General features: G+C 49.2%; 3 protein-coding genes across 6 annotated transcripts; all 3 read right to left on the reverse strand.

The window, feature by feature from the left end:
* Nucleotides 1-5,582: 5,582 nt before the first annotated feature.
* On the reverse strand, nt 5,583-77,377 carry LOC133354261 (rho guanine nucleotide exchange factor 18-like). 2 transcript variants are annotated; one of them, XM_061570963.1, is made up of 28 exons: nt 77,088-77,377; nt 76,389-76,486; nt 58,124-58,220; nt 48,765-48,921; nt 47,603-47,697; nt 46,078-46,123; nt 43,829-43,870; nt 42,461-42,538; nt 41,156-41,306; nt 37,806-37,943; nt 36,351-36,420; nt 25,886-26,099; nt 24,850-24,974; nt 23,601-23,879; nt 22,592-22,842; nt 20,823-20,948; nt 20,009-20,126; nt 18,970-19,332; nt 18,671-18,747; nt 17,636-17,817; nt 16,863-16,939; nt 16,293-16,391; nt 14,672-14,926; nt 13,189-13,280; nt 11,708-11,776; nt 9,431-9,478; nt 8,297-8,519; nt 5,583-6,985 (listed from the first exon to the last, which is right to left on the reverse strand). In XM_061570963.1, the coding sequence occupies exons 1-28, from the start codon at nt 77,104-77,106 to the stop codon at nt 6,420-6,422; spliced, it is 4,155 nt and encodes a 1,384-aa protein (XP_061426947.1). In that variant the 5' UTR covers nt 77,107-77,377; the 3' UTR covers nt 5,583-6,419. The 2 variants fall into 2 exon arrangements, with proteins under 2 accessions (XP_061426947.1, XP_061426948.1); XM_061570964.1 differs by lacking the exons at nt 58,124-58,220; nt 76,389-76,486; nt 77,088-77,377 and adding an exon at nt 56,127-56,312.
* Nucleotides 77,378-82,783: 5,406 nt separating this feature from the next.
* On the reverse strand, nt 82,784-96,492 carry UTP15 (UTP15 small subunit processome component). 3 transcript variants are annotated; one of them, XM_061570967.1, is made up of 13 exons: nt 96,377-96,492; nt 95,163-95,262; nt 94,672-94,764; nt 93,897-94,081; nt 93,265-93,443; nt 91,729-91,854; nt 91,164-91,299; nt 90,830-90,914; nt 89,995-90,147; nt 88,176-88,277; nt 87,351-87,484; nt 85,100-85,158; nt 82,784-83,414 (listed from the first exon to the last, which is right to left on the reverse strand). In XM_061570967.1, the coding sequence occupies exons 2-13, from the start codon at nt 95,250-95,252 to the stop codon at nt 83,176-83,178; spliced, it is 1,581 nt and encodes a 526-aa protein (XP_061426951.1). In that variant the 5' UTR covers nt 95,253-95,262; nt 96,377-96,492; the 3' UTR covers nt 82,784-83,175. The 3 variants fall into 3 exon arrangements, with proteins under 3 accessions (XP_061426951.1, XP_061426949.1, XP_061426950.1); XM_061570965.1 differs by having other exon boundaries at nt 96,364-96,487; XM_061570966.1 differs by having other exon boundaries at nt 95,163-95,257; nt 96,364-96,478.
* Nucleotides 96,493-97,797: 1,305 nt separating this feature from the next.
* On the reverse strand, nt 97,798-115,971 carry LOC133354120 (transmembrane protein 161B-like). The gene is made up of 13 exons (XM_061570708.1): nt 115,667-115,971; nt 112,143-112,246; nt 110,393-110,479; nt 108,777-108,871; nt 107,912-108,068; nt 106,813-106,964; nt 106,274-106,334; nt 105,345-105,488; nt 104,845-104,961; nt 104,103-104,193; nt 103,052-103,135; nt 101,816-101,912; nt 97,798-100,811 (listed from the first exon to the last, which is right to left on the reverse strand). The coding sequence occupies exons 1-13, from the start codon at nt 115,667-115,669 to the stop codon at nt 100,492-100,494; spliced, it is 1,512 nt and encodes a 503-aa protein (XP_061426692.1). The 5' UTR covers nt 115,670-115,971; the 3' UTR covers nt 97,798-100,491.
* Nucleotides 115,972-144,179: the final 28,208 nt, after the last annotated feature.

Below are 144,179 nucleotides of genomic sequence, written 5' to 3' on the forward strand. Positions count from 1 at the left end.
CATTTATGGGTGGACCCGTTGGAGCGAGGTGAATTGGAACCGCGAGGTGAATTGAAACTCTTTGGTTATTTCGGTAAAGTCACGTAGATAGAAAAAAATTACTAATAAATCACGACGTTTCGATAGCAACACGAGCATTATTCACTTAGTGATGATCCATGTCTGGGCCCAACTATCATTGCAGGAGGATTAGTTAATCTCTCAAGAAGCTTGTAATATGCTCTTAATTTTTTCGGTAAAGTCACGTAGGTAAAATCACTTGATACAGCAAATCTGGCTGTGACGGTCCCACCTGATGACGGAGACTTGTGTTGCCTCCGAAACGTCGTGATTTTTTATTTATTTTTATTAATTTTAATTTCATTTTTTACCTACGTGACTTTACCGAAAAAACTAAGAGTATGAATCATTGCAGTCACGAAAGCTTCAAATCTAGAAGCTTGTATATGTTTTCCTTTTAAGGCCACGGTGTTATTGACGACCGCGTCAAGTTTAACCTCTCACTAATTACGCGACATTATTATTTATGAGTTTAACAATGCTTCCCATTGTTGTTGCACCGTAACACTGACCGTGTGTGCATTTAAAGGCAGTACATTTTGTGTTCCGACTTACGAACCGTTCGACTTAAGAACGGGTCGCGGTAACGGAATCTGTTCGTAAGTCGAGGACCGTCCGAAATTATATCTCACCGTTTCGACCTCTCTCCCTCTCGGGTGTCTTTCCCTCCTTTAGCTGCCACTCATCATTAGTCGCGACCACTGCTCACAATTTCTTGCTAGTCACGTGTTCTGCCTAAGGTCAATTAATTTTGTTAACGGTCAATAATATGTCTAGAAACTTGAATATGTTCTCCTAATCCACGTGTTATTCTGAGTTATAATTATAAACGTGGACCTCCCTAACAATAAACAACTTTTCAGCTTTTGGTTATTTTCCTTTGCCAGTGTCCATGTGCACGATACATACGTCACAGTAGGCAACAGACACGAGGTTCAATATTTTTTTTTATTCAGGCCTTCAACAACTGCCATAGGTACACACATTATCTTCTGTTTTCCAGTTGTGCGCATCCCATGAACACCTTAAATTGTTTAGCAAACATATTGCAGATATTATCAAGCAGTAGATGACAAGAACACACCAAAGACCACGTCCACTGCGGAGACGGAGCGACGAAATCATCTGGGTGGATTGTTCCGTCGCGTGACCCTTATAGATGACAACGACCTTGGGAAGGCCTTCATCCAGCAGTGGATAGACCGTGGCTGTGGGTGCTAAAGACGATGGTTACATTTACGCCAATGGAGTTGGGCGCTTCGGTTTCCATCCACATACGATCACTCACGATTGGCCCGATGGCACCTTCACGTATATAGAGGACCGCAGAACTTGGGCAAGTGCAGGCTCCCCGCGTGGCTGCTGCCTGTGGGTGGGGCGAGGGGTGAGTTGGGGGGGGGGCTGGGGGGTAGGGGTGCTGGGTGGATAGGGGGGGCGGTGGGCTGGGGGTGCCGGAGTGGGGATGGAGGGGTGGGGCTGGGGGGGGATCGTGAGCGGCGCCCGCGGGGGTGGTGTAGGAGGGGGTGGGGGTGGAGGGGGGCGGGCGGTGGGCTGGTGGGGGTGGGAGGGGGGTGCAGGAGGGGAGCACGCGGCCGTGCGGGACACGGGGGTGGGGGACGGTGGCACGTGACCTTTACACGCGCGCGCGGTCACCCGATATCCTCACAAGTGTCACAAGTGTACCGGCAACCTGACACGTGGGGCAATTCCCCTGCCGCTCGCTGCCTGCTCCCCCCCTCCACCCACCGCCACCAGCAGCATCAGCACCACCACCACCACGATCTCCCCCCCCTCCATCCACCGCCACCAGCAGCATCAGCACCACCACCACCACGATCTCTCCCTGCTCCCCCCCCTCCACCCACCGCCACCAGCAGCATCAGCACCACCACCACCACGATCTCTCCCTGCTCCCCCCTCCACCCACCGCCACCAGCAGCATCAGCGCCACCACCACCACAATCTCTCCCTGCCCCCCCCTCCACCCACCGCCACCAGCAGCATCAGCACCACCACCACCACGATCTCTCCCCGCTCCCCCCCCCTCCACCCACCGCCACCAGCAGCATCAGCACCACCACCACCACGATCTCTCCCTGCCCCCCCCCTCCACCCACTGCCACCAGCAGCATCAGCACCACCACCACCACGATCTCTCCCTGCTCCCCCCCTCCACCCACCGCCACCAGCAGCATCAGCACCACCACCACCACGATCTCTCCCTGCTCCCCCCTCCACCCACCGCCACCAGCAGCATCAGCACCACCACCACCACGATCTCTCCCCCACTCCACCCACCGCCACCAGCAGCATCAGCACCACCACCACCACGATCTCTCCCTGCTCCCCCCCTCCACCCACCGCCACCAGCAGCATCAGCACCACCACCACCACGATCTCTCCCCGCTTCCCCAACCCCCACCACCACCACGATCTCTTCCTGCTACTGATGATTGAAGGGCCGTTGCCCGAAATGTCGCCTTTTATATACGTTTTATAAGGTCAAACGCACAGTGCTATTGATGAATGCGTTAAGGTGTTTTGTTTAAATTAAGATCCTCCATTACACCGCGTGCATACATTTAGATTCTATATTTTGCCGATATACATTTAGATTCTCGATTTAGCCGCTATACATTTAGATTCTCGATTTTGCCGATATACATTCAGATTCTATATTTAGCCGCTATACATTTCCACACAATCAGCCACTTCGCTGGGCTATCATTTGTGGCCAGGTCACTTCTGAAAAAGAGCTATATATAGCTCAGTGGGCCTAAGCTGGTAAAAAAACAAATAGTTGAGTATAGTTGACAATTTAAAATACAGATGGTGGTTAATGCCCTGTGCTTTGAGCGCCCCCATTCTTCCACACACAGCAGTGTTCGTCACTCACTTTGAGTGCGAGGCCACCTTCACCGACAAAAGACATCTTCGGTGTGAAAGCAGCGCCGCACATTTGAAACCATTGGGGGGTTGACAGCAGCAGCACGTTGATCATGATGATGATGGGGGGGGGAGTGTTTTCACATCTGGTGTGTAGTGTCAGGGGCTCCACTAAAGGCCATCAGGGGCCGACAGTGTCCCGCGGAACTTGCTACGAAGAACACCGATTTAATACGGAGACTCGCGCGTCGATCACTCGTTACTTCCATTGATCCAAATGGCACCAAATTTAAAAGTTACCCATAAAGTCATCTGCTGGAATATACGAAGCAATCGTCGTGCGTGCCGTCACCCCCTACCGCGAACACTTGGCAGGTCCCTCTTGAATAACTAGTCTCTTTCGGGGCCGTTTATAAATGACGTCACGCACCTGGGGGTGGGGGGCGGGGGTCAGACATTTGTGACGATGGGGGGTGGGGGGTTGAGAAATGTGACGTCACATCAAAATGCGCAACTTTAATTAAATATAGACAACACGTTCTACTTTTCTTTGGGGGCGGGGGGTGGTCAGAGCTTTGTGACGTCATATTTGAGGGAGGTCTGACTTTTTGTGACGCCGTGTGACGAAGGGTGGGGGGGGGTCAAAAATCGTCCAAAATTGCGTGACGTCATTTATGGACGGCCCCTTACACTCAGCGAGGCATGTTCTGGATTTAACAAGCATCACGATAGGCACATTAATGACGACGGTACAGCGACAACTCATTCTGACGATGTGGAGTGTTGGTTAGCCTGCAAGCAGGCTCTGTACGCTTTCTGTTGGCTTCAGCATCACACTCCGTGAGAGGCCAATTATTTGGAAGTGTGAAAGCACAACATATGAATAAATGTTGACTTCTAGACTGACCCTGGCCCTATGAGTGAAACCTCTGGGGATGTAATCTTTGGTGGAAATTTTTTCGAACACTTTAGTTTTTGGTATTTTTCCGAGAATCGATATTTGTGCCAAACTTCAGCTGTCTGGCCCTTCTCGAACAACATCAGAATACACGTCAGCCATCCCGCTCACAATCGTCTGTATCACATGTACGGGGGGGGGGTGGGGGGACGACGCGGCTCTGCTAAGTACCTGGCCACCTAAGTTCGATTCCCAGACGTGGCTGATATCATTGCTGAATGGACACCTCTGCAATGACCGAATATTAGCAAGCAATCTTGATTTGAAGCTTTCGTGACATGCAGGAATCCATACTCTTTGGTTCTTTCGGGAAAAGTGACGTAGGTAGAAAAATAAGAGATCACGACGTTTCGATCGCAACACAAGCAATCTTCATCAGGTGGGACAACCACTGACGACGATTGCTTGTGTTGCGATCGACACGTCGTGATCTATTATTTTTCTACCTACGTGACTTAACCGAAATACCATTGGAACCTCATTTGCCAGTAAAAAATATAATAGGTTACCCTTTTTTCTGGCAACAAAACCTACACTTTTTTTTACCGAAATAACCAAATAGTATTAACAAGCACTCACCCCGAGGCAATGTGCAGCCAAACGGTTATTTAAAAGTAGGCCAAGGTCTCAGATTGACGGAAAGAGGCCTCCACTGTGATTGGTCGGGAGGCGGGGCTTTCAAAGTGATTGGAGGAAAAGGTTTTGAACGAGAATAGGCGGGGCCCAGAGTCGAGACGGCGGTTGGGAACCGTTAGAGGAGAAGGGCAGGGATTGGCTGGGGGGGAATGAGTGAGGGAAAATTCGAGAAAGGGGGCTCGAGACGGATATAAATGGGGAGAGCACGAGGGGGGGGCGGACGTTCGAGGGAAGGGACGAGCTTCAAGGCCGAGCACGAAGCTCGGGCCGAGCGTTGTTCCTGTGTCTGAACAAGAGAGGCTCCGAGTGGGTCGCCGTTCGAGTCATTTCACCTCGACCACTCCTGGGCCTCCTTTCACCAAACCACACTCACTGGCGTGGCGAAGGGCGGTAAAAACTCCTCGAAAGACGTGAGATGGCATCGGGGGAGACTTTCATCTAGCCGCTGATTGATCAAGGCTGTGAGAATTTAGCTTTGGATATATCGACAGTCAAAACTGTGATCTTCTGTCGGCTCTCCGAGAGACTCGCGGGTTCAAGAGATCTCTTGCGACAACCGGCGTAGCGTTGCAGGAGGCCTTCTGCAACGCAGTGGTACGTGGACAACTCTGGTTGGCACAATCGGCCTTCATCATCGTGATCGCCATGTTCCAATGGGCCTTGATCATCGTGTTAGTAATTTCCAATGGGCCTTCGTCGTGTGCCAATGGGCCTTCATCGTCGTGTCCCTGATGATGATATCCCTCAGAACGTCTCTCAGCACTATTCCGAGCACGTATCTTTGCTCACTTTTCAGATTTTGTTTAATTTTTTCATTTGTATCCACCAAGGAGAAGCAGTGATGGGGGCACCGCTCCGTGCACAGCGGTGAGATGAGGGATTGTGGCATCGCAGGGCCACGAGTGAGGAGGCCTTCATCCAGCAGTAGATACAAATTGGCCAATGATGCCGATGGCAGTGTAATTATAGATGCAGGTATGTATGCGTGCTCACCCGTAAGTATATACTCTGTGTACACTATATAATCCACGTAGAGACAATGCACGATCGTGTGCTATACACAGATATATTTTATTTTTCACTTAACATGCAGCATTATAAGAGCTATAGTGTTTGAAGCATGGCGCATTCAACACAACAAATGGTACACATATATATTACATTTTAATGCTCATGCTGCATATGCTGTATAAGTGTATGTATATGTAGAACATGCATATAGACACACATTATAAAAGTATAAATCAAATGAATTATTATAAACATATCAAACGCGCTTTTGTGCTGGTCTGGTGAAACATCACAAGTCACTTGGGACCCCCAACTTCGAGCAACAACAACAACCACAATTCAAGGAACCGCCAGTCCCACACTTGTAACGCGTGCAGATGCTGCAACTGGCAAAACAGAAATAACAAAACTCAACGAAGCAAACTTTACAACGCGTAAACGTGCGCGACAAGACGGTGGATCGCGCGGAGCATCGGATTCGGACCATCTACGCACGGCGTCATCCCGGGAGGAGGGAGGGGGTGGTGGAGATTCGTATCGCGGGAGAACTTGCACGATCGATTAAAGAAAACCCAGCAGAACGACCACAACAACCGTCCGGCATCGCCCCCGCCACGTACGCGAGCGAGACCTTACAGACTTCGAAAAAAAAAGTGCCCCCCCTCTAGTCCACGAAAGGCACGAAGCCACCGTCCGTGCCGTATTTGGCGCCCGCGCCCGCGTCCTACTCGCTCGACTCCCCCCACTCCCCACCCTTAACGAACGAATTGCAAGGAATGAGAGAAGATGGCAAATCGACAAGTCGACAAAGCGAGCGAGATCAAGGTGGGGGGGGGGCATGGGGGAGGAGGGGGGGCTCGCCACCAACTCACGCCGCAAAATGTCCCCGCGATCGCGCTTCCTTCTCCTCCGTGGGCCTCGCCCTGCCCCGCCTCTCCTCCTCCTCCCGCATGAACGAGCGGAGCAGAGCGGTGCTCGGGTGGGGGTGCCGGCGGGAGAGTGTATCGCCGCCCTCCGTCCCCGGCCCTGCTCCCGCGGCCTTGCCCCCGGCCCTGCCTGCGGGGTGGCAGTCGGCGTCTCGGCCGGGCAAGGATTGGCCCCGCCAGCGGTTGAGGATACCGGCCCCGACCAGGCGGCGCTGTTGGGACTTCTCGTCGCTTGCCTCCTCCTGCTGCTGCTGCCCCGACGTCGCCGCTGCCCTAACCGGTGCCGGCCCCGCACCTAATCCCATCCCGGCGACCGCGGACGACGAGCGGGAGGACAGCGAGGAGGTGGAGGATGACGAGGAGGAGAGGGATGAGGAGGACGTCGTGCCGAGGCTGCCCCGCCTGCCCAGGCCTCTGGATTTCCACCACGTGGTGCCTGGGCCCTCGGCTGGGTCGGAGGTCGTCGAGGGATGCCCGCCGGCTGCCCGCATGCGCCCCCACTCGGCCTCTGAGAGAAGGAAAGGGTTGATGGAACAAAAGTAATAATTAATTATCGTACTTTCAGACAAGGTCCTGCAAAGTTTACCATTCACTGCGTCATCACGGTGAGTCGATTTGTCGCACGAGAGCAACTGTTACGTTTCTGATACACGCTTTAAATAATGAGCATGAGAATCAATTGTTTTATGCACAGTATATACATGTATATGGTAATCGAGGGCTTGTCGAGATACATTTGGGGCCTCGGTACATAATGATGATTTGGGACGCCCACAATTCTATTCCAAGCAAAAGTAAAAAAAAACACCTAATCTTGTAATGTTTGGAGTCCACTCTAAGCTTGGACCCCGAGTGGTGGTCCCGAATTTCCCCTCCTCTCATCATCTGCAAGAGAAGAGAAGCCTGAGTGTAAAGAAAGAAAGGGGCATTTGAGTTGAGAGTACTGTCTCTATTACTGTATGGATCACAGAGCTGAATACAAAGCAGCTTAACTCTTTCGCATTCCAAGATGTCGACAAGTTTGCAGGGTGGGTTGTCCCGTTCACCGCTGAATCTCAGAAGGCACAAGTGGTTCAGCGTTAATTTTATTTAGAGAGGCATAGTGCCGTTGTTTTTAAAGACATTCCACTCAACGCAGGGAACTGTAGCAACACGACCACACGTTATGATAGCTGGCCTCAAACTGCTACACGCCCTCCTGCATGGCCTTGTGGAAGCCTTGGTACCGACAAAGTTATTTAATTTTAGTTTTTCTTCCGGTACCATTCCAATAACATACACGTACATCATCAGAATGGAATCGGAAGAAAAACTGATGATGTACATGAACGTCATCGGAACGGGAATGGCTTAAAAATATGTTGTTGGCATTTGAGCCCAGGTGTCTGAGACGAATGCTGGGAATTTCGTAGCAAAACAGGAGAAGCAATGCAGGTAGGTGTTGTAGCTACGCTTAGGCTGGCAGGGACGAGCATGCAGGATGGAGGATGCCGGTTCAACTGGACATCAGTGAAAACGAGCTTTATAGCTCATCGGATTCCTCCAGTATAAATACATATTCTGATTCTGATACCGAGAACAGGCATTGGTAGATGGTCTCCACGAGTCTGGCGATCAAGTCGAAGACCTAAGAGCAGATGGCGGGATACTGATCGGGCAGAACCTGGGAGGTTTTGTGTCTACTGTGCAGCAGCTGCGAGATCTGGAAGAGGGTACAAAGCGTTAGCAAGGCGAGGTGGTGGCACCAATGGCTTCGGGCACAATGGCGTCCGGCTCGATCGTCGGGGGTCTCGACACCGCACGCCCACGGCAAACGCACCAGCGAGCGCCGAGGTGTGGATCAGCGGTTGCTCTGCGTCGGGCGTCATGGCGGTTCCTGCCGCGGAGGAGGAGGAATCGCTGACAACGCTCGTCCCCAGTGCGGAGCTCGACTCCGAGCGATTGGTCCCCACGGTAGAGCTGGACTCTGTGACGGAGGAGCGGCTCGAGGATGTGGAATCGGGTCCCTCCGACGGCGACGAGTTCGGGGGGAAGAGTGCCGACTGAGCGATGGGCGGGCACGGGCGGGAATGCATGTGCAGACACGCACACAAAAAGAGCAAGTGCTGTTAGCGAGCAGCGCTTATGAAGGCTGGCACGGCACACGAGGGTGTGGGTGGCCAACACCACGCCCGGCTGCCTTTGTCTCCCCAGTGGTGATGTTTACACTCTGCACCAGGTATTAATTTAAGACCGAGTTAACCTGGGGGAGGCCCAGGGCTGGTTCACATCATCGTCACGGGTGTTGGTCGTGAGCGGGCATCGAACTCGGATCGCCAGGTTTGTAGTGCATTGCACTCAAGGCTGTGCCCCCGCTCCCAAACACACAAAACAAAGATCCCCCGTATAGCTTTAACAGACTGTTGGAGCAAGTGCTGTTAGTGAGCACCGATGAAGGCCGGCACAGAACACGAGAGAGTGAGTGGCCGTCTTTGTCGCCTTCGTGGCGATGTTGACACACTCGCACACACGCAAGCGCACACAATGAAGCAAATATCCCCGGTTAGCCTGCAAAGATTGTTAGAGTGAGTGCTATTGGGCGAGCAGCTATTACTATTAACACGTAGGCTTTGCCCGCTGTTGCTTGCCTTGCCAGCTATTAAGGTTGGCAAGGCACGCAAAGGCATGCACCTGCTGATGAGCCCGTGAATGTTGAAGCCGGTTCACCGTTTGCTTGTTGAAACAAATGCCGCCGCCGGTTTAATCATATGGTCTCCAACGCCCACTGGGCTAACGGAACCAGACAACGTTTTTGCATTGTGTGCGCCGACGTACGGAACGGGATCCGAGCCACTTATTTATTAATATAAACCCGCAAATAGGGGAAGGAGCCACATTTTTTTCGTCTTCTTACAAACGAGGGTGCTAATTAACAGGTGAGTGCACAGAACACAATCAGCACATAGCTTCACACCTTGATGCTGCAGAGCAGACGTGTCAGATTCTGTGCCTTCCCAACCACCTGGAACACAGTGACACGCAAAGACAAAGGAAAAGATCCCCCGTGTAGCCTTAGCAGACTGTTAGGGGTAAGTGCAGTTGGCAAGTAGCACCGTTGAAGGCCGGCACGGCACAGGAGGGGGTGGTTGGCCATCACCACGCCCGACCGTCTTTGTCTCCCCGGTGGCGATGTTTTTGCACACCGCACCAGGTACTTATTTGAGGCTGAGTCGGCCAAGGGGAGGCCCAAGACGCACACACGCGCACACACACGCACACACGCGCACGCGCGCACACGCGCACACACACGCACACACGCGCGCACACACACGCACGAGCGTTCTGCTGCAGGCGAGTGCAAATTTACCACATCACTTCTATCATCATTATTATTATTATCCTGAAGGCGGAACCAATTATATATATTTTTGAAAATCTATTGGTTACTATCTTTTTTTTCATTAACAAAGTGACGGTGGGAATTGCAAATCGCTGAAATGGGGTCGTGAGCCTTTGGGAAGTGGCGTTCTGCCAAGAGCGTTTACAACACTCCTACACATCACGCACTAAGCGCTCGACACGAACCACAACACCTCCCTGATCTCGTCAAGGCGCATAAAGCACCATCAAGCGAACTCCAGTCAACCTCGCAGCAGCGGCTTTTGGCTAACCATCGAACAAAGACGATCACCGCATCGCGCACTTTTAGATGCGCTTCTGCGGCCGTCTGGAACGCTCTTCCTTCCAACATGTGGAAGCCGCTGGAGCTTTTCACTTTTAAATCCAGATTGAAAACTAATTTCTCGAGAAATTATTTTTTGTGTTTTGTTTGTTGTCCTTCCCCCGCACCTCCGATGAGCATGGTTGGCTACGTACGGTGGGAAAGACGTTCAACGTACACACACACATTCTGCTTTGACGAGTCGCTCGGCGTGAAAGCCACTCAATCTGTTCTGCTGTCGCCATCATCTGAAAACCTCTGCGCAGTTGGCTCCCTGCCTCTGTTCAAGTCCAGGCTCAGGTTTAAGGCCTTCCTTTCCTTGTTTCACCTTCCTCAAAGCCTAATGACCGATTCTCTCGTCAAAATAATTACGCTCACCGTTTTCTGTGCAGCGGTTTGCGATGTGGTTGCATCTTAAGATGCCAAATTAATCTCATCAGATTTTGAAAGCTGAGCCAGTTCATTTGCGACCTGGCCACAAACGAAGTGGCTTATCGTGTGGCAATTTATAGCAGACAAATACTCTCAACGCACGCTGATTCTAAAAGTGGAGGGAAAAATTGCAGGGCTCAGAGAAAATTTCACGCGACCACGGGGAGAGAGAGACATGCAAACTCCAAATATACAGCCGTCAGGGTCAGGATCGAACCCACGACCTCCTGCATACCAAGCGAGGTAGTTAACATCTCGCCACTGGATGTTGTAGGTTTCAGCTGCGAGGTGACCGGGAGATGCCAATACGGCAATGGATTCTCGAATCCTGTCCATGCAAATGTTTTAGGCGTCACCCTCTCGTGCGTGCGGGTTTTCCCTGGGGTTCTTCCGTTTCCTCCCCCAAACCATTAAACGAACCTGGCCAAACATCCCCAACGCACGACCCTCCAGAAAAAAAAAATCATATATTTCTCGAAGCTCAGTGAGACTTTCCTGGACAAATAAATAACCTGTCTCCAACATTCTCTCGAATAAAGACGGATGAGTGGGGAAATTAGCGTCGAGGAAGCCATTGTTTAGGCACCGGATGAGAGAGAACAAGGGAGATCGGCAGTAAAACGCCGCATGCTTGGAACCGAGGAGGGCACAGCGGGCGGGGAGGGCACAGCGTGAGTCCACGACGTGAGAGCGAGCGATTCTGTTTGGCTCGGGTATTGCCGCTTCACGCCGCCTCCATCTGGCTCCACGAGCCTCGATCACACCTCAAGTTTTGTGTGACTCAGACCAGGTGAGAATTCGAGAGACAAGGAAGAGCCTCAATTGCAAGAGTGACCTGCGTCACCTAAATGACAAAATGCGATAACATGAAAGCAAGTACAGCAATGAATAACAAGGGTTTTTTGGTCACGTGAACAAAACGGTGTGTTGGAGAGTAAATCCACAACATTTACGCGATCTAACGGAAAACAAAAAAAAACTTGACTACAAATAGGATTGGTCGCGAAAGCCTAAGTGTTACATTTACAACAAAGAAGCAAACAGAAATGACAGCGGAAAATAAAACGTCGTCAAATATTAAAGAAACATTGAACGAACCTCTCCTTGGGTTTTCCCGAACGACGTGATTGTGATTGGACGCCCCGTGCTGGCCGGACACGAAGCGCACTGGAGAAGAGGGGTAGTCAGGGGCGCAGAGGGGCAGAGAGAAAGGACCCACCCTCAGTTTTGGCTGAGTCAACCTAGGGGAGGTACATGTACGGTACCCATTTCACGCTGGTGATGTGAGTGGGAAATAATAGGATTTGGGCCATGGGCCATGTGCACCTCAAATTTCCAGGCCACAGCTGTCCAATCCCGCCAACACACGCACACAGATACAAAACAAAGACAAAGATCCCCATATAGCCTTAACAGACTGTCGGGGCAAGTGCTGTTAGCGAGCACCTATGAAGGCCGGAACGGTACACGAGGGGGTGGGTGGCCAGCACCACGCCCGACCGCCTTTGTCTCCCCAGTGGCGATGTTTACACACCACACCAGGTACTCATTTCAGGCTGAGTCGACCTAGGGGAGGCGCAGGACCGGTTCAGATGATCGTCACTGGTGTTGGCCGTGAGCGGGAATCGAACCCGGGTCGCTAGGTTCATAGCGCAGCGCGCTAACCGCTACACTACCGCTCCCCGCATACAACACACGCACACACACGCACTGATACAACACGCACACACACACGCACAGAAAGACAAAGAACCCCCGTATAGACATACAGACTGTTAAAGCAAGCGCTGCTAGTGAGCCCCTGTTAAGGCCAGATTGAGAGAGTGTTGTGGCCAGTACTCCACCCAACTGCCTTTGTCTCTCCAGTGCAGATGCTTAGGTACTAATTTACACCTGAGGCAACCTTGGGGAGGCCCAGGGTAGCTTTTAGAAAGCACTTGCCACAGATGTAAGCTGTGGCTGAGAATAAAACTCGCCAGGTTCCTTGCCCAGTGCGCAAGCCACTGTACTACTGCTGCCCAGAAGACATGCTCTCCGTTCATACAAAGACAAAGATCCCCCCTATAGCCTTAACAGACTGTTGGGGCAAGTGCTGTTAGCGAGCACCTAATGAAGGCCGGCACGGCACCCAAGGGAGTGGGTGGCCAGGACCACGCCCGGCCGCGTATGCCTGTCTTCCTCCTCACGATGATTTGTTTCAACATCGCACTGAGTACTCATTTGAATCTGAGTCGACCTAGGGGAAGGCCCAAGACCGGTTCAGATAATCGTCATTGAACGCAGAAGGGTGACACGGTTCATTTAAATTGCTCTTAACTGTTACATTTGTGCTCTTATTAAAGCCATTCTCTTGGCAAAATATTCTTGAAATCCTACAAAATTAAAATGAAAACCATTCCAATACATATCTTGGGTATTTTATTATTCCAGATGATGAATAAACGAGACAGCTATTTCTTATTCTCCGACTGCAGAACAACGGGTTCACTTACTCGTAATAATAATAAAAACCCTAACTGTTACGCGTCTGTTGCACGCACGCTGCCAGTTCCTCTCCCACGCACGGCGAGGCCCGGTACCTTCTGCATGTCTGGCAGATGCCTCCACTCCTTGTTGAAGTGCGACAGCAGCGAGGAATCTGAACGCGTCAGAATCCCTTTGGCCTCCAAGCCTGATGGCACACACAAGACCAAGATCACCACCTGTACACGTATAGCCTTCTATGTACGTATATACAAGTTAAAAATAGTTTAATTTAGTTTCCCGTATCTCCCTTCCAAATATTAACTCGGCTCGAAACCCGCTCGGCTTTCGAGATTTCACGAGAATCATTTGGTATCTGAAGACACCACCGCATCGCAAACCGCTGCGCGGAAACGGTGGGCATATTTGTGTTGACGACAGAATTGGTCATTAGGCTGGGAGGAAGGAAACAAATGAAAGGAAGGCGTTGAGCCTGAGCCTGGACTTGAACAGAGGCAGGGAGCTGACTGCGCAGAGGTTTTCAGACGATGGCGACAGCAGAAGAGAACGAGTGGCGTTCACGCCGATCGACTCGTCAAATCAGAATGAACGTGTGCACGTTGAACTTCTTTCGCACCGTACGTAGCTAACCGCGCTAATCGGAGGAGCGGGCGGAAGGACAACAAACTAAACACAAACAGCAGTTGTAGTCAATGCTCCACTCCTCCCCATCATCATCATCAACATTAACCAGCCATGATTGATCCACTGCTGGATGAAGGCCTCCCTCCCAAACCACTACCGAACCTCACGATCGTACGATGTGACACTCCACCCAGAACCTGCACACCAACTGACTTAATCCCATCTCTGCAAATTATCTTGAACCCATTCCATTCCTTGGCTGCCACTCCATTGTAATCATTTACCAAAGGCCATTAACCTCGTCCGGCAAAGTGTCTTGCCTAAGCCCAATTTACTTTTCTCAACAGTTTGATAGATGCCATCAAACCAGCACATGTTGTCGAATCCACGTGTTCCTCTTTCTGTTTCTCAATGTTATTCCAAAATTAAACTAAAACGAAACTAAACTAGTTTTATTTCACCAAGTAAGACCCGCTGAACTATATAGCTCCTTTTCAGAAGCGACATGGCCACAAATGATAGCTCAAGGAAGTGGCTTATCGTGTGGAATGTGTTGCAGCCAAATACTCTAAACACGTGATGTTGATTCTCAATGTGGAGGGCAAATAGGAGTTACGTGGAGAAAATCCACGTGGCCACAGGGAGAACTCCAAATATACAGGCAACAGGGTCAGGATTGAACCCACGACCTCCTGTATACCAAGCGAGGTATTTAACATCTCGCCAAGCTCCGCACATTACCGTTAATTTCAATCACATTACCTTCCATGTCACGGTCACTGCCGATGGTATCGTTGTCGATCGCACGCCACTCACATGCTGCTCGCAATGTGCGGAATAACGGCCACGCCATGACCACCCTGTGCCGAGTACACCCCCGGCGCGCCCAGCCGCCCCGTGTTGTCCGCTCCCTACCCCTGCCAAACCCGCCTCTCCCTCTCCCCCGTCGCTCACCGGCGGTGGTGAGCAGGCCACCGCTCTCCAGCGCCGCCAGCGAGTTGGCACGGTGCGGCGCCGTGTGCGTCTCCGAGCCGTCACGCCCCGCGCCTTCGAGGTTGTGGCCGACGACGCCGGCGGCGGCCGCCGCCCCCTTGCAGCTTCGTCCCGGCGCGGCGCAGCAGCTGACCGTGCTGCCCTGCCGCGCTACCGCCCCCCCGGAGCACAGGCCCATCGCCTGGTAGGCCGACACGAGGCCCTCCAGAGATTCGGCTGCGCACAGCACGGCGGGGGATGGGGGGGGGGGGGTGCAGGACACGGACCGCCATTTTGTTGTGAATCTACTGCTGGATGCGTACCCCCCACACCCCTCCCATTATCAGACGAAGTTCCTCGTGGGTGCCTGTGGGAGGCGCCGCTCACTCATGGCGCATCAAGCCGCTGGTGCTGGCTCACCTTGCCGACGCCAGGACCAGTGGCAGTTGCACAGCCAGGCGCCCGTCATTCTCACACGACTATTGATGCGTTCAGTATGTTCGTCCGTCATTAGCGTTTTAGAATCCAGAGTAGAAACTTGATTTGGAGCTTTCATGACTGCAGGAATTACTCTTTGTTTCTTTCGGTAAAGTCACATAGAAATAAAATAAATTTAAGTCACGTAGATAGAAAATAAATAAATTGAATTTATTTTCTGACTTTACCAAAAGAAACAAAGAGTAATCCAGAGAAGGTCAAGGGTGAGCATTTCAGCGTGAACCCGCAGGTCGAGCAGTCACGCCCCAGTGCCGCCGGTAGAGGTCACCGGGCACTGTCGTCGCATTCAGAAATGTCCCGTGGCCGTGATTTTTCTCAATTATTTGGCGCAGCTTCAAACTTGTGAAGGACACACGACGGAGGCGATACACAAACGGCACCAGGGCTGTGTTTTAGGAATTCATTATTCTGCCTTCGTAGGATTTCGGGAAGATAAAAATGCGGATTTGGAGGAGAGCTATATGCAAATAAACGAAACGGATAGTAGAACAGAGATGTGATTGAGTAAGAGGAAGAATATCTGGATTGGGCAAGTGGTGGTGATGAGAGGGAATGATCTTCTTGGTTCTTTCGGTAAAGTCACGTAGAAGGGAAATAATAAAATAATAAAAATAAAACATAATAAAATAATTCTCACGACGTTTTGGCCACAACAACGTCTCCCCGACAGACCTGGTCTTCACCTGAGGACGGCTGCTTGCGTTGTTGCCGAAACGTCGTGAGAATTTTTTTAATTATGTTTTATTTTTATTATTTTATTATTCCCCTTCTACCTGACTTTACCGAAAGAACCAAGAAGATGAATCCCTGCAGTCACGAAAGCTTTAAATCGAGAGGGAATGAGTTAAATGAGGTGAGTGGGGAGGTGGTGGTGGTGAGAGGGAATGAGTTAAAGGAAGTGATTGGGCAGGCGGTAGTGAGGGGGAATGAGCTGAACATTCTTTTTGAAAAGACCAAGAGGAAGGAAACAAATGGCGACGCTAGGCGACGTTCAACAAGGAAGGACGTATGGACAGGCTACGGCGCCCTATAAATACAAAATATGAGATCTGTGTATGGACAGAGCGCCTAACAAGTGAAGCGTGGGATGCCGCGCTCGCTGTACCGTGCCGAATGGCTTCGTCGATCATGGCCCTGATGCGAGTCGGGACCTGGGGCTCCGCGCAGGCTTCGGCCCAGTCATCCTGGCCACCCACTTGCTCAGCTGCGCGCGGCACAAATACAATCAGGTGAAGCTCTTGTTCATGGATGTCGAGTGTGGGCGGGTCAGCGAGTCACAACACCAAACAATACAAAAGACCGATAGGAGTCCAAAATAGAGAAAAGGGAATCAAGCTGCTAAATAAAACACATTTCTGCGGAGGGAGCTGGTAGGAACGTTGGGTTGCTCGGTCAATGGCCAGGGTCAACGGCGGCCCTGGCCATTGACCGAGGGGGTGGGTGGCCAGCACCATGCCCGTCCGCCTTTGTCTCCCCAGTGGGAATGTTTACACACCGCACCAAGTACTCATTTAAGGCTGAGTTGACCTCCGGGGAGGCACAGGACCGGTTGAGACAATCGTCACCGGTGTTGACCATGCGCTAGATTCGAACTCGGGACGCCGGGTTCGCAGCGCAGCGTAACGCTAACCGCAGCGCCACCGCTCCCGTCGAACGCTCGCACGACGGTTCACACCTCTTTCTGGAGCCGCCTGCCTGGAAGGAGCTGATGTCTCCTTCACGCTCGCTCTGTGCATCCTCGGCTCCTGGCACCTGGGGACGCACAAGCGCGAGAAGCCACATGCGTGGGCACACTCCCGTTACGCGCTCACGTGCTCAATAGGATGAAGGAACGAACAAATACGCAACCAGCGAGATGGAACAGATGAGACGGGACGATACAAGCTATAGAGTACAAGGAGGATCCTGAGAACTGAGTCTTGAAGCAGATCGTGGAAATTGGATCGAATCCTTCCCGACACTTCCCCCCTACCCACAGAGACAAAGATCCCCCATGTAGCATTGCACAGGCCGTTTGGGACAAGGTGCTCTGAGTGTGCACTTGCACATACAGGCGTACACAGGTGCACAAGACATGAACAAAGATCCCTCTGTATCCTTATCAGGCTGTTTGGGGTAAGTGCTGTTCGGCACACGAGGGGGTAGGTGGCCAACACCAAGATCGACTGCCTTTGTCTTCCCAGTGGTGATGTTGACACACTCTACCAGGTGCTCATTTAAGGCTGAGTCGACCAATGGGAGACCCAGGACCGGTTTAGATAATGGTAAATTTTTTTGAGCCTTGATCAGAAATAGAACTCGGGCCGCAAGGTTGGTAGTGCAGCGCCGCGCTAACCGCTACACTACAGCCCCCTACACCCCCCCCCCAAACACACACACACGCGCGCGCACACACGGACAAGCACACACACGTGCACGTATGACTCACGGACGCACACGTGCACGTACCGCTCGGCGGCAGCTTGGCGGATGCGCTCCCTCCAGGAGTCGCGTGCGTCGCGCGATGCCAGGCGCACCTCGTACATGTGAGGGCCCTGCTCCGAGTCGTAGAGGAGGAAGAGGCCGCGCTCGTCGTTGGCGATCTCGCGCACGAACAAACCCCGCAGGGGGACCTCCGCCGGCTTGCGGTCCTGCACGCGTTTACGTTGTGAGAGGTACGTGCCGAGCGTTACTCGACGCGTGTTGCTTGTGTAACTCACGTACGTGCGTTACGTGCGGTCCGTGCGCGCGTGTCTTAAGTGCGTTGCTTGCGTTATACTTTTATAGTTTAACTAGCTTCTTTGCCCATCGAAGGACGGGTGTATATTGCAGTAAAATATTCAATAGAAAAATTGTTCAGCTCATGATTATTAATGAGGGGGGGGTTGCCCCATGTGGAGTGACGTCACCCGCTAATGGTTATTGGGGCGGGGTGCGGCATGTGGAGTGACATCACCCGCTCAGGATTATTAATGAGGGGAGGGGTGCGGCATGTGGAGTGCGCGACCTTCTTGTGCGTCAGTGTAAATTTCCACGGGGGCATGAATATTAAAGAAGGGGGGAGGGGCCTCTTTTGCAGTGACGTCACGCAAGATGCTGCACTGTGCTGCGTAGATTTTTTTTTTACCGTCACTTTCTGTAAAGAAACGTCGTATTTGAAGTGACTTTGCGTAATAAATTATTTAATTCAGCTCGACCTTCCTCTGCGTTAGTGTCAACATCCACCCACTCATGAATATTAATTAGGGGGGGTGGGCCTCATGTGGAGTGACGTCACGCGGGGGGGGGATGGGCCTCATGTGGAGTGACGTCACGCGCGGGACAGACAGACATTTCTGGGTGAGTATAGCAGGTAAGTTACAGGGGTGGGGGCTAAGAGCCCGACTGGAACAAAACTGGAAAAAGGAAAATGTGAACAGGAAGCAAGGTAGGGGGGGCAGCCATCGTGCTCTGCTGAGGGGGCAAAGGCGGAGGAGGGGAGCGCGTGCGTGCATCTGTGCGTACCAGCGAGGCGAACGTGTATTTGTTGTCTCTCTCCTGCAGGAAGACCAGCGAGTCCGAGAGAAGCAGCAGCAGCGTGTCTGCGTGAACACATGGACGCGAGAAGCGATACACGGAAGGAGGTCAGCATACATACACGAAGACGACGACGACGATAGCGAGTGCACGTCAGGCTCGCTGAAACCGATCCTAGCGAGCTGCCAGAAGTTCACGGGCAAGGTCCCTCTCTCTAACGACGACACCGACGCCGACGACCATAACGACGATCGGCTGTTGGCTAGGGCGGGCGCGCTCATGCTCACCCTTCATGCGCCCGCCGCCGCTCTTGAGCGCCACGACGCCCTCGTGCAGGAGCCGCCCCCAGCTCCTGGGCCCCAGCTCCCCGGCGCCGCTCGCCGTCGTATCGTCGCCCGCCGGCGGTCGCGACGACCCTCCGGAGACGGCGGGCGACGCCTGCTGCTGCTGCTGCTGCTGCTGCGAGGGGGAATGCTGCAGAGGCGAAGCGGCGGCGGACACGGAGACGCGGGCCCCGTCGCAGAGGCGTGCGATGATGTGAGCCAGGCGGGCGTCGAGGGAGCGCTCGCACACGCGAGCGTCCACCGCCGAGACGGCCTCGCGCACGCGCCGCAGCGCCCGCGTCACGTCCTCGTGCTCCTTCGTGTGCGCTGCGGGGGGCGGGGTGGGGGGGGAGGCACGCGAGGGGACGCAAGGTGACGAGTCGGAACGTGCAGCGGACGCACAGGGGATGGCGACGGCAATCGAGGGCAAAAAGGCGACCGGTGGGAGCGCGCGAAAGGTGCGCGGGGATGCGCAGGGACACGAGCGGATGTTAGAGGAGGCGAGGGAACCAATGAGTACACGCAGAGATGCACGGGCACACGTGGGGGGGCACAAGGGGACACGAAGGAAGCGGTGATCTCACACGGCGACGCACGGCGACGAGCGGAGACGCAAGGGGACACGGAGGGACACGAAGTGTGCAGGGGGGTGATAGACCTGAGGGATGACTTCAGCCCTGACTGGGAATCTGCCGATTTTGTAATAGCGAGCCGTAAGCGTTAACCTCTCTTCCAAGTGAGTGAATGAGTATATGAATGAGTGGAAGCGTGCGCGAGTGATCAAGTGAGTGAATGAATAATTTGAGTGGATGACTTGAGAATGTGCGTGAGTGAATAAATCCACAAACGAATGAGCGAATCGAGTAAATGAAATAACGTGTGAGTGGGTGAATGAATAAGTGAATGATCAAGTAAATCAGTAAGTGAGTGAGTTAAGTGAATGAATGAGTGAGGGAATGAATGAAGGAACTGATGAAGCGCTCTTGGCGTGGCGCACACTCACCCTCTGTGTGCTGCAGGATCCTCTCTATGAGCACGGGGTACTTGGTGATTCTCTGCGTCACCAGAAGGATGCATTCGGGAATCCCCATGCGGTAAACCTCTGGGCTCCGACTCTGCTTCTACAGGGAGTCAACAAAGTCGAGTGTGTATGTGTGTATGCACGCAGACGCCTTTTGGCGTCATCTGGTCCAACACCATGTGAGACTGGGCTCTAAGAAAAGCTGTCTCGAATGTGGACCAATCAATTTCAAGGACAGTGCATACATTATCAGAGTTGTCTTTTTGTTTGCATTTTGACTGCAAGTGTTGCGGTTAATGCAAACATGATCCCTTGTATAAAGGTGTCAGTTTTGTTGCCAGATAAAAGGGTAAAAACCTGTTACTATGTGTGTATGCATGTTGAACTTCTTTTGCACCGTACGTAGCCAACCGAGGTAATCAGAGGCAGGGGGGTGCGAGTGGAGCCCATGGATGTAGGCCGGTAGAGCCCACTGCCAGCTGCCACTGGGGGGTCCCCTATGCTAGACTGCAGAGCAACCATCGCCCCTTACTGACAAGACTCATGCCAGGCTTGCAGGCCACGCACCAAGTCACATTGTGCCATCACCCCCACCCCTCTCCAACTTGCATCCATAATCCTCATCAGTGTTATTGTTATCTTCAGCATCATCATCAGCATCGTCATAACCACCACCATCATTATCAGTGGCATTGTCACAGTAATCGTCTGTTATCGGCCCAGCTCTATCCTTAACCGTGGCGCCACCACTCCCCGCCACCTCCCCCTCTCCCCCCAGCCCCCCCGCGGCAGGCACCTGTATGAACGCCTGGAACTTGCGGTCGCGTGCCAGCAGCTCCTTGTGCAGGGCAAGCGCCTCGCGGTGGCGCGAGCAGAACTCGGCGTAGGTCGACACGAGCCGCTCGCCGCACGCCCCAGAGAACTGCCGAGAGGGAGAGAGGGGAAACCACGGTCACCCTCGCAGCAGCAGCAGTGGCGGTGGCGGCTATCAGCAGGACATCGAACAAAGCCACAAGGGCACCGTGCCGCGTGCTTTTGGATGCGCTTCTGCGGAACGTCTGGAACGCTCTTCCCCCTTCCGATATTAAGAAGCCACTGGAGCTCTGCGCTTTTAAATCACCCAGAGTGAGAACTAATTTCTTGACAACTGCTTTTTGTGTTTAGATTTGTTGTCCTCCCCCCCACACCTCCGACTAGTGCGGTAGGCTACGTACGGTGCGAAAGAAGTTCAACGTACGCACACGCACAGGGCGTCACGCGTGGCGGCTTCTCCTTCGTGTGGCTGATGTCGACGTAGACCAACCGAGGTGGTTGACGAGCCGGGCTAATTAACTATTTGAAACTAGTTTATTTTTTTTCCAGGTAATGCCCCACTGAACTCTTTTTCAGAAGCGACCTGGCCACAAGTGACAGCTCGAAATGGCTTATCACGTGGGAATTAACAGCAGCCAAATACTCTAAGTGCAAAAATCTATAGGTGCCAGGGTCTGAATCGAACCCACGAACTCCGACATACGAGGTGAGGCAGATGCCATCTTGCCACTGCGGCGACCGCAATTGCGTCAGGAGTAGCGCGGTGCGTCACTGTGATGATGCCTACTTCGTATTTGTGAATCGGGCATTGAGTGCACACTAGACTAACATTGCCCATAGACTTATATTGCCCATGGACTAACATTGCCCATAGACTTACATTTCCCATAGACTTAAATTGTCCATAGGTTAACATTGCCTGAAATTTACATCACCCCTAGACTCACATTGCCCATAGACTAACATTGCCCATAGACTCACATTGCCCATAGACTTAGATTGCCCATAGAATAATATTGCACATATACTTAAATTGCCCATAGGTTAACATTGCCTGAAATTTACATCACCCCTAGACTCACATTGCCCATAGACTCACATTGCCCATAGACTAACATTGCCCGTAGACTAAAATTGCCCATAGACTAACACTGCCCATAGACTAAAATTGCCCATAGACTAACACTGCCCATAGACTCACATTGCCCATAGACTAACACTGGCCATAGACTAAAATTGCCCATAGACTAACATTGCCCATAGACTCACATTGCCCATAGACTAACACTGGCCATAGACTAAAATTGCCCATAGACTAACATTGCCCATAAACTAACATTGCCCATAGACTCACATTGCCCATAGACTAACATTGCCCATAGACTAACATTGCCCATAGACTAACATTGCCCATAGACTAACATTGCCCATAGACTCACATTGCCCATAGACTTAGATTGCCCATAAACTCATCTTGCCCATAGACTAACATTGCCCATAGACTTACATTGCCCACAGACTAACATCGCCCATAGACCAACACTGCCCATAGACTAACATTGCCCATAAACTAACATTGCCCACAGACTAACATCGCCCATAGACCAACACTGCCCATAGACTAACATCGCCCATAGACCAACACTGCCCATAGACTAACATCACTCATAGACTAACATTGCCCCTAGACTAACATTGCACCACCACCACGGCGTCACCGCGCTCGCCAACCGACAACGGCGACCGCGTCACCTGCTGCAGCAGCACGTCTCCGAGGCGCGTGACGAGGAAGTCTCCCGAGCCACCGGATCCCAGCGCCTGCCGACGGCGCGCGAGCATGGCGCGCAGGAAGGCGGCGTGCACGCGCGCCAGCGCCGGGGCGCACGGCACGAGGCGGCGCACCGCCTCCGGCGCCAGCCCGGCGTGCCGGCGCAGGCCGCGCGCGTACACCCGCAGCACCACTCGCAGCGTGCGCAGCACGTGCGCCTCCGTCTGCATGAGCTCTGGCGGGAGGAGGCGGGAAAGGTCGGAGATTTTGATGGACCGTCGGCGGCGATCGCCCGTCAAGGCCCGGAGCGGCACGCGAGCGGACGGCGAGGCGCCGGTGGACGGTGTTCTGTTCCCAAGGAAGGTGACCGCGTCCGCGCGGCGCTTTCGCATGCGCCGTCTGGAACGCTCTTCCTTCCGATGTTATGAAGCCGCTGGGAGCGACTGCACTTTTAAATCATCGAGATTGAAGACTTCATTTCTTTAGAACTACTTTTTGCGTTTAGTTTGTTGTGCCCCCCACCCGCACCACCTCCGATTAGCACGGTTGGCTATGTAGAGTGCGAAAGAAACTCAATGTACCCATAATATAGGGTTTTTGGGTTAGATAGCTTACATATATAAATGTGTTGTTAAACCCGCACCACCTGACACAGCCAACTAGTAAGAGTTGTCACGTAAACAGAACGTGCCAATTCGTCACCAGTACAGCAACACGGGGTGTTCTGTTTACCTGACAAACCTTACTAGTTGGCTGTGTCGGGTGGCGGCGGGTTAAACGACACATTTATATATTTACGCGATCTAACCAAAAAAACCCTGTATTATGGATGATATTGGTCGCGAAAGCCTGCGTGTTAAGCTCAATGTGTCTGCACATCATCACCATCGTCATCATCGCATCGCGACGAGAACAATTCGAGACAGTCCCCTCCCTGCGCGACCCCGTCCGTCGACGCCGTTGCCCACCGCGCGGGTCGGCAAACCCACTCACCGTAGATCACCTCCTGGCGCTGGGAGACGGCGCGCGGCTGGCGCCTCGCGAAATCTGGCTCCACGGTGGCGCCCCACGAGCCCGCGGCCAGCACGCTAGCGCCCTCGTGGAGCACACGCTCGACCTCGACGTCCCAGTCATCGTCCTCCTCCACCTCCTCCTCCTCCTCCTCGTGCTCCGGCTCCTCGTGCTCCCACGTGACCTCGCCGCCGGCGCTCGGCCACGAGCCGTCGGGGGGCGCTGCGGCCGATCCCGTGGGGCTGCACGGGACGCTGCTCCCTGTCGGGGCGATCGGCGGAGGAGCCGTCGTTATCAGGGTCATCGTCGGCGGTACCGGCAGCAACAGCGGCAATCGTACGTACGTACGTGTGTGTATGTATTATAGTTGAGCTTCTTTGGCACCATACGTAGCCAACCGTGCTGATTGGAGGTGCGGCTTTTGGCTGGCCATCCAACAAAGACGGTGGTCACCGCATCAGATGCGATGCTGCGGCCGTCTGGAACGCTCTTCCTTCCGATATTAGGAAGCCACTGGAGTTATACACTTTTAAATCATCTAGATTGAAAATTCATTTCTTTAGAACTGCTTTTTGTGTTTCGTTTGTTGTCCCTCCCCCGCACCTTCGATTAGAATGGAAGGCTACGTATGGTGTGAAAAAAGTTCAACATACATACGTACGTATGGTGCGAGGATGTCCAGAGTTTGCATGGTGGTTTATGCTCCTTAATGAGCTCAGCGTTTCAGCAAACTGAACGCACGGCCTAGCGGCAGCGCACACTGGCCGATCTTTACAGGGGTTTGTGGTCCGAATCCCAGCGGCTGCCCTGGTTATTACCACGGTGTGTGTGATAGCCGTAATGCGACTTTGCGCCACTATGCTCGGCAGTGGACGTTAAAGTTTCCATAACGTCATTCGCAAGAGGAGGCCGTTATGTACCGGCATCATGTCATACTCAACATTATAATCACCAAGACTATAACCACCACCATCATAATCATTACCACTAACATCATCATGTTATCACCATCACCACTATAATCACCAATCAATGTCACCAACAGCACCATCATTAACACCACGATAGCCAAAACCACCATCATCATTCTTGCCACAATAATCATCATCATCATGTCACCATCAACAGAAGCATCAACAGCAGCAGCGCACAAGAATCATGCTATTTATTTATACTGGAGAAATCCGATGAGCTATAAAGCTCTTGATGTGTCCACGAGCCTTGACCGTACCGTGCTGGGACTGGGCGGCCGACCCGTGGTGTGGCCGGCTCAGCGACAGCGTCGAGTCGGTGGAGAGGGCTCGCGGCCTCATGGTGGTGGGGCCCGACCCCTCGCTCGCCTGCTCCGACGTCGGGCTGCGCGGTGAGGGGGAGGGGACGGGTGGTGCACAGCAAAGACAAAGATCCCCCGTGTAGCCTGTAACAAACTGTTGGGGCAAGTGCTGTTAGCGAGCAGCACCTATGAAGGCGGGCACGGCACACGAGGGGGTGGGTGGTCAGCACCACGCCCGGCCGCCTTTGTCTCCCCAGTGGCGATGTTTAAATGCCGCACCAGGTACTCGTTTGAGGCCGAGTCGACCTAGGGGAGGCCGAGGACCGGTTCAGATAATCGTCACCGGCGGTGGCCCTGAGCAGGAATCGAACTCGTGTCGCCCGATTTGAAGCGCATCATGCGAACCGCTACAACACCACTCCGCAGCGCAACCCTCAACACCTCCGTGCTTCAGCTTGGCTCTGTGAGCAAACGGAAGGACGTCACTCGGAATGTAAGCGCTTCACCTCCGCGCTGGTGGTGTTGTCGGGCGCATTCCTTTCGTGTGCGTTTCCTCCTTTGGCTGCCATTCTGTCACCAGTCTCATCCGTCGGCCATTATTCCTGCTGGTGACGAGATGTTAACTAACTCGCCTGGTATACAGGAGGTCGTGGGTTCTGATCCCGACACTGACACCTGTATATATGAAGTTTGCACGTTCTCCCCGTGGTCGTGTGGATTTCTCTGAGGTCCTCAGGTTTTTTCCTCCACATTTAGAATCAACATGCGTTTAGAGTGTTTGGCTGCTATAAATGTCCACACGATAAGCCACTTTATTGAGCTTTCATTTGTGGCCAGGTCGCTTCTGAAAGAGAGGTACATAGCTCAGTGGGGCCTTACCTGGTAAAAATTTGTTTTGGAAAAAAAAAATGCGTTTTTTTTCTTTCTCTCCAGCCAAAGCATCAAAAGCATTTCTCTTGAGAGCAAGAGAGAGAGAAAGAGAGAGAGATCGCACCTGACCAGGTCACAGAAGCTGGCACTGCGGGCGAGTGGAGAGGGGGAGATGCGCGCATCCACGGACGCGGGGAGTTCCCGGGCGAAGCTCGGAGAAGTCCGTCTCGGGGAGGGCAGGGCGCTCGCCACGGGGCGACTTTGTCTCAGCGGCACCGCGCACAGCGACAGCGCCACGGACATCGTCCCTCCCAGTGGCCGCTCTCGCAACGCCGACACTGTTGGGTGGGGGGGGGGGTCGAGACGTGGGGGGGGGGCAGAGGGTTTGGAGAGCGGGGCTGGCATCACGTTGCATGGTTAGGTGGTAGGGGGGGTCTATGGTCAGGGGTGAGGAGTGGTGGCAGGGATATGTGTATTAGGGGTAGGGGTAGAAAGGGAGGGTTGTGGAAAGAGATTCGGGAGGGGGGGTTCACGTTCGGAGTAAAGTTAGAGGGTCGGAGTCGGGGTAAGGTTAGGGACTTAAGAGTAGGGTTCAGAATAGCTGTGGAGGTGGGGATCGTCGGGTTACAAAGTGTTTATGGTATGGTTAGTGGTAGAGAAAGGGTTGGGGTTACGAGTAGAGATTAGGGGTAGGGTTGAGATGAGATTAAGGTTAGTAGGGTTACGAATAGGTACGAGGCAGGGAGAGTCGCCCGGTTATGAATAGTGATGGGGTATGGTGATGGGTAAGAGATAGGGTTAGAGAGGCATGAATAGAGGTTCTGGGTATAGGGTTAGGGGTAGAACTGGAAGTAGGTTTATGGGTCTAGCTGGGGGTAGGCTTAGTGGTAAGAGTAGGAGCAGGCGCGGACAAGGAAGGCTACATCACAGCGGTGGCGACAATCGACAGCGAGCGAGATAACCGCACGGCTTAGCAAAGGTGTTCTCGGTGTTGCTGTTGCCGTGGAGACCGCTGCACAGGGAACTCTTCCAAGACCCCCACAATTACCGCCACCACCACTGCTGCTGTTCACCTCCCTAACTCATATAAAACCGCCTCCATCACTGACACCAGCAACACCGTGACCACCACCGCCGGTGACACCCAAGACGATTCCACCACCACAACCACACTCTCCACCACCACCACCATCACACTCTCCACCACCACCACCACCACACTCTCTACCACCACCACCACACTCTCCACCACCACCACCACCACACTCTCCACCACTACCACCACCACCACCACCACACTCTCTACCACCACCACACTCTCCACCACTACCACCACCACCACACTCTCCACCGCCACCATCACACTCTCCACCACCACCACCACACTCTCCACCACCACCATCACACTCTCCACCACCACCACCACCACACACTCCACCACCACCACACCACACTCCACCACCACCACCACACTCTCCACCACCACCACCACCACACTCTCCACTACCACCACACTCTCAACCACCACCACCACATTCTCCACCACCACCACACCACACTCCACCACCACCACCCCCCTCTCAACCACCACCACCCTCTCCACCACCACCACCACCACCACCCTTTCCACCACCACCACCACCCTCTCTACTACCACCACCACCACCCTCTCCATCGCGGGCACACGACAGGCGCTGCGACGCCCCAGGGCCTCGCACCCCCTTTGCAGAGGGCCGCGAGCACCTCCGTGGTGACCCTCCTCCTGCCCGCACGCGCCCGGCGCTCCGCGCGACACGACGCGGAGCCCGTGGTGAGGCCGAAGCGGGCGACGCCGCGGTGCGGGCTCGGGGAGCCGGCCAGGTGGGCCGGCGGGGAGGGGGCGGCCGCCCCGGCCCTGCCACCCCTGGGGGTCGCGCTCCCCGCTAAGCGCGAGAGGGCCGCCTCAAAGTGCATGGCTCCTGAGCGAGTTGGCCGGGTGCAGGCGGGATGAACACCGGATGAACACCACCCGATGATGAACACCTGACGCCGCTTGCTTCTCTATGCCTGTGCTAGTGAGTGCGTGTTGTGCGTGTTGTGCGCGTGTTGGTGTGAATGTGTGTGTTTTGGTGTGTTTGTGCTCGCTAAGAGCACTTGTCCCAACAGTATGTTTAGGCTATACGGGGGATCTTCGTCTCTTGTTGTGTGAGTGTCTGTGTATATATCTGTGGGTGTGGTGTGTGTGTCTGTATGCACGTGTGCGTATTTTTGCTTAAGTGTGTCTGTATACTAATATGTGTTTATTAACTGTTTTGTATTTATGTACAAATATGTGCCGGTGTGACTGTGTCTTCGTACGCGTCTGTAGGGTTCTTAGTTTAAACAAGCGTCTTGTTAGCTACACACGTGTCCCTCTCCTGTCCGTCAATAAGACTGTCTGGGAGTGTGTTCATCTGAATTCCCACTCGTTTGTCGATCTCTCTGGCTACCTGGTCACCTGCCTGCCTGCGTCTGTGTATCTGTTTACTCCCAGTCTACCTTCCGTCTCTCCGTGTGTGTGTCTACCTGCTTATCGATCTGCCTGTCTGTCCTACCTCCCTAACCGCACGTCTATCTGTCTACTCGTCCGTCTGCCTTCGTTCTGCCTGTCCCCGTCGGTCCGTCCGTGCGCCCTGTGTGTGTCTCTCTCCGCCTCGTCGTCTTCTCTGTCTCCTTGTCTGTGACGTGGCTGCCTTCAAGTGCGGTCGGGTGCCCCTTAATCTCGCCGAAGGAGATGAAGTCTTGAGCCCTAAGCTGTGATCCCAAACCCGTGAACAAGCTGATTTATATATACACGCACATACGCGTGGCGCGAGCACACACACACACGCACAAAGGCACATCTTCACTCGACGGCTTCCAATCCCTCCGGTCACCTCCCACTCATGAATATGGATCGGCCTGAGAAACGGTGGGGCGCAAGCGTCGTGGTGCGGGAGGGAGGGCGGGAGGTGGCGGTGACAGGGAATTGAAGGACGAGGAGGCTGAAGGAGGATTTATGCCACCACGGTCATGCTTGGAGCAGTGGTTCTTCGCTCAGCCCATCGGACAAAGACGGCGGTCGCCGCATCGTGAGGCTCTTTCAGATGCGTTTCCGTGGCCGTCTGGAAGGCTCTTCCTTCCCACATTAAGAAGCCACTGGAGGCTATGCGCTTTTAAATTATCTGGATTGAAAACTCATTTGTTTAGAACTGCTTTTTGTGTTTAGTTTGTTGTGCTTCACCCCCCGCACCTGCGATTAGCACGGTTGGCGACGTACGGTGTGAAAGAAGTTCAACATACATACATACAAAATAAAGATGCCCCTTAGAGCCTTAACAGACTGTTGTGGCAAGTGCTATTAGTGAGCATCTATGAAGGCTGTCACAGCACACGAGGGGGTGGGTGGTCAGCACCACACCTGGCCGCCTTTGTCCCCTGAGTGGCGATGTTTACACACCGCACCATGTACTCATATGAAGCTGAGTTGACCCAGGACCGGTTCAGATAATCATCACTGGTGTTGGCCGTGAGTGGGAATCGAACTCGGGAAACCGGGTTCGTAGTGCAGCGCGATAACCACGACACTACCGCTCCCCCCACATAGATACAAACAGAAGGAGGAGACAGGATGAGGAGAAGGCCAAGCCGTGGCTTCAACGGTCAAGAGCGAGCGAACGAGCGAGAGAAAGAGAGAGAGCACGAGATTTGGAGTGGATGCAAAAAAAAAACACGCGTGAGAAATTGCTAGAAACAGAGACTCATACGATCACACGTTCGCGACGCGTGGACACGCGGCGTCGACAATGCCGGGCGCATTAATGAGTCCCCACCCCACCCTCCACCGCACCCTCAATTAGTGGGTTCAAGGCGAGGAATAAAGGCAGGCAATCTAGCTGATGATCCGCTATCTCGATTCACAGCCTTCCCTGCCCAACCCCGCTCAAGCTCAATTATAACCCCTTCCTTGCCCAATGTGCCGTGGCCGCACGGCAATGGTTGCCAACTACGTACGTACGCACGCGTGCGTCAAACTTCTTTCACGCCGTGCGTAGCCAACGGTGCTCATCGGAGGCGGAGAAACTGTAACGGACGACAGTAATAGCATCTATTTTTTTAGCTTTGGAGCCAGGTTTGGTGGGCCAGTCAAGGATGAACTCTCGTGTTGAACGACCTAAGTGTGGCTTTGATGGACGATGGTCAAGTAAAAGTGTTGGCGTGGCGGTTGACGAATGGACTATGTCCGAGGGAAGACGTCCATTGGGGAGACGGAGCGTGCGGGCACCCGGTTGATTACTGCATTGGCAGGACCGCGATAATTTGGCTGTGGCGGCGGCCTCCATCCGACAGTGGATTGACCACGGCCGATAAGGTGGCATAATTGGAGGGAAAGATCGCCGTTTTACGAGAAGCAATTCACCCGAATCACCATGTCAGTCGATGGCTCTGCAAAAGCAATTTAGCCGCATGGGTCGAGATGACAATGGATTGGCTATATCATTAAAGTCCCTTTGACAGACATTAGATTCGGGCCAGCATAGGCAAAATATCCCCCGTTTCGCCTTTAACAGACTGTTGGGGCAAATTCTGTTTGCTTGAACCTTTGAAAGCCGGGACAGCACACGGAGGGAGGATGGCCAGGTCCACACCCTCCCAACTTTGTCTCCCCAGTGACGATGTTTACACATCACACTGGGCACTCATTTGAGGCCGAGTCAACCTAGGGGAGGCCCAGGAGCGGTTAAGATAATCGTCACTGGTGTTGGCCGTGAGCTGGAATCGAACTCAGGTCGCTGGGGTCGTAGCACAACGCGCTAACCGTTATGTATGCTACTGCTCCCTTCACACAAATACAAAGATCCCCCATATAGCCTTAACAGACTAGGAGCAAGTGCTGACAGCGAGCACCAATGAAGGCCGGCACGGCATACAAAGGGGTGTGTGGCCAGCGCCATGCCCAGCCGCCTTTGTCTCCCTAGTGGCAATGTTTACTACACACCGCACCAGGTACACACGAACACACACACAGATTTACACTCGGGCAACTATCTGTTTACAAGCCGGGACAGATTATTTTTGAGCTTATCTCAATTAGTGAACACCTCTCAAAGGCACCCACCACATACACCCGGCCACCTTTGTCTCCCTAGGATATGGTGCCAGCATGCATGCATACAAAAGTGCGCCACCAAAATATTCAACCAATTTCTCACAACCATTTTCTCAATTCGAGAAATGCGTCGATTCATCGTCTATTACAACTTCGAACTGTTATCTATCTGGTCACAAGAGGCTTCATGGGGTTTCTGGCCCTGTGCTCAGTACCGGTGATAATTAGAAAAAAAAACAGTATTTAATATTTGGTGTGAACAATTAGCTCATAACCACACGATGAAGGCTATATATATATCAGATATTGCTCATTAAAATCGGACCACTGCAGTTCAGCCTCAGTCGGATTACAAGCAATTTAACAGCGGGCTAAAGAAAACAGCACCACGCATGCTCGGTTTTAGGTTTGGCGGATCACATAAAGATGGAGCTATCACATAAAGATGGAGCTATGCTCGGTTTTAGGTTTGGCGGATCACGTAAAGATGGAGCTATCATCTTGCGCGTGTGTGTGGTGAGGAGCAGTAGAGTAATGGTAGTGTAGCGGTTAGTTACCCGAGTTCGCTTCCCGCTCACGGCCACCAACACAGTGACAATTATCTGACCCGGATCTGGGTGAAGTGTATAAACAACGCCACTAGGGAGACAAAGGCGGCTGGGCGTGATGCTGGCCACCCACACCCTCTTGTGCCGTGCCGGCCTCCATAGGTGGCTGCTAACAGCACTTGCCCAAACATTCTGTTAAGGCTATGCGGGGGATCTTTGTCTTTGGTGCACGATACCCGCCTGTAGATTTGGGCTGCACAGCAAGCAACGGTGGAGTCGTGACGCCGTGGTCAATGCAGCCAAAGCTAGCAGCAGTTATGAGCGATATTTGAACTGGTCCTGGGCCATAGACTCTCACAGAGACCCCAAAGATTTACTCGGAGACTGGTAGACTAAGCGAAGACATAAACACCTGAAACTCCATCGCTTCCAAGTCCTTGGCGACTCTCCCATCTAAATCACAATTTTGATGCAAAGCTTTGATTCTTTATGATAACTGTATTTGCAGTTGCGTTTGACTTGTCTGTTTCCATATTAGTAGTCTGTCACCCTATATCTATTCAATATGCCTTTGATTTGTCTAAAAGTGATTTGCCAAAGCGGACTGACACTGTAGGGAAAAAAAATGAAGTTTTGATTTAACGTTGAATGAAATTTGTGCAGAACTTTCGATTTCTCAGGTGATACAGGTGATTTCTGAGGCGATAAGGCAATTTCTGAGGTGATAAAGGTGATTTCTGAGGTGATAAAGGTGATTTTTGAGGTGATTTCTGAGGTGATAAGGTGATTTCTGAGGCGATAAAGGTGATTTCTGAGGTGATACAGGTGATTTCTGAGGTGATACAGGTGATTTCTGAGGTAATAAAGGTGCTTTCTGAGGCGATACAGGTGATTTCTGAGGTGGTACAGGTGATTTTTGAGGCGATAAGGTGATTTCTGAGGCGATAAGGTGATTTTTGAGGTGATACAGTTGATTTCTGAGGCGATAAGGTGATTTATGAGGCGATAAGGTGATTTCTGAGATGATAAAGGTGATTTCTGAGGTGGCACAGGTGATTTTTGAGGTGATACAGTTGATTTCTGAGGCGATAAGGTGATTTCTGAGGCGATAAGGTGATTTATGAGGCGAATAAGTGATTTCTGAGATGATAAAGGTGATTTCTGAGGCGATAAAGGTGATTTCTGAGGCGATAAAGTGATTTCTGAGGCGATAAAGTGATTTCTGAGGCGATAAGTGATTTCTGAGGCGATAAGGTGATTTCTGAGGCGATAAGGTGATTTCTGAGGCGATAAGGTGATTTATGAGGCGATAAGGTGATTTCTGAGGCGGATAAGGTGATTTCTGAGGCGATAAGGTGATTTCTGAGGTGATAAGGTGATTTCTGAGGCGATAAGGTGATTTCTGAGGCGATACAGGTGATTTCTGAGGCGATAAGGTGATTTCTGAGGCGATACAGGTGATTTCTGAGGCGATACGGTGATTTCTGAGGTGATACAGGTGATTTCTGAGGCAATACGGTGATTTCTCAGGTGATACAGGTGATTTCTGAGGCGATAAGGTGATTTCTGAGGCGATACGGTAATTTCTCAGGTGATACAGGTGATTTCTGAGGCGATACGGTGCTTTCTCAGGTGATACAGGTGATTTCCGAGGCAATACAGGTGATTTATGAGGTGATACAGTTGATTTCTGAGGCGATACAGTTGTGTGTGTATGTTCTGACTTAAAACGTTCGTGACTGCAGGAATTAATATTCTTGGTTCTTTCGGTAAAGTTACAAAGTGTGACCAAAAACCAAGAATATGTTTACGTTCTGATTACTATTTGCCTCATTGCTGCACTGCACTTTATTTTACTTCATTTTACTTTTGTCTCTTTTGGTGACCCGGGGTCACACCTTGCAAACGAGACTCTACCCTCGTCTCTATTGAGTTCTCACCCTGGTTTAAACAAAATAAACGTGGAACTCGCCGACACGCAGGCTGATGCACCGCTAGCTTCAGAGTCCCAAAATGGAGACAACGCCATCTCCTCGCACGTTGCGGACAGCGCTCAAATTGGCGTGTAATTTCCCAAAGCGCACTGACCAAGCGCGGTGAATTAAATTCGACGTGAGGCGCACAGCGGCACACTTATGGCCTTCAGGTCATCATCCAACATTATAAACTATCATCGCTAAATACATTATTGTATACATTCTTCCAGCTGCCGCTTGGGGGCACAATGCCTGACAGAGAGGCTGAAGAATTTGTCAGCTGCCGACGCAACCTTGGATTTGATAACCGCGCTGCTCGACAAAAGGGCTTGAGGCGACACGCGGAGTGGTGGTGCTAAGGATAAGCAAACCAAGCAAAACCTCAGGGCCCCCAAGGGGCTCAATTGGTCCTGCAATCCTTCATGCAGGTATGTACGTTGAACTTATTTCACACCGTACGTTGCCAAACCTTGCATAAAATATGCGTTCGAATAAAAAAAATCCTGGTGAAAAGGAATAATAATGATTTTTAAAAAACACCCTGATGAATCGTTCTCACCCCCTATCTATCGGTGCCGTTACTGGACCGTGCGCAAAAGGATTCCGAACCTGTCAAGACTAATGATGATGTGAATTATTACATGGTCATAATGATGATTACTATTACTTTGTGATGATTAGGATGGTGAGCGATGATTTCATTGTTATTATGATGATGATTATTGGTTAGTTATGAAGATAATTATACGGGCATGATGATAATTACAGAAGTATGATGATAATGGCGATGATGGGATTTTGACTGCATTGTCATTATGATGATTATCACATAGTGATGCTGATTGTAGAAATTACGACCATGGTTGCAAGGTGATGATTATAATGATGATATCGTGATGATGATGAGGTTTAATAAACTCCAACAGAGAGTATTACTCATGACCGTTCGATCTAATTGATTGATATAGTGAGTGAGTGATATTTGGACGAAAACAAAAACAGTAATTTTTAAAGCATTAACTCTTTTTATACGCACAGAAAATCATCGCAAGTTGCCTTTGTATAAAGGAGAATCCTACGTCGGGACGACTGGCCAATTTTGTGAAGATAATATTATTGTAGTGTATGTAATATCATCACAATCGCAATCATGTTTATATATATCTAATCCGAATATATATCAGTGAAAACATAGGCAGCATGTAGCACTTTCTCGATCTTTCCTGCACGCCAATATGCGACACCTGCTATGCGATGAGAAAAGTCTCGATGCCTTGTGCTGCACTTTCAACAGGTGAATGTGCTAATGGAATTCTTGAAAATATATATCTGCTTTACGTGTTATTACCGTATTCTCTGTATTATAGGATGCACCTCAAACTTTTGCCGTTAAATACAGGGAGGAGGGGGGGGGGCATAAAAATCCGGAAAATACGGTAGTTTGTTATTGCATTCGTCATCATGAGCCCAATGATCTATCCACTGCTGGATGAAGGCCTCCCTCCCTAAGCTGACGCCATCCCCCATGATGTTGCTGATGTCAAAGTTGTGTGCGGGGGCAAATGTTGTTGATGCTGTCAATGTTGCTAGACTTTGTTTGTGTTGATGACGACGACGACGATGATGATGATGGTGGCATCACAGACGATGGTGATTGTAACTCAGGCCGCTCATGCTCTCGATTTGGTCGATGCTGACATTGCCGACTGTGTTATAATCCAAAACTCCGGGCATCCTCGCAGCAGCTGTTTTTGGCTAATCATCGAACGAAAAGATGGTCACCGCATAGCGTGTTTTCAGATGCGCTTCTGCAACCATCTGGAATGCTCTTCCTTCCGATATTAGGAAGCCACTGGAGCGTAGCACTTTTAAATCTGAATTGAAAACTCAGAATTAGCTTTTTGTGTTTAGTTTGTTGTCCTTCCCCCGCACCTCCAATAAGTACGAACGGCTACGGTGCGAAAGAAGTTCAACATGACATACCCACTTCGTTGCGGATGGCGCCAATGTTAATTTCATAGGTTCACACATTACGCACATTGGATGGCGTGTGTTAAAATTACATGTTTTCATTCATGTTGTTTGTAATGGGTTCACATCACCCCACAGCCATGTAAAATAAAATTGCAAGGCGGGGGGGGCGTTGGGGGTGGTGCTTGCAGGGGTTGGAGAAGGTTCGATGGAGAATTTGCATTTACAGGGCACTGAACTTAAATTCCTCAGCAACTCAAAGCGCCTCCGTCACATCTCGCCTCAACCTTTGCAATTCCCCGTTGTCGTCTAGCCTAAGGGACCCTCCTCCCCCCAGCGACAAGCCTCCCTGCAAAGTATAGGGAGAAGGCAGCACCAGCCTGCCAATGGGTACACTCTGCTAGAAGGGAGAATTAATTTGGCTTTGTGGTGTATGGGGGTGGGTGGGATTCTTTTCTTTCTCCATTTAAGAAATGTAGTTTTTTAGTCAAATTTCTACCGTGATACCGGTGCACGTGGCCTAACGCCCACTGTGAAGCAGATGGCATGCACTTACGGTGTTTACGCTTTGAAGCTTAAAAAAAACTATTCAAACTAAACTTGTTTTTTTCCAGGTAAGGCCCACTGAGCTTCAGAGCTGTTTTTAAGAAGGGACCTGGCCACAAATGGTAGCCCAACGAAGTGGCTTATCACGTGGAAATTTACAGCAACCATATGCTCTAAACGCACGTTGATTCCAAATTTGGAGGGAAAAACGGAAAAATCCACGCAACCACGGGGAGAGAGACACACAAACTCCAAATATAGAGCAGGCGTAAGGGTCGGAATCGAACTCATGACCTCCCATACACGAGGCGAGGCAGTTAGCATCTTACGCTCGCAATATTATTCAGGGCGACCTATGGGCTCATGCCTCGCAACAAGTGGCAAAAAAACACGCATCTGCTGGGCCAAGTCAGTGCTGTCGCCGTCGTTGTTGGCACTCACCTCCACCAGGGAGGCCGTCATCGCTGAGAGGCTGAGTGGCTGTTTCTCCAAACAGGACTCCATTCACGGCCTGCAACACAAAAGAGACAGAGATGAGCCACGGCTGCGACGCGCGAACATCCACTAGACGCCTCCCGTCGCCACGGCCGCAGGCAGTGCCGACCAATCGCCTCCGCGATTGCGAGTGCTGCAGAAATTTCTCTCTTATTCCCGAATCGTTTCTTTGTTGCCATAAAATGTATGGGGCCGGTAATTTTGTGGCCACCAACATTTGAAATTCCCCTTTAGAATTTTGGGCTTCAAGGTTTTTTTTAGAGCTGGAAGCAAGGCCGTCCTATTTCACCAGTGCTAGCAGAAGTGCCTCTAGTCGAAGGTGCTCCAAACAGCCGCTCTAGTGGAAGCTATTTTGGCATCCTCTTACACCCTGGCTAGACGTCTTGGGAGAAGCGTCATTATCCTCACTTTACCAGAGCACTTACGCAACCTGCTAATCAACTTACTATGACTTAACCATTTATTCTGCTGGGTGTACAGAGGCAGGAGGATTTAAGAAACGTGCACTATCGTGTAAGTCAGGGTTTATTCTGCCAGAAAAGGAGGCAGGGATTAATTATAAGCTATGCACACATCATGACCTATGACCTGGGGTCCGAACAAACAGCGATAACAATTTTGAAAGAAAACTAATCTTGTGGGATTTTAGAAATTGTTAACTCTCTCCACATTCCTCTGAAGAGAAATTTAATTGAGAGTTTGGGAATAGTATTTGTGAATGAAAACAAACATCTGGGGTATTGCACACGCATATACCGATTGTTTCGGGGTTGATACAAAAATGCGATGTTACAGGAAGTGTGCATCACTTCAATGGTGTCACGTGTGGAATCTTCTCACCAAAGTGGCGTCGAGTTGGCAATGGGTATTGTCACTTTTGTTGGCAGAAAGAGACGCTAAATTATTAAATGATGCCAATCATCTTAAAATCTGAAAACATATCCCAAATTGTCCTTCAGGTTACGAAAAATAAAATTTATTTCCATCGGACATCCATCCATCATATTTATTATTCATGAGAGCACCCTTCACAATAGAATTGTCACAGAGAGGTTCACAAGTAAAGAAAGAGAGAGGGTGCGTGCACGTATGTGTATGTGAATGTTTATGGGGAGCGGTAGTATAGCGGTATTGGAATAGTTAGCGCGCTGCGCAACGAACATGGCAACCCGAGTTTGAATCCCGCTCACGACCAATAACTAGAATATCTGAACCGGTGCTGGTCAACTTAGCCCTAAACGTGTGTGAACATCGACACGAGGGAGACAAAGGCGGCCGGGCGTGGTGTTGGCCTCCTCCATATGTGCTCGCCAACAGCACTTGCCTCAACAATCCACTGAGGCTACACAGGGGACCTGTGCCTTGTGGCAGTTTTATGTTGTCGCTGTTGTGGACATTTACCAGGCCGAGGGCGTCCCCTGCGTTGTGCACGATTGGCCGGATGCTTCTCTGTGTGCGGGGAGGCGGAGTCTGGGGTCGGGGCCGACTCTTGAGGCCAAGCCCAACGGCCCGAAGGTCGGGCGCCGGGTCGCCTCGAGCCTGCACGCGGAACGGGACGGGGGGAGGGGGGCGGCGTCACAATGGCGGTCATCGTTTTTTGAGCCGAAAGCTCGACGGTCGGTTTAAAAGGAGGACGCCGAGGTGGGGGGCCCCGGCGGGACTTTTCACTTCCCGAGCGCCGCTCGCCGTCAGTCGGACAGCTGCAGAGGGGCATCCGTTGAATTCAGGGCAGCCAGGAAGTGACGTTGTCTGTCGGAGACTGAGGACAGTGGCGGCAGAATCGATTGGCCTTTGTCCGGCAAGTGAAAATGAAAAAATACATGTTAAAGTGTGCACTTTTCTTTTCCCCTCCTCGAGTTTTAGCCCAATTGTGCTGCGGAAGAGTCACGGGATCAAGACTCCATTTGTATCTCTCGGACAGCGGTGCAGCCCTCCATGTTAGAGGCAGGCTCAAGGAAGGCAGCGCCAACTGCAAACCTCTGAGATCGTCACACGTGGCCTCTGTTCCACACAATATGGAGCAGCACTCTGAACTAAACTATTTTCAGGTAAGGCCCGCTGAGCTGTACAGCTCTTTTTCAGAAGCGACCTGGCCACAAATGATAGCTCAACGAAGTGGCTTATCGTGTGGACATTTAGAACAAGCCGAATACTCTCCACGCACGTTGACCCGGAGAAAAATCCATGCGACCACGGGGAGAGAGAACATGCAAACTCCATATTTATATCGACACCACGAACTCCTGCATACTAAGCGAGGTAGTTAACATCTCACCATCGCTCTCCCACTGGGAATAATGTTCATCGCATGGCAGGCAAACCTATAAATATATAGCAGTCTCAGAGCTGGAATTTAGCAAAAATAAAGTAAGGGACCAAATTCAATGTGATCAAATGTGTGCAGTCATTGGTGACCGGGCTGAGATCATCGGTTCACTCCACGCGAAAGCTCGGTTTAATCAAAGGCAAATCGAAACCTGTATTTGAACCGAGGCTCTCAGCTGTGCCGGCTCCACGCTGTGACCTCTTGAGACACAAAAGTTGTCTCATCCAGATAATAAGGTGATCATGGAGGTGCACTCTTTTTTTCCCCCTTATATTTTTTACCAAAAGTCAGGGGTTGCATCTTGTAGTCCAGTGAGTGTGTGTGTGACCAACGCGGTAGTGTAGCAGTTAGCATACTGCGCTATGAACCCGGCGACCCGAGTTCAATTCCCGCTCACGGTCAACACCAGTGACGATTATCTGAACCGGTGTGTAGGTCGACTCAGCCTCAAATGAGGACCTGGTGCGGTGTGTAGTAAACATCGCCACTGGGGAGGCGCGGTGCTGGCCACCCACCCCCTTGTGTGTCGTGCCGGCCTTCAAAGGTGCTCGCTGACAGCACTTGCACCCAACAGCCTGTTAAGGCTATACGGGGGATCCTTGTGTTTGTGACCAGATCGGTTTAACTTTATTGGCACTGGCCACAAGTTTGAGGTGCGTCTTTACTTTCCGGCAGTGTGTCATAATTCGGAGGAATAAGGTAGCATTCAGACGGAACTATAATCATCCACCCAGCAGGCGTTCAAAAATATGGCGAGGGAAATAATTTCCGCATATGCGCATAAATTGCGGAGAACAGAGTCAACAGCACGGACGGAGGCCAAAAAAAAATCCAAACTTGTAACGCGCGGAGTGCGTGACGGTTAACTTGTGAGCGCACATTGGCTCGCCAAGCCACTGGCGAATAGCCCAGCAGGGAACCAAATGAATTCCCCATGAGGGATGCGCGGTCTGAAATTGCTGACTCCAAGACTCGTGCACGTGCACAACAGCGACAATAAGAGGAGATTTAATTTATTAATCTAGGAAAGCATCAACGAGTTTCTACAGTCTTCCGCATTGAGACAAATCGCGAAATCGCCGCCGACGTTACGATCCATCGTTTATGTTTTTTTGGGTTAAGCCACATAACTGTCTGAGCAGATTTCACGTCGTTAAAAACCTTACCACCACTCGACACGGACAAACTAAATCAAACCACCGTGCGACATACGAGAGGCGTTCTAACGACGAACGCTTCGGACTCGCTGGCCGGCGAGCCGAAGGCCGGTTCTCACAACCAAATCTAGCGGCTGTCGTACGTGGGTACGCTGAAACTCCTTTCGCACCGTACGTAGCCAACCGTGATAATCGGAGGCGCGTTAGACACGTGACGGTTCGTTTGAAACTGCGTCAAACATCATCAGGGCACGTAACAGGAAGTCAGAATAACGGCATTGTGGGAATTGCAAGAAAATATCTTGAGAAGTGAAGGGCATGATTATTATTTGAATTTAAAGCTTTCGTGACTGCAGAGATCCATATTCTTGGTTCTTTCGGTAAACCACAGCAAGAAAATTTTCTTGCTGTGATTTTCACACCTGATGATGATTGCTTGTGTTGCAATCGAAACGTCGTGAAAATGTAATTGTTTTAATTTCATTTTTTTATTATTTCCCTTCTACGTGACTTGACCGAAAGAACCAAGAATATGATTATTATTGTTGTTCGTAGAGACGCTACCGTGGTGTAACGATCGGCACACTGGGCTTGCAATTCAGAAGTCGGACGACACGGCAGTTGAAACAATGGTGTGAATTTCTCAAATCCCTGCCCTCTGTCTCTGTCCACCCAGCATCAGCGCACACGGGTTCACCACAGTCGGTGGCAGGTCACATGTGGTGGGGTAAAAGTGTGGATACTCCCACCTCTTCCAGGCTGTCTGGCCAGCATGAAAGAGTAGGCCAAATACCATCTATAGGGGCTCTACAGAGCTCCTTATAGTGGTGGGCTCTTTTGTCAGCAGTGGCGTGGTGGCGAGATGTTAACTACCTCGCCTGGTATGCAGGAGGTCGTGGTTTCGATCCCAACCCAGAAACTTGTATATTTGGAGGTTGCGTGTCTGTCTCCCCATGGCCACGTGGATTTTCCTCCGAGTCCTCCGGTTTTTCCATACACATTTAGAATCAGCGAGCGTTTAGAGTGTTTAGCTGCTATAAATGTCCACACGATCAGCCACTTTGATGAGCTTTAATTTGTGGCCAGGTCGCTTCAGAAAAACAGCTACACAGCTCAGTGGGCCTTACCTGGTGAAATAAAAATAGTTGAATACAAAAATAGTTTCATTATTATTAAATCAGGGCAAAGTGTCAATCATACTTTCTTTCATCAACTGACCATGACCGTAACCTCCTAGACTTGACCCTAAACTTGACCCTGAGCTTTACCTTGCTGACTCCCGTCACACGCCGGTTGCGGAAGAGGCCAAAGGAGCGAGCGGGCTTCTCAAGACCCGGAGCGGCGTCTCCCCTGCCCGGACCGGACTCTTCACTCCCTGGCCTGGTCTCTGGCAAACCTGGACCGGATTCCCTGTCGATCCTGTAGCAGTAGGAATGCACAGACGCTCAGTTAAGGCATCGTCAATTCCACGCTTCGTGCTTCTAGAACCCAGCCACAAATTCGCATGGTACAAAAATCCCAGATGTTTAATGCTATACCGTTGTGTAAATGTGTCGGTATCCAAACCCACTGGTCCTACGTATATAAAATGTTACGTATATATTTAATCCTGTCCGAAATTCTAAAGTTGCATCCCTGTAACATGACAGGTAGCAGTGGCTTTCCTGAGGTCTTTATCCAGCAGATAATTAATCATGGCCAATAATGATGGCAATCATGATGATGCTGCCTTTTTCAATTGCGTCTTTACACCCTAACCGCTTGGCAGATGTGCTCGCTAAAATTCCCCACAGGGGCCCCCTACGGTATAGTTGTCATGGATTCAGGGTTTCCATTCGAGAATTATGTTTTTGTTATCGGCGGTGTTCGTACACTTGTGGGGTTTTTGTTGGCTGGCAATGTACAGGCTGAGTGGGAGCAGGCAGCGAACGACGAGGCTTAGCCAGCTATGGAACGAGGATGGAGAAGATTGCGAGGTTGGACATCTGTGAAGAAGAGCTTGATGGCTCATTGGATACCCTCAGTATGAATACATCTTCTGATCCTGATTCTGCAGCGATGTTGTACAGAGTGGCAGGTCGACTCAGCCTCAAATGAGTAAACATCGGCACAGAAAGGTAGCCGGGCATGGGTGTTGGCCATCCGCCCCCTCGTGTGCCGTGTCAGCCTTCATAGGTGCTGCTCGCTAACAGCACTTGCCCCAGCGGCCTGTTAAAAGCTACACGGGGGGGTCGTTGTCATTGTGTGGCTGCACACACACACACGCACAACAACAACAACCGCCATTCGCCACCAAGTGGTGGTGACGTCACCACGACGCCTGTGCCAGGCCAGGTGCACGTTGAGGCCACATGAAGTGTCGAACGCCCACTGTCAGGAGGTCACGGGGCAGACCCAGGTGCCACGGGTCGACTGACTGAGATGACCGAGATGACTGGCTGATGCACCACCTGTGCCCCCTACTGTGCCAACTTGCTGTGCATTAGCCACCCGCACACACGCACATGCACACGCACGCACACACATGCACATACACGCACACACGTGCGTGCGTGGCCCCGATAGGTACTCACTCGCGGAGGAAGTCGTAGATGGAGAGGCCGCTGTGATTGGGCCTCGTGTCTGAGCCGGAGCGACCCTGTATGCCCGCACTGCACACCGTCACATCACCACAGCACCACATCAGCAGCAGCAGCAGAAACAACAGCAGCAGCAGTACCATCTGTAGCAGCAGTAGTGGCAACACCATGAGCATTATTTTGACCGGCATCGGTCGAAGTCAGCAGTGGCATCATGATCACCATTGGCATCACCAACAACATGATGATGATCATCAGCAGCTCTAATATCATCATCACCATTAGCATGCGCATTACCGTTGTGTTCATAATAGTCGTCAGCCACAGCATAAACTTCATCAGCAGCATAATTATCATTAGCTTCTTCACTATCACCATGATCGTCATCACAATTATCATCGTCATCGCCAACGACAGAAATCATCGTCGGTATCATTAACGTCATCAGGATCATCAATATTATAATAAGTCATCAGCAGCAGCAATGTTACCAACAGCAGTATCATGACCATCATCACTATCATCATCATCATCATCAGCAGCAGCAGTGTCACCAACAGCAGCATCATCAGCAGCAGCAGCACCCTGTAGCTAAGCAGGTGAGAATCGACAGACGTGTTGTCTTGCAATTTCAGGAGAGGCAATGGGGTCACAGCAGCGGTGCTGAAGTGTTTTTCATCCGCTGCGGGTAACCATGGAAATCTTGCCAGCATTTGTTTTTTTTCTGTAGCAGGTAATTTTCAGATTACGGTCCTGACAACCGTGCTCAATTGGACTCTTATTTCACACGTTGGTTGCTGGCTAATTCCCAACAGATATGAATAAACTTTTTTTTAAAAACTCAACGATAAAAAAACAACTCAAGTAAACAAAAAAACTATTCAAAACTAAACTATATTTTTTATTTTACCAGGTAAGGCCCACCGAGCTATATACACCTTTTTCAGAAGCGACTCGGCCACAAATGATAGCACAACGAAGCGGCCTATCGTGTGGAATTTTATTGCAGCCAACTACTCTAAACGCGTGGTGTTGATTCTAAATGTGGAGGGAAACACCAGAGGACCCGGAGAAAAATCAACGCGACCACGGGGAGAGAGAGACATACAAACTCCAAATATACAGCAGGCATCAGGTATCGGGATCGAACCCACGACCTCATTCAGACGCTGTCTTTCCGACAGACCTGTTCTTCACCTGAGGACGGCTGCTTGCGTTGTGGCCGAAACGTCGTCAGAATAATTTTATTATGTTTTATTTGTATTATTTTATTATTTCCCTTCTACGTGACTTTCCCGAAAGAACCAAGAAGACCACGACCTCCTGTATACCAGGCGAGGTAGTTAACAGCACTGGACTTACTCGTGCTTCCGGATCAGCTCCTGCAGCTGCTGAAGAGACGACCTGTAGGCACACACACAAAGACAAAGATCCCCCACATTAGCCTTTCATAGACTGTAGGGTCAAGTGCTGTTATCGAACACCTGTGAAAGGCCGGCACAGCAAACGAAGGGGTGGGTGGCCAGCACAGCGCTCGGCCGCCTTTGTCTCCCCAGTAGCGATGTTTACTCATCGCACCGGGTACTCATTTGAGGCCGAGTTGACCCAGGCGAGGCCCATAACCAGTTCAGACAATCGTCACTGGTGTTTGGCCGCGAGCGGGAATCTAACCCGCTTCACCGGGTTCGTAGCGCAGCGTGCTAAACGCTACACTTCCACTCCCCCAGTGCGTACATGGACGCACAGGTCAAACACAAAGTAAAATCTCTGCTCCTTCAGCATCGATAGACTGCTGGGCCAAGTGCTGCCAGCAAGGGATGATTGCGGTCGGCATGAGACATGGAGTGGCGGCAGTAGTGGCAGTGGTGGTGGGGGGGGGGCTGATGCCAAACACTCATCTCTCTCTCCCCTACAGCGGTCGTTATTATATAACTTTTGAGACGTTCGACCTATTAGTATAAACGAGTCGTAACTTTTTGGCCACTCCACCACCGCCCCCTGCTGCGAAGGTTTCCTGCCTTGGTTGGGAAGTTTGAGATGTGTAGCAGACCCCGTGAACTCATTTCTCTGTTATTGTGGTCACTTGTTTGTTGTTTGGGCTTTTAGTTTCTGTGCCATTGCATGGTGGTTAGGGTGTTCATTTGTTTGGTAGTGGCTGTATATGGGATTTGGTCCTCATATATAATTAATGTAGATCGTTATGGGATGCTATTAGCATTAATAGTATTATCATTAAGTACCAATGTTTAGGCTGAACTCCATTCTATGTCTGCACGTTGTATATACGCTTATCGTTTAGTCGATCAGCCTACTGGCTTTCAAGAGGCAATCCAATTCATAAGCAGTTTCGACCTTTGGGGTCTCATCAGCCGTCAGGTTTTTTTTTTCAGATGCACTACTGCGGCAATCTGGAATGCGGTTCCTTCCGATATTAGGCAGCTTGCTGGAGCTATGCACTTTTAAATCTCAATTAAAAACTCATTTCTTCAGAATTACTTTTTGTGTCCTTCCCCCGCACCTCCGATTAGCGTGGATGGCTACGTACGGTGCGAAAGAAGCTGAGCTGCTTACTAATATAAATGTTGCTGGATAATATTGGTTTGGAAAGGCAATTATGCCAGTGGACTTGATGAGTTTGTATACACGTTTTTAGGCTGTGTTGACCTAAGGGAAGGCCACGCCAGGTTCATGATGATTAAGGCGCATGAGCAGGAATGGAACTCCAGTCACTGGAGGTTGTCGGGTAGCATCAACGAGCATGCACCACGCAAGAGAACATTAGGTGGGAAAATTGTATTATTTTTACACGCTTTCTATTAACTCACCCTGTCTGTTGTTGTTGTGGTTGTATCCTGAAAGCCTTGTAACTCAATTTTAACACACTTCCCAATGTGGTATCGACTGCAAACTTGGTATACTTATGTCATATTGATGGCAATAGTATATTCTATCATAAAAAATAAATACTTTGAAACAATCTTTTTAATATGTTATATTTCGGCTTGGGTCTAATTGTCCACGCTCAACTGACGTTGGCTGTAAATCACCACGGCCCATTACGTTATGGCAAGCTTCGGGGCCACTTCCTGGAGTCGTGGAGTTCTTCCATTACTCGTACGGTACATTTAATTAAAGCGTGTATTTTAAAAGTTTTTTTTATATATATAACTTATAAGCACAGAGTTGGCCATGATCGGAGGTGGCTGAGTGGCTCAGGGGTCAGAGTTTATAGGTTCAAGAGGGGTGCCACGGTGGCTAGGAGATGTCATCTTCCTCGCCAACTATACAGGAGGTCGTGGGTTCAATCCCGACCCTGACGGCCGTATATTTGGAGCTTGCGTGTTCTCCCTGTGGTTGTTTCGTATTTTCTCCGGGTCCTCTGGTTTTTCCCTCCGCATTAAGAACCAACGATAAGCCGCTTTGAGGAGCTATCATACGTGGACAAGTCGCTTCTGATAAAAGAGCTCTACAGCTCTGTGGGTCCTACCTGGCAAAAATAAAAAAAGTTGTTCAGTTTAGTTTAACAGTGAAAGCGATCTCTCGAACCGGCAATTTCGGATCGTGCAATTAATGATACCCGACGGCCGCGTGCCAAAGCATCGTTCGTTTACCGTTTGGACTGCCCATCTTCGGTTTCACCGAGGGGCTCGCTGGTGCCTGCGCAAAGGACAATGGGTGAGAAGGACGACACAGAACACCGTTAGCCGGCACGTGCAGCGGATGAAGCACAGTGTACGTAATATATATCGGCATCGCAACGATTTCCTGCGTACACCGTATACACCACGGGGGGGCAACTGCTCTCGAGCGAGCAGCATCTATAAAGGCGAGCACGGAGGTGGTATGGCCAGCTGCCAAGCACCACGCCTGGCTGACTTTGTCTCCCCAGGGCTCATGTTAACAGACCGCACCACCTGGACTCGTTTCTCGACCAAAAGGCCCGAATGAAGGCCCCAGGACTGGTTAATTCGCCGCTGACGTTAGCCGTGGCACAGGACTTCAACTCTGGTGGCTGGGTTTCGTATTGCAGTGCATCAACCACTGTGCCATCACACTGCTGGTTGCAGAGAGACAGGAGATGAAATGGAACCGGTCACCTCTGGATTTAGAATCAGAATCTTTATTTAGGCTGCAGGAGGAACCTGATGAGCTAAGAAGCTCTTTTTCACGGAAGTTCAGCAAAATTACGACAACACTTTTACTAAAACACGATAGGGGGTGCAAAGCATAGGTAAGGTAAGTCACTACAAATAAATATTTTAACAAAATAAAGGACACAGGTACAAATGACAAAAGTCTATCAATTCCTGCCGGGTTTTTTTCTCACCATAAATGCACGCTCGGGCAAGGCAGCAAAACAACAGCAACAGCAAACAACAGCCCCAGACCACGCCGAAAGACAACAACGCACAGTAGCCCCTCTAAAACAATGGCCCTAAAAGATTTAACTTTTGATACGCGGGCAAGGATCAAAGTCACCAATCGCATTTTGGCAGCAAAATGGGATTTGCCGCCCCGTTAGTTGCAAGCCACGGCGTGCCGCTGACCATTACGCGACCACGGCAGCTCCCTGCGCTGCTCAGTCGCAGAGCGGAGCACGCCGTCGCGTGCGCCGCTCTGGAGTTTTCTCCTGCGTGCGGTAAACCGGCAAAGAGCTTCGTCTCCACTCGGCTATCGCCGGTGGGTGTCGTGACCGATAACGGTACGGAGTAATGACGCCGATATGACAGGTGCGTCAATCGATACGAGGTGGGGGGTAGGCCTGATGGAAAGAGAAGACCGTCAAGCTGAGAGTTAATTAAGGAGAATATAGCAGAGACACGGGAAGAGAACAGCATTGATTCAGTCTGGCAGACAGTGATAAATGTGGCACAGAGTGAGAGCTGTGGCTCAGAGTGAGAGAAACGAGGCTCCACGACGCTCACTGTGCTCCTCCGTGGTCTCTTATAGCTGGTAACGGGGGGGGGGGGGGGGGGGAAGAAAAACATAAAACAAAAACACACGGATACACACTCAAAGGTTGCTCACGCAGCCTTCGCAGACTGGCGGGGCAAGTGCTGTCAGCGAGTGGCACCTATACAGACACGTGCACAACGGAAGGTCAAAGCGTTGAGAGAGCCGGAATTGAGCTTTCACCTGTGCTGCCGCCACCATGGAAACCCTCGGCCTGGTGGGGACACGAGGGAGCCTCCTCGGTTGACCCCATCTCCTGAAACACCTCGTCACGTGGCCTGGCAAGACAAAGATAAGAAGATCCCCCCGTGTCCTTCGAGAGCAACACCTATGAACGCCGGCACGGCACACGACGGGGTGGGTGGCCAGCACCATCCCCGGCTGCATTTGTCTCCCCAGCGCTGGTGTTTACACACCACACCAGGTAATCATTTGAGGCCCAGAACCGGCTCAGATAAATCGTCGCCGGTGTGGGCCGTGAGCGGGAATCGAACTCGTAGCGCGGCGTGCTAACCGCTACACCACCGCTCCCCACACACGCACACAGCTCCATACGTACGGAAAGCTACGCTACGTCCCAAGTTTGTGCGGCATGGTCTCGCTTTCAGTCAATGCCGTCCCGCTGTTCCGAAGCAATTTTTGTGAACATTTTGGATTTTTGTCCTCCGGTTTGAAATGTTGTGAGCGCACGTTCGACTGACGACACGGGGCGAAGCGACGGGGCTACCCAAGTAGTGGGCGCCGTTGGCAGAGGAGTGGGCAGGCTCTATGTGAGCAAAGCCTGGGCTCGGTCAAGGTCATAAGTAGCCTAAGGTGAAAACTTTATACTTTTTAAAAAAGTATAAAGTCATCAAACATACTTATTTATTTACCCATGTAAAATTAACAAATCCATTCGACTGGGAAGCAGTAGTGTATCGGTTAGCACACTGCACTACGAACCACTCCTGGGCCTTCCCTAGGTCAGCTCAGCCTCAAATGAGTACCTGGTGCGGTGTGTAAACATCGCCACTGGGGAGACAAAGGCGGCCAGGCATGGTGCTGGCCACCCACTCCTTCATGTTCCGTGCCGGCCTTCATAAGTGCTCGCTAACAGCACTTGCCCCTACAGTCTGTTAAGGCTATACGGGGGATCTTTGTTTTGTGCGTGCGTGTGTGTGTGTGCATGTGTGCATGTGTGTGTGCCGTGTGTGTGCGTGGGCATGTGGGCATGTGCGCGCGCACGTGTGTGTGTGTGTGTGCACGTGTGTGTGTGCGTGTGTGCATGTGTGTGCGTGTGTGTGTGCGTGTGTGTGCGTGTGTGAGTGCGCGCGCGTGTGTGCGTGTGTGTGCGTGTGGTCCTCACTGGCAGGGCAGGCTCGAGGGCCTCCGTGCCGCCGTCACGGGGGCCGGCTTCCCCGCGGCGGGTTGGGGGAGCTCCCAGCTGTGCCGCCTGCTCGCCATGGGGGGGGCCTCGGGAGGACACCGCCTGGGGGGGCCTGGTTCCCCCATCAGGCCCGGCACTGCACACGCGTCACAACGCACCAACGACGACGCGGCAAGAGGCGGTGACGCGCGCAACACGGCACGTGGAACGCAAATCGTGCAACGAGCGACATTAAAACGCGCGTATGTTGAACTCCTTTTGCACCGTACGTAGCCAACCGCGCTAATCGGAGACTGCAAGGGAGGGACAAGAAACTAAACACACACAAAAACAGTTCTAAAGAAATGAGTTTCACATCTCAATTTAAAAGTCCAAAGCTGCGGTGGCTTCCAAATATCGGGCAGGAAGAGCGTTCCAGACGGCCGCAGAAGCACGTCAATGATTAGCCAGAAGCTGCCGCTGCGAGGATGATCGGAGTTCGCGTGATGGTTTATGCTCCTCGACGAGGTCACCAAGGTATTGTGGTCCATTTGTGGCAAGCACTTTGTGCGTTTCGCGGTCAGACACCGTAATGCGGACGGACATGGATTGGAGCGTGCGTGCGGCAATGGCAAAGGGGGACAGCGATCGTGAACTCCTCGATGCGTAGTGGGTAAGATACATCACCCCCCCCCCCGCCCTCATACTTCCACAGGCTGTCCACTCAGCACTATTAATGGACACACCATGGAAGTTCTAGATTTGAAGCTTTCGTGACTGCAAGGATTAATACTCTTAGTTCTTTCGGTAAAGTCACGTAGGTAAAAAATGAAATAAAAATAAATAAAAAAAGTCACGACGTTTCGGAGGCAACACAAGCTTCCGTCTTCAGGTGAAACTGTCACAGCAAAATATCTGTATCAAGTGAAGAGAAGTCCCAAGAGGTACGACCTTATATAGTGGTTAAGGGGGGAGGAGCCAGGAAGAGCCGCGGGGGAGGAGGAGTTGTGAAGTGGTCAAGTACTGCTTTTTGTTATGCTGCTGGGTGGGTAAATTAATTAAATACGATTAAGCCGCATTTTGTTATGCTGCTGGAGAATACTGTTAAACGCTGGGGTAGAGTGTGGGCACTACCACCTCTGACAATGTCTGGCCAGTGTTTGGAGCTTAGTTGATTTGTTACAGCGTGGAAGAGTAGGCCAAAAACGTAGCTCAAGAGGGGGGCTCTTTTGAGCTCAGTCTAATGAGAATATAGTCCAGAATCGAAATCTTTATTTAGACTGGAGGAATCCGGTGAGCTAAAAAGTTCTTTTTCTCAGATGTCCAGTCGGGGCATGGGACCAGAACGAAACAAAAACATCTTCTTGGTTCTTTCGGTAAAGTCACGTAGAAGGGAAATAATAATATAATAAAAATAAAACATAATAAAATAATTCTCACGACGTTTCGGCCACAACGCAAGCAGCCGTCCTCAGGTGAAGAACAGGTCTGTCGGGAAGACAGTGTCCGAATTATTTTATTATGTTTTATTTATATCATTTTATTATTTCCCTTCTACGTGACTTTACCGAAAGAACCAAGAAGATGAATCCCTGCAGTCACGAAAGCTTTAAATCGAAAAATACAAAAACAGGATAGGAGTGCAAAGTATAGGAAAGGAAAGAAAAATCACAACAATAATACTAATTAAAATAAACTATTTTTTTTAATTCCAGGTAAAGCCCACTGCCCTATTAGCTTCCTTTTCAGAAGCGACCAGGCCACAAATTTTTGCTCAACCAAGTGGCTTATAATGTGGAAATTCATAGCAGCCAAATCATCTAAATAATCTAAACGCGTGTTTATAAATGTGGGCGAGTGTGTGGGGGGGGGGGGAGGGAGCCAGAGTGAGGGTTTGAGCGTGGCCGGGTGGCTTTTTTTTTGGTGAGACCTTGACTTCCCTCCAGGACTGCGCCCACAACTAAACAAGGGGCAATGCGGCTGCCGTGTACGATACGTCACGGGCATTTCGTGTCGATAAACAACTTCATGCGTGTGCTCGCCTCTCTGCGCGTACACAAACTCGCTACGCACAAACGGACTCCACCACACACACGAGGCTTGCCCCTCTTTTCTCTCCGCCTGATGACGTCCGCTTGTGTTGCGATCAAAACGTCGTGTGTTTTAGGTTTTTTATTTAAATTTTGTGGGGTTTTTTTATCGACGTGACTTTACCGAAAGAGCCAAAGAATGCAACTCTCTGTGTCAGGGGAAAAACTCACTGAAATCGACAGCTCTAGACCGAAGCCTCCGCGTGATTTGTGTGCTGAGCACTGTGCCCGGGTTTAGCTTTTCGCTGCGCTAGGGAAATGTTGCCTCGGCTCCAATGGTGTTGAGCGTTCATTCAGTCAGCACATTTTTTTACTTATTGTAGTGTTGAGTAAAAGTCTGAGCCTGGTTGACTAAAGCAGCGACACATTGAGTCGGCTTCTTGGCTGTCGGATGTTGACGCGGCATGAGCGGGATTGCGTCCCTGCAATGTTTATCTGGTCGATCAATCGGCGAACTCTGTCAAATATATATTTTTCTACAGATATAAACACACAAAACACTGTACATGTATAGTCAAGTTCCTTTGTGGGGCCTCCTCAGCGCAGTGCCAGTAAACGATGTTTACGTCTGTGAATAATCTTAGTCTGCGTCTTCAGTCAGACTATGGTGACAGATTTCATTTCTTCACAACCAGTCACACTTTGGCCATCAAGTGGTCGTTGTAGACACCGTCACAGTTTACACGACTCTTCATCCGCTTATAATCACGTGCTTGACGGTAGGAAAATAAAAATAAACACCAACCCACTTCACTGGCAAAAAGGAACGAGGTTCAACAAAATTCTTGAACAAAATCTGACAGTGACCATGGTGTGGCTAAAACGCAACGCCTTCGTCGGCTTATAAAAAACCCGAGCGCAAAACGGCCCGACCACCACGCTTGCTGCAAAGATGCAGCAGCCACATGAGCAGAGGTCGCAAACGGGTTTTGATTCCTTACCCGTACCCGTACCCGGCCGCACCAGGGTCGCAATCGGGTACCCGTACCCGTACCTGACCGTACCCTACCCGTACCCGGCCGGGTACGGGTAGGGTACAGGTATCGAGTACCTGATTGCGACCTCTGGGATGAAGCCATGTTGAAGGCGCGGGTGGGTTGATTCTAGGAACTTGAATTGTGAGAAGAGACAAGACGTTGGGAAATGAGTGACAAACGGTTACTCACCAGTGGCTCACGGCCTACCCGTACCCGGCCCTACCAGGGTTGCAAACGGGTACCTGTACCCGTACCCGGCTGGGTACGGGTAGCCGGGTATCGGGTAGGGTACGGGTATCGGGTACCCGGTTGCGACCTCTGCACGGGAGCCGCTGCTGCCCGTCACAGTTACGGGCATATGAATGGCCCTCAAAAGGACTGGGGTGAGGCCTTCATGCTCAGTAATAATAAAATACTACAAATATTAAAGTACATTCGGTATTCATTCGCGCCGTTCTCATAGTCCAAAAGCTATCACGAAGACACGATGCTTCCGAGACATAGGTAAGTAGTCAGAATCGGAATGTCTCATGATTCAGATGCAATGTTCGCCGCAGTGTGCGGCGGTATCCCAAATGGGTAGTTTTGCGGTGGGATTTTTTTTTCTAATTTTGACGCCAGCACAAGGGGTCTACTCATTTAGAATAACGTCGCGAGATCTTTAACGTCCACTGTGAAGCCCCAACAGTCTGGAACGATATCCCTCTGCGCATTCGCAGCATCACCTCAATCGCCTCCTTCAAGAGAGACTTAAAAACTCACCTCTACAATAATGCTTTCGAGCGACTCTGAGCTTGGCTCCGCGCCTCCGAGTTGCGGCCACTACGTCTGCAAATTTGCGCGCGTTACAAATTGAACTATTATTATTATTTTGTTACGGTTAATACGCCTGCTAATATTAACCAGGATGGCCTGCCGGATACAGAATCAGAACCTGATGGAGCTATGAAGGTAAATTTCACAGATGTCCAGCAGGGGTTAGGGGTCAACCAGTGACATCGACAAAATTGTGAAAAAACGATGGCGTGCCACGGTGGCGAGATGTTAACTACCTCGCCAGGTATACAGGACGTCATGGGTTCGATCCCGACCCTGTTGTATATTTAGAGTTTGAATGTCTCTCCTCGTGGTCGCGTGGAATCTTCTTTGGGTCCTCTGGTTTTTCCCTCCACATTTAGAATCAGCATCATGGCGTTTAGAGTGTTTGAATGTTATATATTTCCACGTGATAAGCCAAGTCGTTGAACGATCATTTGTGGCCAGGTCGCTTCTGAAAAAGAGCTGTGGAGCTCAGTGGGCCCTACCTGGTAACTTAAATGAAATAATAAAATAAGTCGCTCAGGTACTAATTACTGTACACAAGTAGCAAGCCTCTGAAAATCAGCGGCGATCACGCAAAACTTGCACAAACAGAGATGACATTCTCTGTTCCTCCAAGAGCGCATTCAGTGGATAGAACACATATTCACTTTAAGATGTTTTTTGTTCATGTTTTTGTTTTTTGTTTGTTGCGGTTGCACCCGATTCAAGAGCCGAATGGCTCACAGGGCTATACCTAATAAATGAACTTGAACTTGAAACTTGAAATCTTGAATACAGTACATGTACTGTCCATATATTAATGGTTAATAGTATTATGTACGTACAAATATACAGTGTATGCGTATATAAATATACGAGGGGTGTAATGATTTGTTCTAAATTTGTTGACTAATATCGATTAATACGGCCCATGATAAATGCATAGAAATTGCATGCGTAAGAATATTTTTCATTTTTAAATCCTTTATATTAAGTTCGCGTGCTTGCTTGCTTGCTTAGGACCGTGCAAATCTTTCGGTCGTTTTTTAACCCACTTCCCGTGATCCAATCGAGCTGACATTTTCCACACAGACTCGTTGTGTGTGACAATTAATTTTCGTGAAAAAAAATCCAAAATTTTACACTGTTTAGGGAAAACAAATTAAATATTTAATTACCAATTGCTTAATGGTGGCAGACAATCATCTGACCCATAGGTGGCAACCATCTCAAGCCAGAGGACGAGAGGACTCTAGCCGCCACGCATATAAAGGATTTATAGTGAAAAACTTTGTTTTTACGGGTTTACTTGTTTTCAATTTCTGCAAACGGCATGCAAACGGTGCGCTTGTGTTACATGCAGGCCTCCAGAGTGAGCAAAACTGTAACAACGAGACGGGAAAAGTATGAGCAGGAACAATACAATCGAGGCGGCAAAAAAAAATTGTTTAATTTCCTGTCCTGGCTAGCCATCGAACCACTACGGTGACCGCATCGCGCTCCTGCGACCGTCTGGAACGCTCTCCCTTCCTATATTAGGGAGCCACTGGAGCTGTGCGCTTTTAAGTCCTCGATTGAAAACGAATTTCTTTAGAATTATATATTTTTCGTCTAGTTTTTTGTCCACCCTCCTCCCGCACCTCCGATTTCACACGGTTGGCTACGTACGGTGCGAAAGAAGTTCAAAGTACATAATTACAACAAAGTGGAAAGTGACATCGTCATCAGCTGGGTCCTGGGCACCCCCCTCCTCCACACGTGCACCAACCAAGCTGCGCTGGGCAGCGTGGTGAAGTATGGTCAAACAACCCCTATGACCGATACGACATGAGAGGAGACCTGAACGTCACAGTGAATTGAGAAGAAGCTGTAAATTATCGTTAATATCAAAGTATACGTATGTGCGCATGTTTAACTTCTTTCGCACCGTACGTGGTCAACCGTGCCCATCGGAGGTGCGGGAACAGTCGCTAATTTCTCATAAGCCCTATTTCAACAAATTGTCAAAGCTTATTGGGATCTTACGAACGTAAAAATACCGTGAAGCCAGTATTACATAAACATCTCCAATAGATATAGATGATCCGTAACCCAGTGGGTGACTGATGTCAACCCAATTCATATTCTAGAACAATCTATACAGCTGACATTTAGCAAAATGAAGAGTATAGCTGAGTCTACTTTATACCACCGAGAGGTTGTTTGGTTTCACCGAATAAACCGGATCGGCTTAACTTCTAAGTCGCCTCGTAAGTCTTATGCCATCGGCATCCGTCAGTGATACGCGTAACTTGGCTCCTATGGGGTGTGGCGCTAAAGACGATGGAAACGAGTTGAAGTCTCCACCAATTAGGAGCGTTTGTAAAAACGTACAAACAATATGTTGACGTGATGGTCAATGAATACCGAAATACTTCACGTGCGATAGCAATAAGAAAAGACACGTGTACCATAAATACAATGTAAATACTGTAAACTGTATGTACATTTCCTAATTCATTTTAGAATTATTATATGTACATATACTATTTTATATACGTGCATACACTAATTCTAACTCATTATTGAATTAGTATATGTACATCTGGCTGTTGCCTGATGATGCTAGTGGTAATTACTGATGAAACGTCGTACTCAGATTGTAAATGTTGTGTATTTACTCTCCAACACACCGGTGTGCTGTACTCGGAACAAAATGGCACGTTCTGTTTACGTGACAAACCCCTTACTAATTGGTTGTGTCGGGTGGTGGAGGGTTTAACGGCACATTTATATTTACGCGATCTAACCAAAAAAATACCTCTCTTATGGATAAAAATTGATGTTTCACCCGTACGTAAGTAGACACATGCGTCCGTATGTAGACGTAAAACAAACCATACATACGCATATCCACACATTCTTAGAAAAGAAAGATAACCTCTCTTCACCGTCGAAAGGACTGTTGAGGCAAGTGCTGTTAGCGAGCACCTATTAAAGCAACCACGGTGCACAAGGGGGGACGGTATGGCCAGTAGCATGCCTGACCACCTCTGTCTCCCCCAGTGATGGTGTTTACACACCGCGCCAGGTACTCATCGACCTATGAGAGGTGCACAGGACCCAACAAGATATTTGCCAGTGAAATTTTCCGTGGCCGGGAATTGAATTCCGGTCTCAAAGAATATTGCTTTACACGCTGTGCCATAACTCCCAACTTTACAAAGACAAATAATCCCCCGATAGCCTCAACAAACTTTTTGGGCAAGTGCTGTTGGCGAGCACCTATGAAGGCGGGCACAGCACACGAGGGGGCGGGAGGCCAGCACCACGTCTCCCCAGTGGCGATGTTTACACACCGTACCAGATACGCATTTGAGGCTGAGTCGCCCTAGGGGAGGCTCAGGACCGGTTCAGATAATCGTCACTGGTGTTGGCCGCGAGCGGGAATGGAACTCGGGCCGCCGGATTCGTAGCGCATGCACGACGCACACTCATACTCAAGTTTCACTTACCTTTTCCAAAAGCAGCCCCCCACCGAAAGAAAATAAATAAACGTTCAACTCAATCGCAAGGCTGCTAGACGACGCCGGAACTGCCCCGGCGAATAAAGGAACACGAATCTACTTTCCATGTCATGTGCTTGTAAGTAAAAAAAACAACAACACAAAGTCACACACTACTTGATAGGAGAGACTCCCCACTTTATATTCTGCCCCCCCCCCCACCTCTCTGTCTCTCTCACTGTCTCGCTGTCCCAGCAGCGCTCAGATGCAGAAGTTTCTGTTGCAACAAAGAACCCTGATGGGGAACAAAACCCTCACAATATCCAGATCGAAGTGGAGACCCCCACCCCCTACCCCACCACCACCCCCCCTCCCCCCCAGGGCCTTGTGGTTTTCAGACGTTTATCAGAAACGGCACATGCAGCAAGACTCTTGCTCACTGCTATTGGCACATCCGTGTGCTCCTGTATAATTAAATATTGTCATAACAATAATATTTTGTGGATTTTTGTCAATCTTCTGATGGACGAAGGCTCCCCCCCCCTCCTCACCCGCACGCCGTGTAGGTCCACGGATGGTGGTCAGTACCGGTTCACTTACCGCTCGCCACTGAGGTTAGCCGTGAGTGGGAATTAGTCGAGCTATGGAACCGATAACCGGTGGAATAAATCGATTGTGTCGGTAATTGGCCAGCACGGCTCTATAGTATTAATCGTATCGACGACTGCTGGCGCCACGGTGGTGAGATGTTAATGACCTCGCCAGCTATACAGGAGCTGTGGGTCCGATCCCGACCCTAATATCTATATATATGGAGTTTGCATGTCTCTCTCATGTCTCTCTCCCCTAGGTCCCATGGATTTTTCTCCGGGTCCTCCAGTTTTTCCCTCTACATTTAGAATCAACGTGTGTTTAGAGTGTTCGGCTGCTATAAATGTCTACACGATGAGCCACTTCCTTGAGCTTTCATTCTGAAAAAGAGCTGTATCGCTTGGTAAAATAGAAACGAATTTAGTAGTAGTTCACTAAAACGGCATCTCAAATTGCTTCACGACACAAACGAGAAATCCAAAACGCAGAGGAGGGTTAAAGGGATGGCTCGGAAATGGATTACAAAGCAGAAAGGGTGAAGCTCAAGGTGTAAATCTGTTTTTCTTATTTGTTTATCTCACCAAGACAAACTTGCGCTGCAAAACGCGTGGCCGGAGAGTTTGTTTAAAATGTTTGCAATTTCAGTAAACAGCCATCTTGTTGCTACACATTATACAAATTGCTGTCTGTCACACTGCGATGACCATCTCCCTGCTGATCTGTGTGTGCATGTGGTTAACCACACACACGCACGCATGCACATTATTAGCCAAAGCCATGCATGTGTGTGTGTATTCGTGTGTGTGGACGGGCATGGTGTTGGCCACCCACCCCATTGTGTGCCATGCCAGCCTTCATAGGTGCTCGCTAACAGCACTTGCCCCAAAGGTCTGTTAATGCTATACGGGGGGATCTTTGTCTTTGTTTGTGTGTGTTAGCCAGCGTTTAGCGCGCGGCGAGACAAACCCGACGACACTAGTTCGATTCCCGCTCACGGCCAACATCGCCGGCAATTTGAATCGGTCCTGGGCATCCCATAGGTCGACTCGGCCCCCAATGATCGACGCACGATGTGGCGAGGCCGCCGCCCGACAATTTACAGGGAGACGTAAATAACTCGGCCATTCTGCCTTCCGCTCAGCCCAAAAGTCCCACGAGCGCGTGGATATGAGCTGGGTTTGATCCCTGCCCATGATTGCACACCGTCATCGGTGCCGTTCAAACCTGGTCTGCACCTCCCCCGAGTCAACTCAGCCACAGTACGCGTACAGCCACCCGGTACGGTGCACCCATCGGCACCGGCAGACGAGAACAGTCGGGCACATGCCGTGCTGACCTCAATAGGCACTCGCTAACGGCGTTCGCTTGACCCGTGCGTGCGTGTGTGCGTGCGCGCGCGGTCGTCCGTTACTCACCCGACAGGTGGATTGGGGTCAGCGGGCGTCCTTCCACAGCACCGGTTAATGGGTCAGAGTCAGAGCCGGAATCCTGCATCTGACCTTCCCTGTGCATCTGCAACGGTAAGCGCGCGCACAGGTGAACAATGGCGTTGTTTGGCCGTTATGAGCCCTCGGGTTATAACCCCAAGAATCCTAGTATTTCTTCGTGGTCATATTCATTATTAACCCACCAATGCAGTACATTATACATGCCTGTATGCATTATAGATATGCGAAAGTACGACAGCTGAATGCACACTCACGCGCGTGCATATGGCACACAATGCGCATTGTTGAGTACGTACGTTAACAAACACGTATGTATGTACGTTGAACTTCTTTCACACCGCGCGTAGCCAACCATGCTGATCGATGCAGGGGAAGGACAACAAACTAATCGCAAAAAGCAGTTCTGAAGAAATAAGTTTTCAATCGAGATGATTTAAAAGTGCATAGCGCCAGTGGCTTCCTAATATCGGGAGAATGTGCGTTTCAGACGACCACAAAAGGGTACCTGCCCGCTCATGATGGTGTGTTGCCCTTTAATCAGGGAAAGCCTCGGGGGAGTCATCTTCTTGGTTCTTTCGGTAAAGTCACGTAGAAGGGAAATAATAAAATAACAAAAACAAAACATAATAAAATACAATTCTCACGACGTTTCGGCCACAACGCAAGCAGCCGTCCTCAGGTGAAGAACAGGTCTGTCGGAAAGACAGCGTCCGAATGAAAGAACCTCGGGGGAGTGTTGAGACTCGCCTCTGGGAGGGTGCTACCACATTGGGATGTTTTGCCAATTCCATCCGCGAGTCTTCCCACTGCGTTTACAGCTTTCGCCGAGTGCTGCTCAGCTCAATGACCCTGGGCCACGTGGAGCGAAACGTCGGACGTCACGCCCGTGCAAGTCGAGAGAACTATTCCAAAAACTAAACGATGAACAATTTTATTTTTGTTTTACCAGCTGGGCCTACTGAGCTGTAGAGCTCTTTTTCAGAAGCGACCTGGCCACAAGTGATAGCTCAACGAAGTGGCTTATCACGTGGAAATTTATAGCAGCCAAATACAAACTCAAAATATACAGCAAGCGTCAGGGTCAGGATCAAGTTCAGGATCGAACCCACGACCTCCTGTATACCAGGCAAGGTAGTTAACATCTCCTAGCCACCGTGGCACCTGTAAAACAGGTACAGCGCGGCCGCGAAAACCCCAACAGAGTCGCAAAAACATTATAGATTGTTCGTAGTGTGTTGTCCTTCTCCAGCACCTACGATTCACATCGTTTGCTATGTACAGTGCAAAATAAGTTCAACATACACACAAATCAGAGAACCTGAAGACAAAAAAACACCTTTCATACGACAGGATAGAACTCCCATCTCCCACCAGATAGATTCAATAATCCATTGTTGTTTTCCTATCCCTCCTAGCCACCTCGCAGCCCAAGCCGACAATACCTGCTATCCCCAAAGGGGAGTCTCCCGTCCACGTACGAAGCAGCCTCAAAACCTGCTTAGCTTCCGAAACCGGACGAGAATCGGGCACGTTCACGACGAACGCTTCATCACGACGCCAACCACGGCGTTTGAAGCCTGCGTCTACCTCCGCGTGACAAGGGACAGATTTAAATGCCATAATTGCCACTCGTAATGTTTACGGCCAGGCGCGTGGTGTTGCAGAGCTGCAATTATGCACTTCTCATAAATACGGCTATTATTATCATCCATATTCTTTGGGTCTTTCGGTAAAGTCACGTAGACTTGTTATTTTTATTCTTTTCTTTCAACCTATCTCGGTGACTTTACCGAAAGCGGCAAAGAATATGGATTCCTGCAGTCGCGAAAGCTTTAAGGCAAGATGTATTGTTACCATCATTATCGTTCCTGCTGCCGCGCGTGGCTGATGTTGGTGCAGAGCAACAACTGTGATTTCACACCGAGGTGGTTGAGCCAGATGACTGCGTCAGGAGTTGCGGATTGGTGCAGCATCGCTTGCGACGGCGCCTCCTCTTACTTCTTCGTATTTGTGAACCGGGCGTTTGAGCCCAGGTTATGCGTTCCGCGGTTCTGTTCTGGCTGGTGCCCACAGTTGTCACAGCTCGCCGCTGGGGAGGTTTTTTTTACTTTCCGTTTGAGCATCATCAGCAAGTGTCCGCACCTACCGCCACGATTTATTGTCACCATCACGGACAGGCCACACGATCACAGACACAAAAGTTCCCAGGCTGTCGGTCACACGCGTAAAACTACCGCACGGAATGTAACGTACGTTTGCGCCTCTGACATATGCCTGTATGTACATCTGTAATGGTCAGGTATGTTCAGAGGGAGCCACCAGCGTGCTGAAGTACGGTAAAAGAATCCCCCAAGACCCGCATGGCATAAGGGTAGCAACTCTTTGTCAACAGCGGATTGACAAAGGGGCTTACATGCATGTTATATGTGCATGTGTGTCTCTCTGTTTATGGATGTGTGTGTGTTTATGTTTGTAGTGAGGAGCGGTGGTGTAGCGGTTAGCGGGCTGCGATACGAACTCGGCGACCTGAGTTCGATTCCCGCTCACGGCCAACACCCAGTGAAAATTGTCTGAACTGGTCCTGGGCCTCCCCTAGGTCGACTCAGCCTCAAATAAGTACCTGGTGCGGTGTGTAAACATCGCCACTGGGGAGACAATGGAAGCCAGGTGTGGTGCTGGCCACCCCCTCGTGTGCCATGCTGGCCTTCATAGGTGCTCGCTAACAGCACTTACCACAACAGTCTGTTAAGGCTATACGGGGGATCTTTGTCTTTCTAGATTTGAAGTTTTCGTGACTGCAAGGATCCATACTCTTGGTTCTTTTGCACCTACAGCCCCCTTCCCCCCACCATGCCCAGTATAAACCCCTTGACTCCGGCTTCTCTTCCACTTCAGTAAAATTCTTGCTGTGATTGTCGCACCTGATGACGATTGCTTGTGTTGCAATCGAAACATCGTGATTAAATTTATTTATTTTTATTTTGTATCTTTTCTTTTTTCTTTTCTTTACCTACGTGACTTTACCGAAAGAACAAAGAGTATCATTGTCTTTGTTGTTTATGTCTGTACGTCTTCCTCTTTGTGTGGTTGCGTCTGCATGTGTGTACACAATGCATATTTGAAAATGTGTGTGTGTGTGATGTTTGTGCGCACGTACAGAATTACGCATGGTTTTGTATGTACGTACGCGTACGATGAGTATCTACTTGTGCGTATATGTGCATAATCGCTTGATGTATCAGTTCCACTGTTGAATGAGGGGCTCCCTCCATGCCCTGCGGGTCCGTGGGGTTATCTTTAACCATGTTTCAGCACGCCACGTGCGACCATCGACCGCGTGGAAACATCAACAGACCGATGTGCACATCTGTTTTGTGAATGGGGAATTTAAAGACAGGTCACAGCGTAGCGCAACTGTGACCATGCAAACGAAACTGTGGACCACAGAGTAAACCCATCGAGATGCACTCATAACAATACAGAGATACACCAAAGACAGGCCACAACGTAGTGCGACTGTGGCTATGCAACCATAACTATAGACCATAGACTAAACCCTAATCGCAGCGGTGCTTAACCTTTAGTGCAGCCTTGCAACCCTTTGATTCTCAATCGTAAAAAAATGAAAATATTAATAAATAGATAGAGGGCTTGATGAAACAAGGAAGTTGCGCTTATGTGCCCGTGCTTCATTTCTGCTTCGATGATTTACCTTCTAAACAAATCTGGCCACGTCTCGCACCCCCCAGAAAGGGCATCTGGCACAACCCAAGGAGGTGCAGCTTTGCACCGCAGGTTAAGAACCACTGCCATATAGACGCACACTCATAGATATATAGGCAGACCCACAGAGATACATATGGCCCCACAGAGATTAATAGAGAATTCTAGAGACCCACAGAGATACACAGAGACCCGTGGAGACACGTTAAAGACAAGCCACAGCAGTGTGATAGTGGCCGTGCAACCAAAACGATGGACCGTGAGAGTAAACCCGCTGAGCTCTGCGCTCATTCAACGGAGGAAGAACAGAAAATAGACGCGAACTCTCCTTTTTTTGAAAAAAAATTATTTAGTTTTTTATAATTTATTTTGTTATAAATTTATATTTTTAAAAAAGTTTAAATTAAAACATTTTATTGTGATTTATTATTATTTTATTTATTTCGCTATTTTTTATTTTGTTATTTTCATTTATTTTTTTATTTTCTCCTGAAGCCCTCTCGTCTTGACCAACAGACCTCGACATTGGCACCTTGACTCCTGAACACACTGCGGTAATACACAAGAACAGGCGCACGCTGACGAGCGCGGCTTGGTTTAATCACGGGGTTTTTAAATTAGACACTTACGTATTAAATAACGCGCCCACTAATTGGGCAAAATGCTCGCCTACCCGTTCACCCTTACATACGCCGACCACGCAATGCAGCAACACGCACACACACGCCCGCACAGACCCCTCCAGACTCACACACAGAGTGGCCTTGGTAATTGCCGGTGCTGTCACATGTGGCAACCATTAGTGTTGGGTGGATGTGGGGGGGGGGCGGTGGTGGTAGTGAGGAGGAGGAGGGGTGTACACAAGCAGGGTGGGAGGAAGGGGGGGGCGTCTTGAATCCGGGCCACAATTACTCACTCATACTTCCCTAAAGCAGTCCCCCCCCTCCTATTTTCACTTGCCCACTCGCCCCTGCACCCCCTTCCCCCCCCCCCCACTGAAGATATAATAAAATACAGTATCGTACTGTAATATTTATCCAGCAAGGCCACGCTGGAGTCCTCAATGCCCTCCTTCATGGGTCTTCCTGTGAGCAGTTTGGCCAATCCTGTTTACGAGTCTTTAGACTATTTATTCAGGAGGGTCCTGCACGTTCGGCCACATTTGGCCAATTCAATTCATACACACACCCCACACGTGCACACGTTTACAAGCAGCATTCGTCTTCTTGGTTCTTTCGGTAAAGTCACGTAGAATGGAATTAATAAAATAATAAAAATAAAACATAATAAAATAATTCGCACGACGTTTCGGCCACAACGCAAGCAGCCGTGCGTTGTGGCCAAAACGTCGTGAGAATTATTTTATGATGTTTTATTTTTATAATTTTATTATTTCCATTCTACGTGACTTTACCGAAAGAACAAAGAAGATGAATCCCTGCAGTCACGAAAGCTTTAAATCGAAATTTAAGCAGCATTCGCTCACATGTATTGGCTTCAGGTCATATGAACGTTTCGCCTAGCCATATATCAGGGTGGTCCAGATGTCTCGCGACCCCCATTAAATTTTCTAAAACTGAATATACATTTTTTTGTATATCAATGGGGTTGTGAAAACGGAAATGAATAAGCCAAGGAAAAAAAATTAGGAGTCAATTAATTTGGGGTGGGGGTGGTCACAAAACATTTAGATCACCCTGTGCATCCCGTGATGTAGGAGGAAAGTGGTGGCTTAGTGGTTAGTGCACTGCGCTACGAGCTCGGAGGACCCGGAGAAAAATCCACGTGACCACGGGGAGAGGGAGACACACAAATTCAAAATATACAGCAGGCATCAGGGTCGGGATCGAACCCACGACCTCCTGTATACCAGGCGAGGTAGTTAACATATCCTAGCCACAGTCGTGGTGATGAGAGAGAGACACACAAATTCAAAATATACAGCAGGCATCAGGGTCGGGATCGAACCCACGACCTCCTGTATACTAGGCGAGGTAGTTAACATCTCCTAGCCACAGTCGTGGTGATGAGAGAGAGACACACAAATTCAAAATATACAGCAGGCATCAGGGTCGGGATAAAACCCACGACCTCCTGTATACCAGGCGAGGTAGTTAACATATCCTAGCCACAGTCGTGGTGATGAGAGAGAGACACACAAATTCAAAATATACAGCAGGCATCAGGGTCGGGATCGAACCCACGACCTCCTGTATACCAGGCGAGGTAGTTAACATATCCTAGCCACAGTCGTGGTGATGATGAGAGAGAGACACACAAATTCAAAATATACAGCAGGCATCAGGGTCGGGATCGAACCCACGACCTCCTGTATACCAGGCGAGGTAGTTAACATATCCTAGCCACAGTCGTGGTGATGATGAGAGAGAGACACACAAATTCAAAATATACAGCAGGCATCAGGGTCGGGATCGAACCCACGACCTCCTGTATACCAGGCGAGGTAGTTAACATATCCTAGCCACAGTCGTGGTGATGATGAGAGAGAGACACACAAATTCAAAATATACAGCAGGCATCAGGGTCGGGATCGAACCCACGACCTCCTGTATACCAGGCGAGGTAGTTAACATATCCTAGCCACAGTCGTGGTGATGATGAGAGAGAGACACACAAATTCAAAATATACAGCAGGCATCAGGGTCGGGATCGAACCCACGACCTCCTGTATACCAGGCGAGGTAGTTAACATATCCTAGCCACAGTCGTGGTGATGATGAGAGAGAGACACACAAATTCAAAATATACAGCAGGCATCAGGGTCGGGATCGAACCCACGACCTCCTGTATACCAGGCGAGGTAGTTAACATATCCTAGCCACAGTCGTGGTGATGATGAGAGAGAGACACACAAATTCAAAATATACAGCAGGCATCAGGGTCGGGATCGAACCCACGACCTCCTGTATACCAGGCGAGGTAGTTAACATATCCTAGCCACAGTCGTGGTGATGAGAGAGAGACACACAAATTCAAAATATACAGCAGGCATCAGGGTCGGGATCGAACCCACGACCTCCTGTATACCAGGCGAGGTAGTTAACATATCCTAGCCACAGTCGTGGTGATGATGAGAGAGAGACACACAAATTCAAAATATACAACAGGCATCAGGGTCGGGATCGAACCCACGACATCCTGTATACCAGGCGAGGTAGTTAACATATCCTAGCCACAGTGGTCGTGATGATGAGAGAGAGACACACAAATTCAAAATATACAGCAGGCATCAGGGTCGGGTTCGAACCCACGACCTCCTGTATACTAGGCGAGGTAGTTAACATCTCCTAGCCACAGTGGTGGTGATGATGAGAGAGACACACAAACTCAAAATATACAGCAGGCATCAGGGTCGGGTTCGAACCCACAACCTCCTGTATACCAGGCGAGGTAGTTAACATATCCTAGCCACAGTGGTGGTGATGATGAGAGAGAGACACGCATACTGCAAATATACAGCAGGCATCAGGGTCGGGATCGAACCCACGACCTCCTGTATACCAGGCGAGGTAGTTAACATCTCCTAGCCACAGTGGTGATGATGAGAGAGAGACACACATACTCCAAATATACAGCAGGCATCAGGGTCGGGATCGAACCCACAACCTCCTGTATACTAGGCGAGGTAGTTAACATCTCCTAGCCACAGTGGTGGTGATTATGAGAGAAAGACACTCATACTCCAATATACAGCAGGCATCAGGGTCGGGATCGAACCCATGACCTCCTGTATACCAGGCGAGCGAGCAATCATGGCGCCTTAGCCCTAACTGCCCACCGTGGTGAAATATGGTCAAACAATGAACGGCAAGGAGTGGGGAGGCCTTCATCCAGCAATGGCGTGACAGCCGGCTGTAGATTACTATTATTAGCATAATTTGAAGATTATTTTTTAAGAATTGTGTATACAGTAATAAAATATTATGGTACACGCACAGAATAATATATTGTTTAAGTGATTTTTCAAAAAAATTATATTAGTCTAAACAGTATCTTGCTGGAAAAAATATGAATTTTATTTAAACTTTACTTCCATGTAGTATCAGTACATTTTACACAAACAGAACATCTTGACTAAGCAAATAATTAACATTCTAACGATGCTCTAGAGGGGCTAGAAAGCCGACATTTGGCACAAACATTATTGAGTCTATGCCTGGGAAAATCACGCGCAAAAAAAAATCTGAAAACCAACAACCATTCTCAAATTTGGCCTCGTACAAGATGACTATCTGCAGATTGATAAATAAAATTCACAGGGCTGGATCAGCATAAATTGCGACAATGCTTTAAACACTTCCATAAAATATACGAACTACCTTGTGCGCACCGTCAGAATCTTTATTCAGACTGCCAGGATGAATCCGATGAGCTCTAAAGCTCTTTAAATTTTTCACAGATGCCTAGTCGGTAAAAATCGCCTTTTCGTGGAGTGCAGCACTCAAGCTGAGAGAAAGGCGGTCACGGTCACGGATATCAGCATCCTCCGCATCGTGGTCGTGCACGTGCTCGACAGGACACACAAGCGAGGCAAGAAAGGTCCAGAAACAAAGAGAATACGAGAAACAAAAAAAGTTACATTATTATTATTGTTGAGTGGCACCCTGCTGGCTTTCATCGCGAAATCCCTGTGGCACGTGCGGTCATGTGTTCTGCGGTTTCGTGAGCACGTTCGACACGCCGCACACCTTGAAAACAAATGTCAGCGCCCGCAAAGCCGTGAACCGGGCTGTTGGGGGCAAAATGCTGTTGACGAGCATCGTATGAGGCTGGTATCTGGCAACACGTGAGAGAGGTGTGGGTACTATGTATGGCCTTTCTTGTGCTTTGCACGTGTTGCTGTATTGTTTGTTGGTGTAACGTTCTTACTCGCCCCCTACTGGACATATGTGGGAAAAGGGCTTCATAGCTCAACGGATTTCTCCTGCACTATAAATAAATCTTCTGATTCCGATTCAATCCCGCCACACCAGCTATACTCGGTTGAGGCTCGTTCGACCTCGGTTAGCTCCCCGGGACTCGTTCAGAAAAATTTGACGTTGACCGTGACCTGGAATCATAACTCAGAACCAGCATGTTCGTCGCCACAGTGCGGTTGTCCGCTACGCCACAGTGCCAACACACGCTTGCATGCACACACACACACGCACAAACTCACAATCACAGCACTGTAGAAAAGAAACCGTTCCCTTCACCTCCCCTTCTCTATTTCCGTTCGGCTGCCTTTCCTTTCCTCTCCACACCCAGCCCCCTGGCCTCACTCACTCACTCTCTCCTCTCACGCACAGTCACAAAGACATACGTTGCAAAAAAACGAATCACCCCCACCCCACCAACAACCGATTAAGTTCAATTACAGCCGTCCCCCGCCGGTGTGGCCTGCCCACACACCAGCAATATTGATTTCACGCGGGCAACAATCGTGAAAGAAGCGTGCCCCAAACGCGTGGTTCGCAAAGTAAGGCCGTGGTTGGGGGGGGGCGGGGAAGTGGTCCGTGGAACTGTCGCCCATGCTACTATTTTGGAGGAGCTGCCGGTACAAATAAAATGTAAAAGTTACCGATGCATTGGTGGTCCGTCAAAGATGTTTCGAGGGTTTGCGGTGCGGTCTGTCGGTCTGTGATGTTTGGGAATTGCTGGCATTAAATAGTCTCCCTTGTTAATATTCTCTCGTTAAAAAAAAATGTTTTCGCTTGTTTACCCAGGAAAGCCTGAGTCTCATGACCCTTCCTTATTATTAGGGAGAGTCCTGCCCAAGTTTTTACAGTAGCGGGGCGATGCTGCTGCTGCTTCTGCGTGTGATCCCAAATAAGTCATTATCATGTCATTTTTCAGCATTGGGATGTTTGGCCAATAATACCATATACACTTTATGGGAGTTTGTTTTAGCTATGAGAAAAAGCTGGAAAACACGGAGGTAAACCCATGCAGAAGAGGAAGGATAACATACAAACTCGACACACAGCGGCACCAGGGTCAGGAAACGAACCCATGTGCTCCATGCTATTTACTGTATATATGTTGAACTTCTTTCGCACCGTACGTAGCCAAACGTGCCTATCGGAGGTGGCCGGTGAAAGGACAACAAACTAAGGCACAGCCGTTAACCGCTGTGCCACCCTGCAGCCAACATTATTAGAAGAACACACGCGGGTTAATAAACGGCATCGTTCAAACTGTTAGGGAAAAAAACTGTTAGGAAAATAAAGTGGGCCCTGGCTATATGCATCACGATGAAGCCGTGGCCGTGGAAGAGAACGCGTCCGGGGGGCCCGTCGCGCCGTGGAGATGGAGTGATGAAATCATGTGGATTGTTATACATCGCAGGATCGTGAGTGTTGGCAGTGGTTTTTATTTGTAGGCAAGGCCTTCATTCAGCAGTGGATCAGCAAAAGTACTTGTGGTCATTACGTGCTCTTTTAACCTCTTTTAACCCCAAAAAAACACAGGACGTGGCCACTGCTGATTTGCGCGTGAGCCCTCGTGCGCTTATGATATTACTCCAAGGCAGAGAGAGTGGACCTACCAAATTGGCATAGTGTCAATACTAATATTGCATGCGTGTGTGGGTGCGTGCATGCTATTTCTTGTTATTTGTATAATAAATCCAGAAATACATCATCTCCCTTTCCCCACGAGTCCCATCATTCCCCAGAGTTTCTGTTCAGCGTCTTTTACGTGAAGCTCGATGTGAATTCTACACGAGACGCAGATTTCGCCGTCATTTTAAGTTTGCCATTATTCGATAAACGGACGCAACAGACGGCTAAATCTTCCAGCCAAACTCAGGGAAGGAACTCGCCAAGAAGTGGAAATCCACGCAGTTTCGCCGTCTCGCTAGCAAAACGTTGTACAATGCCCAAAAGTATGAAATGAAAACAAATAAAATGCCTTGACAATTCAGCTTTGGATCTCTTCCCCTGTCGCCTCTCTATATCGCAGCGGACACATGCGTTCGTTTGAAAATCCTAAACGCCAAAAGGAACACCCATCAGCAATGTAACTTCATTGCTCAAGCCACTGTTGGCAGGTGCTATATATACACACCACCAGAGGGAGTTCTAGAGAGACAAGGGTGGAAAGTACCCACTCTTTGCCCCACCACGCGAACTGTCGATTAACCCCATCCATGCTGCTGGGCGGAGAGAGGCGGGGAGGCTTTGGCAATGCCATCGTGCAGTGGCAAACCTCTGGTTGTGCTCGTTTTGAACCCCAGGTCTCTTGTTGTTGAATCCTTCACGTCGTTTGAACGTGTTGTGGAGATGACGAGGTGCCGGCGGCACCTCCACGCCGTGCTAATCGCTTGTTGTTTTAAGGACATATACAAGCACAATTTGTCCCAAGTTTCCGCCTAACTTAATAAATGTATGAAAGCTGCATTTTCTCCAAGCGGAAGGGGACATACCAAGTGACCAATGGAAAAGGGGGGGGGGGAGAAGGCGCAGCGTGAGGTTGCATAAACACAGCCAAACCCACCCCTCTAGCGCAACATGGGATACTCCAAAAGTCAACATTGCAAGCTCTGCTCACTCACGTGTTCACAAAATGTGTTATGTCTGGAATGGGGCTTGTGTTTTTTTTGTGAACACAATGACCGGTCAGCCACCAAATGAGGAATCTGTTGTTCCGCAGAGGTGGAAGTTGTCTGAAATGAAAATAGAGCGATGGGAGTGACACAGACTGACACGGATTATGGGTAAGTGATGGCATCATGGGTAGCAGACATTTGTGCAGCTCATGACATCATATATGAGATGACTTGGCCTCTTGAATTTCCCTACAGATAATTTTCATGCGGAAATAAATATCCACGATTGCGCTATTGGCGCCATGTCATGGACATGAAGGGTCCGTTGGATCTCTCACAATGCGGCGCAAACCCCTTCGTGTTTGATCTTAATTTTGGAGCTTTCGTGACTGCAGGAATTACTCTTTGGTTCTTTCGGTAAAGTCACGTATAAAGATAAAATAATAAATTAAATAATAGCATACGACGTTTCGATTGCAACACAAGCAATCATCATCAGGTGTAAATGAAATAGCAACAAAAATCTAACCAGAAAACTATAGACAGACATATAAGCAGACAGATATCACCAAGATACATAGAGAGAGAGCAACACATGGTGATATCTGTCTGCTTATATGTCTGTCTATAGTTTTCTGGTTAGATTTTGTGTTACTATTTCATTTATACCTGATGATGATTGCTTGTGTTGCAATCGAAACGTCGTATGCTATGATTTAATTTATTATTTTATCTTTATACGTGACTTTACCGAAATAACCAAAGAGCCCTTCGTGTTTGACAACGGCCCGCGGAAGTGGACACTGTAGAGCTACCTCTGAGATACCCTCACGTGACCTCTCCATGGTCCACTCAGTACTCTGGCAACACATTCCCACCCGCTTTGCCACTGAGTCGCATCAAACGGAGATACAGTGATCCCTCGTTTATCGCGGTTAATGGGGACCGGAACCCCTCGCGATAGGTGAAAATCCGCGAAGTAGGATTGGCCCCCTAGAAATTTCCGTATATGTGTGTGTGGGTACCAGAATGTTTAAAATATGTATATTTATACTTTATATATATTTTACTTAAATCTATTTAATTATAAAACCTTAATATTATACATTCTCTCTCTCTCATACGATACGTATTATGGTGTTTTACACTCACCAATGACAGTAGTATCTTGAGACTTGACTCCAGTAATGACGACGACGACGATGACAATGACGATGACAATGACGACGATGACAGACCTGTGCAGTTCGATGAATGTGATGATGAATGATGATGATGATGGTGTTACTGCACAGGTATAATGAGGCCTTTAAATCAGTTCGAAAAATTCGCGATGCATTGAGGCCGCGAAACTTGAACCGCGAAGTGGCGAGGGATTACTGTATTTTGTTTTCAATTCTCACAGCTTGAACTCGAGCCAGATGAAATGCAGAAGCAAATTTTACGCGACGGGTTCATGGTGCAGTCGCTGGTAACCCACAACTCTGTTCACGACGACTGAGAGTGCCGGTATCATCACCAGGCCGCTCTTATGGATTCGACCCAGCAACTCAGGAATCTGACCTCTCAGTCACCCGGCGGCCACTTCCCCTGGAGATAACTTATCTCTTAATGATGCGATGCCAAAGGACATCATTCGGAGATGGGAATGATTAAATGGACTGTATTGAAAGCCTTATTTCAAGTGGACATCGTGCAATGGAGAGAGTCAAGGATTCAACTGGGAGCGCAGGTGTTTGCAGTGCAGCGCGGTTAGCGCGTTTCACCTGAAACCTGACGACCCGGGTTCGATTCCCACTCACGGCCAACACCAGTGACGATTATCTGAACCGGTCCTGGGCTTCCCCTAGGTCGACTCAGCCTCACATGAGCACCTGGTGCGGTGTATAAATATTGCCACTAGGGAGACAAAGGCGGCCGGGCGTGGTGCTGGCTACCCACACCTTCATGTGCCGTGCCAGTATTCATAGGTGCTCGCGAACAGCACTTGCCCCGATAGTCTGTTCAGGCTATACGTGGGTGTCTTTGTCTTATAATCGTGGGCAATGAGGCATTGAGGCAGTGCCCATCCTGTTTATAGCCCTGCAGAGCCAGTGGTGCAAATTCCACAGTGCTATGGCGGGGGGCGAGTCTATCCATAGCACAGCCACTGTTGACTTCGCCCAAATTTTTTTTGAAACAGTGGATTGACACATGGCTGGAAACAAATATACGTAACATGTGCATACAGTAGGGAAAATTTATATACAGTAGGTAACGTGTACATAGAAAATAGAGGACTTGTTGAATTCAGTCAAACTATTTTCCGTCTATGAGTAACCTGGGTTAAATTTAGAATATTACCAGAGCCAACATATTCCTGGTTACTATAATAAAAGCATTCATATTTAGGTTTTACAATATATTTAATATTTTTTTTACTGGTCGTTCCCAAGACTAACTTTTGACAGAGGGGAGTTTCTACGAAGACAACTTTTGACGGAGAGGAAGTTTCTGTTAATGCCTTCAATTTACAACCAAACCAAAATTAACAATTTTCTCCCATGCATTCCCAACATGGGTTTTCTCTCCCAAAACTGTTCACCATTATCCAGGGCCACGGTGAGGCTCATCAGAACTCTGATATACCAACCAGCCTCAAACAAAAAGCAAAAGGTGCCCCGTGTAGCCCCCACGGGCCGCTGGGGCAAGTGCTGCGAGCGAGCACCTGCGAAGGCCGGAACGGGTTGGTGTGGCGAACACAACGCCAAGTGCAAATGTTTACACACCGCACCAGGCGCTCTACTCATTTAAGGCTGAGTCAACTTAAGTGAGGCTCACGACCAGTTCACATATTTATCAGCGATGTTGGTCGTGAGCGGGATTTTCATTCGGCTCGCCGGGTTCGTAGCGCAGTACGCTGACCACTACGCTACCGCTCCACACAAAGACAAAGATCCCCCGTATAGCCTTAACAGACTGTTGGGGCAAGTGCTGTTAGCGAGCACCTATGAAGGCCAGAACGGCACACGAGAAGGTGAGTGCCCAGCACCATGCCCAGCCGCCTTTGTCTCCCCAGTAGCGATGTTTACACACCGCACCAGGTACTCATTTGAGGCTGAGTGGACCTAGTGGAGGCCAAGGCCCGGTTCAGATAATCGTCACTGATGTTGGTCGTGAGCGGGAATCGAACTCGGTCGCCAGGTTCGTAGCGCAGCGTAGCGCTACCGCACCCCACACACGAACCTATACAGGGGTCCCCTTGTAGACCTGACTTGGGACTGCCAGTACACTCACCAAACTTAATAACCAGGCTACAGTCTACATTATAGACACCAGTACACTCACCAAACTTAATAACTAGGCTACAGTCTACATTATAGACTGTCAGTACACTAACCCAGCTTAATAACCAGGCTACAGTCTACATTATAGACTGCCAGTACACTAACCCAGCTTAATAACCAGGCTACAGTCTACATTATAGACTGCCAGTACACTCCGATTAAGAACGAGGCTACCGTCTACATTCGTGTTTTTTTATGTTTTCATTTTATAGACTGCCAGTACACTCACTCCGATTAAGAACCAGGCTACAGTCTACATTAGTGTTTTTTGTTTGTTTTTAATAAACAAAAAATATTTTATTTTGTATTTGTATTCACTTTTTTAATTAAAAATTTATATCTACGTTACTTTACCGAAAGAACCAAAGAATAGGCTAAACTGTGTTAGCAAGCACCTATCAATGCCGGTTTGGCACGCGAGGCAATGCCGTCGGAGTTGCTACCACACCAGCAGCTGTCCGTCCCACCTTAGTGTCTCCCACGCGTGGGATCTCTGTGGACACGCACGGGCCGTGACAACTTTGGGCTGAGTATGAGCCGGGCACTGAGCACGTGGCCACAGCCGTGGATGTAACCGGGTGACCCTTTGGGGTTGTTGAGCGGTGATGCAGTGGCTCGCGCGCTGTGCAATGAATGCTGGCACCTGAGTTCGATTCCCAATCAGGGCATCTGCAAAGGTCCTGGATTTTCCCATGACCAACACGGCATGGGCAGGATTGAAAATTATTATTTTCAGATGTTTTTTTTTTATTGTTTGTTAGTGCGTTTTCTGTATTGGTTTGTGAGCAAAAATACACGTTTGGACTCAATGTTATCTCATCTGGTTTAAATCACCAATATACATACGTATCTAAAGTAGTTCAATCCACATCTCTCACGCACACACACGAGCATATGTATAAGGATACACATATAATAATAATACCTAACAATGTCTCAAGCATCGTTTTCAGGAGGGTCTTGCATCGGGACGTTTGGACAAAATCTACAAATGTTTGGCTTGTATGCACTATGTTGAACGTCTTCCTTGCTGAAAGCAACCAAAGCAACTCGAGAAATCCGATGCATATGCGGCACTCAAACACACACACCTCCGAATAGCGCAGTTGGATACGTACGGTGCGAAAGAAGTTCAATATACAGTGCATACATACATACACCTGACCACATACACACATATGCAAACCGCTCAGGCGTACAGAGTTCACAGCTCAATCCAAAACTGTTCACGTTAACTTCCACCACCACCACCACCACCACCCGCGCCAGAAAAAAGCGTGCAGTGTAAAAGCACGAGAGATCCACAGCTCTCAATCAAATCCCTTTGATTTCGATTTAAAGCTTTCGTGACTGCAGGGATTCATCTTCTTGGTTCTTTCGGTAAAGCCACGTAGAAGGGAAGTAATAAAATAATAAAAATAAAACATAATAAAATAAAATAATTCTCTCTTCACCTGAGGACGGCTGCTTGCGTTGTGGCCGAAACGTCGTGAGAATTATTTTATTTTTTTATGTTTTATTTTTATTATTTTATTACTTCCCTTCTACGTGACTTTACCGAAAGAACCAAGAAGACAAATCCCTTTGCTCCGCTCTAAATCAAGGGACGTCGTAGGCAGTCGCGCATCGTGGATGTGTTTTTGTCCTCCTCCTGCTTCGTGCCACTGTTTACGAACGAGTTCAGTTTTGATGAATTAAAAATGTTGGCAAACGCACAAACGAGAGAGATGGTGGTTTGTTTGGCGGTGGGGTGGGGTGGGTGTTGTTTGTGTTGGTGTTGTTGCAGCATTGAGTTCCACGTGTGCACAGGCCACGGAACAGACGACGCTCTTCACTCGGAAGCCGCGACCGGGAGACCCCTGAGCTTTGGACGGCAGTGAGCGGGGCCGTGGGCTGCGTAGTAAAAACCAGACGACACCAAACCGCTTCACCGCACACACACCACGCCACCACCACCACCACACACACACACGCCTATAATTCAGATCAGTTATACACTGGAAGCCCTCACTGAGGCCGACCCGGCATCGACAAAGCCACGCACTGTGTTGCAGTTTGCTTACAAAGCGGAACGCGCGTTCCAGGGCTAAATAGTCTCCCATGGCGTGCCCCTCTCTCTCTCTCTGAATTCTGTTTGCCCAGCCTCCTTCGCTCAGACCGAGTCTCTCTCTCTCTTCCCCTCCCTCGCCAGCGTGACCACCGTTTGTCAACATTCGCCGGCTACCCGCTGGGCCGTCTAATTAAGCGTCCGACGCACACGGCCGCTCTTTGTAATTATCCCGGCACCGTTTTTTGCACGCAACGTTGCGTAGAGAGAGAGAGAGCCGCTACGTTGCGATTCGTGGAGGCAGCAATTTGCGCGGTGATTCTCACGGGAGTTTGTTGGACTGCGATATGAACAGTGGGAGTGTGAAATGGGGTCGCCAGCCGACCCACCACCCCCCCCCCCCAATGTCGGGCAAAAAGAACTTCATAGCTCTTCGGATTCCTCCAGTGTAAATTAACGTTCTGATTCGACGCCTGCGCCGATGCAGTGGTAGCCGCACGCACAGCATCGATAGCAGCTGTGCGAGCCACTTCGCCAGCTATGAATCTGACCAATTGCAGCCACAAGCGAATCACAGCAGCGAGTGATATCCAAATCGGTTCTGGGGCCCCTATCCCCCCCCACCAAATTCACGAACGCACACCGACCAGAATTGGTGAAGTATGATCAAACAACCTCCCCACCCCCCGTTTGACCGACATGGCATAGGGGAAAAGGAGGCCTTCATCCAGCAGTGAATTTACGAAACGTCATTTCTTTTTGACTATTGTTTCTTTTTTTGACATGTTGGTTAAATGTGCGGGATGTTACCTGTACAGATATTGTTACGTTTATTCAATCCTACCGCTCCATCTGTCCACGGGTTCACTTCGCCACAGTGGTGGGGTAAAGTGTGAGTACCGCCACCTCTGCCAAGACCTCTGGCCGGCGTGAAATAAGGCCACAAGTCCCCTCTACAGCGCTCCCGAGTGCAGGGGATATCTCGATACAATGATAGCTGGACAACCCCTTGAGATGGAGGCATCTCGTTTGCAAGGGGGTTTGGTAAGTCAGAACCGGCAGGCCGCGCTGGTTAATACTGCGAGTGGTGTAATAGTAGTTTTATTATAATTATTAACCATTGAAACACGCGACCGTCTGTTTCACGGTGGACGTTAAAGATCCCGTGACGCAATCCAAACATGAGTAGACCATTGTTTTGCCGGCGTCCTCTGCTCCAAAAAAAATTTGCTCAAGTTTATTCACAATTTACTTCATTTGGCGAAACACACGACAAAGCGTAACCGCCACCCCCCGACCCACTACTACACAATCCGTGGCAGAACTCTCCTGACAAACAATACATCTTGAGAACTTTACGAGGCTTCGCTGGGTAAACAAGTAGACGACGCACAACATTAGCCGCACACACAAACGAACACGAAAACGTGAAAGTCAATCCACCAGCAGCGGGCGTGAGACAACGACTTTCCGGGGGGCATGCGACCTTAATCCACAATTATTTCACGGGGCAGCCGGGCGTGGTGGTGGTGGTGGTGACATTCGAAGGGAGGGTTCCATCCGTCACCCTCCGCCCGAATTTCTCACCTTGGTGAGGGTGACGCTGTCCTGAGCTGCGATGTCATCTTCGCATGGACACACGCGGTAACTCCTTCTTCCTCCTCGCTCGTACATCGTTACCCCGGCTCCGAGCGCCAGACACGGGGCAAAGCAGGGACGCGGGGTCTCCACGGTGGTGGGGGGGTTGGTGTCGAGACGGTCGCAATGAAGAAGACAAATTATAACAATGAGGTCTTGCGACTGGGTTGCGTGGAAATATACCACCACCCACCTCCACCTTTCTCTCTCTCTCTGTCTCTTTGCCTTCGCAGGTAGAGCGTTGCCCGGGCACGCCCGGGCAAGTAAGAGTCCGCGGCACGTGAAAAAGTTGCGCACGTGGCCGTGATGATTTGTGCAATTAATAAAAATGCAAACGGGGGAGGGGGGGGGTGAAACGAGAAAAGAGTGACTTGCTTCCTGCAAGCGGCGGCGATGAGTTAAATGCAAGGGCAGAAAAGAGGAAGGTCTGGGGGTGGAGGAACAGACGAGGTCACGGGTGGGGGAGTTTTTTTTTTACTAGAAGCGAGTGGAAAGATGATGACGCTCGCCTAGCATCTGTGGTCAAAGAGCTTGAGAGAGTGTGATATCAGAATCACTGCCAAAAGACACCTACGCCAGGCTCACACCACCTCGCTCTGCCCATGAATCATAGCGTACACGTAGTCGACGAATTAGCTGAGCAGTAACCTGCGGAAAAGTTGGACATCTTCAGCTCGAGTTCATGGCGAGAGAATCCAAGGTTTGCGGGTGTTTGAAGCAGACTGCGATCCCCGAGGTTTGCAGCTCCATCCGTGTGGGCTGACCGCCTCCTCCTCCTCCACGTAGCCGCCGCTGCGACGACCAAAAAGCCCCGAGCGAGAATAGAGAAGCAAAGGAAGAAAAAGAAGCAAGAATCTCGGAAAATTTCCCGAAAAGAAAATACAGCCCACGCGCGGAACAAACACCCTTTAACACCTACCCCGCACCGCCGAGCGTTACCCCACGCTTCCCCCTTACATCCACCCACCCGTCCGAGCACCACAAACAGACCAGACGGTCTGGTCCAGCCCCGAACCTCCCCCTACAACCCCCCCCTTCCCTTGCGAGCCGCGTGTCCTCCCTCCCTCCCCCCTCTCGCGAAAATCCCTCTGGTCCCCCACGAGCCCAAAACTTTAGTGCCACGCGGAGGGGAGAATTGAAAATGCCCTCCCCGCTACAGCCCTGGGTCGGTCCCCACCCCAGCCACCCACCCCACCTCATCCCACCCAACCCACCCACCCCACCTCATCCCACCCAACCCATCCACCCCACCCAACCCACCCCACCTCATCCCAGCAGCAGCAGTAGGCGGGGGCGGCATCACGCACCACGATTTTCCATCGGGGAGTCTCATTCCGTTTGCCACGAAAAAAAACCGAGATTTTTTTTTCCGAGACGCGGCCGGAGAAAACCACTCGCCTCCTCGCTACGTTTATTGCGGCGTTCCATGGCTCGTCCGAAACGAGCGATATGTAGAACTGAATAATGGTGTTTGGCCATTCCTCCTGGGCGCGAAGCGAGGCTAAATCTGTTTTATGGTGTCACGTAAACAATAATAACACTGGTGGGGCAGGCATCCGAGCAGCGGCAGTGTTGTTGGTGACCACATAGCCTGGAGAGAGAGAGAGAGAGCTTTAACCGGTGGAACTTTGACTTTGGGGTAGATAACCCAAAGGACCGAGATAGTTTTTCGATTTAAAGCTTTCGTGACTGCAGGGATTCATCTTCTTGGTTCTTTCGGTAAAGTCACGTAGAAGGGAAATAATAAAAATAAAACATTATTTTTTTATTAAAATAATAAAAATACAACATTATCATTTTATTAAAATAATAAAAATTAAACATAATTATTTTATTATGTTTTATTTTTATTATTTTCCTTCTACGTGTCTTTACCGAAAGAACCAAGAAGACCGAGATGGCGTTTGAACGGGCATCGCGATGAAGGAGGGTCATTGGAGGAAAATGAGTTCATCTAAAAAACAGGAACGCATTCAAAGGAAGCGCGTGCTACGATAATACACGAGATAACCACACAAGGCGTACACATGCCCAATGTTACAAGGACAATGATACCCCGCCCGTATAGCTTGAACGGACTGTTGGGGCAAGTGCTGTCAGCCAGCGTCTATCTATGAAAGGCCGGCACGGTACACGAGGGGGGTTGGGTGTGGTGGAGTCAAGTGTGGGGGTACACCCACATCTTCCATGCTGTTAGGCCAGAGTGGAAGAGTAGGCCAAATACCATCTTGCTGGGGGGGCTCTTTATAGAGCACCATATCGTGGAATCTCTGTTCACCAGCAGTGGCGTGAGAAAGCAATTTCAGGGACGGACCCTTCACTTTTTAAATCATTTCTAGTGCTTGACGGTGGGGTAGAGAGTGGGCATTCCCAGCGGGGTACACCGAATGCCCTCCAGTGAAAGGCCGTTCCGCCCAGCACAGCCGTGGGGCATGCAACTGGCACGCTTGGCTTGCCTGCCGTGTATATATAGACACGCAGTGCGTATTCTACACGAGTTATTTAAACTTTTTGCCAGGTCTTCTTCTTAGTGAATGAAGGCCGCAGAGCTGCGTGGTTTTGTATACGCACCGTGTACACAAAAACTTTGTGTGTAAACACACAAGTGCTGTTAGCGAGCACCTATGAAGGCCGGAACGGCACACGAGGGGGTGGGTGACCAGCACCACGCCCCGGGATCTTTGTCTCCCTAGTGGCAAACACCGCCACTCGGGAGACAAAGGCGGCCGGGCGTGGTGTTGGCCACCCACCCACTCGTGTGCCGTGCCGGCACAACAGCGCTTGCCCCTACACAGTCTGTTAAGCCTATAAGGGGGATCTTTGTCTTTGTAAACACACAAACGTACGAAACACATCACAGGACGAACACACACACACATATACGCACGATACGCATGCGTGCAGCCGGCACCCCCCCCCCACCCCTTGCCGGGAAATGGAACAGGCCACTAACAATCCTGGGAGTGGGGGAATCAGGCGGTCGAGATTTGGGTTGGGTAGCTGCGGTGTAGTGGCCGCTAACGTTGCATGGGGGCTAATCCACCACTCCCATCACACACACACAAGACAAAGATACCCACGTGTAGCCTGGAACAGAACTGTTGGGGCAAGTGCTGTTAGCGAGCACCTATGAAGGCCGGTACTGCACACGAGGGGGTGCGTGGCCAACACCACGCCCGGCCAACTTTGTCTCCGCAGTGGCGATGTTTACTACACACCGCACTAGGTACCGTACTCATTTGAGGCTGAGTCGACCTAGGGGAGGCCCAGGACCGGTTCAGATAATCGTTACTGTTGCTGGCCGCGAGCGAGAATCGAACTCGCTACCCCACCGCTCCCATACTCTCATCATCCAACGCCCTTACACAAATACGCGAAGCAGAACTTCTGCATCTCGCACAGACGACTGCCCACCATGCGTAGTCTACTATGAGGTCACTGGCGCTCGACAGACTGCAGACCCCACGTGGCATCTCCGCTCTCGGGCCGAGCATATCCAATTACGTTCAGTGACCGATCAACCCCACAGATTATATTATCGGTTCCTTAGCTCGAGAAATCGGACCGAGTGAAAATTGTTGGGCAGAGTGGGGGGGTTAAAGTTGTGTGCCGCTGGACGGGAGGTGATGGGCGTGGATTGGTGACATCATCGGTGCCGTCAGCCACGCCCCAATGGGCGCGGCTTGTGGGAGGTTTCCCGCATTCGGCAGGATGATTTTGGGCGGCCGCTGTTTTTTAAAAGGAGCCTCAAGTAATCGACCACAACAACAAAAACAAGTCGGTTATAACTTGTCGACTGATCGGGTTGACAAATTGTCGCAACCATCGGCCGTGGTCCGAACCTCGATGACAACCGTCTCAGCTCGCGAGCGTGATGGCGTACACGCCTGTGGTCTCGCGTGCTGTGGAGGCGAGGGCTTGTGTTGGATCACGAAGCTCTGTGAAACGTCCAAACCCGCTGGGCTGCACGGTGGCCGGGAGATGGCAGCAGCATCTGCACCAAACATTCGCCAACACGCCAAACGTTACCTAATGGATTTAGCGAAACATTCCGATGCAGGAGCCTCCTGTAAACGATCTTCATACTCGCTAAGGCTTTCCTGGATAAACAAAGGGAATTATTGTTATTATAATAAGTGGGGGAGGGGATAATTGGCTCATTAGCAGAAGGGTAGTGGGTGGGTCGGGGGAGAGAGTGGGATACCGGGCTTACCGACACTGCATTCGTCAGCGAATGCAAGCGCAAGCACTATGTGTACCCGACCACAATTAAAACGCAGAACCACACCAAACGTTCGCGAACGTTCTAAACTTTATTTTAAAACCGCGGAGCAACGCAACGCACGACAGAACGGTTCCGAAACGGTGGCCACGGCGTTGGGGGCCCCCACGCACCGCTACCTCCCAATTCCAGCGTTCTGGAGGATTTCACAAGCGAAGCGAGAGTGGCTAACCCACCAAAAGACCCTGCCCCGCCTCTACAACAACAAAAACCGCTCGCCTAAACTCCGCGTGTATCCCTTGCGGAATGTCCGGGGGGAGAGGAGGGGGGGTGTCAAAGCCGCGGCGAGTCAACGGCCAACACACGCGGACACAGCCGGTGGCGGTGGGAAGACGCGGCCGTGAAATTTCCACGATCGAAAACGGTGTCCCCCCCCCCCACCGAGGTTCACCGATGTAACCGGTGCGATGTTTATACACCGCACCGGATACTCGTTTGAGGCCGAGTCGAGCTCGGGGAGGGAGGGCCCAGGACCGGTTCAGATAATCGTCACCGATTTAAAAGGTGCGCAAGTGACCGATAGCCGTCGACGCCGCCGCCGCCGCTTCCGATCGCGGCGCACGACGATGTCAAGGCGTGGCACCGAACGCCGTCGTGAGATTTCTGACAAAAGTACAAAATATATATTTTTTCAAAAAATTATAATGTAGAACTATTACGGTTCGGATTAGGGAACACGATTCGCCCTCGCTCGCCACTCAATGTGGAGTTGTCCCGATGCAATAGCCGGACGTCTTGACGCTACCGGGGTTAATGCGGCGCATCTCGTGGCTGCTGGGCTCGTGAAAGCGACGATTTCTCAAACTGCAGGTCCAGTGTCAAAACGCCGTTCTCCGTTGACCAATCTTGTCTGTTCAACCAAGACGCAAGTCGTTAACACCCTGCACGCACCTGACGATTGCTAAATACATCCCACGCAATGCGGATAACGCAGATCAAAATCATGACAGAGGATGATGCTATTATGGATCCGGGTACACCTTTGTCACTTTAAGAGACTGCATTAGGATTCTATATTCGATATGGAGCATCGTCGTTTAGAGGATCTTCATCTGTATTTGATCAAATACAGATCTCCCCCTTTTGACATCAGGACGTGTGCCGTATTGTCGAAAAATATGTTAAAATGTCCAAGTTTACAGCCCTGAAGCAGTGATGGAAATTACACATTGCTATGGCATGGGCAAGGCTATGCGTAACACCACCACTGTGGAACTACCCCACAAAGCTGACGGGCTGCTCGCTCAACCTGCCAAGCCGCGTGGCATTAAATAAATAATAACACACGTATCATATCACGACGTAAAAGAGGATGATACTCTTTGGTTCTTTCGGTAAAGTTATGTAGGTAAAATAAAAAAAAATAAAAAAATATTTAAAAAAATTCTACCTACGTGACTTTACCGAAAGAACCAAATGGTACGGATTCCTGCAGTCACGAAAGCTTCAAATCAAGGGTAAAAGAGGATCTTTCATTTAGAGCATCTTACTCAGAGGGCACGGGACACGTATGCAAAACCACGCAGCTCACGCGGCGCGTGTGTGCAAAATGAAGTCATTTGTAAATTAAAGAAACAAGAATGGCGAACCATGGGACATGCCGCAGCGTGGTGGGGATCACGAGCACCTTGGTCTGGGAAACCCCCCCCCCCCCCATCCGACGGACACCGATGGTACACAACACGCGCGCACCGGTGACTGACGCTCGCGCGCGACAACACCACGGACGAACCGATGCGTACAGGGCCCTTTGATCCTTACCGAATCGTTTTCGGGCTCCGCTGCTCGACCGGAGATGGCGCACGACTTAAAAGGATTTGCGTTCATTGGACGCTTGATTCAAAAATGCCTCCGAAACTCAAAGCACCTTGCATCGCGTCTCATCTTAACCATCTCAACCACCCCCATTGCGATAACGTCAGCTGGCCCCTGCGCAGCGCAAGCTGATCTGAGCACCGGCTCAGGTCTTTGTGTCACGCAGGGTAGTGGAGGGGGAGGGGGGGGGCGATTTTGCAACGTGGTTTTACCGAATTAAGGATTCTGCGAGAATTTTTTTTTAAAGTTGGCTAATTTGGACCGCAACACGCTCGCAACGCAACACGTGGCCCAACCCAAATGACATCAGGGGATCTTGAACGTCCACTGCACAGCAGACGGCGCCGTAGCTACGGCTCGTACACTTGCAGTGTATGAACCGGGGCCGCCGGTGGGTTCCGAACCACTGCAACCAGCGGCGAACAACGCTACCGGTTGCCGCCCCCCCGGGCCACTTCGAGACCGCGCAGCGCGAGGGAAAACACGACACGTAAACTGCTGAGGCTCGCAAGCAGTTACCAGGGCCGCTGAACCAGAGCGCAGACCCAGCTGAAGTAAATCCCTGGAAGTGTCGCCTCATGTCTAACGGAGGTGACGGGCCGCGAAGGGGGCAGCGGGGGGGGGGAGGAGACCGTTGGGCTATGATGTCGCGACCGCAGGAGTCGCCGGCACCGGCACGGCCGGGGTCGGGGCGAGCGCCGGCAGTGCGTCGCCCTGCGCGTGCTTGCGCTCGGCGTTGGCCGCGAAGAGGGCGTCCATCATGCCCATGGCGGCGAGCAGCTCCTGCTGGAAGGAGACCTCGCGCTCGATGAGCTCCGCCAACTTCTCGAAGCGCTGCGCCACGACCCGCGACTTGTGCAGCGTCGAGCCGTAGATGTCTGCGGGCGGCGCGGGAGAACAATTTCTGTTTGCTTTACTCGTATTAATCAACGCGAGCGCAACATTGCATTCTTGTTTGTTAAAGTCTTCTAAACATTTTCTGCAGTTCACCCGTATACATAAGGAACATCATAATGACTTTGGAAGGAGGGTGAACGAGCATAGCGACAACAACAATAATAATCAAAGTGGGCTTCAGCGGGACACATTGTTTGAAGGGATTATGGCCGAGATGACGTCACTGCGGAGATGGAGTAATGAAATCGGCTGTTACATCGCAGGACTGTGAGAGATGGAGGGTGGGGACGGCATAGGGAGGCCTTCATCCAGCAGTAGATTTATCACGGCCGACGACGATGACAATCAAGGGTCTCATTTCCACATTTGTACGACAAAGTTCTTCTAGACTTGTGGCCGACTTCGCGGATTCAAAAAACGGTGTCTGACCGCACGCCCAGCGGAGCAAGGGTTAACGGGCGCAGGTCGTCTCATTTCGCCGAAGACCAAACACTTGCCGGATACCGAAGCCGGGGGCGAGGCGAGCCGTGGCGCGAAACCGCGAGTCAGTTCGACTTCTCACACGTCATCACAACCACAGGGAATGCGCTGCAGAAAACGCACGGGGGGATTCACCAGTACCAGAAGACGCCGCCCAGACCAATCGAACTGAGGTCGGCGTGGCACGGCACGCGCGGCGCGCTACCCACGAGGTACGCGGAGGCACAGGAGCCCAAACGGGATGCTTGACGCACACACGACACATGCACGACACATGCACGACGCACGCACGACGCACGCACGACGCACGCAAGTGCACGGCCCCTTTGTCAATCCACTGCTCGACGGGGGTGGGGGGACGACGACGTCTCCTTGCCTGCCTTGTGGGTCTTACGAGCTATGAGATCGCACAATGTTGATTTATCAAAGAACTCGCACTCGTCAATAACACTGCGGCCTTAAATGTAAAAAAAATATCGATATGATCGGTGGCGTTTTCAGGCTATGGCTTCTTCTTCACAGCGTGTGTTAATTGTGCCTCTGCACCGCTGCCAGCGTGGCATCGCTAACCGTTGCCTTTAATATTGATTTATGTTCGCTGTGTTTTTACTTCTTCTGTACAACGGCTGTTTTTGCTTTTGATTTCTCTTTGCCCGTGTTTGTCTCCGATATTTTGTTTGCTTCGTGGCAGCTTATTGTGGTTTTACATCACCGCTCTTTGTAATTTTTGTGGCTCTGGTCACTGTTGCAAATGAGATTCATCCCGTGGCCTCCAGAGTTCTCACCTGCTTAAACAATGAGATCAACTTGAAACTCTAGTTTTTAACACACCGGTTAATAATGATGTTAATTAACGTGCCAAATTTTGCAGACAATTCAACAACTCAGAGGTGCGGAGCCAAGCTCAGGGCTGCTCGAAATCCTGACCGAACAGACAGAGGCCTTTAGACGTTTCTTCAAAGTCAGGAGTGCATTCGATGTTGCGGATGTGCAAAGGGATACAGAGAGTTCCACACCGAGGGGGCGGCAACAGAGAACCGACGTGAGGCCGCGACACTTCGAGACCTTCGGTGTCCGAAGCTGATTCTGAGTGACGCTGCATAGGATTCTACCGTGAGTTTCGGTGCAAGGCGAGAGTAGCGAGGCGAGGTACGGAGGTGGAGGGGGGGGTAGGAGACGGACTCACCGATGAGGGCATCAGCAACTGTGGTGAGGACGGAGGAGAATCGCGGGTCCAGCATGTTCCTGCACACGAAGCAGAAGCACCACCGACGCAAGCGAGCGGTCGTCGACACATTGGTGAAATTTCCACAATGATAGAAAATGAAACAACCACTTGTACCCCCTAACACTCCGCTACGGGACTTCTGTGGGCAACGGTCAAACCGAAACCGTGTTTTTTTAAAAGTCACAGGACGAGAGGGGAATGTAGCCCATTTACGTGAAAAACTACATTTCCTAGAATTTAATGGATTTTGTAAATTGGTAACTGTGCCGAGAAGTTGAACTTGTTTCGCGACAGAACCCGGCTCCTATCTCAATCTCGTGAATTTACCGTCGAGAAATGCGCGTAAACTCATGCTTGATGTCAAATGGCAGCGATTTGACGACAGCAAATTTGCAAGTGTAATTCATCCTATCTAAGTATACCATTGTTCTATTCTCGTTATTTTGTTCTATATTATTCTCTTGTTTTGTTCGGGCTTACGTGCGATTGGGCTTGCACGCGAGCGAGTTTCCGTACGGTCGACCTTGCGTGCGTTTAAATCATCGAGCTGTGTAACTATCTCTGTAATTTTGCCGTCACTGCCGACCAGCTTGGGCTGGACACCAATGTCCATAGACCAGGTATCTGATTACACAAACGGGCGTCTATTAACTTAAGACACTTGGGAGTTTGCGCGCTCTCCCCCGACGGATTAATTAACATCGACAGGTGCCTATAAACACAAGACGCTTAGGCACCTGTAAACGGTAAGCAGGAGAGGACAACATTCGAATCCAAACCGGGGAACTTAATGGTAACCAGCTTGGCGCCCTGACCTCCGAGCCAGCTGGCCGCTGAGTCTTGTTTCTTCCACGCACGCGTGTATGGAAAGAACACGCGGACGCTTCGACCCCCCCCCCCACCCCCCAAACCGGAAGGACAAAGCCAACGTCGCAGTCACGTGGGCTGCACTGCCCCCTATAGGCGCCAGCCCCAGCAGCCCCCTATTAGAGTAGAAGCCGGATGTTATTGTTACCGTCACCCCGCTTGTTTACCCCAGGAAAGTATCACGAGTCACGTGACCCTTCGCAAGTAGGGTCGTGTCATTTGTTTTGCAGTGTGGGGGAGGGGGGGCGATGATTGCTATGTACATTTTTTGCAAGTTGGCAAATTTGAGGCATAATGGCAGCAATTAGCACAGTAGGACTTGCTCCGTAGAGGTGTTATTCTTTTATCTGTGCGTGTTTGTATGTATGTGCGTGTGAATTGAAGGAGGCTACTGGGCAGTTGGAAGCAGTCGTCCTCCAGCAACAACGGAGGGTAGAGAAGAGGAGCGACACTCACAACAACAAGCAGAGCACCGGGCGGATAAAATGCAGCAAGCTGGCACAACGCAGGGTACAGCTGGTGAAACGATGAGTCATCTCAGTCAGCCAACCCATGGCACCTGGGTCTGTCCCGAGACCTCGTCAGCGAGCCTTCGACACTTCAAGTGGCCTGGCACAGGCGCTGTGGTGACTTCACCGTCACTTAGTGGTGAATGGCGGGTATTGGTGTATTGCCCCAACACTCTGTTAAGGCTACAGGGGGAACTTTGTCTTTGTATTGTTGAAAGTGAGTATGTTTGACTGTGTGTGTACACTCATAGTTGGCACAGTGGGGAGCACAGGTGGTGCATCTCTCAGTCGTATCAGGCAGGTAACCCACAACACCCGGGTCTGTCCCGTGACGTCTTTGTCAGCGAGCCTTCGGCACGTCACGCCGTCTCAAAGTGCACCTAACCCGGAACAAACTGTCCGGTGACATCACCACCAGTTAGTGGCGAGTGGCGGCTGTTGTTGTACACTTAAACATGTGTGTGTGTAGAACGTGTGGGGAGCGATATGGTAGTGGTTAGCGTGCTATGCTATGAACCTGGTGACCCAAGTTCGATTCTCGCTCACGGCCAACACCAGTGATAATCATCTGAACCGGTCCTGGGCCTCCCCTAGGTCGACTCAGCCTCAAATGAGTACCTGGTGCGGTGTGTAAACATCGCCACAAAGGCGGTCGGGCGTGGTGTTGGCGACCCACCCCCTTCGTGTGCTATGCCGGCCTTCATCGGTGCTCGCTAATAACACTTGCCCAAACAGTCCGTTAAGGCTATGCGGGGGATCTTTGTCCTTGTTAGTAGCACGTCCGTGTGTGCGTGTGTGTGCGTGCCCGAGCGTGTGCGTGCGTGCGCCCTCACCGCAAGAGGAACGCGAGCAGAACCAGCAGCTGCTGCTCGTCGCGCCCGGCGATGGCACTCTCCAACGCCTGCCTGCGCGCCAGCTCCGCCATCACGCTCACCGTCACCTCCGGGTGTCGTGACGCCACCTGGGACTGGTGGTGGCGGCGGAGCAGAGAGACGCAAACGGGTGGGGGGGGGGGGGGCGTGAGCGTATGGGATCGACGCGGCTTGCCATCTGCCGCCTCGGGAGGCAAGGGTCGATCATAATAATATTATCTCCAGTCACATTGTCTTCAGCCTAGGGAACCCCCCCACCCCACCGCTCCGATGGTAGTTGGTCCAAGTGCGGCACAAGGTGCGACTCTGCGCCAGCCTGCAAAGTGCGCATCAGTTTGCCAGTGATGGGCAAATGTTGATATTGATGATTCCAATTAAGCAACCTGAGAATATTCGTGTACAAATTTTCCGACCACGATGCCTGTATCTATTTCCAACAGTTCGTTGGAAGACGTTTGTGAAGTACCGAAAGCAACTGGCCTGCGAGGTGGCCAGAAAATGTAAGTAGAGCACACGGGGAGAGGGGGTTTGTGAACCCATCTGTGTGGCCCCCTTCTCCCCTCCCCTTGCGCCTGAAGCCCTGGCTTAGTTGTTACCCTGTCCAGGACTCTTGCCTTGCCTGGTGGTGGTGCGGAGGCGGGGGGCGGCTGGGGGGTGTGCACGCAGGTATAGAGATTTGTGCGTGCAGGGGCACAGGTGTATGTGCAGGTGTAGAGGTTTGTGCGTGCAGGGGCACAGGTGTGTGTGCAGGGGCACAGGTTTGTGTGTGTAGGTGTACACTGGTACCTCGAGCACGGCGTCCAGTGCGTGCGAGTGCTGGAAGGTCCTGAGCAGCTTGTCGTACTTCTGCTGGTGAACCCGCGCCTGGAAGCTCACCTTGACATCGCCCTGCAGGAAAAACCGGGAGGACGCACGACACTCTGGCTCGCTAAACGCGCGCACTTCTCGTTTACGTTCGATATGCTTTTGACCAGACGAGAGAGACCTCAAAGAGACCAGGGCAGAGTCTCTTGTCGGCAGGAGTGAGCCGAGGTCACCAAAACGACAAAAGCAAACGACACATCAAGTGACGGAAGCAACGATGTAAATGAAAATAAAAATCGATAAAATATTCTACCCTCCCCACCCAGGCCCCATCCAGAGGTCGCAACCGGGTACCCGTACCCTACCCGATACCCGGCTACCTGTACCCGGCCGGGTACGGGTACCCGTTTGCGACCCTGGTGCGGCCGGGTACGGGTACGGGTAGGCTGTGAGTCACTGGTGAGTAACCGTTTGTCACTCATTTCGGGTAGGGTACGGGTACGGGTAGGGAACGGGTACCCGTGCCCGGCCGGGTACGGGTACCCATTTGCGACCCTGGTGCGGCCACGCACGGGTACGGGTAAGGAATCAAACCCGTTTGCGACCTCTGGCCCCCATCACATGCACACACGTGAACAGCAGGGCACGTGCGTGCGTGCGTACGCGTGTTGTGCGCGCGGGAGTGGGAGCGCATAGCGCCACGCACCCGGCAGCCAGAGTTCGATTCCCCGTTCGCGGCCATCATTGGTGACGAAGGACTTAACCGGTCGTGGGATTCTGGGGCTCCCTCCCCAAGTTGATTCAATGCGAGCACCTCGCACGGCGTGTAAGACATCAGCACTGGGGAGACAAATGCCGCCGGGCGTGGTAATAGCCAATCCACCCCCTCGTGTGCCGTGTCGGCATAAATGACGTGCTCACGAGCGGTGCTATCCTCAGCAGGGTAGGGTTCTTCAACTGATAACCCCACGGCCAGATGTAGCTCGCAAAAACTCCAGGGGTCTGGTCATGTGCAAGGGAAAAAATTGGTAATAAACAAGTTTTTTCAATGCACACGCTTTTTTATTTGCATTCAAAAGTAGAAAATACATTCTCGTGACCCCCAGAATTAATCAAATTTGATGCGCTGAATAAAAGTGGGTGGGGTAGCTTGCATAAAGCAAATTAAACATAGAAAGGAAACCACCAACTTTTATTCACCACATCAAATTTTATTAATTCTTGGGTTAAATTAATTAATGTTTTACTTTTGAGTGAAAATAAAAGTGTGTGCATTGAAAACTTGTTTTTTATCGAATTTATTTTTACCGTGAAAAATAAATGAAACTTAATGGCCTTGGTAGCTGAAGCAGAGTGCTTGCAATGAGGTGGGGGTGGGTGGGGGGGCCCAGTGAGAAGAGAGGAGAGATGTAGGCAGTCCATAGAGGATCTTGACATTAATCTGGGATTGGACTGGGAGCTGGTGAAGGGAATTGGAGTAGTGGAATGACGTGGTCTCATTAATGGGGATGGGTCAGAAGTATGGAAGCGGTATTTTGGTTCATCCAGACTTTGGTGACGAGTGATTTTGGTGGTGCCAGACATGCAATACGTCATCTGACCGACCTCCTGCCTGAGCGACCTTCACCACTTGTGACCAAAGTGTACCTATACTCTTAGTTCTTTCGGTAAAGTCACGTAGGTAAAAAATTTAATTAAAATTATTAATAAATAAAATAAAAACACGACGTTTCGGAGGCAACACAAGTCTCCGTCATCAGGTGGGACCATCACAGCCAGGGATTCAAGATGCAAGCCGTACCTTCTTGGGCAGGTAGTCCTTTCCGCGGACGTAGTAGCGGTAGGAGGCGCTGCGTCGGCGGCGAGGCTCCGGCTTTTGGCGCTCCTCCGTCTTGCGGTTCCGAACGCTCAAAAGCCCATTGGTCATTCCAGCGACCAGCGTCTGGTCATCCGGCTGGGGTAACCAAGGAAACCCAAAAAGACAAACACAAATTCGAACAACAACAACAGCAGCCACCTTTTGACACTGAAGGGATAGCGACATCACCGCAGGCTGGGTTCAAACACGTACACTCAGCCACGGTTGGCTACTACTGTGCAAAAGAAGATCAACATACGTACATACACTCAAGTATACAAAGAGCCCCCGTATAGCCCTCACAGACTATTGGGGCAAGAGTATGTATACTCAAGCAAAGCGCTATCCATTACACTACCACTCTGTACACAAAGACAAAGATCCCCTGTATAGCCTTAACAGACTGTAGGGGCAAGTGCTGTTAGCGAGCACCTATGAAGGCCAGAACGGTACACGAGGGGGTGGGTGGCCAGCACCACACCCGACCGCCTTTGTCTCCCCAGTGGCGATGTTTACACACCGCACCGGGTACTCATTTGAGGCCGAGTCGGCCTAAGGGAGGCCCGGGACCGGTTTTAGATAATCGTCACTGGTGTTGGCCGTGAGCGGGAATCGAACCCGGGTCGCCAGGTTCATAGCGCAGTGTGCTAACCGCTACACTACCGCTCTCCCACAGGCATGCACACATAAAGACTCGCATCAACGAGTCAATGTTTTGTTGCACTTGAGTGTTGTTAGCGAGTGTCTATTGAGTCCCATGCGGTATGGGGGCACTCACAGAGATGCCGAGGCTGAGGATGGCAGCCGGGTAGTCGAAGCTGTGCACCGGCTTGAACGTGGTCGTGCTCAACACCTTCACGTGCCTGCTCGCCACAAAGACAAAGGTCCCCGTATAGCTTTCACAGCGAGTAGGGGGGCAAGTGCTGTTAGCAAGCACACAGTAAGGCCTGCACGGCACACGAGGGGGGTGGTGTGGTTAGCACAATGCCCGGGCCGGCCTTTGTCTCCAAAGTGGTCAAGGTATTGAAGGCCGAACGTCATGGGATGCGTCATCGCCCTGTGGCTCAGCGCGAGGGGTCGCGGGGTCGTGGGGTCGCGGGCAGAGGGGCGACCTGTCAAGCGAGGCGGTGAGCAGCCGGTCGCCGGCGCCGTTGAGGGTGAGCGCCGTCACCGTCTTGTGGTGGTGCCGGAGGCAGGCGAGGAGGTGCCCTCCACGCACGGCGTCCCACACCTTCACCAGCCGCCCGCCTGCGCCCACGGACAGCCCCACGCGATGATACGGTCAAGCGCCGTTACACGCGACGTTCGTGCGCTGTCATGTGACACACTGAGGCACGGGAATTATGACAATGACTGCAGGCTTGAGGGCATATTACTCGGGACTTTTACGCGATCGTGACCCGTGTTTGCCTCTTGGATGTCTGCGTTGTGTATTTGCGTTCTTGAACGAATCAGAATAATGACGTGCAAGTACGACGATTATAATAACAATGATGTGCGTGTGGGGGTACAATGCTGATGACGATGAAAATGCTGAGCGGGTGCTACTATCACGACGATTAATGTGCGCGTGGTCTGTGACGACGATCACGATGATGTACGTTGATGTTGGCGGGGACAATGACGGCGATTATATAACGACAATGACGATGGTGCGATGTGCGCGGCAGCACTTGCCGGCTGACGCGTAGAGCCCCTCGGAGGGGAAGGCGAGCACGCTCTCGACAGGGAAGCCGTGGTCCAGCGTCAGCACCGCGTCCGGCTGCCGCACGTCGAACACCCGCACCATGTGATCGTACGAGCCTGCCGGAGCGAGCAACACCGGGACATCAAGGTTGGGTTCACAATCTGAGCAACAGCCCTTGGTGCACCGCTGTATTCTGGTCTGCTCGTAGCCCAACTGGTTTGGGAGTCTCACAAATAAAATAAATACTCACGTGAACTACACTGGTCAACAAAAAAAAGTTTTTTTCTGGCCTGGACTTTTGCAGCTGTTTTAGACTAATTTCAGGGTGCTGATTCCAAATCTGATCTCAGATTTGCTCTATTACCTCTAATTTTTATGCTATCGATATACCCCATTTTCATTGATTTCACCCGAAATTAACTCTGTCACTTATGATTGCAAGTTGTTGCGAGTCAGTGACTGCTTTAGTGTTAAAATATGGTGCTGTATTTTTAGGATAGTGTGTTTATAATATAATTTAATGTAGATATTCACATTTATTTCATATTTTTCTTCTGCAGTTTTGATTGAAAATGCAATATTTGATATTTCAAAAACCTGATGGGATAGACAAAAACTGATGCCAGATTTGGAATCAGCACCCCAAAATTACCTTACAAGCGTTGGAATACCTTATGCCAGAAAAAGTGTGTTGACCAGTGTTAGTAATCGCCAGTCAAGCAACTGGGTCGCAGGCAAGGGTCACCACACGTGGCCCAAATGTGACTCCGATTACGAAAATATTGTCGAATCAACGACAAAGTACACATTTAGATAGGTGGGTAGCTCAGGGGGATAAAGCCGTTGGAAAGAGCACTGCTCCAGCAACACTGCGATCCGGGGATCAACATCAGGTTTCAGCCACCCGTGATGAAACCAGGTTGTGTCCAGTGTCGTGAGTCACTCGTCTTGGCCCGGTCACCTAACAAACACATTAAATTTGGTTCTCCACTCCATTGGCTAAAATCCAGCTCCGAGAATGAATTATACCATTTTGACTTTCAAGTGATGGCCATGGCGCTCATATGGTAGGGTGGGTGGGAAAGCGCTGGCCCCTACTGACCCAAGGTCACTTGCAACGATACCTGAAATAGTTCTGTGATATCCGCTTTTGGGGGTCATTAGCTGAAATACAGGACACGTTTGTACTGCTCTGCGAGAAGTCCTAATGGCTATTTCATTTCATATAATGCACGTTAGGACAATCAGGATGAAACTGGGAAAAAAATGACAGATTATTTTTTTTAGGCATTCAGGGGAAAAATATTTTAAAATCACCGATGCATTTTCATCACGATTTCAGACGTTTCGTTCCACGTGCTGCTGAGAGCTTCTTCAGGAACAGTAGGTTCTTTAGGAACTTAACGATCTCCCAAGGACGTACATTGTAACGTCAGGCATTATGCCGGAAGCCTACACACGGCACGGAAGCGAACACTTAAAGCCGGGCAAATCGTCGCGTCCGCGCGAGGAGCTGTTGCACGCACCGGTGATGAAGAGGTTGGGGTTGAGGGTGCACGGGTGCGCCGACCGCACGTAGTCTCCGTGGCTCGCGAAGGACGAAAGCTGCGCGCCGGTCGCCACGTCCCAGAGCCGCGCTGTGCAGTCGTCCGATCCCGAGAGCACGCGCAGCCCGTCGCTCATGAAGCACGACACACGCACCGCACTGCTCGCACCGCAGGGCGGGGGATGGGGGCAGAGGTCAGAGCACCGAGCAGCATTGCACGCTTCCACAGCCGTCTCAAACGCTCCCCCTTCCGATACTAGGAAGCCACTGGAGCAATGCACTGTTATATCTAGTTTGAAAATTCCTTTCCTTAGAACTGCTTTTTTTATTTTGTTGTCCTTCCCCCGCACCCCTGATTAGCACGGATGGCTATATACAGTGTGAAAGTTCAACATACAAACTACTATACACTACTGTATACTACACTACTGTACACTACACACCACGATACTACATTGAGAACTAATTTCTTTAGAACCGCTTTTCGCGTGTTCGTTTGTAGGCCTTCCCCCACGCCTCCGATTAACAAGGTCCGCTATACACGGCGTGACATACAAACAAATACGGTACGCAACGAGACTCCGCCGCGCCGAAGCCGCGAGACTCACGCACCGCTTGTGCCCGTCAAAGCTACGCAGCGGCACCCGTCCCTGCGCCTCGAACACTCGCACCACCCCCTCCTCGCTGCCGGCCACCAGCAGGCGCCCGTCGGTGCGGAACGTCGCGCCGAAGGCCACGTCACGGAACCGCGTGAACGTGCGCTGAGGCTCGGCGGAGTGGGCCGCGTACACGTGCACCTGGAGACCGAGCAGGCCACGCAGAATTAAACCGTCAATCGGTAATCCTTCACGAAAGGCAGGTGAGACGGTGTTGTACATGAAAAAATAAGAATAGGTTTTACCCTTTGTGGCAATAAAACCGGTGTTAAGATGTTAAAACACCGAATATAAACCTTTTGCAAGGAATCAAGTTCTATACTAACTACACGTACTTGTGGAGAACATGCAAGCAAACATGCTCTGATAATGTTATACACACACACACGTGTACCTGCCGTGTGCGCGACACACAAAATCTGTCGATCAATGAATTTAACATCCTTTAATTTCATCTAAGTAAGGCCGAGCTGTACACGTGCACAACATCAATTAATTCTTCATTTGAGTCAAGCGAGAAAGTGCGAAGACTAAAAGCCTCTTTTTTTAAGGAAGACCTGGGCCACAAAAGTACACTGGCGTTATCAAGTAAATGGTATACAGCGACAGAATACACAGCAGACACAAATATCAGGACATTAGGCAATCAACCAACGATAAATAATGTAACCAGATAATCCTCGGAGAGAGAGCTTGTGGCAGGATGTGTTGTGGGGAGGGAGGTCGCGTACCCTGGTAGAGGCGGACACGGCGAAGTGGTGCGGAGCAGTCGGAGAGAAGTGCACGTGCGTGACGGCGCCATACTCGTTGATCTGAACCGGACTCTGTACGAGGACGACATGGCGGCGGCGGCAGCGAGGTGCGCCGTTATGAATGAGGCACGGGTGTCGCAGAGATACACAACAAGGATTCGCACGGAGAATCTGTATCAACGCGAGGGTAAACAGGGTGGCCGGCGCTTTGCGAGCGAGGTGGCAGACCGCAACAATTCAGATCTTCTCTGGACATCTCATTGCATTCCATCAGTATAAATACAAATTCTGATTCTAAAAAGATGAAGGTACAGCCCTACAAGTGAGATAGAAAAATGAAATCAGCTGGTGTGCAGGAACTAGGTGGAGTTCTCCGTCGCAAAACTGAGAGATGGAGACGGAATATGGAGGTCTTCATTCAGCAGTGGATTAATCCTGGCTGATGATGATCATGATGAATGGTAACTTACCCGATAAGCCTTCCAGTAGAGGGTCTCGGTGCTTATTTTCTCACCAAGTTGGGGGATGTTCTGAATGCGAGTTGGACGAAAGGAACCCATGGCTGCTATTCTGAACACAAAACAAACACAAAACAAATATGGACCGGTAACATTCTGAGCAAGCTTCGCATTTGCAACATTCATAAACAACCACGGCAGTCATCCGTGAGCAGACCTGTGGTCAATCATTAATATAATTACAAAGGCAATTTAATTACATGTACAATCACACTTGTAATTTCGCTATTCATTACGAATTGCAATTCATTATGAATTGCACAATTTCATTTGACCTCAGGCCTAACCTGGGCATCTGCCCTGTATCATTGATAGCAGCAGGCACTCTCGATCACTGGCTTGATGATGCCAGTAGAACCACACAGTTTGTTTCAAACTTCAAACCTAACACGAGATGGATGTGCACATAACCTGCCCCCCCTTCGTCAGGCCGCTGCAGGATGAAGACCTCTTCATAGCCACGCAGGTTTTTTGGGGTTATTTGGTCATACTTCACCTCGCCGGTCAATGCGAGATTGTGAAGGCGGGGAGCATAAACGTGGTGTTCCCAATTGTACATTGCAGCTCAACTAAATTGGCTAAGTACTGCAACTATCACGTATTCCGGGATGTACTGGTCACCGCCATGAGAATGTGGAACTTCCACCCTTGGCTCAAAATCGCTCTAACTTCTTGGACTCCTATTGGACATGGAAATGTTTGACTTTTTGATTTGCCGTCTAAAACAACGGCTTAGTTAAAAGTGTTAAACAGTACAGTACGGGAGTACAGTGGCACTATCGATACAACCACTTGCACAAGGCAAATGTATTCATTTTCTCTCAAATTTAAGGCTCGATTACGCAGAATTATCTTTTTTCAGGTTTGAAGCTGGTTACAAACGTTGTATTAAAGTTAAACGACGAGACGAGTTCATTCAGCGAGAGATACCCTATTCTGCTTAAAGCCGGTGTACTGTACAACCTCACGTGGCCTCTTGTATCGCAGTTACATTTGTCTGTTATTTTATTTCCGAAACACAAAGACACACAACGCATACAAACGTGTCCTTTTCTTGCACCACGTACACATTCCCACTCGAAAACAAACAAAAGACGCGATGTTTTGTATAAAGTGACCACAGCGAGACCGAACAGTGGAGCCTCGGTCTTACCTAGCGCCCCTACCGCGTTCGGTGCGAGGTCCCCGGCAGAGCTTGGTAAGAGACGCCCCCCCCCACAAGGCCGGGGTCCGGGCTCCGCGACTCCACGTGTGATCGGCACGTGGAACACCGCGTAATGACGTCACTCCCCGTGCGTGGTTGCGTCACGGCACCGACTTACTCGTGCGTCATGACGTCATCGCGCTCGGTGTGATTGTGTTGCATATCGGTCACTGCTGGTTTCAACAAGCACGTGCTCGACCGGATAAAGCATCGCTTTAGTCGTTAATGTTTTTATTAGCATGTATATGTTTAAGTTGATTTGCTGACCTTTGCTATACTTTGCACTCATACCGTGTCTTTATTATCCTGACCCCGTGCCCCCACTGGACATCTGTGAAAAGGAGCTTTATAACTAATCGCATTCTTCCAGTATAAATACATATTCTGATTCCAATTCTTGGGCGTATTCTCATTAGACTTAGCTCAAGAGCCCCCCCCCCCCCCTTTATGAGCTACTTTTTGGCCTACACTTCCACACTAACAAAGTTAACTCAACACACTGGCAGGATGAGGTGGTAGTACCCACAGTTTTCCCCACCATATAATAACTTGCATGGTGTTATCCATTGATAGTGCTGAGTGGACAGCCTGTGGATGCGTGGCGGGGCTGATTTTGATTGCCGCGCCTGGAGATGGGATCGACTCGGTGAGCTCTGGCAATGCCTGTTCAGTTTGCTCATATTGGTAGGAACCTCCTGGTTACACCAGCCCACAGGGGATTATTGTGTCCGTCCGTCCGTCGTGCATCCAGAAATGGGAGGGGTGGGGCTGGGTGGGGAGAGGGGCTGGGTGGGGAGGGTGGGAAGGGGCTGGGTGGGGAGGGTGGGGCTGGGGATGGGAGGGGTGGGGCTGGGTGTGGAGGGGCTGGTCACCCCGTGGTGCCCTTATAAAAATCAACGTTTAACCTACTCCCGCCGGCTTGTGCCCGCCCTCACAGTCGGGCATATTTGCGGAATACACCACGCCGCCGTTGACCCTGCAGGCCATTGACCGAGCAACCCAACGTTCCTACCAGCTCCCTCCGCAGGAATGTGTTTATACCACGGCGGCTCCCTATAACAAACTGTGCAGAAAATAAAATATACACATAGCTGCTAGTTAGTTGACTATTCATACGCCTAATTGAAACCCGGTCAGCAGCAAACATGTAAAAATGTAATTATCGCCACGGCCCCATGGTGGAAAGTGCAGTCGACAACTCTTGTAAAATCTTTCTCTCTGGCCGCTCTGCTCACGTGCTATGAAACGTAACCTATTAAATAGACTGGATATATTCGTTCTCCTTCAAAGGCCACAAAGTGCAATTTAAAATGAAGTAGAGTTGTTTAGAAAACACGACGTACAACAAAGTAGGCAGAAAAAAAGTCATGTTTGGCACCAAAGGAAATCAAAAACAAATATATATTTTAAAAACCATGCAGGCAAATGAACATCAAATAAACTAAACTCAATTATCATCATGTCACTTGACACACACACTTAAAACAAAAATGCTCGTGGACATCTTCAAAGACACACCATTCGTACAATCCATTGGCAGTGTGCGGTTTTCGCGAGTGTGCAAAATTGGTGGAAATCGCTCAATCAGTCACAAGCAATTTCGGCCGAACACAAACACCGACAAACGCCTTCGATTCTTTAACGGCGCCACCTAAAAATCGTCATTCCACGTTACCGCGCCGAGGGAACACAGGCGGGGAAATGTCGACACCACGCCAAAAGGTGTATCTTGCCCGCAAAACATCGCAGAAAAAAGGCACGACTTCCAAATCACGCCTTGTGTACATGCCATGTCACCGCCACAATTTGGTTGTACAACGCTCTCAGCCTTGTCGAGACCACCAACTCGAGAGAGAGAGATGGAAAGATCCGCCGAATGTTTGCGAACATTTTTGCTTTCTTTGACGGGGTCCCCCCCCCACCCTTAACAGAAAGTGTTTGACGCAGGGTGGTGTCTGACACAATTCAAGTGCGACCCATCACACGAAAATCCCCACACAGCGTTGGGAAATCTTACAAGTGGCCGTCCCAAACCCCACGGCTCCCGCGCGGGTACAGTGAATGGTTTTTCGAGCATTAGCAAACGTGCAAAATAGATTTCTTAGCGCAGGAACTCACCTCGCACACAACTTCCTTGCTCTCGGTCACATCGAGACATTAGTGTACAGTAAAAGAGGGGTGGAATTATTCACCCCCCAACCCTGGCGAGTCGATGAACATGCACCGCGATTCAATTCAAGAGGAGTCTTTTTTTACATTGTGGCTAATTCAGTGCTTCGAGTGGACGATGAGGATGACAGTCAACCCCATAAGCCAATATACAAATAGCAAAAAAAACACGTAAGATTCGTACGCACGCAATAAAATGCAACGTGTTGAGGTTAGGAATCGATAATGATCGATTAAATGATACATGTTTACACCACGAGTGCAAAGCCTGCTCCACATGGTAACATTGATCTCTTGACTATTGTGGAATAGGACGGTGTCTGATCGTACAAAGTCCTTTGAATACACCTTCACCTCTGCGATAGCAAAAAGGACAATAAAACAAATGAAATAATGATCTTGATTCAAACGCACACAACACTGGCCATGCATAGACTCGATATTGCTTCATTAATTACGAACACAGTGCGAGCACTCAAAGTTCAGAAGGAACACACGCTCATGCATCAGACCAGGGCAGGGATGGAAAACTTATAAGTGTCCTCACTCACTGGCACATGACGAACTCTCCAGGTCGGCCGATCAAAAGACACGGGCATAGTTCCTTCATCCAATGTATCAAGCGAGTGGTTGACGTGAAAATGTTCGTGGATACAGCGTTCACAGGCAAGTAGAATGTCTGTTGAAATGTAAGACTCATCTTGAGTTACGCTTAATATTGGTAGACATGCAGCACTGAAGTGTGTAGATGCATGAAGGTGGTGTTGTCAAAATAATTTTTCTAGTTTTCTTAAAGTCCAAAATCAATAGTATTGAAAAGTGTGTTCACAGAAACAAAGCAACGTATGAAGAGAGAACGTGCCTAGGTATCAGACCGCGAGTCGAAAGTAAGGTTGAAAGTGTGAAACCAGAAATGTAAGCAAGAATAAATACAAAAATTAATCACCACTGCCCCATTGATTTTAGCAACACAGCCTTGCACGTGAAAGTGAAACACTCGGGTATAGGCGTGAACTGATAAACACACGTACTCGCGCAAAAGGAGGGATGTTTCTTTAAGTTTGTCACTGTGAATATGCAACTCAAATCTTGCCATTTCAGCTGCAGAAATGAACAAAAACACGTTTTCCCCCAAATTCACAGCATTCCACATTTGACAACTGTGTGTAGGAGAGGACTATACGGGAGAATGGGAACGGTGTATCAGTTCTTCCGTCCTCTCATCCAATAGCGGCAGTAAAACCTGCAGTGTCTGGCACGTCCAAGGTTTCGAGTCCGTATGATCATTGATGGGAGGGGGCTACATGACCGCACGCGTTTGCAATCTGAAAAATCTGCACACGCGTTATCATCGTTCTCAGCATCGACAAGCGCATGTTCATCTTCAAGTGCCGCGCTTGTGCCGATCGATACCAGGCATATCGCTGCCATCTTCTTCACCACCACCGCTGCAGTTCACACTTACGGAACGCTTTCCGGAGCGATAAAGCGCGTCTGAAATCACACGACGGGGACCGCGCGTGTGACATTCCCATCTTGGCTCTTCATTAGTCCGTTACGTGTTAAGCATCAGCAGGAAACACAGGGGGGGGGGGGGGGGCAACAAGCCGCGGTGGAGGGGCGACGACACGAAAAATAAAATCACGTAGAACCGAGCGATAATATTGTGGCCGACCCATTTTACAACAACGCAAGGCTTCTGCGACAGCTGACAAACGGCAGAATGAGACATTACGAGCAGACAGAAGACTTCAACAACGACGAGCTCGATGTCCACCACAGGCAGCCGGTCCGGACAGTCGAGGCAGTCGAGACTGTGCACGCTGATACGGACGCCACCGTCCCGGCGGTGGCAAAATATGGTTGGAGGAGGTGTGGGGGTGGGAGGGGGGGAACGGTTGGGGCCGGTCACGCGGTCACCAGATACTGGTGGTACATGAGTCCAAAGAGGCTGGTGGTGAACCAGCAGGCGCACGTCCACCACGTGAGGAAGGAGAGGATGCCCCGGTAGAGCGGAGCTGCGAACACGGCACGCAAACTCTGCATCGTCACCGCCACCTGGGTGACTGCCGCACCGGCATCGTCCGCCAAGCCCTCCGATGACGGGGCCTCCGCCGATGACGATAAGGGAGGTGGCGGCGAGGTCGGTGCAGCCACAGGTACGGAGGAGGGGCCCACGGGGATGGCAGCAGTGAAGGATTCCGGGAGAATTACCCAGGAGTGACCACCTGTGCACGAGAAAAGTTTGAGGCCAATGTTGAATTCAAAGTGATATTCAATTGTCCAGCCCATGTTACCTGTCGTGATAATGGGGATGATGATAACGGGTGTGGGTGACGAGGTGAGGGGGTGTGAGGCTGATGAGGTGAGTGGGTGTATGGTTGACGAGGTGAGTGGGTGAGTGACTGACGAGTTGAGTGGGTGTATGGTTGACGGGGTGAGTGGGTGAGTGGCTGACGAGGTGAGTGGGTGAGTGGGTGACGAGGTGAGTGGGTGAGTGGGTGAGTGGGTGACGAGGTGAGTGGGTGAGTGGGTGAGTGGGTGATGAGGTGAGTGGGTGAGTGGGTGAGTGGGTGATGAGTTGAGTGGGTGAGTGGGTGAATGGGTGTGTGGCTGACGCGGTGAGTGAAAAGGGTGTTAAAGACCCAAGGATATCGTGTATATCACTAAACACGAACTGAATTATTTCAACAACAACAAAATAACAAGTCTTATTGTTATGATAATAGCTTCTATTTACCCATGAAAGTATCAGTGAGATTCAAGACTTCATTGAGGACGGTCCTGTATTGGGATGTTTGGTCAGTGTGGGAGGAAACTGGAATACCAGGACAAGACCCAGACATACCATGTGGTCACACACCCTTAAGCGCCACACGTACAGCCGAACAAACCCCTTGCTATACCGCCATCTCCTGGCCAATTTGAAACTCAAGTTATCCACGTCTCCCTTTTAAATAATCCATGAATCTCAATGCGGCATTGCTTAGCTAAATCAACGACAATGGTTCAATCAAACTTAAATGTTCAAGACACACTGGCATGAACTGCAGAGAGTCTAGAACCACAGACTATTAAAAGCATGCCTGAAGCAGGGTTGGTAGATCGCACACAGATGGAAGAGGTCACGTGCACAAGATACTTAACTGAAGAGCTGGGCGGTGGTAACTCTAAAAGGCAGCACAGCAAGTAGAGTAGTAGGTCTATATACGCTGTGTGTGCTCACACGTACCAAGGGTCTTGAGCAGAAAGACAAGATTCAGCAAGAGGACGAGTGGCGCCAGGTACTGCAGGGCTATGACGCACAGGTAGTAGAACACGCGCGCCACCTGCGTTCACAAACAGGACAAAAGCAACCCACGCCCCCCCGTGTAGTCCTTATTGACCGTTGAGTCAAGTGCTGTTCCATCAAGGCAAGTTGCAGCACACGAGGGCGGAGGTATGGCCAGCACCGCGCGCGTAGACATCCCGCTGCAGGGAAAGGGCATCAACTAATTTCTTTACAATCTTATCCAACTCTTGTCGTCAAGTGCGGATTTTAAGGGATGGGTTTGTGGGGGGGTGGGTTTTTAAGAACTGGTTGAGATATCACTCGCCGCCGATAGTAGCCATGGCCGGGTATTGAACTCTGGTGGCAGAGTTCATAGTGGAGAGGAAGAACAACTGCTCCGCTGCTCCACCTGTCTTTTAAGAAGGGGCCGATTCCCCAACCGGGCAGCTGTTGGTTAACGGAGTTGCACACGCCTCGACACTCCCTATAAATAGGCCGTCTGTTTATGGTCACGGCAGTTGTATTGGCTGACCAGCCAGTACTCAAACCTAGGATCTGTCACAGGCTTATTGTCAACGGGTGACGAACTAGTTACTAAAACAACAGATTCATCCAGGCCGAAACAATCCACGATATCCGTCAAATAAAAATTATAATTGTGATAGTGCAATTGGCGGCGGTGCACGAGCACCACTAACAAAAACCTGCATTCGTCAATGGCACCTCCAATTAGCACGGTTGGCTACGTACTGTGCAAAAGAAGTTAATGATACTTTGGCACTGCCCTAAAAGGAACACAAACATATCACAGGTGATGTTTTGGCCAGTGGCCCTTTGTTTATGCCGAGGATTCGGCAATGGCATCGCCGGCTGCAGAGACGTCATCTACTCCACGTTTTCCCTTCTCGCCCCGAGTCACTGACAAGAGTGTTGCATCGTGCCTGTTAATAGATTACAATGAATAGCTTAATTTATATTCTGTGCAAAACAGTAAAATGCTGGCAAATATCATAGCTTGGAAAGTACAAAGTATCATCAGCACTTAGACAAGTTCACAGCAAGGACAGATTGAAGCGAATGATACTTCACGACTTCATGATCAGGGCTCCTCCTCCAAGCTGCCCCTGCCCCCCGCCTCCCCCACCCCCGCCCTGCTCCACCACCCCCTAATCAGGGGGGCGATGCTCGCTAACGCACCATCTTCTGCAGGTCACGCGTCCCGATGCGGCCAGCCTCGCGCTTCATCCGGTCCACTCTCTCCCGCGCCAGGTCAAGGTAAGCCTGCACACAGCCACCACAACCAGTGTCAGCCTCAATCCACTGCTGCGTACGAAAAGCCGCTCAAGTGATGAAATTTCATCGCTCTGACATACGATCCCATTTTGTCCCCTTGTGTATCTATCTATATTGCCACTCCACTGCAAGTTTTGTTAATCAGTGCCCTTATTGCTGTATTTGTTCTTCAAGACGTTTCCATTAAAGTTTTAAGTGATAATCAAATATGCCTAGTGTGAGATGAGTCTCAGCAAATTAAAACATAAAATGCTTTCAACATGAGCCCTTTGACAATAAAATTATGGATGAAGGCCTCTACACACGGGGCTGTTTGACCATATTGGTTGTTCACCATCAAGCAAACGACACATTATCGTGGTATATCCATGTCCATAATTAATAACCATATTTTTATGAGGACCAAATCAAGCACATTTACAGCTTACGTTATTTAAAGTTTTAAAAAAATATTTCTGATATGAGTTTTAAAAAATCCCACAATCCACAAAATCACAAGCCAATTGTATAAAAACAACGCAATGCTTACGGTATTGTTGTACCGTGCGTTATTCGGCATGCCCAATAATAAATTTTTTACTATTTTTATTTTACTAGGTAAGGCCCACTAACCTATATAGTTATTTTTCAGAAGCGACCTAGCCACAGATGATAGCTCAACGACGTAGCTTATCATGCAGAAATTGACAGCAGCCAAATACTCTAAATGCATGCTGATTCTAAATGTGAGGGGAAAAACCGGAGGACCCGGAGAATAATCCACGAGAACACGGGGAGAGAGACACGCAAACTCCAGATATACAGGCGTCAGGGTCGGGATTGAACCCACGCCTTCCTGTATACCAGGCGAGGTAGTTAATATCTCGCCACCGTGGCGGACCAAATTGGGGAGGACGCAGTCAATCGGCCCACGTGATCTCGAAGACGCTCCGAAGGTGGACTTCACTCACGGTACCTGCAGGTGTGACCGCGTGAGCAGCAACCGCAGGACACACAGCAGCACGACGGCCCAGAGACGCACGGAGTCAAAGCCCTCGGGCGTCAACCTGGCGGAATTAAGAGATGGGCGATGTGAAACGATCATGCAAATATTAGCCAATTCAAAGAAAGGGGGCATGTCACAACCAGTGGGGAAAACTCGATCCATGGATCGATTCGCAATGAATCAACACGGTGGTTAACCCGCAAATTACAATCGACTTTGAGCTGGTTTCCAGATCGACTGGGTAGAATGGATACAATTAACCTTGATTTGTGATCCACACAATACCAAATACGGGCAAAGCCATGCCCCTTCGGGCAACATCACGCCTACTTTCAGAGCTCTGATCGGCGATTTCATCGGGTGTCCGATTTTATTGTACTGCACGACAGCGCCAGCTCAGTCACACGAGCCCGGCTCCTCGCGCTGCAGCCCGGCTCACGATGGCCGTCCGCCACAAAAGAGACGGATGGACTTCGCCGTGACGGTTTTCGTTGGCCCGATTGTCATTTGTTTCGCAGTGAAAGAGTTTTGAGTGGCGAGAGTTCGACGAATTGATGGGTGTCGAGCGTTAGGCAAAGGGGGTGAACGTCCGACAAGGTTCAGTTGAGCGTCACGCGAGTGTCAAGTCACCGGGTCCACGGCACGTGCCGCCTACGAAGAATTATGACCGTGCTATCGTTGTATTGACAGCGTGAGTGGCGAGGGTACCCACAGATGCAGTCTCTGTCCACGGCCCATGGGCATATTCATGAGGTAGTCTCGCGCTATGGGCTTCACCCACAGCAATGCCACCAGCAGCGGCGCCAGGAAGTTCAGGTGCAGCATGGCCCTATGTGCACACACGCAGGCGGCAATACATGAGGCAGGGTTCGTCAACAGGTGGCCCACAATCCAGATGTGGCCTGCAAAGATTCTTGAAGTGAACCGCCGCAATACGGTCCAGCAAGACGTACAGCTCCACATTAGTGAGATGAAAAAAGAGAAACGAGACGGATGTAGACGCAACCAACGTTATTGAGATGAAAGAGAGATAAACAAGAGACAGATGAGAGACCTGGACAGGAATCTCACCCAGATTTCCCAGTTTGTAGCACAATGCACTCACCAATACAACATTGCTCCCCCTCCACACATGCACACACACACAAACATGCACACGTGCTTTCAAACGACTTCACTCCACAATATCCCCGCCGAACCCCAGACCCTTACTGCATGAACGGCTTATGGGCGTAGAGGGTGAGCGCGTCCAGGTGCATCTTGGCCAATCGGAGTCCGGGGAAGGTGAGAAACGCTCCAATCACAGCGCAGAACACGGCCAGCACCGCCTTGAAGGTCAGCTTGGAAATGGGTCCACTGAGCAGCAGGATGGGAGGGGCGGGGGTGGAGAGTGGTGTGGGTTGAAGGGCAGGACCCAGGAGGGCAAGGCTGAGGTTCAGACTGAAAGCCTTTCAAGTAGAAGCCAGTGCCAAGGGCCAGTCATGGCCTCGGTGCTCTCGGCCGGGCCGTTAACGACAGCGAGCAGAGTTCACGTTGCAGTACAGAACTACGAAATCTCCCCACAATAAAGTTCTTAGAAAGCAATATTTTTTTTCGCAGATAAATTAAGCAATCCCATCAACGTTGAGAAGTTTTGTATGGCGGGTTGTTATTTTAGCAAATTACACCCGACGAGTTCGAATCACGGTTCCGAGTCTTCAAAGTCCCTGGACCGAAGACCTTCCTGAAGCCAAGGTCAAGAACGAGAACTGAATTTTTTTTTCTTTCGAGGGCCCAAGGCCAGAAGGGCAGACGAGACAAGGGGAGACTGATTAATGAGTTTTGGCCCAGAACATTACACAAACTCCGGTTTTCTTCGCAGAAGATTTGTCTAGCCACAGAACAAAGAAGGTTACTGCATCGCCCACTTTCAGATGCGCTTCGCTTCTGCGGCCGTCTGGAATGCTCTCCCTTCTGATACTAGGAAGCCACCGAAGCTACGCACTTTTACATTTAGATTAAACTCATTTCTTTAGAATTGCTTTTTGTGTTTAGTTTGGTGTCCTTCTCCCGCATCTCCGATTAGCACGGTTGGCTACGTACGGCACGAAAGAAGTTCAACATGCAGACATACAAGTCACAAGTCCCTTTTTTCCACTCACGCTGACTCCAGGCCCTGCTGATGCAGAAATCCAATGGCATTTTCCGAGAAGTTTGTGAAACCTGCAAGGAGGAGAAGACGTCACTCACAGAGGCCTCTTGCAAAGTGTGAACAGACAAACAAGGATTGGGTGTGGAAACGATAGCCATAATGTCCGCGTTAATTATCCGTGTGGAAAGTCTCAAGACTTTTTAAAGAGGGTCCTCTGCATCAGGATAATTGGCCAATTTCAACATCAGCATGTCGATGGAGCTCGTGCAAGACGTTGAAGCAGTGTTGGCGGCAGCTGTTCTCCAACAATGGGAGGCCAAGGAGCAATACTCGAAATGAGCAGAGTGCCAGGGGGCTAAAATACAGCAAGTTGGTAGTGGACATAACACCTGGGCCTCTTACCGTGACCTCCTTCGACACTTTAGGTGGCCTCCGGGTATACCTAAACGAGCACGAACCCCGTGGTAACCTCACCACCACGTGTCAAAGTTGTCGTTGTGAATGCGTGTGTGTGTGCGTGTGTATGTGTGCGTGTGTGCGTGTGTGTACCTTCGTCCAGCCCAAACTCCAGGAAGCGCTCGCTGACGATCAGCGTGCCCATGGCCTTGACGAAGAAGAAGAATCCGAAGGTGACGCACAGCGATCGCTCGCCACCGCCCTCCGCCCCGAAGTACTGCCCCGTCAGCGAGAAGAGCACCTTCCTGCCGCCCCCACCGTCAAGGAAGACGCAAGAACTACAAATAAAACTATTAAATACATTTTTATTTTACCAGGTGAGGCCCACTGAGCCGTACAGCTCTCTTTAAAATCCTTTATATTAAGTTCACTTGCTTGCTTGCGCGCTTACGACCGTGCAAATCTTTCGGTCGTTTTTTAACCCACTTCCCGTGATCCAATCGAGCTGACATTTTGCACACAGACTCGTTGTAAGTGACAATTTATTTTCGTGAAATTTTTTTTCCAAAATTTTACACTTTTTAGGAAAAAATTAATTATATTTAATTACCAATTGCTTAATGGTGGCAGGCAATCATCTGACCCATAGGTGGCAGCCATCTCAAGCCAGAGGACGAGAGGACTCTAGCCACCACGCATATAAAGGATTTATAGTCAAAAACTTTGTTTTTACGGGTACATTTTTTCAGAAGTGACCTGGCAATAAGTGATAGCTCAACGAAGTGGCTTATCGTGTGGAAATTTATAGCAGCCAAATACTCGAAACGTACGTTGAATCTAAATGTGGAGGGAAAACCGGAGGACCCGGGGAAAAATCCACGAACCACAAGCAGAACATGCAAACTCCAAATGTACAGGCGTTAGGATCGGGAGCGAACCCACGGCTTCCTGTATACCAGGCGAGGTAGTTAACATCTCACCACCGTGGCGTCAACTGCGACCCCGCGATCCCCACGACACAAGACCAAAACATCTATAATCGCCCGACCTCCTGCACTCGACATCTTTCAACCCTGCTAACACCACGGGATCCGTCTCCCTCCCCATTACTCTCTTGCTGCAGATTATTTTCTGGTGCGGTCCATCGTTTTCATAAAGTATCCAAGCCTGTGAACTCCTCGATTCCAAATTCTCATCCCGGTCGTAAAGACTCCACCGCAGTGCAGAGGCCGTCGGCCGTAGGTGGGGATACAGGCAGAACGCGAGGCTGAGCAGACACCAGACCAGGCCCAGGTTGAGCTCGCCGGCCGGTGCGGCGACTGTGTAGTAGGCCTCGGTGAGCACGTAGACAAGGGTCGCGTGCACCGCGAAGTCCAGCAGCCACTGGTACTCGGAGTAGTAGTGCAGCACTGAACGGGGGAACAGAGTGGCAGGCGGTGAGGGGAGACGGAGTGTTTAGTTAGATGCACTCTTCTTTCTTCACTCACACTGGGTCAGTTGGTGCGAATACGTGGGTGTGTGAGTACGTGTGGCTGTGTGAGTACATGTGTGTGAGTATGTGTGGGTGTGTGAATACGTGTGGGTGTGCGAGTACGTGAGTATGTGAGTACGTGTGGGTGTGTTAGTACATGTGCAAGTACGTGCACAGCCAGGAATGTTGCTAGCACCGTGCCAGATTCAATAGATACTCACGAAAAAAACAGATCTTGCTCCACCAGCCTGTTAAATGGCTAATGAACAATAATTTGTATAATGTGTGTGTATGGGGACCAGTGGTTAGAACACGGTGGTGAGCACACCCATTACAATCTCGGTCATGACTAACATCAGCTAAGAGCGATATCTGCCTGCGTGTGCGCGTGTGTGCAATAATCATGGCAACCCGCGTTAAAACGTCTGGCGGTGTACAGCATGAGCGGCAAGGGGGTAGCTTTAACTTGGCCCGGGCAACCGGACCTCAACAATGAGCACCTGGTGCAGTGTGCGAGTTTTCCAGATGTGAACCTGGCCACACACACGCTCCCCTTACGGTTGACTTTAACAGGTGCTTGCTCACAGCACGTGTCCCTTGAGTCTGCATGGCTGCACGGAGAACATTTGTGTTTATTTGGTCTCACCCAGTGCGTCCATAGGAGACACGGGTTTCGTTTCCAGCTGCAGCTCAATGTCCTTGGGCACCGTTGCTGGTTTCCCGGCAGTCCCATTCTCCTTCCTGCGCGTGTGTAAACACACACAGCAACACGCGGCATACACACACAAGACAAACATCTCCTGTTTACTCTGACGGGGTGTTGTGGAAAATGCACAACATCAACAGCCACGATTCGTCATTGTGGCTGTGAGGTGTAAACATACACACACACTTTTCGATTTAAAGCTTTCGTGACTGCAGAGATTCATCTACTTGGTTCTTTCGGTAAAGTCACGTAGAAGGGAAGTAATAAAATAATAAAAATAAAACATAATAAAATAATTCTCACGACGTTTCGGCCACAACGCAAGCAGCCGTCCTCAGGTGAAGACCAGGTCTGTCGGGGAGACAGCGTCTGAATGATGAATCTGAGGACGGCTGCTTGCGTTGTGGCCGAAACGTTGTGAGAATTATTTTTATTATGTTTTATTTTTATTCTTTTATTACTTCCCTTCTACGTGACTTTACCGAAAGAACCAAGAAGATACACACACACATATATACAGACAAGCACACACTAAACAAATGTCCCACGTTTAGCCTCATGGCAGAGTTGGGGAACCTAGGCCCTATGAGATTTCATTTCAGATGGTCAGTGACCACATAAGGCTTATCACCTCTGAACGTTTGCATCTTATCTGCACTAATTGGGTACTAGTGGGATATATTTTTCTCCTTCCAATGAAACCGGGTTTTTAAGTGAAGCACGCTCAGTCTCTTCCGTCGCTGCAAGGGGCCGACAGAGACGTTACTATTCGTGCCGTTATCGGATCATCTGAAAGTCCCATTGAGCCTACCATAAGGAAAGAGGTTCTCTGGCCCCAATCCGAATTTGAGAGCATCACAAGATGCCGAACACACCATTGTGCACCACAGGGAGTGAGGATGCACACAAACGAGATATATGAGAAAAAAAGACATTAGAAAAATGGGGCATTGTCTTGACCTGGCACAGAAGCACAAGATCCTAAGCCACCAGAGGTATATTGGATAGAAGAATCCATCCAATGGGTTGCAGTAACAAATTCACAAAGATAACGATTTCCCCCCCCATCCCGCTAATAGCGTGAACAGACTGTTGGGGCAAGTGCTGTTAACGATTAGCACCTACGAAGGGCAGCACGGCACACGAGGGGGTGGGTGGCCAGCACCACGCCCAGCTGCCCTTGTCCACCCAGTGGCGATGCTTACACACCCAGAACCGGCCCTAGACCTTTGGGGGCCCTAAGCAAAATTTGGTTGGAGGCCCCTTTGATGTATGATTTTTTTCACCCACTAGCAAGCAGTGACACTAGGGGGCCCTCTGCAGGCCACGGGGCCCTTTGCAATTGCAAGGGTCGCTTAGTGGCTGGGCCGGCTCTCTACACACCGCATCAGGTACTGAGTCGACCTAGGGGAAGGCCCAGGACCGGTTCAGATAATCATCACTGGGGGAATGGAACCCGGGTCGCCGGGTTCATAGCGTAGAGCGTTGAACACTACACTGCCACTTCCCACAAACCCACACAAAATCCCACGCACGCACAAACACTCTCTCCGTACCTGTCCTTCTTGAACTTTCCCTTGGGCACCTGCTTTCCGGCCAAATTCATCAGCTCCTCGTCTGAAGGGTGTCGGTAACGCACCAGGCTGCACGTGTGTACACACGTGTGTGTGTGTGTGTGCAAGAAGGAATGGAACAGTTGTAATAGCAGGACACCCACAGCACGTACATACAATACATGTACACGTGCGCATGTCCAATTTGTCACTCCACTGTTGGCTGAGGGCCTACCCACACCATGCAAGCTGTGCGGGTCGTTTGACCATACTTTACCATGCTGGTGAGTGCGAGTTAGCAAGGGAGGAAGCATAGAAAGTTCAGTGCAACAACAGATGTCGTGGCACTGCTCTCTGCTGCCCACCATGTTAGCCCTGCAGCAGCTGACATCAACTTGCTGTGCGTGGTGGTCACTCATCCAAGCACAACATCCAGGCTCAACCCCTCTTGGTTTCAGAGATCCTGATTATATTGATCACATTCAGCTTGATTTGGCAACAGGGGCACACAGAGTAATAACATTACTTTTAAACAAGCTACCGACGAGGGTGCCACTCGAAATTCAAGTTTGCTATTATTCAAGGTTACGCCTCCTGGATTTAGCACTGTGAGTTTAAATGCAATATCTCAATATTTGCTGGACACACAAAAGAGTTTGAACATGAATTCCAGTCAATACGTAGTGATGGTATAGGCATAGATGCAGATAAGATGTGGAGGAGATCCCTGAGCAAACCTGTAAATATTATCAAATTTGAATTACATTTTCGAGCGTAGCAGCAAACGTAACAAAGTGCATGGGTGCGATTCCAGGAAAACTGAAATTGAGTGGCACCCTACCACTACTCGCTACTCTTCTATTACAGTTGATGATGAGCACGTGAGAAGCTAGAGATCGTGTACCAGGCCAAACATGAGCCGGGTGTGATTCTGTACGCACCATATAGGGTTTGCTACTTTTTGTGGATCTCTCACATTGAATGCGTGGGTGCACGAGAACAGGAGTTCGATGGACGACAAATCGAAGTTCATTACACGCCAGCACAAAACAACAAAAAATACGCGACGGCCAACACCGACACCCCAAAAACGATGTTTAATATTCAGCAAAGCAACTACGAAGACGCACACACAAGCGCTGCTGCAGATTACATAGCCGCGTTAACGACCGTGACGAAAATGGGCGGACAATTTATTTTTCCTTTCAAAAACGAGCAGCCACCGCAGGAACTTCCGAGGATTTTTACGGGGTCCTCCTCATGAGCGCTGCATAACCAGCACCTGGTGGCATGCGTCTGCTGACAGTTTGTGCCGCTCACCACAGCTGCCAACTTCTTGCCTGGAATCTGCAAGCGTGAGCAAAGCGAACATTGGGGGGGCCACATTTGCCCAGCACCCATCGAGCATCTTCACCTCTTGTAGCCATTCTCAATCCACTGCTGGCCTGGCTCAAGGAGCTTCTCAATGACCTCTGGTCTCGTGCGGCAACGCCAATGCATCTCGCTTCACGAGCGTTGCAAAATGTGTGGATGCCGCCCCTCGGTTTATTTTCCTGCCGGGTGCATCCTGCTTGAGTCCGCTCCAACTTTCCTCGCGGTAAAAGCGTTGCCTACGCGTGTCGCTTTGACTTCGGAGGTGGGCGGTTCTCTCATTACTGCGGCAAGAGTTTTGAGAAAGCGAAGAGGATGGGCCACGGGGGGGGGGGGGGGGGGGTGGGAAGGGAGGATGGGGAAGGCGGTCGGCGATTCTCACCTGCCATTGCAGAGCAACCATCGGGCGAATGAGAAGTGGGGGGAGAACTTTTGCAGGAGGCTTGCCACCACCATGCTCAACACGAGCTGCACACCTATCACACCCTGCACCACACACAGGCACGCGCACAGATTCCTTGGTTTAGCCATACTGATTGGCTCGGGCAAGCGCTGTTTTGAGGAGCACTTGTTAAGGTCTGCGCACAGCACACGAGGAGATAGTGTGTCTAGCACCATGTCCCACCAACATTGTCTCCCCACGTGCTGATGTTAATACACAGCACAGGCACTCATTTGAGGCTCAGTTGACCTAGGGTAGGCTCAGGATAGGTTCAGACACCAATCGTCGCTGGTGCCATCCATGGCCGGGAACCGAACTCGGTTTGCCGTAGCGCACGATTCACTGTGCCCCCTACAACCTGTAGACGATCTCCTCACTAACGCTGTACTATTATGTCACAAAAAACAAGAAAATCCCACTCCCCTCTGAGACCAGCGTGAGCCAGTTCAACTCGCCCTGCCACAGGATCTCGCCCGCAACATACAAACTCAGAAACACATCTAACAACGGTGACTTTTACCTTCGCCCTTCCAAAAACACAACTATGGAAACAAAACCTGTATACGGGCTTCCAGGGGCGTGATTACAATCTGCAGTTTCAGCAAAATGTTAGGAGATTCAGCGAGGGTGTTTCTTAACCTTCTCCCTCTTGACGTTTACAAAGTTTCTGTGAAGACTTCACAGCCTACTCTTTGACAGGTAAATTGGGGGCTAATTTTTTTGTATCAATAATAAACGAGAAGGAATAGTTTCGATCAATTACACGTGACTGTTGAAGGTGTGAAAGTTACATCACAATTTTACGCTTTGGTCAACCAGGCACGTGTACAATGCGATCAGCATCGTCACGTGATACTGGCCTACGTATCAGAGTAAGTGTTTGTTAGTGAGAACCTATTGAAAGCGCCCAACCACACACGATCAAAGGGGACAGCCCAGCAAAAGACACCATGTGTATTTTGCAAAGCAGACCTGGAATTTTAAACAGGAGCTCTTTGGAACCAGGATCAATAAAGACAATATTTTTCACCGATTACATATTACTATAAATCTTTTGTGAACACATATATAAATGTTCCTCCAATATTATTCTTAAAAGATAATAATTATAGGCAATTACCCTTCTGCAGAGAAACATTGCCCAAAATGCTATCCACATTGATATATTTGGTTATAAGGCCGTGTTAATTCGCATAAACGGCAAACGTGGTCAGTTTTAGTTCGACGCGTTTGTACACCACTAACAATGCGGTCGCATAAAAATGTTCAGAGTAAAATAAATTCTAGATTTGAAGCTTTCGTGACTGCAAGGATTCATATTCTTAGGTTTCTTCGGTAAAGTCAGGTAGGTAAAAATTTTAAATTAATAAAAGTAAAATAAAACAAAATAAAAAATCACGACGTTTCGGAAGCAACACAAGTCTCCGTCTTCAGGTGGAACCGTCACAGCCACGACAGCTGTATCAAGTAAATGAGAGATCACAAGAAATACCACCCCGTATATATAATGCTTGAGGGGGGAAGGGCCAGGAACGGCACACTTTTTATTAATATGGTAAGGTGAGGCTTAAGACTAAGAATAGACTGCATAACAAAGGACTGAGCCTAAGAATAAGAGTAAAATAAATTGTCTCCATTTCCAATCCACCAAATGGTTGAAGAAGGCCTCGCTATGCCATGTCGGCCGTGGAGGCCTTTTGACTCTTACTTCACCATGCGGGCCGGTGAAGAGGGGGAGGACTGGACCGGCTCCGACATCACTCACCACCAATGTTACATGTGTGTGTATGCATTCATGTTGGACTTCTTTCGCAGCGTGCACAGCCAACCGTGCTGATCGGAGGTGCGGAAAGTGTAAGATGGGAATCGAACCTGGGTCACCGGATTCATAGCAAAGTGCACCAATGACTGTGCGACCAATCCACCCCATTTCAAGAGTATAAGTCTGTTGTTTTTAAACTGGAAACAGCTAAATACTCTTAGTTCTTTCGGTAAAGTCAGGTAGGTAACTTTACCGAAAGAACTAAGAGTATGAATCCTTGCAGTCACGAAAGCTTCAAATCTAGAATGGAAACAGCTAAATCTATTTTCAAGCAATGAGATGTTGCATCCCACACAAAGGAGTGTTTTGTATTTGGGTGTTGGCACCTGTACACAAGGATTTTGAGATAGAAAGTTAAGCGCAACAAAAATCAACGTTGCAGTCATCACGCACACGCCGGCACACGCTGGCACCGTCACTCAAGGTGCACACAGCGAGTCGAATGACACTGCACAACCACGCGGACGTGCAGTGGCCGCTAAGTTAAACACATGAGCTGAACACGGGCAATGCCACTCATATAATACATATATACATTCATGTACAGAACAGGCATTACATGTATATATAAAGAGCTAAACATAGAAATACATATTCTTAGGTTTATCGGTAAAGTCACGTAGGTAAAACATTAAAATTAATAAAAGTAAAATAAGAATATGAATCTTTGCAGTCACGAAAGCTTCAAATCTAGAATCATAGAAATACACTTCCAGGCAGCCAATGACTTACATATATTTACACACACCCACACACACCCTTGCACCTAAAACACACCCCCACTCACACATGATGTTGGGCCAAGTGCTGATGGCAGGGATCTATTCAGGCCGGAACTTCCAACACCCCCCCCCCCCCGCCGCATTGCACGCCTAATGCACGTGGACCTACATACACATCCCCATTCACTTGTCGAATTACACACCTACACCTCTGCATAGCTACACACATACATGCCCATACAATTACTTAAACACACTCCTATTTTGCTGCAGATGAACCTCGTGCAATAACACACACATCCATAACACTGACCTACGCAAATCACACATTCCCCCATACTTACACATTTCACACACACCCCATTCACTTTCACTCATACACAACCCCAAATCTCCCTTCACAATACTCCTCATACATTGACTCCGACACGGCTACAAAAATTGACGTACCCCCATACATTGACCGACACATCCACACACACCCCTACACAGATGCCCGTACATTGACACACACACACATACACCGACACACACACAGACACACCCATACATTGACCTCCACTGTCAAACATTGCCCCCTACTTTCACCTTCACACACACATCCCCCATTCATCGTCACCTCGACAGTCCCTCATATAACGACTCCGCTACGCCACGCAACTTCACATCGCCCAGACATTGACCTACACGCACCCCAACACATCCACACCCCTCAACATATCACGATTATCACCATACATCAACACACGCCACACACGGCCATTCATTGATCTACGCTATCCCCCCACCACCCCAATACATTCATCGCTGCACCTACACACACACACGCACCCCGACACTCACACGGAGGGAGACAGCTGCCAGTCTAACCCTGCTGCTGCTGCTACTGCTGCAGCTACTGACTGACTGACTGCTCTCACCATGATCTCTTTGCAAGCGTTCCCGTGCCCGGCGTCGATCTCCACGTGCCTAGCGTCGATCTCCCCGTGTCACTCTCCCCGTGTCGATCTCCTCGTGTCGATCTCCTCGTGTCGCTCTCCCCGTGTCGCTCTCCCCGTGTCGCTCTCCACGTGTCGATCTCCCCGTGTCGATCTCCCCGTGTCGATCTCCTCGTGTCGCTCTCCCCGTGTCGATCTCCCCGTGTCGCTCTCCCCGTGTCGATCTCCTCGTGTCGATCTCCCCGTGTCGATCTCCCCGTGCCACTCTCCCCGTGTCGATCTCCCCGTGTCGATCTCCCCGTGTCGATCTCCCCGTGTCGATCTCCCCGTGTCGATCTCCCCGTGTCGATCTCCCCGTGTCGATCTCCCCGTGTCGATCTCCCCGTGTCGATCTCCCCGTGTCGATCTCCCCGTGTCGATCTCCCCGTGCCACTCTCCCCGTGTCGATCTCCCCGTGCCACTCTCCCCGTGTCGATCTCCCCGTGTCGATCTCCCCTTGCCACTCTCCCCGTGTCGATCTCCCCTTGCCACTCTCCCCGTGTCGATCTCCCCGTGTCGATCTCTCCGTGTCGATCTCCCCGTGCCCAGCGTCGATCTCCCCGCGTCCTCCCTCCCTCCTCCTCCACCTGTCCCTTGGGCCTTCAACACTGAACCACAATTCCCACCACGCATAGGCGCGGAGCGGCCCGGTTCCTCGACGCGATTGGTCCGCTGGTCGCCGCGTGCCGTCCGCTCGCACCAATGGGAGAGCCGCATTTGCTGATACGTGTTGGGAATTGTAAGTTGGAGGTCGCGCTGGGGGCGTAGGACCCCCGGTTCACGCTTCTCTCGCCCCACCCCCACAGCCACTGCCGCGGGGCTGTCCGCAAAGCTGGCTGAAGTGCCTGATTAAAATATATACTTCTCGTGCAGAAATTATTGTGATTGCAATTTTTTTAAGTTAAACACCATCATCATTGTAGTTTCCGTTGAGCATATTAGTTAATATTATTTTAATATTTTATTTTAATATTATTGTCTCAAGTATTGGGATCACGTTGAAATTTACATTTGTATGCTGCATGTTATCCAGCTGCTACAGTATATAATCTCAATTTGTTATACTGTATTACATTAACATATTTAATCCTACGGTAGATGAACATCATGTTAATTTCATCGACATGTTAATTTCCACAAGGTACATCGTACAGTAGTGGTGTACAGTGCTATAATTTAGTGGGCGTATTTATGTAAAAGTAGGCGGGGCTTGCACGAGTGGGCGGAGCTGACGTGGCTGACATTGGCACATCACTGGCACATCATTGGCACATCACTGGCACATCATTGGCACATCACTGGCACATCATTGGCACATCACTGGCACACCATTGGCACATCACTGGCACATCATTGGCACATCACTGGCACATCATTGGCACATCACTGGCACACCATTGGCACATCACTGGCACATCATTGGCACATCACTGGCACACCATTGGCACATCACTGGCACATCATTGGCACATCACTGGCACATCATTGGCACATCACTGGCACATCATTGGCACATCACTGGCACACCATTGGCACATCACTGGCACATCATTGGCACATCACTGGCACATCATTGGCACATCACTGGCACATCATTGGCACACGACTAGCACATCGTTGGCAGATCATTAGCAGCTCAGGAGCATATTACTGGCACATCACTGGCACATCACTGAAAGAGCACTCGCAGATCAATGGCACATTACTGGCACATCATTAGAAAATTACTGGAATATCACCAGCAGATCACTGGCACATAATGTACCCATCACAGACACATTGCTGACACATCACTGGCATGTCACTGAACAATCGCTGGCACATCATAGACATCACAGACATCACAGACACACGTATTTCTGGCGCCCCCTACTGCCTACGTGGCGGTGAATGTACAATGTCACTTTACAGCGTCACTATTGACAGTGTTACTATGCACAGGCTCACTGCAGTGTGCCACTATTCACAGTGTAAGTATAAACACATTCCTGCGGAGGGAGCTGGTAGGAACGTTGGGTTGCTCGGTCAATGGCCAGGGTCAACGGCGGCGTGGTGTATTCCGCAAATATGCCCGACTGTGAGGGCAGGCACAAGCCGGCGTGAGTAGGTTAAACGTTGAGTTTTATAAGGGCACCACGGGGTGACCAGCCACTCACCACCCAGCCCCACCCCTCCCACCCAGCCCCACCCAGCCCCTCCCCACCCAGCCCCTCCCCACCCTCCCCTCTCCACCCAGCCCCACCCCTCCCATTTTTGGATTAACGACGGACGGACACAATAATCCCCTGTGGGCTGGTGTAACCAGGAGGTTCCTACCAGTAATATATATATTTTAATGCCATGCGATGTGCTTCTGCGTTGGAGCGAGCGACTTTTAATTGGAAGATTACGAGTTCAAGTCCTGGTTGTTGTTGTTGGTTAACTCAAGGCCCTCCAATGTCGACGAGATTGAGTTTCCACGAACGAGTGGTCAGCAGAGGTCGTCTTATCCACGGACTCCACAACATTCCACAAATCTGGCTGTCCGCCTGATGAAGCTATCTGTAATTACTGGAAAAACGTCGTACTCAGATTGTAAACGTTGTGCTTGGCTCTCTAATACACCGGTGTTGCTGTACTGGTAACGAATTGGCATATTCTGTTGACGTGACAAACCTTACTAATTGGCTGTGTCTGGTGGTGTCGGGTTTAACGACACATTTAACCCAAAAATAAAACCTCTATTATGGGAGATAAGAAGCCAAATGCCTCGACGCGTATTTGAGCAAGGACGTAGTGTTTGTGACCTCGTCCATGAGCTCGCCGTGGACTCGACGACGAGTTTTGTGCAACACTTCAACTGCAGTAGCAATACTCTTTGTTTTTGTCGGCAAAAAGTCACGTAGGTAAAACATTTTTTTATAAATGAAAAACAACTAAATTAAATCACGACGTTTCGGGCGCAACACAAGCGTCCTTCTTCAAGTGGGGACAACGTAGCGAAAGCACAACCGCTTAAGTGTGTCACATGAAGAAGGACGCTTGTGGTTATTGTTGTTGTTTGACTTGCATCCCACTGGGATTTTTGCACACAGCGTTGGTGTACGGTGTTTTTTCTGCAATATTTTGCTGTCTTTTCTTGGATTTTCTGTTTGCATTTAGTCATATAGTCACTTTAAGATGTTTTCTTGTTCATGTTTTTGTTTTTTGTTTGTTGCGGTTGCATCCGATTCAAGAGCCGAATGGCTCACAGGGCTATATCTAATAAATTAACTTGAACTTGTATTGTGCCCGAAACGTCGTGATTTAATTTAGTTGTTTTTCATTTATTTAATTTAATTGTTTACCTACGTGACTTTACCGGAAAAAACAAAGAGCATGAATCCTTGCAGTCACGAAAGCTTCAAATCTAGAATGCAGTAGCGATGTTCACACGCGTGGTGGCAATGTGAGAGAGGCGAGACGCAGCCGACGCAGGCAAGGGCGTTCATCACGAGTCACAACAAATAACAATAAAGGCAGCAAATATCTTCCACAGCCCTGAGTAGCAGCCTTCTAGACCATTGAATACTTCCACAGCCATTTGTTTTGACGCCGGCTTACTACTCTTGGACCGAGCTGTAATTGATTTTGGGTTTGGCCACGTGGTAGTTTTATGCCACTATTATTGTCATTGAACCGATACAGCAAGGCTGAATGTCAGGCCAGGCCCAATCCTTGGCAATTGTCATTGCGAATGAACTGACATGTTTTTTTTGGTACTGCAAAAATGGTAAAAGAAAAACATAAACTTATTAACAAACATAGCATTAATATTAAATTATATCATTATTCTTAACCTTTCTGCTGACGATTATGGTGAAACATGTAGATCCATTTATAGACACCCCACTCCATACTGTGCAGAATTTGAAGCGAAAACTTCGTTTTATTCCGAAGCCTCTACCCGTCTCGCACCAATCTCAATGCACTCCTTAAATCTATCAACAGTCTCCCCTGTGAGAGTCAGAGCCGTCTCCGTCACAACACTCAATCACCTGTTGAGAAGAAAGTAAATGAAGAGTCATGATAGACCAGTGTTGTATCTATAAATGGATCAACCCTGTGTTCCATTTATATGTACACTATTAAACTAAACTACATTTTTTTATTTCACCAGGTAAGGCCCACTGAGCTATGTAGGTCATTTTCAGAAGCGACCTGGCCACAAATGATAGCTCAACGAAGTGGCTTATCATGTGGATATTGATAGCAGCCAAATACTCTAAACGCGTGTTTCTAAATGTGGAGGGTCTATGATAACGCATAGACCTGGAGAACAATACATGCGACCACGGGGAGAGAGACATGCAAACTCCAAATATTCAGGCATCAGGGTCAGGATCGAACCCACGACCTCCTGTAAACCAGGCGAGGTAGTTAACATCTCGCCACCGTGGCACATTTGAGAAACATGACAGACTTGGACCAGATTTGAATTCTTGACACTCATAAGTTGATCATAGCCTGTTGGTGGACAACTGCCATTGTGCGGCGTCTGGATGGCGATCGAAAGCCAACATTTTTCATCAGCTGGCCAAACATCCCAATAATATTCGACCATCCTGAAAACAAATATTTTTAAGACTCCGTGAGGCTTCCGTGGGTGAATCAGTGGCAGTATCGTAATTAGTAGGTCAAACATACCGATTAAATGCATCGTTTTGACGGTTAAAACAGTTTGTGGGTTTGGACAGGGCATTTAGCGAGAAGGGTCGAGAGTGAAACGCGTCCCTAGAGGATGTCAGCTGTGGAGATGGAGCGATTAAATCAGTTTGCGTGCAGGCGCTAGTTGGATTACTGCATCGCAGGCTCATGAGAGATAGCCTTGGCTTGGCAAGGCGCTTATCTAGCAGCGGACTGATCATCGCCGATAACGATGATGATGATAACGCATAGCACAATGTTCTTAAATTGCTTGCGATGAGTGTTCTCAAATTGCTGCGATGAACACAACCGCACGCAGCACATGCGTGGGCCCACCCGACCCACGGGATGGGCAGATACAGCCACGGTGGAGACACACGTGGTGAGCTGGCGAAAAAACAACCAAACAAGATACGAAACGAAGCCAAACACGAATTCCATCTTCACCTGAATTCCATTGGTCACGGCGGGGCCAGCTATTGTGCCGCCTGTCTAGCCACAGTGCGGCTGCCATCTCCACCCCTGGGCCAATGCCCCCACCAGTCTGACCCCTGTCCCCCCCCACCCCACCAACACGTCCCCTCCTCGCACAAAGGTTACGTTGGGATGAGAGGCTCCGGCACTGGCACGCTCAGCCTTCCCACGCCACCACGATGCCCCCCTCAATCCCTGGAGCTTAACCCGGCCACCCCCCTCCCACCAACTCCACCCATCTCCACCATCACCCCCCACCGCCCGCCCCATCCTTTACCCCCATGCCTCCTTTTTCTCAACGGCCTTGACAATATTCGCCACCTCCTTGCATAATACAGACGGCGCGCACACACACACACACACACGTGCGTGCGTGTGTGTGTGCGCGCGCGCGTGTGTGGCTGTGTGTGCATGAATAATAGACGGACGCATTGCTCGAGTCTGCATTCTGTAATGGGGAGGTGCCACCACCAGCAAAACGACCGTCGACTGCATAACTCTCTGTCGCCGAATTGGCGAGCGTGTGAATGGTGAACGTTTGAGAATCAGTGGCCCCCAAACCTTCGTTGTGTGGACCAGTGGTGGTCCCCGCAAAGACCGCGCGCGAATGGTGGTCAGAGATGCAACGGTTGTATATGTGTCCCGCTCCTCCGCCATAATTAAACCATATTTCTGAATGCCCATTGCACACCTAATTCGGTTAGTCAATCAAAATCAAGGTGATTGTTTTGATGGATTTTTTTTCATTATTACTGTGCAGCGCTGATTCTAGAGTAGTTTTCAGTTATGAAAAAAGTATGTTATTCGTGCGTGATGATCGTTGAAAATTATTTGAGGGTTGATGGTGCTTCCGCGGTTTTCAGAATGGTTGGGGACTGCTGTTTTAGATGTTCATCAAGGCCGAAAAGAATAACTGAACTATTTGTATTTATTTTACCAGGTATGGCCCGGCTTAGCTATATGGCTGGCCACAACTGATAGCTCAACGAAGTGCCTTATCACGTGTAAATGTATATCAGCCAAATACTCTAAACAAATGGAAAGCCATTCAAATATGTATACACATGTTATTTTAATTGTCAATGTTCAATGACAGATGGTACTTTTGTTTGCATATTTTAAAAATATTTTTCTACTAGATGGGGCACGTTCAGGGTGACATGGTCATTGGCACTAGGGACAACATTTACAACGGAGTGGAGACCGAGTGGAGGTAAGCAAAGCAGAGGAACGCTCTTCCTTACGATATTCGGAAGCCACCGGAGGTATGCACTTTTAAATCTCGATTGACAAACTCATCTCTTTAGAGCTTCTTTTTCATATTTAGTTTATTGAATCTTCCCCCGCACCTCCGATTAGCGTGGTTGGCTACGCACGGTGCAAAAGAAGTTCAACATACACACAGCGGAAAGGAACGGCAGCAGCGAGATGACATCGCAGAGTTCGGAGGCCACGACTGGACAGGAGAAACTAAGGAAAGGAGATACGAATATGAGAATGAAGGATAGTATCTACTCATTAATTGTGTTACAACATTAAACAAAAAATAAAGTTTTTTTTACCAGGTAAGGACCTGCTGAGCTTTATAGATCTCTTTCAGATGCGACCTGACCACAAATGATAACTCAACGAAGTGGCTTATCACCACATGGAAATTAAATAGCAGCCAAATACCCTAAACGCGTGATGTTGATTCTAAATGTGGGAGGGGAAAACCGGAGGACCCGGAGAAAAATCCACGAAACCACAGGGAAGAACATTCAAACTCCAAATATTCAGGCATCAGGGTCAGGATCGAACCCACGACCTCCTGTATACCAGGCGAGGTAGTTGACATCTCGCGGTCGTGACGCCCACTGCTGTTTGCTCATAAGTCAATTTTTCAAATGCAACTGTAAATGTTCCAATGTCTTTCCATTCTAGTTGTGCACATGCATTAGTCTGAAAGCACACGTGAAGAGAGAACAAACATATTCTTAGGTTTTTTTTTAATTTTTTTTAATTAATTTAAATTTTTTACCTACGTGACTTTACCGAAAAAACCTAAGAATATGAATCATTGCAGTCACGAAAGCTTCAAATCTAGAGAACAAACACTTTGCCGCATTTTGTCAATGACACTTCTCTTTCATCCTATTTGGCAATTTTGGGAGTGACCTCATCCCCAATCGTCATCCTCACCCAAATGTCAAATTGCTTTCCAAGTTAAGTGATTGCATTACATTTATATATAGACTGTACTGTTTCTAGACTTGAAGCTTTCGTGACTGCAATGATTCATACTCGTTGGTTTTTTCGGTAAAGTCACGTAGGTAAAAGAATAAATAAAATAAATGAAAACAACTAAATTGAATCACGACGTTTCGGAGGCAACACAAGCTTCCTTCATCAGGTGTACTGTGTTTGCTTTTGGTATCATATATATATTAGTTTCGTTTTAATGTAAGGTTGCTATCATTTTAATACCTTTTGCACGTGCAAAAAAATTCGATTTAAAATGTTTAAATCGATTTAACTTTGCCGTGTGTATCCCTATTCACTTTCTACCACCCTTCTTGAATGTCAACTTTTCCCTTCAACGTATTGCTTTTTAGAACCTGCACGTTCGCCACGGTTATGTTTGCCGTTGATGATGCTCGACCCGGTATTGTAACTTGTCGAACTTAAAGATGTTTGCTGCTGCGATGAACGCTCCTGAGAAAATTACGCCCACCGTGGAGATGGAGCGATGAAATCAGCTCGTGTGCAAGGTGCCGGGTGGATTGTGACATCGCTGGATCGTGAGAGATGGCCATGGCATAGTGGAGACCGTCATCCAGCAGTGGATTGACCATGGCTGATGATGATGATGAGTTAAGCAATATTTATATTCATGAGTTGCATCTGTTGCCTGAAAGGCAACCGCATGGGGGACGCAATAACATCACAAAGCACAGCAGACATCTTTCACAGAGTTCCATTTTAATAGTCGTTTCATATTTACAGTTGATATCTATACGAGTGAGTGACATGCATAGCAGCCGGGAATACTGTGTATATCAAGTAATGCACAATGACCCAGACATATTAATAAATATCATTCATTTATCTCAGAACACCTCATTGAGTCTCATGACGCTTCATCAGGACAGTCCAGCATTGGCATCATTGACCAAGTTCGTTGAAGATGAGTTTTAACTAAGGGCAACTCAAGATTTTTCCATGATACTTAGGATTATTTTCTCATGCCCTTGGCTCAAAAAACCGGATTAAGTCACTTTTAGGATTGTTAGGGTTCATCGTTCATGCTTATAACTGACAGAGCCAGACTAAGAGAAATGTCGGGTTCCTAAGATTCAGTGTTAATGGGTGAAGCTGATGGAACCAGACTCACGAAGATAGCTTAGAGAGCAATGCGTGGTGTATGTTTTCAGGTTGTCAGAGCAAGAGAGTGTCAAGACGTCTTAAACGCGTGTTTAGACAGTGATGAATATCCATAGTGTAGTCTACGCATGCACGTAGCACAAACACAATTACACGCCATATTTGCATCATTGAGACCATGTGCCTGAAAAAACTAACTTTAATCACTCTCTCAAGTAACTTTTTTAAAGCGTATAATATTGAAATGCACCAGTACACATGATTTAACAACAATCGGATTTTTTTTGTTTGTAATGAAAGGCGGTGTCTCGTCAGTTGACCGGGCCTCATTCATTCAGAGGGGCCGTCCACAAAAGTGTGAGCGTGACAATTCTAGAGACTCAGAAAATGTCATCACAAGCTCGGGTACAATGGGCGCCTCCGAGATGATCAGTGGTCAGTTGGCGTTTATTGGAATTCATGAGACCAAAAAGCATGCGTGCGTGCGTGCGCGCACAACTGATGTTTTAAACGTTAAGATGTTACATTTTAAGTAACGTTTCTGATAATTTTCCCAATAAAAAAATCATATCATCTGGAGATTCTTCTCGTGGGTTTTTTTTCACCACAAAAATCTGGAGATTCGATTATCAACCCGATAAAATTTCGATTTAATGCTTTCGTGACTGCAGGGATTCATCTTCTTGGTTCTTTCGGTAAAGTCACATAGAAGGGAAATAATAAAATAATAAAAATAAAACATAATAAAATAATTCTCACGACGTTTCAGACGCTGTCTCCCCGACAGACCTGGTCTTCACCTGAGTACGGCTGCTTGCATTGTGGCCGAAACGTCGTGAGAATTATTTTATCATGTTTTATTTTCATTATTTTCCTTCTACGTGACTTTACCGAAAGAACCAAGAAGATCAACCCGATTGTTTTGGTGGTCCGTCATCGTAAAACCATGGATCTGCATGGCCCAATAATCTCACGTGACCTGTCATGGAACGGCTGGATTACTAATCCGTTGCAGAAGCCACTTCATTCCTTCCCTTAGTATCTCAGGAAGCCACTGAGCGGATCGCCAAACGAGACGTCCAATTGTAAGCTTCTCCCGTCATACGAAAGAAGAAGACTAATCTGTCTCAGGAGGCATCAACGAAGTTGGGGTTTACTTTACCGTGCCAAAGCCTTTTGTCTTTAACCCCCAAAAACGATTACACAATCTACGGAGCAGAGTTGCGACTGCTGCTATGCCAGGGATTGGCAACCAAAATAAAAAATAAAATTGGCATTTATTTCTTTCAAACTTGGTACAAAACTCTATATTTCAAGAGCTGCAATGCACGGTGAATACATTACATACACAGAGATATATTACGTCACGAAAAAGTCCGTAAAAGAGCCACAGGCTTTCCGACCCCCTTGTGCTCTACAAAGCGCCAATTCGGATGCGGTTGGAACCTCTGTTCCATATCTGGGGCGGGGCAGCCAGCTCCTACCTCACTGCAGTTTATAGATTCCAACGTAAAGCGGCAGTCAGGGTGATTGATGATCCAGCACTCACCGATTCACTACAGTCACTCTGTGCCACCGCCTCGATTTTGAGAATTCCCTCCCATCGTCGTCTCTTTTCCCAAGTTCGCATAATGACCGTGCTCGATTCAAGAAACGTGTCCAATGCGTCGTATCTATTACAGATTTGATTGAGTGCTGTTTGTTTCCGGCCGCGTGATGTTGCACGGGGGCCTTTGGGGACAAAGCTGTGCTCAGCAACTGCGTTAATATAACAAGTAAACCCGTAAAAACAAAGTTTTTCACTATAAATCCTTTATATGCGTGGCGGCTAGAGTCTTCTCGTCCTCTGGCTTGAGATGGCTGCCACCTATGGGTCAGATGATTGTCTGCCAATATTAAGCAATTGGTAATTAAATATAAAAAATGTAACCTAAAAAGTTATAAAATTTTGGAAAAAATATTTCACGAAAAGAAATTGTCACGCACAACGAGTCTGTGTGCAAAATGTCAGCTTGATTGGATCACGGGAAGTGGGTTAAAAAACGACCGAAAGATTTGCACGGTCGTAAGCAAGCACGCAAGCACGCAAGCACGCAAGCACGCAAGCAAGCGAACTTAATATAAAGGATTAAAAAAAGAAAGATCCGGCCTCATTGATTCACGGTGTTCATCCACAAAAGTGTGAGCGTGACAATTCGGGAGAGCCAGAAAATGTCATCACCGGAGCGGAGGCAATGGGCCCTCTCCGAGATGACCAGGAGTCAGCTGGGTTTGTGTTCCAACCAACGCATTACTGTACATTCCTGTGACTACGTAAAACAAACTAATATACATTCTCTGATTTACAATATTTTTTTTCTAATGATTTTCTTCTGACTTTTTTTTTAGCTCAGAAAGACTCAACACATTTTAGTGCAGTACACCAGATTTCATCTCCCCCCCCCCCCCCCAAATTAAATAAAATGAGGCGACTCGTCAAAGAGATGAGGCCTCATTAATGCAGCAAGGGGTGAGGTCCTTCCACAGGCTGGGAGCGTGACAATAGGGCAGAGCCAGAAAATGTCATCACGAGCGCGGAGACAATGCCCTCTCCGAGATGACCAATGGACAAGGCGCAGACATTGCCGGCAGCAAGCAGCAACGGCGACAAAGCGGGCATTGATACCTGCGAGGGCGGCCCGCGTGAGGGATCAGCATGGGGGTCAGGAGTGCACCGCGCGGGTTACGGGGCGGCTGCGTCTCCCGCATTGTGCCGGTCGGGGTGGGTGGGGGGGAGCCTTGGCGCTCACACAGTCTCTTGCTTATTAATGCCGGGGGTGCTGTACGTGGTGTGGATGGTGCAGTGTGTGGGGGGGGGGGGGGGAGGCCACACGGAGACCGATGGAAAACATCTGACTAGGCAAATAAAAAAAATTAAGGGGCTGACATTGGAACTTTGAAAAGTGTGGACTTCAGAGATGGACTTGAGTGGGATTCAAGATCACGGATAGTGTCGGACTGGGACTACGTCTAAGTGCAATCGGAATAAGGATATGGATTTATACTGGAGGAATCCGATGAGCTATGAAGCTCATTTTACACAGATATCCAGTAGTTTCACAGATGTCCAGCAATGTCTGTGATTACATCGCCCAGAATGTCACTGGTGGAAAGCTAAGCATGTGTTGAACCTGGATAGCCCTTGGATTGGTCAACAGCACGCTCACATCAGGTGTGTAGGCGTTGTGGGCGGTAGAACGCGGCGCAGCAAAATCTATTCTTTCTTGATTTGAAGCTTTCGTGACTGCAGCAATCCATACTCTTTGGTTCTTTCGGTAAAGTCACGTAGGTAGAAAATATTATTTTATATTATTTTATACAAAATATTATTTTATTTTATTTCTACCTACGTGACTTAACCGAAAGAACCAAAGAGTATAAAATCTATTCCTGTTTCGTACTTCTACTTCACCGACCCGCACAGACCAGCGTGGTGAAGTATGATCAAATTAACCACTCAGTGTCTGCACAGCACGAAGAGGCCCTCGTCCGGCAGTGGAATCACAAACGAGCTGTGTACATGTGCAGCGGTGGTGCAGCGATTAGCGCAGTGCGCTATCATGAATGTGGCATCGTGAATTAAATTTCCGGTCACGGCTAACATCATTGGCGAGTGACATTTGGACCGATTGAAAACTCGTTTCTCCCCAAATGTTTTTTGTCTTTCGTTTGTTTGTCCTTCTCCGCACCTCCGATTAGCACGGTTGGCTGTGTACGGTGTGAAAGTGGTTTCACATACATACAACCCATACTGACCCCAGCGTGGTGAAGTATGGTCAAACAACCTCATCATGACCGAAATGGCGTAGGGGAGGCCTTCACACACAGCAGTGGATTGACAAAGGCCTGAAAAGTGTTCAAATGTATTTCACTGCCAGTAATAATCTTCATCACGTGACAATCCAGGCATTCTTGATAATGCACGATTAAATTAATAGTGAACCGCTGGCAATGAATCAACTACCGTAATTAGTGTTCAGTCGGTGATACGAAATAAGAACAAGATGCTTCACATTCGGTAAAAAAAACTTTTTTTGGTTGGGCTTAAGAAGCAAAGAAACTACGGATGAACACTTGCTATTCAAAAAAAAAAATCATAACAATAAACCAAATCTATAGAGTGACACTTGCCATTATAATGAATGATAATGGCAAGCGTCAGTCCAAAGTTGTCACTCCTTCTGGTGGGCAGCCTCCTACTGGGTTTGGCACTCGATGAATTACAATTTCTTTGGCACTCTTCCCCTCTCGGCATGATGAAGACCCCAGACACACGGCTTCCACCCCCCCCCCCCCTACTGCTCTCACTCTCGCCCTCCCATCTCTCACTCTCTCGCCTGCCCTTGCCCGCCTAAACGTGGCGTTATTAATGGTCCCTCCGCATCCACCACGCACTCTGCCAAGTTTTAGCCGGCGACGTTTTTTCTCTCTCTCTCTCTTTCTTTCTTCACTCCCCCCCCCCCCCCACTTTTTCGCAGCGACAACGAAAACATTTGACCCGCCTCTCAAACAACCCTTTGTGGAGACAGCTTCACCCCGTCTCTGGCAGCCACCACCCCCGGCCCTCACCCCCCCCCCCCACCTCAATACCCACCCCCCTACCCCCTCCACCTCCTCACCCAATTCACCAACTCTCTGGCCACGACGCTTGCATTTCCCCACCCGGCTCTCTCTATACCCCCCCCCCCCCACACACACGTCGCTTGCCCGGTGTCTGAAGGAGCCGTCACAGCCCGTGAGAGTTCGCGTGGCCAGACGTGATTGTTCTAGGGCGCCCGTGTCGTCCAATTCTTTATAAGAATACTTGCATTCATATCACGGCGTCATTCATGGCAACAGCGTCCCGCAACGCTGTACAATCATTGTGAATATAAGAACCAAATCCCCATATGCGCGGATGGCCACGTACGGCGTGAAAGAAGCACCGGCACACACACACATACGTGTGCTCTTTTTGGTGATCGGGCTTTTGTTAGCGTGGCACCACAACTATGGAACGCCTTGCCACATGAAATCAGGAAATCAAAGTCTGTAGATATATATTGTGAACCCATCTCTTTAAAAGTGGCCTCCCCTCTTCAGTTTGGTCGGTCGCCCCTCGTTCTGTTTTGTGTTTCACTGCTTTTCACGCATTGGGATCCTAGGATGGAAAGCCGCATTATACATTTGAGTTATTATGATTATTATTACTACCAAGCAAAGTAAAAAAAATATTAATCAACAAAAAAAGATATGGCACGAAAATTTTAAGCACAAACAACAAACACCTTATCAACCTGGTTTGACCACGTGTGGCTGAAACCCAGATTCAAACCTTGGATAGCTCAAAGCTCCACCACTCAGCATGCATGCCAATACGTGTATTTGTATTCCAGCAGTGGATTGACCATGGCTGATGATTATTATGATCTCCAATTAACACGGTTGGTTACCTACGGTGCGAAAGAAGTTCAAGATAAAGACGTTATCATCATGTACGAATACAGTAATGTGCTTGAGCTGAGTACAATTTCAGAGAACTGCTACCCACCAGTGTTAATTCAAAAGATGTTTCACCGAGGCCCATGGCTATTTTTTCTGGAGGGCCTTGCATCGAGATCCATGGCCAATTCCTTGTTCTAATCAGTGGCTGTACCGCGTGTTGTCCGACGTTTCGCTCCACGTTCCTGCTGGGAGCTTCTTCGGGAACGTGTTCACGTTGCGACCAACATACCGAACAACACGCGCTATATATATTAAAACACCGGAGAGATAATGACTGAAACTAAACTAAGATAATGACTGCTTGCCTTCTACGCGGGGAAGAAACTCCGGGAGTGCGCGGAGAAAATTCCGCCACGCATACGAGGGGACACCACTCTAACGCTCCGCACAGCCAGACCTCGCGTAAGGTGCGGGATGTAGCTCATACAAAATGGGTTTATTGCAGCGACGAGGCATCTGTGTGCGTGCGCAAGAGTGTGCCACCGGGCCACGTTTGGCATTGCATTCGGTTCACGAGCGCTTAGTTCCACGTGGGAGACAACCAGAGCATCTGGCAGATATCTTCACGTAACCCGCCGTCCCTTGCCTCCAAACGGTCTGGACCGCAAGAGGCCCGAAAAAGCCACCGCGCGCTTCGACCGACGGCAGCTGCAGCTTCTGCTCTGCTGGGATGAACGGTGTGCGCACTGTGCCCCCCCGTGTGTCACGACGAGTGGAGTCGATCCGTTGACGCCAGGGACAAGCGAAACTTGACATAGACGGCGGAGAGGATCGATACTCCTACCGGGTGGTGTGACGAGGAGGCGTGGGTGTTTCACTTTTACGCCGAACGGTCACCATTGCTGTACGGAGCAACACATTTCGTCCGAATTCTCAATCTTGTTGTCGTAATCTCGGGTGGGACGACACAGCGTCGACCTTCTGCCGATATTAGGAAGCCACTGGAAATTTTAAATCGAGTTTTTAAAACTTAATTTCTTTAGAATTGCTCATGAAGGTAAAAGCGATTTTCTGTTCAAGTGAGCATCAATGTGGTGCTCATCTCAGATGTACAGGCCTGAGCCATTCGTGGAAAATCCACATTCCTATGGCAGAGGCGAGTCTATCCACAGGACAACCACTGTTGACTTCCCCACATTGGCTTGTTGTCCTTCCTTGACACCTCCGATTAGCACGTTTGGCTACGTCAGGTGCGAAAGAAGTTCAACATACATACACACAACACGTTCCTTGAATTGAGCACGGTTAAGACAAAGATCCCCCGTGTAGCTTTAACAGACTGGCATTGGCCGTGGGGCAAGTGCTGTTAGCGAGCACCTATGAAGGCCGGCACGGCACACGAGGAGGTAGGTGGCCAGCACCTCTTTTGTCTCCCTAGTGGCGGTGTTTTTACACTGCACAAGGTACTGATTTGAGGCTGAATTGACCTAGGGGAGGCCCAGGACCGGTTCAAATAATAATCGTCACTGGTGTTGGCCGTGAGCAGGATTCGAACTCGGGTCGGCGGGTTCGTAGCGCAGCGCGCTAACCACTACACCACCGCTCCTCACACACGTGCTCACAAAGACAAATATTCCCCGTATAGCGTCAACAGACTGTTGGAGCACGTGCTGTTAGCGAGTACCTATGAAGGCACACGAGGGGGTGGGTGGCCAGCACCACACCCGGCCTCACAGGCGCACACACAGACACGCACAGACGCAGACACGCACAGACGCAGACACACAGGCGCATTGACCCACGGACACGCACAGGCACAGACAGACACACGGGCAGACATATAGTGTGGCTTGCCCGCCCTTCGTGACAACCTCCTGTCTTGTGGGCCGTGGGAAAGCTCCACCCACAGAGTTCACATCCACCACCCCCCTTCCCTCCCTTCATCCCCCCCCCCCCTCCGTTAACCCCTATCCCTCCCCACACCCCGTCCCAGCCTCCACCACCCCCTCCATCTCTCTCTCTATCTCTCTCTCTCCTCCAAGTCCCCCACGGTGCGTAATTAGTGAGCGGGCGAGAGAGAGAGAGGGGAATATGGAGTGAGCATTCATTGGTGTTGGCGTCAGATTTGTTAATCTCTGAGGACAAAGCCACGGTCTTATGCAATACCCTTCCACATCTACGGCATTCCACGTCCCCCGCCATGACCCCCCCCCCCCTCCTCCTCTACCCCCTGCATACAAACATCACAACGAGATGGCTCTCCATCACCGCCACCACCACCACCATCAACCGCCACCATCAGCAAGAACAACATCAACATTGCCAGGGACAACCAGGACAATTATTGCGACCATTATGGGCGACACAGAATTACGTTGATCGTCATCATCATCAGCAGCGGACAGTGGCCGCTATCAGCAGTAGCTCCATCATAAGCATCAAACACCACACAGATCAACACTGCCGACATCGACAGAAGCATCATCATGATGCTGATGGTCATCATCACCAGCAGCGCCACCACCAACATCACTGTCACCAGTACCGACAGACAAATCATGATTATACTTTATCATCAGCAGCAACAGCACCACCAACACCACGTTGGAACGCCCGGAACATCACTGGGTTTCAGAGGCTAAGCAGGATTAAACCTGGCTATTAAATGTCGTACAAACATTGCCTGGAAATTGTCAGGTGGTCAGGGGATGGCAGGCAGGCAATGGAGTCCCAAATATGCCTACGTTGAGGCTCCAAGTGTGGGGAGCGGTGGCGCTGCGGTTGAGGGCTACGAACCCGGCGAGACGAGTTCGATTCCCGCTCACGGCCATGCAAGTGACGATTACCTGGACCATTCCTGGGCTTCCCCTATGTCGACTCAGCCTCAAATGAGTACCTGGTGTGTAAAAAAACATCGCCATTGGGAAAACAAAGACGGCCTGGCGTGGTGCTAGCCACCCACCCCCTCGTGCGCCGTGCCGGCCCTCATAGGTGCTCGCTAACAGCACTTGCCCCAACGGTCCGTGAAGGCTACACGGAGGATCGTTGACTTTGTTTGGTATCCCCTCGTATGCACGGCAGGGATTCTCTGGGCTCTTTGATTTCCATCCACGAATCAAACCCTCGTCTTTGCTAATGCCCAAGCATCACCAATATGGGCCCCTCTTGAATAAAGAGTCTTGAGACTCAGTGAGGCTTTCGTGAGTAAATAAAAACGCATTATTATCCACACCACCACTAGAAGAAGACGAAATAAACACACGGACATCATTTTGGCCAAAAGACGCATCATCAAAGACAAAGATTCCCCCGTATAGCCTCGTTAGACTTTTAGGGCAAGTGCTGTTAGCGAGCACCTATGAAGGCCGGCACGGTACACGAGGGGATGGGTGGACAGCATCAGGCCTTTGTCTCCCTAGTGACGAGGATTACACACAGCACCAGGTACTCATATGAGACTGAATCGATCTATCGGAGGCCCAGGACCGGTTCAAATAATAGTCTCTAGTTTTGGACGTGAGCTTGAATCAAACTCGGGTCGCCGGGTTCGTAGCGCAGTGCACTATCCGCTACACGACCTCTCCCAGTATCATCAAGATCACCACCACTACCACCATCATCACACCCACACAATACATATAATCATCATCATCACCACCACCAACAGCAGTAGTAGGAGCAGTAACGACACCCCATACTTGCCAATCATTACCGACATAAGGGATATGACTGGCAGATTGCTAACCCCTTCACCACAATCCGATTATCGACCAAAGCTAATTGTGCTAATTTATATAATTTTTTTTTCAAAAATTGCTGGTGGAACGATTTTTCCTTCGCATTTAAAATCGGAATGCGATGAAATCGGCAGCCTCTCGCTAACATCGCTAGGGGGAATCCATGCGGGTCTAAGGATGGGTAAGCAGCAGTAGCAGCAGCGCCACCATGAACAGCGCCAGTATCTACACCAGCATCACCACACCGCCATCATCATCATCATCGCCAACACAGACAGCCATCATCATCAGCAGCAGTGACAGTAGCGGCACCGACTCCAACCTTGCCTCGTGGTTGAACTCAGGCCGCTTCGTGGCGCCTCTGAAGGATTCTTTCCCCTCTTCTTGGTTCTTTCGGTAAAGTCACGTAAGAAGGGAAGTAAAAAATAATAAAAATAAAACATAATAAAATAAAATAATTCTCACGACGTTTCGGCTACAACGCAAGCAGCCGTCTTCTTCACCTGAAGACGGCTGCTTGCGTTGTAGCCGAAACGTCGTGAGAATTATTTTATTTTATTATGTTTTATTTTTATTATTTTTTACTTCCCTTCTACGTGACTTTACCGAAAGAACCAAGAAGATGAATCCCTGCAGTCACGAAAGCTTTAAATCGAGATTCTTTCCCCTGTTCAAGCTAAATGCGTCTCTTTCCTGCCCACAAAAGGTGCGAGTGCCAATGGAAACAAAACGTGGCAGCGTTGAAACCATTAGAATGCAAATGTATTTTTTTATTTTTCATGAGAGAGGAGCTTCACAGAGGAGCCCAGAGGCCTTACAAAGATCCCAGAGGAGATTTAGTTGGAACCAGATGAATAAATCCACGTGGAACAGCCACATTGAGTAGGAACCAGATGAATAGAACCACGTGGACAAGTCACATTGAGGAACCAGATGAATAGAACCACGTGGACCAGCCACATTGAGGAACCAGATGAATAGAACCACGTGGACCAGCCACATTGAGGAACCAGATGAATAGAACCACGTGGACCAGCCACATTGAGGAGGAACCAGATGAATAGAACCACGTGGACCAGACACATTGAGAAGGAACCAGATGAATAGATTCACGTGGAGCAGCCACATTGAGGAGGAACCAGATGAATAGAACTACGTGGAGCAGACACATTGCGGAGGAACCAGATGAATAGAACCACGTGGAACAGCTACAATGAGGAGGAACCAGATGAATAGATCCACGTGGAACAGACACATTGAGTAGGAACCAGATGAATAGAACCACGTGGAACAGCCACATTGAGTAGGAACCAGATGAATAGATCCACGTGGAACAGCCACATTGAGTAGAAACCAGATGAATAGATCCACGTGGAGCAGCCACATTGAGGAGGAACCAGATGAATAGAACTACGTGGAGCAGACACATTGAGGAGGAACCAGATGAATAGAACCACGTGGAACAGCCACATTGAGGAGGAACCAGATGAATAGATCCACGTGGAACAGACACATTGAGTAGGAACCAGATGAATAGAACCACGTGGAGCAGCCACATTGAGTAGGAACCAGATGAATAGATCCACGTGGACAAGTCACATTGAGGAGGAACCAGATGAATAGATCCACGTGGAACAGACACATTGAGTAGGAACCAGATGAATAGATCCACGTGGAACAGACACATTGAGTAGGAACCAGATGAATAGATCCACGTGGACAAGTCACATTGAGGAGGAACCAGATGAATAGATCCACGTGGAACAGACACATTGAGTAGGAACCAGATGAATAGATCCACGTGGAACAGACACATTGAGTAGGAACCAGATGAATAGATCCACGTGGAACAGACACATTGAGGAGGAACCAGATGAATAGAACCACATGGAACAGCCACATTGAAGAGGAACCAGATGAATAGATCCACGTGGAGCAGACACATTGAGGAGGAACCAGATGAATAGAACTACGTGGAACAGCCACATTGAGGAGGAACCAGATGAATAGAGCCACGTGGAGCAGACACATTGAGTAGGAACCAGATGAATAGATCCACGTGGAGCAGCCACATTGAGTAGGAACCAGATGAATAGAACTACGTGGACCAGTCACATTGAGGAGGAACCAGATGAATAGAACTACGTGGAGCAGCCACATTGAGTAGGAACCAGATGAATAGAACCATGTGGAACAGACACATTGAGGAGGAACCAGATGAATAGATCCACGTGGAACAGCCACATTGAGTAGGAACCAGATGAATAGAACCACGTGGACCCGCCACATTGAGGAACCAGATGAATAGAACCACGTGGAACAGACACATTGAGGAGGAACCAGATGAATAGAACCACGTGGAACAGCCACATTGAGGAGGAATCTCATTGAGCAGATTCGTGGAGAAGCCTCAATGAGGGCCAAGGATGGAGGAGCATCATGGAGGAGCATCATGGAGGACCAAGGATGGAGGGGCATCACAGAGGAGCATCATGGAGGAATCTCATTGACGAGGCTTTCGCACGTCTGACGAGCACGGTCGGCTACGTGCGGTGCAAACGAAGTTCCACATACATAGACACCTATATAATGGAGGAGCCTCCTAGAGGGCCCTGATTGAGAACCGCTCGTAGAGGAGCCTTGCAAAGTCACAGGAGAGAGGCGCGTGGAACAGGCGCATTCGAGGAGCGGAGTGCGGTAAGACCCCCCTCGTCGTGTCACATGGTCTCAATGATCCACACCCAAACCCCAGGGGTTTGATCGCCATTCCCGCAGCGCGCGGGGGCCTACTCGCTTTGTCGGTGCGTCTTCGTGACGGTCCCTCCGGCTTGCCGCTCGGTGTTCCGTGGAGCGAAGCGCGCGGAACGGAGCCCTGCTTTTGGTTAAGTAGCTTTATGGCGGGATTCTGACACTCATACAGCTAGATAACCAAAGACAGGGGTCGTCCCTTTGGCCCGGTCACATCATCGTCATCATCGTCGTCCTCGCCACCATCGTCATCATCATCATCACCATCGGCAGTACCGTAAAAAGCTGTGTCTTCGTCGTCGTCAGTAGCAACGACAAAATCCACAATTCTTCTTCAGCTACAACATCGTCATCGTCATCGCGATCAGTAGCAACATCATTATCATTCCTAACAACCACACAATCATGATCAGTAGCAACGGCGTCATTAGCAATCGTCATTATCAATACAATCATCACCAACACCGTGAGAAGCAAGGACATCGTCAGTATCAGCAGCAGCAACAATCTCCTGCAGCTACTGCGGCGGCATCTTCAAACGCCACCACGATGATCATGGATGAGGGTTGATCATCCTTCTCCACACCGATCCTGATGGCCATTGACCAAGCGCAGGCTTGTCTTGCATCTCACTCCCACACGTGGTCTCTTGCAGTTGTAGTCCCTCCATCTCCTCTTTGGTCGTTCTCCCTGCTTCCCCTCGCTCGCTCTCCCCCTCTTGCCTTGGACAACTGCGAGTTCAATCCCCGGCTCTGTGCACGTCTATCCGCGGTCACTGTGGGACAATGACACGGCACATTAGAATTGCGTGGCATACGATCATGCTTATAAATATATTATTTAAATGCGTTTATTAAACGTTGTTTATTCTGCAAGTGGGGGAGGGGGCAACGTAAAGGGCGTACTACTGTGATAAGTAATACAAAAAAAGCCACACCGTTAAATGGGCATGTATGTATGTTGAACTTCTTTCGCATCGTACATAGCCAACCGTGTTAATCGGAGGTGCAAATTTAACAGCGATGCTGCACCCCCCCTCCCCTCCCCTCCCACCGACAACCTCGGCAAGAAATTTCAGGGTTGTTGGTCTTTAAAATCTTCATTATCACCACCACTACCACCACCGTGATCATGAGCATTTCCAATATCTCAGCGAAAATAGAACCAGTTTAGTACTCATCATCAACAGGTGTTGGTGGATTTTCCTGATTGAACTTGATTGGATTCAACTCGACTCTGAGTGTAATCATTATTAATGGTTTTAATCGTAGACGGTCTGCAGTCTCGATATAAAGATTTCGTGACTGCAGGGATTCATCTTCTTGGTTCTTTCGGTAAAGTCACGTAGAAGGGAAATAATAAAATAATAAAATACAGAAACGTCGTGAGAATTGTATTTGATTAAGTTTTATTTTTATTATTTGATTTTTTCCCTTCTACGTGACTTTACCGAAAGAGCCAAGAAGATATCTGCAGTCTATCTGTATTTCGAGTGTAGTTGCCATTATTGTTCTTATTTGCGTTTCCTCTCGTTCCGTTGCTTTTCATTTACACTCTATTTTTTACGCACACAACTTTGAGATTTTTCGAGATGAAAGACGCTTTATAGAATAAAGATTATAATTGTGAGAAAAAAACGTTGTTTATATGTTTAAGAACAAGTATATGTGGTCAATGCCGAATTGATGCCTTGTAATAGGTACCTATTTGGTGCTTGAACACCTGTGTTTATGATACTGGCATTAAAAAAATCCCAGCGATAATATTATTTAATTCGTTTAATACATAAAATCGCAACTAATGTGCAGCAACAAAAAAAAATCGGAATTTTAATTACGTTATATTTTCTCATTGCATCTCCCACCCAATTGGTTCGTGTTTTTGTTTTTTTCTCGCCCACGTGTGGCTCGCGACCGGTCACGAGACGAGAGGCTCGCGATGCCGGAAACCCTCGCAGAGGCGCACGACCCCACGTGGGCGAGAGGTTGGTTTTTTCTCGCAGAACTTTGTAAATCAGTTCGCACAGTAGGGGGCGCACTTTCACACACGCTCTGCAATTAGATTTAGATTTTTAAATCCGTTATATTAAGTTCGCTTGCTTGCGTGCTTGCGTGCTTGCTTGCTTGCTTACGACCGTGCAAATCTTTCGGTCGTTTTTTAACCCACTTCCCGTGATCCAATCGACCTGACATTTTGCACACAGACTCGTTGTGCGAGACAATTAATGTTCGTGAAAATTTTTTTCCAAAATTTTACACTGTTTAGGGAAAACAAATTAAATATTTAATTACCAATTGCTTAATACTGGCAGACAATCATCTGACCCATAGGTGGCAGCCATCTCAAGCCAGAGGACGAGATGACTCTAGCCGCCACGCATATAAAGGATTTATAGTGAAAAACTTTGTTTTTACGGGTTATACTTATTTTTTACTCTCAAAGCTGAGAATTAGCCGGCTTGAAGCGCAACAACAGACGGTATTTAAATGTGGATGGCGATTTGTGTGTGTGGGTGTGTAAACACTGCGAACCCAGTTGTTCGGCTTTTAGCGGCTCAGTGCTCTTTGCCTTCAGAGCGACATTGACACATCTAAGTAGTAAAACGCAATGGAACTCTTTAATTACACTGGTCAACAAAAACATTTCTGGCCTGGAGTTTTGCAGCTGTTTTAGACTAATTTCAAGGTGCTGATTCCAAATCTGATCTCAGATTTGCTCTATCACATCTCATTTTTATGCTATCGGCATACTCCATTTTCATTGATTTTACCCGAAATTAACTCTGTCACTTATGATTGCAAGTTGTTGCGAGTCAGTGACTGCTTTAGTGTTAAAATATGGTGCTGTATTTTTAGGATAGTATGTTTATAATATAATTTTATGTAGATATCCACATTTATTTAATATTTTTCGTCTGCAGTTTTTATTGAAAATGCAATATTTGATATCTCAAAAACCTGATGCGATAGACATAAACTGATGCCAGATTTTTAATCAGCTCCCCAAAATTACCTTAAACCCGTTGGAATATCTTATGCCAGAAAAAGTGTGTTGACCAGTGTTATCTAAAGCATTAATTCTTCTTGGTTCTTTCGGTAAAGTCACGTAGAAGGGAAGTAATAAAATAATAAACATAAAACATAATAAAAGAATATAATAAAATTCTATAATTCTCACTATTTTATTTTATTACTTCCCTTCTACGTGACTTTACCGAAAGAACCAAGAAGATGAATCCCTGCAGTCACGAAAGCTTTAAATCGAAAAATAAAGCATTAATTGTTCACTGGAACACAGAAAAAAATCTGAATCAGAAAACAAATATTGCGTAGCGTATTTTAAACATGCCACACACATACACAAATGATAAATATTACAATGCAGAATCATCCTCAGCCATGATCTATCCACTGCTGGATGTAGGCCTCCCCATGCCGTTGCCATATCTTAAGGTGTGACAACGATATATTCGACAGAAAATTACAGAAAAATCTACATTGCAGTACGTGTGTACAACGATACAATTAACGTCATGTGCATCTCATTAGATGACTATATGATGGCGTATCTAGAGCGGTGGGACAGTGGTTTGTGCAAGGCGCTCCTAACCAGAAAGCACGAGTGGGTTCCCAAACACAGCGATGGGTGTCTGAGCTGGTCCTTATGAAGAGTAGCCCCCTTTTCACCAACTTGTGTGGCGAAGTGTGGTCAACCAAGGCCGTAGCCATGGAGTCAACATTAGGGGGGATCAAATCTTCTAGGGGGTCTGGGGTCCCCCCCCCCAGAAAAAAAATCTAAATTTTAAAACTAATTTCCTGCCTAAAATATTCAAAAATTCACTAACACATAGGATTGACTTTTTATTTATTTTTAACAATAATGTCTAATAGTGTATTGTATTACATTTCTCTGTTTTTTTCTATTTTACCTTTTCTTTTTCATTGTAATGGCAGAGATTAGGGATTTATAAAGTACAACCATAACCACAATCATATAAACAGAAATCTATTTTCGAGCAATATATTGAGGGGGACATTTTGAGTGAGGCCTTCATCCAGCAGTGGACTGACAATGGTCTGAGTATTATTAGTAATACAGTACATTATAATCAATGTTCTTCACGTTCTTTTACAACCGATGATCCATACATATTACAAACTCATACGGTTTGACACTGACTGTTCACAGTATTACAGTAAATAATGTGATCGGTATAACGCGGAAATATCCAACTCTTTAAGGAGTATAACTATTTTTAGGTCATAACTTCTCACAAATTCTAAATATATATTTTCAAACTTTGGAGATGTTTGACTCAGTCATCTAAATAAATCGATGCCGAAAATGCGTGCATTTATATGCGCATCGTTGCACGGATCGTGTGCATTTATGCAAATGATGTTGACGTTCTACGTGTGATTTGTATATGCGGCATATATCGCCACTACACGTGTGTACGTTACCCTATGTTGAACCTCTTTCGCACCGTACCTAGCCAACCGCGCTAACCGAATGTGCGGAGAAACGACAACAAACGAACACACAGCAAGGCAATTCTGGATTTGAAGCTTTCGTGACTGCAAGGATTCATACTCTTAGGCTTTTTCGGTAAAGTCACGTAGGTAAAAAATAAAAATAATAGAAGTAATAATAGGAAAAAAATAATTACTTCCATTAATTTTACTATTTATGTTAGAAAAAAAATAATTACTTCCATTAATTTTATTATTTATTTTTTACCTACGTGACTTTACCGAAAAAGCCTAAGAGTACACAAAAAGGCAGTTTCTCAAGAAGTGAGTTTTCAATCCACGTGCCATACGCAAGACGTGTTTGTTGTGATCTTCACTGTGTACCCATCATCATCATCACCACCATCACCATCGTCTACCGTGATCACCGAAGCAGGAGGACTTCGTCAACCTTTCTGGCAAATCGCCTGACGAAGCCGGTGGGTTTGTAATCACCAGCGAAACGTCGCAGTACTCTCTAATTGCAAATGTTTGTGGGTTTACTCTCCAACACACCGATGTGACGAAGCGGTGACGAATTGGCACGTTTCATTTACGTCACAAAACCTTACCGGTTGGCTGTGTCGAGTGGGTGGCGGTTCTAACGATGCATTTTATATATTTTACGCGTTCTAACCCCCCCAAAAAACCTCATTATGTACGTTTCGATGTAAGCCTGGGGTTGTCATTCAGACTCTGTCTTCTCGACAGACCTGTTCTTCACCTGAGGACGGCTGCTTGCGTTGTGGCCGAAACGTCGTGAGAATTATTTTATTATGTTTTATTTTTATTACTTTATTATTTCCCTTCTACTTGACTTTACCGAAAGAACCAAGAAAACTCATTATGTACGATTTCAACATTGTCCTACACCGATGGTCCTTAACCTGGGGTGCATGCTCGCCGTGGTGGTGCAAGATGCCCTTTCTGGGGCGTGGGGAGGGGTGGGTGGCGGCGAGACGTGGCCAAAATTGTTTTAGGATTCATATTCTTAGGTTTTTTCGGTAAAGTCACATAGGTAAAACATAAAAATTAATAAAAAATAAAATAAAGATCACGACGTTTCGGAGGCAACACAAGTCTCCGTCATCAGCTGGCTGTGACGGTCCCACCTGATGACGGAGACTTGTGTTGCCTCCGAAACGTCGTGATCTTTATTTTATTTTATTTTGATTAATTTTGATGTTTTACCTACGTGACTTTACCGAATAAACCTAAGAATATGAATCCTTGCAGTCACGAAAGCTTCAAATCTAGAATTGTTTTAGGATGTAAATAATCGAAACACAAATTAATCACGGTCACGTGAGTGCAACTTACTTTATTTCACCAAACCCCTCTGTGCGTTTATTAACATTGTAAAAAAAATGAATGGCGATCGACAACCAAATGGGTGCAAGGCCGCAGCGGAGATGAAGAACCACCGCTCCTACGCGTATTCGAGTGTACGTGACTCTCATCGGCACGTGTTCTGAGCCAACCTCTCTCGCTCGCTCGCTCGATCTGAGCCACCCTCCCCGTCTCGAAGGCGTTGATGGTAGAGCGGCCCTTCCCGTCCACTCAGAGTCCCAATGTTGATGTTTAGATTTCGATTTAAAGCTTTCGTGACTGCAGGGATTCATCTTCTTGGTTCTTTCGGTAAAGTCACGTAGAAGGGAAATAATAAAATAATAAAAATGAAACATAATGAAATAATTCTTCACCTGAGGACGGCTGCTTGCGTTGTGGCCGAAACGTCGTGAGAATTATTTAATAATGTTTTATTTTTATTATTTTATTATTTCCATTCTACGTGACTTTACCGAAAGAACCAAGAAGTTGATGTTTAGAGTCCAGGAGGAATCCGATGAGCTGTGAAGTTCTTGTTCACAGATGTCCAGTGTGGGGCCATCCATTTAGTCGGTACGCATGGAGGGGGGATGGGTGGTTAACCCAAACGCGTACGCTTGCGTATGGGGGGGGTCTACTGACAATGTGCGCATAGGAAACGGGGGGGGGGGGAGCCTCGATAATTTGTCTACATTGGCCTTCAAACTAGTTAGATAGTCCGACGGTGAACTATCTATTTGCTTAAACAAGTTAATAGTATTAATCCTTGATCGTTTCTGCGTGGATTCAATATCGACCGTTCTATAGGATTCGGCGGGGGAGGGGGGTGTAAAAAGTACGCGTCCGTACAGGGAGGAGGGTTAGGTAATCAAGTTTTGACAGATGTTTGCGTACCTACTAAATGGATGGGCCCTATCGGGGCGGGTGAGGAAGTTACATCAGCAAAACAATCCACAAAACAAGGATAGGAATGCATCAAAAAAAGAGAAAATGGTAAGCAAGTCACTAAATATTAAGAAATAATAAGTAATTAAATGAACACATTTTTAATTTATATTAGTTCCGATTGATCAAGCTTCGGCAAGCCAGCAACAACAACAACCACACCAAGATAACAACACAGAGTAGCCCTTCAATAGAATGGTACATTAACATCGAACTATCGACACTGCACAAGTAACGATCAAATATGACCTCTGTATCCATTCAGCACCAATCTTCTGTTTCTTTCAGCTCTGTCCGTGATGATCAACCCAAGAACTTTGCATTCGGTGCTCCACCCGGTCGTATCCAAGTTGTTCAACCCAATACGTTGTTTTGATGTGCATTTGCACGCGCCTATTATATAGCGATATAAACAGCGACATTTTAAGCGTATAAACATACTCCTATACCCTCTATAAAGAAGAATCTTACTTATCATTATTCGATCTAAAATAACTGTTACGTCTTTATTTCATGGTATTCGTACAGTTGTTAATAACAATAATGTTAACACACAAGTCTACATAACACTTTCAGTACTATATATATGTGACTGCACCACATAGATAGACTCTGTATGCCGTAATTACGTCCTGCGTTATAATAAACATCTATTTTATATCATTTCCTTTATTTAAATGCAACTACATTAATGCCCACGGTTCAGTGTCGACGCGTATGCTGGACGAGAAGTCACGAAACTGCTCTCTTCGATATTGTAATGGTCCTTCTAATCGGTAAACAGGTATCGGGACTTCCCGCCCACCATATAAGCTAATTAACTAAAAATAACTCGACACAAACGTCAATAACACTGCCTTATAAATAAATATAAAAAAATATATAAAACAGGTGAAATGAATATGGGTCAATTCTAGAAACGTCGCCAATTAGAGCATACGAAGGTCCATTGTCCGAAACGTCGCCTATTATGTATATATTTTATCTTAAGACCACAGTGTGATTGATTAATGTTTTTTTTTATTAATTGTGCTTGTGCACCACCTGTGAACACGGGAGTAGGAGCAGCATCACCAAATACTGGGTGTGATGCTGTCGGATAATTAGTGTTTGACAGCACGTTGACACTGCACCCCCATGTACACATATTGAGCATCGCCCACACTATAGGGAGTTCAAACACAAGCCAAATACTATGCCCAGAAAATTCAATGTTACAAA

This window comes from Lethenteron reissneri, chromosome 46 (assembly GCF_015708825.2).
Source record: "Lethenteron reissneri isolate LAM-NWPU_2019-01 chromosome 46, ASM1570882v1, whole genome shotgun sequence".
Classification (NCBI taxonomy): domain Eukaryota; kingdom Metazoa; phylum Chordata; class Hyperoartia; order Petromyzontiformes; family Petromyzontidae; genus Lethenteron; species Lethenteron reissneri.

Bases quoted from the DNA above. Each gene is read 5' to 3' on its own strand.
- LOC133354261 (XM_061570963.1), bottom strand. The intron at 36,421-37,805 runs GTAAATGTCCAC...TTTGTGTTGCAG, and splicing joins CAGGGGACGCCCTCGGCCTG to GCCGTGAATGGAGTCCTGTT. The intron at 22,843-23,600 runs GTGAGTGGGTTT...TCCTCCCGCCAG, and splicing joins GCGCCAGGAGGTGATCTACG to AGCTCATGCAGACGGAGGCG.
- UTP15 (XM_061570967.1), bottom strand. From the start codon at position 95,252: ATGGGTTCCTTTCGTCCAACTCGCATTCAGAACATCCCCCAACTTGGT. The intron at 94,765-95,162 runs GTAAGTTACCAT...GTCCTCGTACAG, and splicing joins TCTACTGGAAGGCTTATCGG to AGTCCGGTTCAGATCAACGA. The intron at 83,415-85,099 runs GTGAGTCCGTCT...CGCCGCCCGCAG, and splicing joins AGTTGCTGATGCCCTCATCG to ACATCTACGGCTCGACGCTG.
- LOC133354120 (XM_061570708.1), bottom strand. The intron at 108,069-108,776 runs GTGAGACCAAAT...TCCCCCGTTCAG, and splicing joins GTCTCCTATGGACGCACTGG to TGCTGCACTACTACTCCGAG. The intron at 106,335-106,812 runs GTACACACACGC...TCCTCCTTGCAG, and splicing joins GGAGTTTGGGCTGGACGAAG to GTTTCACAAACTTCTCGGAA.